Below are 143,552 nucleotides of genomic sequence, written 5' to 3'. Positions count from 1 at the left end.
CAACACCATCGTCTGATCTGAAGGCTGAGAACAGAAAGGGCCTCTTATGTGCATTTTTATAGGCCAAATTTGCTTCGGTAGAATTTAAGCATTTCTGCTAAGTACAATGATAAGAATTAATTTACTTGTTCCAGTTTTGTTCAAATTGGGTGCAACTTGTTTTAAAATTTGGCCTAAAAATGCATGTCATTAACTAAAGGCCCTTTTAGCACTCGACACTTCATTTGTATTAAGCAACAAATCACTATCAATTTTAACAATAAAATTATTATAATACTTTTTATTTTAGTGTGACCCAGGTTGGGTACGTACAGATATGGCTGGAGCTAAAGCGACAAAGTCTCCAGATGAAGGTATGAAGTGCTTTGTTTTTAGGTTGTTTTACCATTTTGCTCCCGAGATTGGAAACAAAATTCTTATTACTGATATGCATGTGGAGGCACACAGGCTGCTTCTGTGGTGTTACTTGCTTTGACAAGATATTTTACTCCATGCCAATATCTTCTTTCATTTGATGAAAATTTGTGGGTAGCCCATCCTTGGAGACCTGAGCCAAAAGTCAAAACGGATAAGTTTACTAGGGTGAATGTTCATTTTTGTAAACTTATCTGTTTTTTCTTCTGACTCAACTGTCTGCCCCTGGTTCTCTGAGGATGTGGGCAGTCCTGAAATTTAATTAACATTTCTGCACCTTGGGTGGGGGTAGAAATACTCCTAGCTGCTTGATACTTCATAAGCTAGGGTAAACTCCAGTGCTTTTATAAATTATTATACTTTCCAAGGTGAATTCTAGATTTAGGCATTGCACTGCTGGTTACTGCAGAAAATATATTTAAGGGAGCTTTAGCAATGACGACGGGACAGCAGCGAAAACATCACTATTGAAATGAACTTGCATTTTTTCAAACATCGTCATGATTACTCCAACTCACCTTAAATGTCAAATGTAGGTGAAATTTCCTCAAGTTTAATCTCTGCAGATCACACCCAAGTTTAGAAAGAGAAAGAAAAATTTGTCATGTGTTTAATTTACGTCCTCCATAAAAAATCCCATCAGGAAATTTCACATCCCAGTTGTGCAGTGACAGCAAAGAAATGTACCAAAACATGCAATGTATGTGCAGAGTTGTTGTTTTTGTTGTTAAGCCTAGATTTGCTTTTTGACATTCTCCTTGCGGTCACCTCCTTCATTGCTAAAGCTAGCGCACTAATGGCAAATCTGCACAGGTGTGTCAAACATGGTGTAAAAGGACGCTTTTGCCAACATAGGTTTATTAATTTTGAAATCGTCCTGTGCAACACACGAGGAAATGCTACATATTTATTCTGCTGTCAAAGTAACTAATTAGTGAAAAAAAAGTTCCATAGCTCAAAATGTTAATTTTACATCATTCACCAATTTACATGTATTAATAATTTTTATGTTTTTGTGTTAAATATTAAGAGACCCCTTCACTGAAAATAAACAAATAATAATTATAGTACAGTCGACTCCCGATAACTCGAACCTTTTTCAATTTCCCTTGAAGGTTCGAGTTATCGGGAGTCGACTGCAATTAAAAAAAAAATACCCATTGTGGTTCAATTTTTTTTTTTGGTTCAAAAATGTTCAAACCAGTTTGATTTTTATTTCTCTTTGTCTCAGATTATGGTAATAAATATTGCACAAAGGAAAATAAAAATTAAACTGGATTGAAAACTTTTAACCCAAATAAATTTTTAAACCACAACATATCCAAATTAAAGGGGGGCTAGATAAGATAAGAAAGTTCTTTTACAGATGGCCTATGAGACATATAATGTGGTTTTCAATAGAGCACTGCATAAAAAAAAGACAATATTAAAATATAAAACTCTGCTCAGGGTCCTTAGAGAACAATCATGCAGTTCCTAAAAAATACTCTTCTGTTGCTACTCTACTGTTAATTTACCTTAAGCTTTCTTTATGTCAATTTTCCATCAAGGCAATCTTTCTTGATAACATAGAATCATCACCTCTGTTAAGTAACCTTGTACTAGCCTATATAGCAGCAAGATAACCTGCCTTAAACAAGAAGAGTCAATAGATGCTTTAAAACCTGATTGTACTGTAAAAACACGTCCTTTCTGTTTATAACATTGTGTTTGCATAGCTCATAGTCTCTGGATTTAAGTTACTACACTGTAATTTGTTTATAGGTGCAGAGACACCGGTTTATGCCGCTTTACTTCCACTAAATGTTGGCAAACCACATGGAGAGTTTCTCAAAGATAAAATGGTGCATGACTGGGAAAAAATGTCCACAATGTCACATGCCCAGGCTGCAGAGAAAGATTGTTAAGTTGTGTTTGATTGACCACATTCCAGAGTAAGAATAAGCAGAATAGCAGCTGTTAAATTTCTCTTTGTAAGTAATTTGGGAAGCCATTTCTGACACATTTGCTATTTTGTACTCCAACCAGTAACTCATAAACCACTTTTGAGGGATTTCTTGCCATTATCATTTGACTGTATAATTCCTATTCCAGAATAGTGTCAATCGAATGCACCCTTAATTACAAAATGTTATAATTATATCAGTTATTTATTTTGCTGTAAAAATAAAAAAAAATAAAAAAAATGACTTTATTTAAATAAGTGTCAAAGTATTTAGTGCTGTAGCGCTAAATATGCAAACTGAAAATAATATTGTTAAAAAGTCCCAACTGGTGGGGGGCAAATCAGTTGGCTATTTACAAAGCGTGGCCTTGGAGCGGGACTTGAACCAGGGGCCTCCAGATTACACGTCCGGCACCCCAGGCCACGCCGCCTCCCACACATCCCACACTGTCATCGTCAATGGCCCATATACATACTTGCCCAATACTGTGGACCTGATACAACCAGAAAAAGCCATCAGCCACACAGCCAAACAGGTGGTCTAATATTGTCCATTTGAACTTAATGGCTTGTTCTCAAAATGAAGCACAATGAAATGCAGGCTTTTAGACGTGCATTTTGTGGTCTGATGCTTTGAGAACGAGCCATACATGTAGTTCAAATGTACAAAAAAGTCCATCTGTACAGGTTGAAAGATGGCTTTTTCAAGTCGTATCTGGTCAACAGTATGGAGTTTAAGAAAGATACGATGATGATGGCAACAAGATCGTCATAAAACGATTTATAGGATTTAATGAGCAAAAAAGGGCCCTGCATGTGCATTATACATTTTGGTACATAATTTTTTTGCCATCCATGACAGCACATGGCTGCTCAAAGTTGGTGGAAACGTTGGTTTTTTAGGAGAAGGGAAAACCAGAGTACTCTGAGAAAAACCTTTCGGAACAAGGACAACAACAGACTCAAGCCACATATGAAGGGGTGCTTGGAATAAGGCCCTTTGTGACTTTTGATGTAGGGTCAAATTCTTCTTTTGTTTCACAAGCAAATACAAGGCAATTTGGAAGGAGAATCAAGCAATTTAGACACTAAGGGCTTTTTTTCAGGCAGCCCATCATATGATTCTGAGTCATCAAACCCAGGCCACATTGGTAGGAGGCGAGATGGAGTGCTCTTACAACGGCTCTCACCTTCTATTTGCAAATCAGATGTTTTAAATGAGCACCCGTCTCCCCATAAAATAAGTGCTGCATCAAAGACTCAAAAAATTAAATAAGTACATTTCAAGTAAATACAGTGTTGGTTTGTGAAGGTGACTTTGTAAATGAAATAAACTCATTTTTGCACTACTAAACTGGACACAGTGTTTTTCCTCGGTGGGACTGAAGAATTCCTTTCAACATTTTAACAAAAAGCTTTCTTAAATGTTCAACATCTTCCTCTGTGCTTTCATCAGTGGCATCATCATCAACTTGGGACTCGTCATCATCCAACACTTGCAAGGGCTCAAATTCTGCTCCCGATTTAAAAACCAGCTCGTGTTGTGTTGAATCATAGGCCTTGGTAAGTAAGTTGCAACTGGGTACAAAGAAAGATGGAAGTTGTTCCAAAGTAAGGCACTTTTCAATGTAATCGTAGAGAAGTTTCGCCCAAAGAATGACTTGGTCCTGGGATGTGTTTCGTAGATCTATGTCGAAGTCTCTTTGATAGGCTTTGTTCACCAATGTAAATAATGCATTTTTAAGAAAATAAGAGGTTATTATTTTCTCTGCTTTGATATCTTTATCCTCAGGCTCAATTATTTCTGTTTCCACTTCTTCTGGTATTTCGGGGTGCCACTCTGTCTCAGAGCTACTTGGTTCAAAATATTCAGTCTGTCTGACTTGGTTACTTTCAGTCGAATGTTCCAGTTGTGGTTCTGAAGGTGAATCTGTAAGCATCTGCACACCTTTCCTTGGAGCAATTTCTGGGCATACATATGAATTCCTTATGGCCTTTGCAAGAAGGTAACCGAGTCTCACTTGTGTTGGAAGAGCTCTGAATATTTCTGTTTCAGCCAAAGAAAATGACAGGCGAAAGTGCTTTTCCTGGCTTTTAAAGAACATGTCATTGTGCAATGCAAAGACAACATGGATGCCGCTGTCTTTCATCTGTGAAGTGAACAATGCTGTGTCACAGACATTTGGTGGCCAAAAATTTGGGAAATACAGCGCTGGGACCATGTCTATGTAGATCAGCATATCCTTGAGGACTTTCCCATGCCATCTGACTCGAATTGTTGTTGCATTTGCACCCTTCTCACAAAAACTTACTGGCGAAAGTGCTGATGAGCCTTCCCAAATGTCTTTGGACAAAAATATTTTGTTGAGTTCCTCTGTGAAATCCTCCATCAATTTTGCACTTCTCAAACTTTTGGTTTTGTCAACATACTTCAAAACATCATGGCCAGGGAGACTAAACTTGGGTTGGAGTTGTAGCTGGGCAAACATTGGAGGACTGGAAGCAACTTCAGGCTCTTGAAAACATTTTGAAAGCTCCACCATCGTACACATGAAGTCGAACTCATTAGGAAATCCACACTTAGTTCCCTCGCTTAAGCTACCTGAAAGTTTAGGCACAAAGGAAAGAAGTGGACAGGTTTCGGACATTTTTACTGCCACTTGCTCAACAAGCTTGTTCACTGCACTCTGCACTTCTTTTGCCTGGTCCAATTCTGCGAGAACTCCGACCACAGGTGATGTTAGAAGATTTTCAAGTGTTCTGTTGTGATCACCTTTCAACGTGAAGTCCTCTGATGTCATGCTATCAATTTCTTGTTGCTCAAAAACGTCAAATTCATCTTTCAAAGGAAAAACATCTGGAACGCCGTCTTTTTTGAACCCCTGGTTTAAAGATTTAAAATACTCCTCAAAGAGATCCACGAGCTCAACATATCCAAAATATCTGGCTAATTGAAGTGGAGTTGTGCCAGAGGCATCTGGTTCTCTAACCAGACTTGGTTCACATAGAGTCAAAAGATATTCCAGAGCCATTGGATTGTTGTGGAAAACAGCATGGTGAAAGACGGTTGCGCCTTGGTTGTCCTGAATACCAATTGAACAGCCCGCTTCAATCATGTCTTTAACACTTGTTATGTTTCTCCAGAAGCAGGCAATATGCAGTGGAGTGACACCATTTCTATCTTTAGCATTTAAATCTGCACCATGGTTAATGAGGTACTTGAGGATGGAACTCTGTCGCATTTCAGAAATGACATAGTGCACGAGCGTACACCCAAACATGTCTTGACAGTCAATTTCGTACCCTTCATGTAAGAAATATCGAATTAGTTTTGCATGCCTCAACTTTTCCTCTTCATTCCAATCTAAGTTGCAATCAGTGAATCGCATCATATGCAGAGGTGTCATCCCAAGGCAGTTCTGGTTGTTTACTGAGAGGCCAGCTCTGACCAAAAATTTTATGGTTTCCAAGCTAGCACCTGACTGCACGCCCTCATGTAGAAGGGTTTCACCTCCAGAAGACATCGTACAGGTTAGGTCTACCCCTAGATCAATGAGGACCTGAAGTACATCACTAGCGTCAGGTTGAAAAAGCTGTACATTGCTTAGTAACTCATATCTACCGCAATACATGCGATGAGATTTCTGAAGTGAAAATCCCCAGTCCACAAATGTCTGGCAGACTTTTCTGCTGCAGAGATGTAAAGCCTCCTCAAATGGTAGCTTCCCATAACAATCTCTGCTAAGCATATCAGCGCCATATTTCAGCAGAACGTGGACCATTTTGTCGGCGTCTTCGTGGAAGTGGTTCACATGATGTATTGGTGTCGTTTCCCGATGATCTTTCTGATTCGGATCTGCTCCACTTTTTAGCAAGTCCTCTACAATGTTAATGTTGCCTCTTCGTACTGCATGGTGTAATGGAAATTCTTCAGCCCTTTGGACATCATCCTCACTCACTCTTTTACGAAGCTCACCTTCAAAGCTCATTTTCAAAATCTTTGATCACTCCGAGTCTGCGGTAACACAGTGACCAGTGAGGAGAGACGAGAGAACTAAATGAACTACGCCTTGACCATAACAAAAAATATCAGTTGACGTTGAATTAAAATCCTTTCTGGAGCAATTTCTTTAGCATCCTTTCCGCGGAAAGCCACTTCCTGGTTGTCATGAAACAAGAACACGAGTGTGAACTGGGATCTAGTCAGCGGGGTAGGTACGTTATGTATGGGAACCTATACTGTACCCAATACGAAACACCATACCGGATCTCTTGTAGTAGAAATGCACGTGCCAGACGTCACTTTATATGTAATTAAACCAAACTGATTGCAGGGCTGACACTACGGCAAAGGGTTTATTTATTTGGGCCAATATTTCAACTCAGTGCTAGTTGAAATATTGGCCCAAATAAATAACGGCATATTTTTATATACTTTTTTTATATATTTCTCTGTAAAATACGCAATTCAGTCTAATGACTGCGATGTATTTGTGAATAAACAGTCTATTCTTATTCTTTATTCTTATTCTTATTCGTGGGACAACTGATCCGTTAGACAGCCAGCACTTTAAAATGCTATCGAACATCATACCGCAAAAACTAATAATACTATGACGGCAAAAAATTAAAGGTATTTCAACAAACATCCTTGGGTACCTGAAATATTAGATGATGACAAATTAAAGAGCATATCCTGCACCACACTTGCATAAATACTAGGCCTCGTCCTAAAGGCAAACTTTTGGGAATAAAAAGTCGACTACAATTTCGGAAAGCAAAATATTTACATGCACCCACAGAAAAAGGAAATAAAACAGTCAGGTGATAATCTGTAACACGCAATACTCAAACGCTTTAACTACATTCAACGGACTCATTGCTATAAGAATGAGCAGTAAAGGTGTTTAAAAACGACCGTACCCAATGGGACTGGAATTAATAAAGCAATCGAGAAAACAGACATAACACTGAGCTTTTTCCCAGCCCCACTATTATAAGTCTGCCTATGGGTAGTATTTTGAGTCTATTTTGTTGACTGGATTCTCAAGTTCTGAAGGTGATTTTCACAAAACCTAAAATTCTTAATATATGTGTCCCAGAATGATTTATATTTTGCTAAATACCGAGAAGGCCGGTTTCGAGTGGCCTGCCCAATCCATCATTTTGCCGAATTAAAGACGTTCATGTGAATTCAACTCTCCGTCTGTTTACTGGGCAACTCGGTAAATTGTTATACAAATGGATAAGGGGATACCCTTCCATTGTGTATTTGTATAAGCCCGGGGTAGTCAATCGAAAAAAAATCGGTATCGATCTATAGTGTTAAATTTATTGGTTAATTGTCACCTTCTAAGAAATGCTAGCTTTGGCTATTTTTTTTAATTTGAAAAATACAATGGCGGAATAGAAACTTTTATAACCGAGCGCAGCCATGTTACTTTATAGTTGACGGGACTACCTTCACATGGCAATAACATGGCTTAAACAAACGAAAAGTTGACCCACCTAGAAAGGTAACCCTAGCAAGCAGATAGGGTTACCCTCCGGCTAGGGTAACCCTTGCACCAGACGATTTCCCAGGCGATCAGATCGGGAGCTGTCTCAGCTGTCGCTGCCCCTTTAAGAGACTCTGCAGCTGGCGGACCACTGGAACATTATGCACCCAAACGTAACCTGGCAAGGTGGAACGACCATTATCTAATCCGAGCAAATAACAACTGCTACAATTATGCAAATAACAAAATCACCAACAGCTTTGCACAGCCTGGTATGTCGGCGGCACTTCAATAGGGAAGATTACTCCAGAAAATGTGATAAGAGCCGCGAAAAGCGACGGTTTAGAGAAGATGGATGTGCAACCAACCTACCCATGCCCCAAAGCACCAGAACAACCCAATTGCCTAGTGGCACTCGCCGTTGACGAAGGTTAGAAAATGATCAATTCTTCTATCCAATAGTTGTTAACAGATTTTAAAAATAGTTTCCTGAAATGCTCGAGATCGCCTTTACAAGAGTCTTAAATCGGATATTTCTCAGCGCAGGATAACCTTACACACCTAGAACCCCATCGCTAAAATTCTAAGTCATATTAGTCAGTTCTGAATCCCCATCGTCAAATTCTGGATCCTCCCCAGAAATTTTGACATGTTCTCCTGGATCTTGAATTTGGGTTATAACTTTTTTGTTTCATGTCATTGGTTATTTAGGATACGATTACCCTTGGCTTCGTTTTAGTAATATATTTGCAGCGGTTTTACATGAAACAAACAGAGTAACAAGATAACAGAGTAACAAGGTAACTGAGTAACAAGGTAACAGGGTAACAAAGTAACAAGGTAACAAAACAACAGAGTAACAAGGTAACAGGGTAGCAAGGTAACAGAGTAAAAAGGTAACAAGGTAACAGGGTAACAGTGTTACAAGGTAACAAGGTAACAGACTGAGTAACAAGGTAACAGGCTAACAGAGTAACAAGGTAACAGGGTAGCAAGGTAACAGAGTAACAAGGTAACAGGGTAACAGTGTTACAAGGTAACAAGGTAACAGACTGAGTAACAAGGTAACAGGCTAACAGAGTAACAAGGTAACAGGCTAACAGAGTAACAAGGTAACAAAGTAACAGAGTAACAAGGTAACAGAGTAACAGAGTTACAAGGTAACAAGGTAACAGACTGAGTAACAAGGTAACAAAGTAAAAGTGTTACAAGGTAACAAGAGGTAACAGACTGAGTAACAAGGTAACAGGCTAACAGAGTAACAAGATAACAAAATAACAGAGTAACAAGGTAACAGGGTAACAAGGTAACAGAGTAACAAGGTAACAGAGTAACAGTGTAACAAGGAAACAAGGTAACAGACAGAGTAACAAGGTAACAGGCTAACAGAGCAAAAGGGTAACAAAATAACAGAGTAACAAGGTAACAAAGTAACAGAGTAACAAGTATGTATTCCTATTCCGAAATAGGGTCAATCGAACTCACCCTTAAGGTAAAAGAAAGGTAAAGTCGCACTACGCGCCTAAGTGGCGCACACGGCCGGAGCTTAGCCCGGTTTCGTTAGCATGAAGCATCTAGGAGTATTGCTACTCCCCCTGGATGGGATGATAGTCCATCGCAGGATTACCCCCAGCAGTATGTCGCCAGTACCCGTTTATACACCTGGGTTTATCCCCGTTTATACACCTGGGTTTATCCCCCCTGGATGGGATGATAGTCCATCGCAGGATTACCCCCAGCAGTATGTCGCCAGTACCCGTTTATACACCTGGGTAAAGAGAGACAAATCGATTGGAGCAAAGTTTCTTGTCTAAGGAAACAACACAGCAATGAAGAGACCAACCCGGCCTCGAACCACCGACATTCCGAGCGTCTGATCTAAAGTCCGACGCGCTAACCACTACACCACCGCGCCTCCACAACGCACCGAAAACAGTCATAGATTTTCCACGCTTTGCGTTCCCGTGACTAGGCAAGCGCCCTCCCTACCCCACCACCCCCCCACTCCCCCGTCTCTCCCCCGCTTATTTTTTCGATCTAAACCGAGACGCGGCCAAAATATTTCGTTTCTCCAAGAGAAACAAGTCAAGCGTTGGAGAGAGGAGACCCATTCACCCGAAAGTTTGAATCCACCACTGAAGACGCTCAGATGACAACGGACGAGTAAGACAGACGTCTATTAAGTGCGTCAGAGGCGCTTAATTTCAGACGCTGGAAAGCGTCTGAATGAAAATTCGTCTAACGTCTAATGCATTCGCCTGATTTCCCGTATTTATACAAGACGTCTTATAATACAGCCATTCAAGGTGGCAGCCGATCAGCGTATTCGACGATTGAAATCAGTCAAAATGAGGTCGAAGGTAAAAGCAACTTTATTTATACACGTCTTTTCTTTCGGGTTAAAAATGCAAAACTTTTCAGCGAAAACCAAAACTATCCCAATCAATTAAGAAGCATTATACAAGGCTAACAAGGCCTGATTCCATTCTGTAAGTTAACTGAGCCTTAACTATAACATTACAAATCTTGCACGTTAAACTTAGAATGCCTTCCATTTGCCAGACTGCCCGCCCAGTCTGTGAAACGAATGGATCATTTTGAGTGGGTGGTGCCGCAAGATCTTGAAAAATTATCACTCTCAGAAAATGGTACACGCTACTTTGAAGAAATTCGAAGGACTAGGAAAACAACTTATCCTTCAAGTTGGTACATTCCATTTGGGAACTGCTGCCCAGTTCTGACAATTGGAAAGTGCATACCCTGTGAGTGCCTTCCATGAGCCAGCACTGGCCGGCAAGAGCAGCCAGGCTGTAAATGAAATGTTTCATTTTGAAGGCCAGGGATGGTACTGCAAAATCTTGAAACTAATCACTCCGAAAACGGTACGTGCTATTTTGAAGAAACTTGAAGGACTAGAATAAAACTTGGTACATTCCGTTTACAAACTTAACGGTCTCGCTCGCCACTTCTGACAAATGGAAACGGCGCCCTCAGACAATAGAAGTACGTTCAGGCTTAAATGTAATTAAAGTACGTAAAATTCTCCTTTACAGGGCTCCGTGTCTACAAACAAATAATTATCAGTAAATCTAGTCGCTTTAGGGATTGTAGAACTTAACATCGTGGGTCAACAGACGAAAAAGCAAGGTACTGGAAACGTTCTACTCCGTACGTTAGAGAGTTTTCCATTGTTTTATTCTCGTTTTACCTAATATGATAAGGGAGTTTAAGAATTAAGCTACTACGGCGACGGCGACGGCGACGGCAATGAGAACGTCACAAAACAATAGGATTTAATGAGAAAATCAAAGGCCCTGCACGTGCGTTATAAATTTTGGTACATTTCAGTTCGCCGTAATCGACCAAACAACAACATGAAATGACCAAATTCAATGTTTTGTGTAGTACGTGACCACATGACGGTAAATGTTTCATTCTCTTTATCAACTTGAAGGCAGTTCCCACCTGTTCTGTTACTGAATAGTTCGGCCACGTTGTACAAATTGAACGAATTGGAATAATCGCGAAGTAGTACAAGTAACGCGAACTTTTATTTTCAAGCGACGTTTTAGTTGTCGTTGCCGTCGCTGTTTCTTAAAGTCCCTTACTCTCACATATTTCACTTGGTTATGAACTACAGTAAAATGATTAAAGATATTTCATATTCAAACTCACAATTCGCTTTATTCGAAAGGTGAGAGCGATACGATACGATACTTTATTTAACGTGGGATTTACGCTTAGCTTAATCAGCTAGTTTACAGGTAATCCACGGCCAAGTATATACTAAAAATTAGAAACTAAAAAATGAACAACAATTCATGGTATAGAAACTGTAAAAGCTAAGAACTAAGAATCAAATTCAATAACAGTCAAAACTTAAGGTTACCCTATACCCTAAGAGGTGTCTTCAGAGGTGTCTCGCGTCCAAGCGATGTAGCGCGTCCGGTTTAAACCGTAGATACCTGAACCTTTACATCAAATTAAAGCTTATAGAGCTGGCTATCAAACTAAACGAATTTGCCGAATTTTGAGCGCTGTTTTCTTGAATCAATTTTTTCACTTGGAGGAGCCCCTTCAAAGAGATAAAACTCAAAAGGAATTTGTTCGTTTGCCTTCAAATTTGGACAGTAGCTAGTTTAACATGAAAACAACAAAAACGTGTCTGCGAATTTTTTCTTTCGAAATATTTCTTCTCCGAGAACGATTTTTGTACGATCACTCCACATTTTTTTTCATCCTATTTCGAAAATGCTCTATAACTTTTCATTGCGATTGAATATGGCAAAACGCAGACTCTTTTTTTTAGTGCTTTGGGTCCGGAAACTGAGGAGCAAATAAAATTAGCAAAAAGCAAAATTCGCTTTGACAGTCTTGTAGTAAGCTTTAAAAAGGTAATTCGGACGCTCGCATTTAGAGGTCGTGAAAAATTCGACAATTCATTTTATTTCACAATTTTTGGTATAGTTTGATAGCCAGTTCTATAAGATTTAACTTAACTGATTTGATATAGGGGTTTGGGTATCTGGAGTTTTAACTAGACGCGCTACATCGCTTAAGCGCGAGACACCTCTGAAGGTATAGGACAACCTTAAGCGATCGGAGCGAGGTAGATCAGTATTTTATGCATGGTTCAATTTCTACTGTTACAACACCCCCCACCCCCACCCCACCTACCCACCCCGCAAACGAGCACATCCCAAGAGACATGCAATTGCGATCCCGGGGATGCCGTACTTCGCTCGCTTTGCTATCCCCCCCAAAAATAAGGGAAAAGTCATCATCTAGCATATAAGAGTTTTTCTTCGGCTTAAAAACAACTGGTGAAAGTGCAGTGTTAATTAAACGAGTAAGTATGTCATAGTGCACAGAAATCAATTTTGTAGAAAGCGCAAACTGATAACCGTAATTAAGAGACAGCGATGCAACTACAAGATATATTCTACACTGTCAACTATTTGAAAGTAAATATTTGGACCTCTCCTCTCCTCTCGTATCTCGATCTCCTATCTGTTCTTGCCAAGTCAGGGGTCTAACGAACGTATACTTTCCAGAAATCACCAATAGACAAGGCTCCGGATGCCATTGTATCATCGCATTCATACCTCAAACTATATCCGCCCTGCGGATCCAGCATCCAGTGGTAAGCGTATCCCACCAAAGCTGGGAACTGATACAATCTCTTTTGATCTTCATCATGTCCCCATTTTCCAATTCTATACGAACCGTTTAACCTTTGGTGCCCCCATTCTGTGCACTCTCTCGCTAACCTCGAGTTGTCGTCTTCCATTCTCACAAACGAGCCACATGAGTCGGGCATGACATCCGTCTGGCCGCTAAAGTATCGGACGACAGCTTCACCAGAGCTGTTAGCAGCCGTAATCACGTGGAACGTACGTGGCGTCTTGTTTTTACTGCAGTGGAATCTGAGCTGAGTGAAGGGGTAGTGAGTGAACAGCTCTTTCATGGCGTTTGTTTGGAGAACCATCTGATCGCTGCTTATTCCACGGTAGGAAGTCTTGGTTGGCAGCTGAACGCGAGAGGAAAGAGTTGAGCTCTGTACCACAATATTGGAAACAAGAAGCCAGCCTCCTAAAATGAAGCAACTGAGTTCAGTTAGAACAGAAACTCGTGTTTCTGTATGTTATGAAATGTGACTGGATAAAGATTGTGTATATGCACGACCACGTCCCCTAAAAAAATAACGACAAGAATATTTAAGGTTGCATTCGATTGAAGGTATCTCGGAATTAGAAATAAGCGGTATAGCTGTAAGATTTCTCTTTTTAAGTAAATCTGGGAAGATATTTCTGCAAAATTCGCTGACACACGATAAGAGCCATTTTGTACTCTGGCAACTCCAAAAACCTCTTACGAGCGATTTCTTGTCTTGTCATCATTAAATTGTACGTATTCCTATTCCAGAATAGGATCAATCAAACGCAACCTAAGTTATATAAAGCTTTAAGCGAGAACAAAGAAGTTGAATTTCAAAAGCCGGCCTCCTGAGATTGGCAAAGTTTATTTCTGATTTGACTAACATAGGTTGTACAAACATGAGCACTCCCCTTCAAAAATTAGAAACGAAAGAAAATTTTACTTCATTACAGCCAACTGAAGCTGAAGTGAGCATAAGAATAAGTAAAGCTACTTTAGATCACCAAAACAACCAGTTTATAAGAACGTTGAGGCTGAGATTAACTGACTAAATTTTAAGAGCATACTAAGGACTTTACCCAGGCTGAGAGTGAGTTAAGATCATTTAATTTTTATTTCCACCAATTGTTTTTAAAATGAACAGTATAAACACGGATAAAATAATACATGTAAAACTGTAGTCTATACAGTCCAATTAACTCAAATGATAAAGGGACACATTTAAGGATATATATTAACGATGGATTTCTTATTGCATGCCTAGTGCATAGTTGAATATCTCATTTTGTGTCGGACTTAGGCTGTATTTTTTGTCTTGGTCTCATCCGCATAGATTTATTGAAATATTAACAGGTAACTTAAGAACATTCTAAGAACTTTTTCAGGCTCAAAAAAAAAAAAAGAACGTTCACTCCATGCCAAAATTAGACGTTATTATGGAACTGAGAGTGTAACCTAAAACTTTGAAATACTATGAAATCGCTTTTTCTGATTGCTAAAGGATAGGACGAAATAGTATTTAATTAACAAGCCATTAAAAATTTTAAGAACCATCTCCGGAAAATTAAATCGTACCTCCGTCAGTTGTCATGTCACAATAAACGTTCAAAGGGTTTCTAATTTTTTCAGGGTCGATCCAGTACTTCCCGTTTCCTTTTGAGTCTCCAGAGTCCCGAATGTCCTTACAAGCTTGAGGCAGATGAGAATTCAGTCCTCGTGTTCCTACAATAAAAAACATGACAATCCACGTTAGAGCCAAAGTAATTACTTTGGCCAACCACAACAGAGGCAAACAGCGCCAGGAACCAATCAGAACTCGGAGCAAATACATGTAATGGGCATTAAGCGCGGGAAAATGCGAACGAACCAGACACGATTGGTTTTGAATTCCCAACAGCTTACTAGGTCCGAAAAATACCTTACCGATAACGTTTGCCATTTTAAAGAACGTATTTCCACGGTTGAGGTAAATTACTACTAGTGTAAATTACTGCTGCAGTCGAAAAAAGGAGTTTTAAAAGAATTGTTTAAAGCCCGAAAAGCCGGATACTTAGGTTAATCTTGTGAACGAGAAACGAACCTCTCGGGAACACCCAATTGCGAATTCGCCTACTGCGAGAAACTGTGGCGCATGCCCGCTTGTTTTGTTTGTAAATTTTCTTTCCAAACAGTTGTCCCTGTTTGAATTCGATGAGATGCATGTGGAAGAAAGGGCTTTTGACGCAAAAACTTCCTACGAAATGTTGGGTTGGAAATCTGAGGGGATATTTGAATACAGTTCAGGATGAATCATTAAACGGCTTGCTTACGCGTTTCACAACGTTTCCCTTTGTAGCCAGGATGACAATGGCCACTGTTGGGAGATCTTCCATTCTGTTCCTGGGAAACATCGATGCACGACACCTGGAAAAATGGAACAAATTCAGATCACCGATTAGCTGGTGTTAAAGATTATTCAGGTTATTCATTTAAGAATTTTATATATTTGCGTCGACGAAGGAGACGCTTCCTAATCGAGTCGTCCCAAAACTGTCCATCATGCCCAGCGCGCGTGTTCCTTAGCGCAAAAAATCGAGAAAATATGTCTGTGCAAAATCGCACCGTCACAATAGCATAATGAATATGACAGTCCATCATGCCCAGCGCGTCTCGTACCCAATGCTTACCGCTGTAAATGTTCAGCGGCAGCAGCCTACCGCTGTAAATGTTCCTAAGCGCAAGTAATCGAGAAAAGAGGTTGTATATCGGATAGTATATCGGATGGGATTGATATAAAAATAGATATTAAGTAGTAATAATCGAAGATTATAGTGCGTCGACTTAGGCCCCTAGGCTTCTAACTGGGTTGCATAAATCATGTTAAGATTACAGGAACCTGTAAGTAAGTTGCAACACATTAGGTTATTGTCTGGGAACAATTGTCAACAGCCGTTAGAAACGTTTTATGCTACCTGTCCTAGGTGTTTATAGGGCATCCTACCAAGGATGCGGCGGATATTTCAGAAAGAAAAGGATCTTACCTTGTCTTGTACTTTTCGTTTTGTACTTTTCGCAGCGAAACCACGGGGAACGGTACGAAACGCGCGCGGGACGTCAAGATGCTATTGTGACGTTTTTATAATGAACGATGAAAGAAAAGTTCCTCGGAGATGCATGACATGACCACACTGAAGAAACGTCTATGTTTTTTAAAACCATTTTTGACACCTTTTGATATTAATTTTTATAACAATTTAATTTACAGGTTCCTGTAATCTTAACATGATTTATGCAACCCAGTTAGAAGCCTTGGGGCCTAAGTCGACGCACTATAATCTTCGATTACTACTAGTTTAATTTGTTTTTCACAGATTTCACATTTACTCGGAAGTATTTTGTCTCGGACGCATCGGAAGTTATTTTAAGTTTTCAACCTCGTTCCCAGGGTCTCTCCTCTTCCTCCCTGGGACGTGAAGAGGAGAGATCCTGGGAACGAGGTTGTTAAGTTTTCTCTTAAAATAATTGTTATGAGCTAGGCGAAGGGAAAACCATTTTAAATATAAGACTGACCTCAAGCGAGCCATAGTAGTTGGATCCTATCTTCCTTTTAAAATCATCCGGTTTCATCTGGCGAGTTTTGTTGTTTAGTTCGCAAACTCGTTTGGCATTATCAGCACCGGGTTGAACATTAAATGACTTGCAAGTGTTGTTTTCGATGCACTTCAGCTGACATTCAAACTCGTCGGTAACAAATGCCTTGGCCACCACGTGACCCACTAAAACGTGATCTGAAAAACGATAAGAAAATGAATGAATTTGTTAAGGTGGGACATCTGTTGCGAGTTTTCCAGTTCACTGAAATTTTCTCTCAGACTTAAGAAAAATTCATAATTAAGGTGGCCGAATACAGTTTTTTAGTGGACAGGTGTTAGAAGACGTTATTTGGAAACTATGTACTTCTGGATGCCCAAAATTGATATGGTGTAAGACTAGATGTCATAAGTCATCATGTCTTGGCTTTGCGAACGAAGGTCTATGAAAGAGGAGGTCCGCGTCGACTGCAAGTACGCTCGTGGGGCGGACGAGACGACTGCGTGTGCCGTCAAGCCTCCCAGTTCTTCCTCCTTTTTTAGTCCTTGAGGCTGGCCCCGCGCGTGTTTTCGAAGGAGGAGAGAGCCTGGTGGATGGTGTGTCGCAAAGCCTTGAGGTCAGTAGCTAGGATAGACCTCTGGCAGTTGTCGATGTGGCAGGAGCCAGGGACTTCTTTGCACCCTTTCGTCGGTGACTCTCTGTCGCGATGGCCAGTGGGATAATTCACCAATTTGCGATGAACCTCCATTCCAAACTGGAGACGTGCCCTGCCTAGTGTAGCTGGGTCTTCAGAAGCATGGCTTCGATGAATGGGACCTCCTTCCGTTCGAGGACCTCGATGTTGGTGATGAAATCACTGCAGTGGATGTTGAGGAGAATGCGGAGACTGTATAGCGTTGATGGACGCGCTCGAGAGCTGAGTCGAAGGTGGCAATGGTAATAAGTGATCCACGACTCAGAGCCAAAGAGGAGGGCGGTCAGTACGACGGCTCTATAAACGCTGGTCTTGGTACCTTTGTTCACAGGTGTTCGTTGTTCCACACGTATTTGTTCAATCTGCCGAAGTGTTTGCCTTTCCTAGTCTGTCGATCTTGGCATCTGATGAGATACCATGTAGGCGAACTGGTGAAATGTTTTTAGTACTGTCTCTCCGATGTTGATGTTGGAAGGGCGGTACTCTTCCCGAGGTGCATCCTGGCGGAGGACTTTTATCTTCCTCACGCTGACTTCTGGTCAGAAGAGCTGGGCAGTCTCTGCGAAGCAGGATGTTATGCGCTGCAAGGCTTTCTCCGTATGGGCAACAAGGGCAGCATCGTCGGCGAAGAAGATGTCCCTGATCAGTTGCTCCAAGGTCTTTGCGCGGGTCTACAGCCGCCTCAACGGTTGCTCAGGCTACCATCGGTACGATAGTTGATGTAGATGTCACCGGGGGGGGGGGGGTACTCCCCTATATAAGCTATATAGGTATGTGCCACCCTAAAGGGTATGGTTTTTGAGCCGTTTTGGTCTGAAAGCGGGTATAGATTTTGACAATTACGGTCTGAAATCGGGTCGGGTTTTTGGGGCGGCGAACATTTACGAAAGTTTACAAACATATTTTTCTTCTCAGTGCGTAACTGGAACGACTAACTGATAGCGAGAAAAAGAAATAGATAAACTATGTTATTCCAGCTTACTTTTACTCCTTGCGTCAACTTCCGTTCGGCACTGATGCATAATTATCAGGTCTGAAAACGGGTATGAATTTTAGAGGTCAGGTCTGAAAACGGGTGTGGGAAATGGCATTTTTAGGTCTGAAATAGGGTCGGGATTTGAAGACCCGGGCGGCACACCCCCACCAAGAATTCCGAGGAGTACCCCCCGGGAGATGTCACCTTCTTAATAGCTTCGTCAAGATCTTCTGCATCTTGTTTAAGTATCTTACCAAAGAAGATGGTGAAGAGAGTTGGTGCGAGGACGCAACCCTTCTTCACACCGTTCACAATCGGGAGGGGCGCTGACATTATGTAATCACATCGCCATTTTCACTTCAATATGAGAGACTAGGTAGGACAGGCACGAGAGTTAGCACACTTACAAGCGTTAAACAGTTGGAGGTGAACGGGAGGGGTTAGAAAAGAACTCGTGTCCCCTTCTCTTTTGTTACGTCAACCAGTTTCCATAAAGAAAGTATGTACAAGACTTAAAACAAGCAACGTACCAGACGCGGTTCCCTTCATGTGCCATACCTGTTACATTCAACTCTGACTGTGGAGCTCTCTATTTTTTGTTGCCATGGAAAACCGTTCACGTGTTAAGAGCACATCAGCACACTATGATAGATACATGGTTATTCAAATTCAAATAAACTGCACTAACAAAATGATGAAAACAAAAGGGCCAACCATGAACGTAACTTCAAGGTTCCAGCCGCCCAGAAGGGAGAACCAAGAGTTCAAACCTATACAAGGATTCCTAAGATCAAAAATAAAGCTTCACCTTTACAAGTCGAAATAACATTTCTTGAAGTAAAAGCTAATTTTTATTTCAAGCTTTGTATGTATTTGTTTGGTAGCTTTGGTTCCAAAAAATGTAATGTCGGCAGACACGGTAAGTGAGGTTGCTGGAACTTCAACGCTTTAAATTTCTCGCATATGCTATATGCTTTGACAAACGTATTTCTTTGCCATCAACAGCGACTAGAAAGGAAAAAATTCAAAGTCAGTCAGTTGTGGAGAACGCGTGCACACGATGGTGAAGTTTAATTTCATTCTGTATTTTAACTCGATCGCCGTTCCTACCAATTTAGTTCCTTTAAAAGTTCGCCCCCATTCCGTACAGGTTGAGCGACAAAATTCAACAACATCTATTAAATTCGGGAACTGTGTGAATGTTTGTTCGATTTTTTTAAAAATAGTTGTAAACGCATCACAGTTATGTCTGCAACTGGAGCCGGTGCAAAAAGAAAACCTCAAAAATCCAGTTGAACAGAATTCAAACCCATGACTTCTGCAATACCAGTTCAGTGCTTTGACTAAAAACTGAACTATCAAGCCAAAGAAGTGAGAGTTACCCTGCATAATGGCAGAATATCTTTCTTCCTTTTGCTTGGGCGCTGTCAGCACCCGAGCTAATTGAAGAAAATGACGCTGTTTTAAATACATAATAAAATACAGAAGCCACCCGTTTTAGAGGGCTGACAGTAATTTGAGAAAAGTACGGCGTAGGTTTGTTTCACAAATTACTGATCTGTATTTTGCAGCAAAACGGTTACCCTGCATTTTAATTTATGTTGTCATAACCTTTCATTACTGAGCCATTGTTGAGTTAGACTCTCCCAAAAATACTCTTTTCAAAAAACGTCATGCAGGTCCTTTGAAGTTTTCAATATCAGAATTTAAATATAAATTAAGTATCCTCTTAAAACTTCGTTCAGTTGCTTTAGCCGGGGCCAAGGTTGAACCTCACATGACGGACGACCCATCAAAATTGAACTTGTTACACAGAGGCAAGTTCTCACTATTCTTGAATCGCTGAACACGAATAACGCCACTGGCAGACTAATGTCAGTGACAGTATTTCACCTAAGGCTTTGAATTTCCCGCGTATGCTATATGCTTTGGTAAATGTATTTCTTTGCCGTAAAGAGCGATCGACGAGAAAAGATCGAATTCAAAGTCGGTCAGTTGTGGAGAACGTAAGCACACGATGGTGAAGTTTAATTTCATTTTGTATTTTAACTCGATCGCCGTTCCTACCAATTTAGTTCCTTTAAAAGTTCGCCGCCATTCCGTACAGGATGAACGAGTTGGAATACTCGCGTGAATTAAGGCATGGGCCCAAAATTGTTCTCAGAAAAAGTGTGGGGGTTGTCTATCTCTAAACACTTTTAATGTAGACAGATGAAACTTTGACAGATACATACATTATTCATTTGCGGTAATTTGGTACTTTTAAATTATGCAAATAAGGTCACATGACTTCCATCGGCAGAAAAAGCTTTATCTTAAAATGGCAACACTTTTTCTTGCGTCCTTAATTTATTTATCATTTTAATAATGTTAAGGGCGTTTATTATATCACTTCTGTGCTTGGCCTTCTTAAGATTTTTCTAAGGAAAGGCCTAACGGAGGGGGATAATTGTCTTGGGGGACTGGGTACTAATCGAAAAATCCGTGTATTTAAAAAATTATTTAAAAATTCAAAAGGGGCCAAGCACAGTTTTGTAGATGCTATTATTGCAAGTTGTCTCGTACCAGTTAGGTTAAATATCTCAAAACAAAAAGTGTTGCCATTTTTGCTTTCATCATTTTAAGTAAATTGTGGCCGTGCAAAGTCACGTGACAACATTTACATAATTAAAAAACACCAAATTGACACAATTTGTCGATATATGTATCTGGCAAAGTTTCAACCTTCTAGTGCCAAAGTGTTCTGAGATAGACCACCCCCCTTCACTTTTTGAGCGATTTATTAGGGGCCCATGCCTTAATTTACCTGAGTAACCGCGAAGTGCAGCTCAAAAACCATAACTTTATATTTTCACCGAAGTGACGTTTTCGTTGGCGTTCCCGTCGTCGGTTTACATGCAAGTTAATTAAGCTCTTTGTAAAAAGACCTTAATTAATTTTTTGTGACAGCTGGTACACTTTCAAGCCCAACAATTCTGACTTGGCTTTTTTGAAATATGTAAACCCCCCCCCAAAAAAAAGGCCATCAAAGAATTAGATCATGCAAAATTTTCGGTTTGCGTTTTCTTCAAGAATGCAGGTTTAGCCAGCAACAACAACAACAACAACAACAACAACTACAACAACAACAATTTATTATGAGAAAAGACACATTACAATATTACATACCCACAATTAGCAAGGGCTATTCGAGGTGGGTAGCATTTACAGCTGTTTGCACGGTCAAAAGGAAAAGAAAATTCACAGCACAAAAATAGAAATGATTCATTAAGCAAAGAGAAAGAGAATTAAATAAGAAAATAGATGAATAAATAAAACACCTAAATGACTAATTATTATGACTAATTATTATTTTAGCCAAAGATACTTCTGGATCACGGGCTTATTTTTCTAGCGCCTTTTTCCGCACTGTATTCCCACTTAAGAACCTGTCCACGATGTATCAGCCATTAAGGTTTCCGGTTGAGAAAATTCAACAACATCTAGAAAATGCGGGAACTGTGTTGGTTCGATTTTTTGAATAGGTGTAAACGCATCACAGTTATGTATGCAACTGGAGCAGGTGCAGAAAGAAAACCTCAAATATCCAGTTGAACAGGATTCAAACTCATGACTTTCGCAATACCAGTTCAGTGCTGTGACTAAAAACTGAACTATCAAGCCAAAGAAGTGAGAGTTACCCTTCATAATGGCAGAATATCCTTCTTCCTTTTGCTTGGGCGCTGTCAGCACCCAAACTGATTATAAAAAATGATGCTGTTTTTAATACAATAATAAAATGCAAATAGCAACTCGTTTTAGAGGGCTAACAGTAACTTGAGAAAAGTACGGCGTAGGTTTGTTTCACAAATTACTGATCTGTATTTTGCAGCAAAACGGTTACCCTGCATTTTAATTTATGTTGTCATAACCTTTCATTACTGAGCCATTGCTGAGTTCGACTCTCTCAAAAATACTCTTTTCAAAAAACTTCATGCAGGTCCTTTGAAGTTTTCAATATCAGAGCTATAAATATAAATAAAGTATCTTCTTAAAACTTTGTTCAGTTGCTTTGGCCGGGGCCAAAGGTTGACCCTCACATGACGGACGAGCCATCAAAATTGAACTTGTTACACGGAGGCAAGTTCTCACTATTCTTGAATCGCTGAACACGAATAAAGCCACTGGCAGACTAATGTCAGCGACAGTATTCCACCTAAGGCTTTGAATTTCCCGCATATGCTATATGCTTTGGTAAATGTATTTCTTTGCCGTAAAGAGCGATCGACGAGAAAAGATCGAATTCAAAGTCGGTCAGTTGTGGAGAACGTAAGCACACGATGGTGAAGTTTAATTTCATTCTGTATTTTAACTCGATCACCGTTCCTACCAATTTAGTTCCTTTAAAAGTTCGCCCCCATTCCGTACAGGATGAACGAGTTGGAATAACCGCGAAGTGTAGCTCAAAAACCATAACTTTATATTTTCACTGAAGTGACGTTTTCGTTGGCGTTCCCGTCGTCGGTGTTTACATGCAAGTCAATTAAGCTCTCTGTAGAAAGACCTTAATTATTTTTTTGCGACAGCTGGCACACTTTCAAGCCAACAATTCTGACTTGGCTGTTTTAAATATGTAAACCCAAAAAAGAAAGCGATCAAAGAACAGGATCATGCAATATTTTCGCTTTGCGTTTCCCTCGGGTTTAGCCAGCCAGAGATACTTCTGAATCACGGGCTAATTTTTCTAGCGTCTTTTTCCCCACTGTATTCCCACTTAAGGACCTGTTCACGATATATTTGCCAATGGGATTCGCCGCTGAGAAAATTCAACAACATCTAAACGCATCACAGTTATGTATCCAGCTGGAGCAGGTGCAAAAAGTTAACCTCAAAAATCCAGTTGAACAGGATTCAAACCCATGACTTCTGCAATACCAGTTCAGTGCTCTGACTAAAGCCAAAGTAGCGAGAGTTACCCTGCATAATGGCAGAATATTCTTCTTCCTTCTGTTTGGGCGCTGTCAGCACCCGAGCACAAGGAGAAGTGTGGCTGAAGAAGTCGGAACTTCTTTCTCGCTGGGTATTTAATTTTGTAAGTTCGTAGCGAGCACTCTCAGTCGAAAGATGAATGAAGTTCACTCATTCCACAAACTCGTTTAAAATTTCCTCAAATGATATGTGAAATCAGAAAAGAAGAGAAAAGAAGACATTCAATATTTTGTTGTTGGTTTGCTCCAGTTTCTGAATGGAAACAGTGCATGAACAGTTTATAAGTTTAGACGATGGAAAAAGAAATGAAAACGTGTTAACTTACCGTATTGAGTTTCGAAAACGCTTGCACAAGAATCTGTGTTCATCGCAACGAGCAAAACTCCAAACAGGATATTGAAAGACACAAAGATCAACCGAGTCAGCCAAAAAACAGCGGCCATCACTCAATAGGACCCGAGTTTTTTGGCGCTAAACAATTTAAACAGTGTTTTTTGGACAGTGCCAGAAGTGGAGCTTGGCTGCACTTAGACAGTAAAACCCTGAACAACCCTGACAAAAATATAATATTAATTATTAACTTGTTTTCAGGTCGCTCGGCTTGTTTTAGGCACCAAGCCAAGAGCTAATTGTGTCTTATTGGCTTCCTTGATTATGTATCTGTCCTTAAGGAAGTCAACAATCCGCTGAAAGCAACTGAAAGCAATTTAATGTCGGAGAAAACAATCAAACAAATGATTTATTTATGCTTGTTGAAAATACGTACTTGCTGAATAAAATATAAAAATTAAAAGTGTAAAGAAAACAATTACAAAGCTTAGATATATCAGTGAAAACTACTATTTGTGGCTATTAAAGCCCCATTTACACGGCAGAAAATTTTTGGGACGGCTCGGATGAAAAAAGTACGCGTACCGAAAAAATTGGTTCGGCACGGATAGAAACGACTTTGCCCCGTCCTTGCCGGATCAAAATTTCACCCGTGCTCGGACCATGTTGTTATAAACACGAAGTAGTCGTAATCGTTTTCGTATAAATTCTGATTTATTCCGCTCTGATATCGTACAGAAAGAGAACCTTTCGAGTTAAATCACACGCCCCTAAATAAACCCACCAAATTTGATATCCTACAAAAACCAGTAAATCAAGTTGTTGTCATGTGCTCTCTTTGTACAAACAAAACGAAAAGCGTGACGACTTTGATTACATAACAAATACGCGTGGCTGTTTATGACACATGTCGAGAGGTAGTCCGAGCACGGATAAAATTGGTACGCGATCCTGAAAATCTAGCCCAGCTCGGGTAAAGTATGCAGTGTAAACGATTAGCCGTGCAGAACTAACTTTTCTAAAAGATGAGCCTTCATGCCTTTGGTCAGCACCAATTTGGGAGAGCATGTGCAAATCGGCCCTCGATTCACCCAACATGGCGCATAGCGGGAAGACGCTGCAAAAAGTCGACTACAATTTCAGAAAGCGAAATATTTACATGCACCCACAAAACAGGAAATAAAACAGTGATAATCTGTATCGTGAAATACTAAAACGCTTTAACTACATTCAACGGACACATTGCTGTAAGAATGAGCAGTGAAGGTGTTTAAAACTGATCAAGTACGGCTCCGTCTCTTGAGCCTTCGTTCCCGGGGGGGGGGGGGTACTCCCCCAAAAAATGGATAGGGGTGTGCGGCCCGCTTCCCAAAACTCTTACCCTATTTATGACCTGATAGTGTCTGGTCAACTTCAGTTCGAAAACCCCTGGAGTCCAGCGCGTGACGGGAACGCGTGATAAGCCGTTGCGGCACGCACACAGTTGCTGTAAACAACATGATGAAGAAGTAGCATCTTCAAAAAAAAAAAAAAAAGAAAAGAAAAACGAATTCAAGACTAGATCGCAAGAATTGATACCCTATTTATTACCAAAATGGCGGCAAAATGGCCAAAATCGATACCCTATTTATGACCAAAGCGGCTGAAAAACCATACCCTTTGGCGCCGCCGATACGTACATAGCGCATATAAGGGAGTACCCCCCCTCCCCCGGGCCTTCGTTTTGGTCAAGAATTTCGCCTATTAATTGCACAATCACATCATCACAAGAAAAATGTTTTATTCCAGCCGCCAAGCTGTTGCCCTCGTTCCGGCTTGGATTCGCTGCTCTTGTCAGCATAGTTCTCCGAAATAATTCACCAGGTTTATAACCGAGCGAAGCCATGTTTATAGTTGACGGGACTACCTTCACATGGCATTAACATGACTTAAACAAACAAAAAGTTGACCCACCTGGAAAGGTAACCCTAGCAAGCAAATAGGGTTACCCTCCTCCTAGGGTTACCCTACCTCGCATGTAAACGAAACTGGGAAAAACAAAACAGGAGAGTAACCCTCCTAGAAGGGTAACCCCTCTATGAGGGTTATACACTCCCTTCATGTAAACAGGCCCTAAGCCGTGTAGTGCTGTGATTCGCTCGAAATACTTTCCGTCCGTCTGGTGATTGGCTAATAGATCAAGCTTCCGTATACTAGCGAGTGACGTGGGATTGGCTATTATTCCACTTCCGCTTACACCGGAGTGAGTGACCATTTGCATACGGAACGCCACTATCACTGGTGGATGCTAAGGCATATCTACGAGTAAAAAGCAAAGATTGATAAGAGAGAAAGAAATGTAGCGAGCTCAAACCAATGAAAATATCGAAAAAGCCTCAAACAGTTTGTAACCTTGTTATCTCGTGATTGTTACAGTCCAGTTTGTTTTGATGTAGGGGATAACAAAAAGACTCGTAATTCACTTTGAAACGACATTCCTGCTAAACGTTTACTAATACGCGGTAATTTAAGAGCCATTTTGTGTCCCAGTACCTTCAAAAACATCTTATAAGGGATTTCTTGTTATCACTGTATGTTTTCTGACTCCGAAATAGGGTCAATCGAACGCACCCTTAAGGTAAAAGAAAGGTAAAGTCGCAGTACCCGCCTAAGTGGCCCACACAGCCGGAGCTTAGCCCGGTTCTGTAGCATGAAGCAACTAGGAGTATTGCTACACCCCCCTAGGATGGGATGATAGTCCTTCGCAGGGTTACCCCTAGCAGTATGTCGCCGGTACCCGTTTATACACCTGGGTGAAGAGAGACAGTGCGATTGGAGCAAAGTTTCTTGTCTAAGGAAACAAAACAGCAATGAAGAGACCAACCTGGCCTCGAACCACCGACATTCCGAGCGTCCGATCTAAAGTCCGATGCGCTAACCACTACACCACCGCGCCTCCACAACGCACCGGAAACAGTCATTGATTTTCCACGCTTTGCGTTCCTGTGACTAGGCAAGCGTCCTCCGCTTATTTTTTTTTTTAATCTAAACCGAGAGGCGCCAAAATATTTCGTTTCTCCAAGAGAAACAAGTCAAGCGTTGGAGAGAGGAGACCCATTCACCCGAAGGTTTGAATCCACCACTGGAGACGCTCAGATGACAACGGACGAGTAAGACAGACGTCTATTAAGTGCGTCAGAGGTGCTTAATTTCACACGCTGGAAAGCGTCTGAATGAAAATTCGTCTAACGTCTAATGCATTCGCCTGATTTACCGTATTTACACAAGACATCTTCTAGTATAAATACGGCCATTCAAGGTGGTAGCCGGTCAGCGTATTCGACGATTGAAATCAGTCAAAATGAGGTCGAAGGTAAAAGCAACTTTCTTTATACACCTCTTTTCCTTTGGGTTAAAAATGCAAAGCTTTTCAGCGAAAACCAAAAACTATCCTAATCAATTAAGAGGCATTATAAAAGGCTAATAATAAAGGCCTGATTCAATAGTGTAAGTTAACAGAGCTAACTGTAACATTACAAATCTTGCACGTTTTTAAAACTCAGAGTGCCTTCCATTTGCCAGACTGCCCGGCCAGTCTGTGAATCAAATGAATCGTTTTGTGTGGGTGGTGCTGCAAGATCTTGAAAAATTAGCACTCCCGGAAAATGGTACGTGCTATTTTGAAGAAACTTGAAGGACTAGGATTGAACTTGGTACATTCCGTTTACGAACTTAACTGTCTCGCTGGCCACTTCTGACAAATGGAAAACGCCCTCAGACAATAGAAGTACGTTCAGGCTAAAATGTAATTAAAGTACGTAAAATTCTACTTTACAGGGCTCCGTGTCTACAAACAAATAATTTTCGGTAAACCTAGTCGCTTTAGAGATTGTGGAACTTAGTATCGTGAATCAACAGACGAAAAAGCAAGGTACTGGAAACATTCTACTCCGTATGTACATAAGAGAGTTTTCCATTGTTTTATTTTCGTTTTATCTAAGGGAGTTTAAGAGTTAAGCTTCTCCTGCGAGGGCAACGAGAACGTCACAAAACAGCAGGATTTAATGAGAAAATCAAAGGCCCTGCACGTGCGTTATAAATTTTGGTACAAAACTTCGCCGTAATCGACCAAACAACAACATGAAATGACCAAATTCAATGTTTTGTGTAGTACGTAACCGCATTACGGTAAATTTTTCATTCTTTGTCTCAACTTGAACGCCGTTCCCACTTGTTCTTTTACTGAATAGTTCGGCCACATTGTACAAATTGAACAAATTGGAATAATCGCGAAGTAGTACAAGTAACGCGAATTTTTTTTCAAGCGACGTTTTAGTTGGCGTTGCCGTCGCAGTTTCTTAAAGTCCCTGTTAACTCATATATTCGGATTTTACTCTTACACATTTCACTTGGTTATGAACTACAGTAAAATAATTAAAAATATTTCATATTCAAACTCACAATTCGCTTCATTCGAAAAGTGGGAGCGATACGATACGATACTTTATTTAACGTGGGATTTACGCTTAGCTTAATCAGCTAGTTTACAGGTAATCCACGGCCAAGTATATATCAAAACTAAGTAACTAAAAAATGAACAACAGTTCACGGTATAAAAACTGTAAAAGCTAAGAACTAAGAATCGGAAGGAAAAAAATCCAATAAAAGCCAAAACTTAAGCGATCGGAGCGAGGTAGATTAGTATTTTATGCATGGTTCAACTGCTACTGTTTCGCCCAGCCCCCCCCCCCCCTTCCCTCCCCACCCATCAAACGAGCACATCCTAAGAGACTTGCAATTGTGACGGTATATGTCCCATCCTCGGGGATGCTGTACTTCGCTCGATCGATTTGCTATCCCAAAGAAAAATAAGGGAAAAGTCAGAATCTAGCATATAAGAGTTTCCCTTCGGCTTAAAAACAACTGGTGAAAGTGCAGTTTTAATTAAGTGTGTAATGATGCACAGAAATCAATTTCGTAGAAAGCGCAAACTGATTACCGTAAGAGACAGCGATACAACTACAAGATATTTTCTACACTGTCAACTATTTGAAAGTAAATATTTGGACCTCTCCTCTCCTTTCCTATCTCTTATCCGTTCTTGCCAAATCAGGTGTCTAGCGAACGTATACTTTCCAGAAATCACCAATAGACACTCCAGATGCCAATGTATCATCGCATTCGTACCTCAAACTATATCCGTCCCGTGGATCCAGCATCCAGTGGTAAGAGTATCCCACCAAAGCTGGGAACTCATACAATCTCTTTTGATCTTCACTGTGTCCCCATTTTCCAATTCTATACGAACCGCTTTGGTACCCCCATTCTGTGCACTCTCTCGCTAACCTCGAGTTGTCGTCTTCCATTCTCACAAACGAGCCACATGAGTCGGGCATGACATCCGTCTGGCCGCTAAAGTACCGGACGACAGCTTCACCAGAGCTGTTAGCAGCCGTGATCACGTGGAACGTACGTTGCGTCTTGTTTTTACTGCAGTGGAATCTGAGCTGAGTGAAGGGGTAGTGAGTGAAAAGCTCCTTCGTGGCGTTTTTAATGAGAACCATCTGATCGCTGCTTATGCCACGGTAGGAAGTCTTGGCTGGCAGCTGAACGCGAGAGGAAAGAGTTGTGTTCTGTACCACAATGTTGGAAACAAGAAGCCAGCCTCCTAAAATGAAGCAAAGTTCAGTTAGAACAGAAACTCGTGTTTCGGTTTGTTATGAAAGGTGACTGGATAAAAATTGTGTATAATAATAATAATAATAGTTTATTGGAATCCCTCTTGCAGCCTAAAAGGCTGAATTACAAGGATGGTCAGTTACAATAGTACAAGACACTACGGTATAAAGACATTCAGATAAATAATTATATAAATATGATTAAAGCACAAATAACAGAGAAAACATAACAGAGAAAAGGATTACAACTGGTCTTGATACTTAATGGTGCAGAAATCTGCGAACCGCTTTGTCTTGGGGACAAAAAGCACCGGAACACGTTCGCCTGATCGGAGGCAGTACGGCCTGTCAATTGACACGCGAGGAATTAACGGCTTAAGGGCAGGAGACGACAGGCAATCACGCTTGATAAAATTTATGCAAGCTTCTTCCCTTCTCTGGGAAAGGGCAGTGATGTCAGATTGAATTAGGGCTTGGTCATAGTGACAATTCGGTAGAATGATGCGTAGGGCCCTTTTTTGTACAGATTCTATAGCGTCATCTAAGTACTTTGGCAGAGCTGCCCACACGGGGCAGGCATATTCTAGTATAGATCGTACAATGCTACAGTACACTTGCACTAGCTGCTTGATAGTGAGGCCACTCTTCTTAAGCGCGCGCAGTGCGTACAAACGCTTGTTGGCCTTTTTGACTATATATGCTCTATGTGTACGTTCCATGAAAGATCTTCAGAGATATAGACACCTAAGAGCTTATAGGTCACAACCCTTTCAATGACAGAACCCCCAACGGTAAGGGGGCCAGGGGGGAATGGGCTATACTGCATGAGCATGAGCACGTCCCCTAGAAAATATAACGACAAGAATTAATATTTAAGGTTGCGTTCGATTGACAGTATCTCGGAATTAAGAATAAGCGGTATAGGTCCAGGTCCAGGTCGCGGTGATTGTCACGCACGTGACAATCACCGCGAGCGACCTGGACCGTCTGAGAATCAGGCTACCTGAAATTAGGCAAAGTTTGTTTCTGATTTGACAAACGTAGGTTGTACAAACATGAGCACTCTCGATCAAATATTAGAAACGAAAGAAAAGTTTACTTTATTAGAGCTAACAGAAGCTGAAGTGAGCATAAGAATAAGTAAAGCTACGTTAGATCACCAAAACCACCAGTTTATAGGAACGTTGAGGCTGAGATTAACTGGCTAAATTTTAAGAGCATACTAAGGACATTACCCAGGCTGAGAGTCAATTAAGAACATTTAATTTTTATTTTCACCAATTGTTTTTAAAGTGAACAGTATAAACACGGATAAAGAAATAGTTGAAAACATAGTTGAATATTTCATTTTGTGTCGAACTAGGGCTGTATTTTTTGTCTTGGTCACATCTGCATAGATTTATTGAAATACTAACTGGTAACTTATTTAAGAACATTCTAAGAACTCAAGCAGTTTAAGGCCTGGATTAAGGGCTTTTAAGAGGAAAAATGGTTTATTCGAGATAACTTTAACAAACTGAATGACACTGAACTGAAACTTCGCAGATAAAAAGGTATTATCATTCTTAATATCTCTAAGCATAACAATTAGTGCTATAGATCACGTGATCGATTTCGTGAAAAAATCAAATATTTGACAGGTAGGCGACGGTTTTAAGAGAAAATATGAAAACGAAAACGCTTTTCTAATAAAGATTTAATATCTTCGGCCCTTCACGTTTGGAATGATCGTTCACTGTTCTCTCAGGACAAAGGTCATTTCTTCGTTCAAATTTCAACCTCTGATTGTTACTTACTCCAATTTAAAAACTTGAGGACAGTCATTCTGAACGTAGAATGTTCAATATTTTAAATCTACATCGGAAACACTAATTCAGTTATCTGTATAAAGAAAATTCGCCGCCATATCTCCGATTTACGAAATTTTCATTTTTTGATCACGTGATGGGTCACGTGATCAAACTTATGCGTTAAGGCAAATGAAAACATTCGGTTTGATATTCAGGGAAAATTTCATCCTGTCCTAAGCAGTCAAACCAGAGATATAGGAGATCATTCATATTTTCTGAACACCATTCAAACCCAGGCCTTAAACTGCTTGAGAATTTTTTTCAGGCTCAAAAAAATAAGAACGTTCACTCCATGCCAAAATTAGACGTTATTATGGAACTGAGAGTGTAACCTAAAACTTTGAAATACTATGAAATCGCTTTTTCTGATTGCTAAAGGATAGGACGAAATAGTATTAACTTCACGTTAGAGCCAAAGTAATTACTTTGGCCAACCACAACAGAAGCAAACAGCGCCAGGAACCAAACAGAACTCGGAGCAAATACATGTAACGGGCACCAAGCGCGGGAAAATGCGAACGAACCAGACACGATTGGTTTTGAATTCCCAACAACTTACTAGGTTACGAATGATACCTTACGCGTATAACGTTTGCCATTTTAGAGAACGTATTTGCTCGGTTGAGGCAAATTACTACCAGTGTAAATTACTGCTGCAGTCGAAAAAAAGGAGTTTTAAAAGAATTGTTTAAAGCCCGAAAAGACGGATACTCAGGTTAATCTTGTGAACGAGAAACGAACCTCTCGGGAACACCCAATCGCGAATTCGCCTACTGCGAAAAACTGTGGCGCGCGCCCGCTTGTTTTTAATAATAATATTAATACTAATAATAATAATACTAATAATAATAATAATAATAATAATAATAATAATAATAATAATAATAATAATGATAATGATAATGATAATGATAATGATAGTAATAATGATAATAATAATAATAATAATGATAATGATAATAATAATAATAGTAATAATAATGATAATGATAATGATAATGATAATGATAATGATAATGATTATGATAATAATAATAATAATAATGATAATGATAATGATAATAATAATAATAATAATGATAATGATAATGATAATGATAATAATAATAATAGTAATAATAATAATAATAACAATAATAATAATGATAATGATAATGATAATAATAATGATAATAATAATAATAATAATAATGATAATGATAATAATAATAATAGTAATAATAATAATAATGATAATGATAATGATAATGATAATGATAATGATAATAATAATGATAATGATAATGATAATGATAATGATAATGATAATGATGATGTTCCTCTGTCATTTCCTTACTGTCATTTCCTTACTTTTTGTCATTTCCTTACAAACAAAGTGTCATTTCCTTACAGTAAGAAAATGACAATGTCATTTCCTTACCAAAAAATTGTCATTTCCTTACAGTAAGGAAATGACAATGTCATTTCCTTACAAAAAAGTGTCATTTCCTTACCTCAATTTTGTCATTTCCTTACAAGTAAGGAAATGACAATGTAATGTCCCTACCACAAATTGCATTTTTCTTACATTGTCATTTTCTTACAGGAACATTTTCTCTTCTTTATGGGGAATCATTAACAAAGACACTACTTTCGACGACTTACCTGTTTGCAGTAATTTATGACTAAAATTGTCTTCATTCAGAGCTTTTTGTTAAAATTATGGCCCGTTTCAAATCAACGATTGGTCAGCCTTCATCCAGTTAGATGCCTTTATTTACAATAGGTTTTTTTCGTTCATTTTTTGACAAAAGTAAGAACTGATATCATTATAGACCCTGGCGATAAATATAGACTAATAGTAAAACACGTTGGATGTGATTATATTTTACACAATACAACTAAATAATAATTGCAAAGCTGTGCTTAAATGAAATCAACAAATTAAAGTTAAAACTACTCCGGTATACGAACATGATAGTTAAATGGCTTTTTCCGCGCATTCAAATAATTGTTATAAAGGGCAATCTGAGGTGAATACTTACTTGTCCTCCAAAAGAATGAAATAATTTAGTAAAGCCAAGATGAGCCAATAAAACGTAATGCAAGCACGCTACTGGGGGCATTACATATTGGCACTGTCGCAGTTGGAACCGAACACTCGGGCAGTTGAAAATTTTGCAAGATTGGATAGATAAGTTTCTATACCCCAGTTCCCAGGGAAGGGTTTTGTTTTACTGAAACTGATAATAATAAATTTGGTAAAAAGAGAAAGGCAGAGAGGTTGCAAACTGATGTCACTGCGCTCACCAAAGAAAAGAAAGAAAAAGAGCGACAAAGACAGCAATTTTGGTACGGAAACAGAATCTACCGACTGTTCCGAGAGTTAGGAATATGAGTCAAAGAGTTCCGAAGACGACCCTGAATACGACCCTGCTCAGGAAGCGTTTTTCGAAAAGGGTCAAAAAAACGTAGACGACATGTCAACATTCGGCTCAGATTCTTTGGGTGTTGAAGAAGTAGTAACAAGCCGAAAAAGCGACGCTAAATGGGAGGACTAGCTATAACCAACAAGCCGAAATGCACCACAGTCTTCGAGAGAAATCCCTCGGCTAGTTCGAATTCTATAGGTTCCAGCGTCGTATTGCGGATGGGGACACACCTGTCGCACAAGCACTTAACAACACGAGGCACGTCCATATTATACTCCAAGAGTTGGACTCACATGGAACAGGTTTGGATTGCGTAGCGCGGGACACGTCCTTTGACATTTGGGACAAATGAGCCAGACCAAGACTAAGAAAAAAAAAAAACCACAAAGGAACCACCATCAGGCTCTACTTCCGTTCCTTGGAGAGCTTTTCGAAGTGGGTCAAGGAATGTAAGGATCCAATCGAAGACCAAGACGAGTAAGAAGATAGCAAATTGACGGAGAATGGGCTACTTTTTTGTCGCTGGTCCATTGGGAGGCCTAAAACATTCTCAGGGGACGTTTTCGGGCACACTGATTCCATTGGAAGCTTTTAAAAGAATAATTTTCTTGCGTCCAAAATGAATATTCGTATTGAGTGCAAAAATTGACTTTTTTCCAAGGGGTAGGTTCAGGGGTTTTTGGTCAAAAATGAGCCAACTTTGAAGTTTGATCATTTCTGTGAAGTTTGAACTTTGTGATATGAAAAAGCTTTTTTTCCTGCAAATGTATTCTTACCCGTTGAATAGATGTCAGTTTCATTTGGATTTCATGTCTCCATCTTTAGGTCAAAGGGATTTTTTTATGTTTGTGTTATGTGTACACCATTGTTCTCGTTAAAAGGCATTTTTGTTAAAACACATAGGGGCGAGTCCCAGTACTCAAAACTGGCAACCTACTGTGGTTTCTATTCTAGGCACCTGTTAACCCTTTCTAGACCGAGGGGGGGGGGGGGGGGGAGGGGGATTCTGCTCGCTTTGACTTGGAACCTTTATAACCTTTTTAACTTTTAATATGCAAGCAAACACCCCCAAACTCAGTAACTATTTTTAAAACTTGCCTGGGAACAAATTAGTACGGTCGGTGAATGACCTTGACATTTGACGTTGCCATGGTAACCAAATTTTCACAATATTTACAAAATTCTAGCTCTGCAATTGCTTGGAAGGATTTTATTTCAAAGGAGCATAGTAATTACGTAAACATCATTCCAGTAAACATAAAAAAACAAGGCTTTTCAAAAAAAGTAAAATCTTCCTGCCCGTGATATTCTGAAAACTGTCATTTCCTTACCTAAATTGAGACCAATTTCTTTTGTAAAAAGATCAGAAATTAAAAAGAAGCCACGACATTGAGGCAAAGCTTGCGTCTCCTTCCGTGAATACTTATTATGGATGTCAACTCAAAAATCTCTTTCACAGGGCAAAGATATCAACCAACACAGTAATTGTCATTTCCTTACAATTCTTACAGAAAACACAGTTACCTTTCCCGCTTTGTGAAGCCATTCTTTTTTGACAAATGCTCGATTTCTTTGCATCGCCTTTAGTTGTGTATGTCTGGCTTTCAGCACCTACTATGGTGAATTTATATGATTTAAATCCAGCACGGTGGAGGGATTTGTACTTGTGAGTTATTTTTGGTTGAAAATTGAACACCTACAGTGCTTTGCAATGCGAGAGGATTGCACTAATGACAATTAAGTCTTATGTGTCAACGAATGTAGTATTAATAGGCAAGAACAAGTGTTACATTTATAGGTAGGTCCGAGTAGTTGAGTGCTTAATACAAAAAAGATACACGAATGTAAAGTTCCTTGAATTTAGAATAAAATTGTCATTTCCTTACCTTTAAAAACAAGAAAAAATTTGTCAAAAATTTGTAAAACGTTCGAAAGTGCTTATTTCTTAGCTGGCACTTTCATTCGTCCTAACCTTTCTAGAAAACAAGCGGGACTTGTTTATCATCCAATCTGCGGCTCATTTTGAAGAAGAAAACGATATTCTAGAAACTGTCATTTCCTTACCTATTGAACATTTCGTCTTAAAACTTTCATTACTTCTATAATACTCGTGCCATTTACATGATAACTTCACGAAATGTAGCATACATTGATAGCTATTATGTCACAAAAGACCAGGCATTATCATCTAATTTTGGTCCTTCTAGAGACATTTAACTCAAAAATGGCAATTCCGTCTTGAGGTTGACTTTGAAACCTGCTCTAGACATTATACTTGCACTAGATTTTTTTTTCGTCAAAAGGTCGCTTTTCTGAAACATGGATGATAACGTGGGGAATACAAATGAAGCTGTGGGGAATGACTTTATCATCTGTTAGGCAAATTTGCAAAGTTCTAGCAATTTTTCTTCCTAGATTCCCCAATTTTCGTCATTTCCTTACCTTTTGGAAACTTCAATACGCCATTTCTCGGTGGCAGTTAAGGCAACATTGCTGTTCTTTTAGCACAGATAACATTGGCACCAGAACTTTGCTTTGTGAAAAAATTAGGGGTTTTCCATGTAAAATGCACATTTTACAAGCGATTTTATGATTATCATGAGAAAGGTAAGGACATGACTTTTCAGGAACATTATAATGATAATGATAATGATAATGATAATAATAATAATAATAATAATACTAATAATAATAATAATAATGATAATGATAATGATAATAACAATAATAATAATAATGATAATGATAATGATAATGATAATAATAATAATAGTAATAATAATAATAATAACAATAATAATAATGATAATGATAATGATAATGATAATGATAATGATAATAATAATAATAATACTAATAATAATAATAATAATAATAATAATAATGATAATGATAATGATAATGATAATGATAATGATAATGATAATGATAATAATAGTAATAATAATAATAATAATAATAATAGTAATAATAACAATAACAACAACTTTATTTATCCACGGAATCCTTATCACTAAAAAGTGGTCTTTTAAAGAGCCGTGCGCATTAAACCTAGTGCTAAAAAGCTAAGGCATTAAAATTAACAAACACAATTGAAAAATCCTATAATAGGTGCTAAAACTAAGTTAGAGAAATTCTAAAATACAATAGCGGAATAGAAACTATTTAAAGTAGTGGCCTGCTTAGCCTCCGCTGACAGACTGTGCCATGTTACTGCGCCCCTATAACGAAAACTTTTCTTGAGGGCCTCAGTGTTCGGTCGCGGAATAAACAAGTTATGTTGTGCATCTCGCAGATTGTGTTTGTTTGTTTTCTTTCCAAACAGTTGTTCCCGTTTGAATTCAATGAGATGCATGTGGAAGAAAAGGCTTGTGACGCAAAAACTTCCTACGAAATGTTGGGTGGGAAATCTGAGAGGATATTTGAATACAGTTCAGGATGAATAATTAAACGGCTTGCTTACGCGTTTCACAACGTTTCCCTTTGAAGCCAGGATGCCAATGGCCACTTTTCATAGATCGTCCATTTTGTTCATGGGAAACGTCGATGCACGACACCTGGAAAAATTCAGATCACCGATTAGCTGGTGTTAAAGATTATTCTTGTTTTTCGATTAAGAAATTTATATCAGTTTAATTTGTTTTTCACAGATTTCACATTAACTCGGAAGTGTTTTGTCTCGGACGTACCAGAAGTTATTTTACGGTCGCAAAAGTATTCAAGTTTTCTCTTAAAATAATTGTTATCAGCTAGGCGAAGGGAAAACCATTTTAAATATAAGACTGACCTCAAGCGAGCCATAGTAGTTGGATCCTTTCTTCCTTTTAAAATCATCCGGTTTCATCTGGCGAGTTTTGTTGTTTAGTTCGCAAACTCGTTTGGTATTATTAGCACCGAGTTGAACATTAATTGACTTGCAAGTGTTGTTTTCGATGCACTTCAGCTGACATTCAAACTCGTCGGCAACAAATGCCTTGGCCATCACGTGACCCACTAAAACGTGATCTGAAAAACGATAAGAAAATGAATGAATTTGTTAAGGTGGGACATCTGTTGCGAGTTTTCCAGCTCACTGAAATTTTCCCTCAGACTTAAGAAAAATTTATAATTAAACCACTTGCGGGAATTAAAGTTAAATTAACATAGTCGCAACAGGATTCGGGCATTATCAGCAGCTGGGAATAGACCGCTAAATAACAGTTATTCTAAGGGTTACATAAAATTGCCTTATGATATTATAGTATTAAACACGCTTATAATTACCGTCAAACTGGCTTATGTAATGCTTTTCTGCAAAAGTCTCTTACGAGATTTAATATGAAAGTTCGAACTTAAACAGTAGTTAAATTTCACACTTTAAGACCTCATAAATTACACACTTCAAAGACTCCTTAACGTACGCAATTTTAGACCCCTGAAAGGGCACACTTATAAATTTTGCACTCCCTTAATTTATGCATTTTAAGTCACTATAATTACTTTTATACTCGCTAAAGTGCGCAATTGAATGTGCAATCCTTGAATGTTATTTCTATAATTACTTTCCTTATCAATTTTTAAACGTGTGTAGTGCTACTTTCGCAAGATAAGGGCTGTATTTTTTCCATTTTTAACAAGCCTAAACGTAACTACAAGGTTCCAGCCGCCCAGAAGGGAGAACCAAGAGTTCAAACCTATTCAAGGATTCCTAAGAACAAATTAAAAATAAAGCTTGACCTTTACAAGTCGAAATTACATTTCTTGAAGTAAACTGAGCTAATTTTTTATTTCAAGCTTTGTATGTATTTGTTTGGTAGCTTTGGTTCCAAAAATGTAATGTCAGCAGACACGGTAAGTGAGGTTGCTGGAACTTCAACGCTTTAAATTTCTTGCATATGCTATATGCTTTGACAAACGTATTTCTTTGCCGTCAACAGCGACGAGATGAGACCAAATTCAAAGTCGGTTAGTTGTGGAGAACGTAAGCACACGATGGTGAAGATTTCATTCTGTATTTTAACTCGATCGCCGTTCCTACCAATTTAGTTCCTTTAAAAGTTCGCCCCCATTCCGTACAGGATGAACGAGTTGGAATAATCGCAAAGTGTAGCTTAAAAACCATAACTTTATATTTTCACTGAAGTGACATTTTCGTTGGCGTTCCCGTCGCCGGTGTTTACATGTACGTCAATTAAGCTCTCTCTAAAAAGACCTTAACCCTTTCACTCCCATGGGAAATGTCGTATTTTTGTAAAATTAATTTTTTTGCGACGGCTGGCACACTTTCAAGCCAAACAATTCTGACTTGGCTGTTTTGAAATATGTGAACCCAAAAAAGAAGACGATCAAAGAATTGGATCATGCGAAATTTTCGCTTTGCGTTTCCCTCGGGTTTAGCCTGCCAAAGATACTTCTGGATCACGGGCTAACTTTTCTAGCGTCTTTTTCCGCACTGTGTTCCCACTTAAGAACCTGTCCACGATTGAGAAAAATTCGGTTGAGAAAAATTCAACAACATCTAGAAAATGCAGGAACTGTGTCGGTTCGATTTTGTAAAAATAGGTGTAAACGCATCGCAGTTATGTATGCAACTGGAGCAGGTGCAAAAAGTTAACTTCAAAAATCCAGTTGAACAGGATTCAAACCCATGACTTCTGCAATACCACTTCAGTGCTTTGACTAAAGCCAAAGTAGGGAGAGTTACCCTGCATAATGGCAGAATATTCTTTTTCCTTTTGTTTGGGCGCTGTCAACACCCGAGCACAAGGAGAAGTGTTTCTGAAGAAGTGAACCTCCCTCTCGCTGGGTATTTAATTTTGTGAGTTCGTAGCGAGCACTCTCAGTCGAAAGATGAATGAAGTTCACTCATTCCACAAACTCGTTTAAAATTTCCTCAAATGATATGTGAAATCAGAAAAGAAGAGAAAAGAAGACATTCAATATCTTGTTGTTGGTTTGCTCCAGTTTCTGAATGGAAACAGTGCATGCACAGTTTATAAGTTTAGACGATGGAAAAAGGGAATGAAAACGTGTTAACTTACCGTATTGAGTTTCGAAAACGCTTGCACAAGAATCTGTGTTCATCGCAACGAGCAAAACTCCAAACAGGACAATGAAAGACACAAAGATCAACCGAGTCAGCCACAAAACAGCGGCCATCACTCAATTAGATCCGAGTTCTTTGGCGCTAAACAATTTAAACAGTGTTTTTTGGACAGCGCCAGGAGCGGAGCTTGGCTGCACTTAAACAGTAAAACCCTGAACAACCCTGACAAAAATATAATATCAATTATTAACTTGTTTTCAGGTCGCTCCGCTTATTTTAGGCACCAAGCCAAGAGCTAATTTTGTCGTATGTTGGTATCCTTGCTTATGTATCTGCATGTCAAGCAGTGAAAACTAAGAAGATTAAAAAGAGCTAAATACTTACATATAAAAATGAAAATGCTTTATTCCTAATCATTTTTATAAACTTGGAAAGACTTTCGTTTCTTAACTCAGGTTTAAGTGAGTTCCAAATGTTAGCAATTTTATATGAAAAAAAAATTCTTCATCTAGTTAACACTAAACCTAGGCAGACTAAGATAACTCCCCTACCTCTTAAGTCATAAATTGACTCTTTAAAATTGAAAGTTTTTTACAACCGATAGCAAGCCAAAACAATCTCAGCTGATAAAAAAGGAAGGCTTTCTTTACAATTCGGAACCCTACTGCAGAAGTAATATTTAAAAAAAGAAAGAAAAATTATGAAGGTAAATTAGACGGAACAGGTAGAACTTTTAAGTAATCAAAATTAACTTGTGATCACGTCCTTCGCCAACTACCAGAATTTTAATTTGGGAAAATGATTTGTATCATTATCAGTAGAAGTAATATTAAAAAAAATAATAATAAATTAAGCCAAACAAGTGGAACAGTAGAACTTAATTACTTAACTTGTGATGACGTCCTTCATCAACTACCAGAATTTTAATTTCAGAAGGAACTTCTGATCACCATATAAGGTGCTGTTTACATGGAGGGAGGAAGAGCCTAGAAGGCGGGCCATCCTAGCGCCATATTTTCTGTTTACAGTTTTCATGCAAAAGGTTGTACTTGGCCCTAGCGCTAGGATCTTTCTAGCGATAGGATCTTCCTAGCGATAGGATCTTCCTAGCTGAGAGGTAGGAAAATCCTAGCACCATGTATTTACTAAACTACCTTCGCTCGGAAGGTCATAGTACGAGGGACTAAGACTTTTACGATGACAATAGAACATTTATGTGATAATATCATAAACGTCAATAGCTTCATTTAAGTCAAACTCATACAACGTTCTGAAACATAATTTTGACCGAAACAAACGAAACTGCAACTGCATTGTCATATGTTAATGCTGTCCTCACTCATATTTAAGGTACATTGTCAAACAAAGTGGATGCTCCTTTTACGAGTACCTAACCATTAACATTCTAACGACACCGATCAAGCCCGGTAGATTTCTTCAAATGGATCAACAGGTGGTAGTGGTTTGTCGCTGTTGGCAATTTCGGTGCCTCCTGCTTTCTCTAATCCCTTGAGGATACATTACCCTCTTGCAAAATTTAATACTAGCGAAGAATCTTGCCTAGTCCGTGTACTGCTTTCTCCCAGGCCCTCACGGTCAATTCGTTTCGGTGACGTATCGGAGGCGAACAGCCGGGGAAAGCCCATTCTCGTCCCCAGAGCGTCCCGTCCCTATTAGCCGGCGGGACTTTCGGCCAGCCTCTAGCGGCTAAGAGGACCATGCCGCTCTGGGGACGAGAATGGGGAAAGCCCAATCTCGTCTCCATTCCCTAGTTCCAAGGCCTCTCTCGGTTTTTAACTTCTGTCAATCCGTTTCGGGTCACGAGGTCCGAGCGTAAAAGCGAGGCCTAGACAAAAACCAGAAATTGAGACAAATGCCTCAATTTTTTCTGGCGCGAAATTTCACGTTGAGCGGCTGGCGCGGCGCCATGACGAAAAAATCGGAAGAAATGGTAAGTTCGGACTCATTTTCGACGCAAATGCCTCGGTCGATAAGTCTCTTTCTCTTTTTTTGGTTTATCGTCTATTTTCTGGTGGGTAAATAATAAGCAAATTGCTTGTGACATGTTGAACACTTTGTGTTTTTTTTATGGGTGTGTTCTACCGGAACATTCAGGAATAAGGACTAAGTGGACTATTTCTTAGTGTTGTGATCGCCACTTGACTTGATTCAAAAGCCAGTGACATCTTTTAGGTGCAAAAGCACACAATGGAAACCAGTGGTTTCAGCAACACCAAGAAACACTCATGCCGTGGAATAACTGAAGTCTATTATTCCCTTTCCAAGCTTGCATTAAAACTATATTTAACTTCAATTACACATTGTCAAATAACAAGGCATCAAAATCAAATTTGAATCAATTCACAAGTGCCTTTAATTAAATGAACTTAAACGGAACATTCACATCTTGAGCTTACTGTTATAAATTACAAGAAACAGACGTAACAAATGAAAGTTCTTCACTTGCAGAGACAATTTCCGTTAGGCAGAAAAATTCTATTCTGGGACAGCTTTGGAATTCAAAATTGCCATCTCAGCTTCCATTCTAGTGATGACCTCGCCTTCAGCTAAGTAGAAAAAACTGTATTTCGTACGGACTCTGAGATCTGAGTGATTCTGTTCAGTCCCATATAGCATCTGCGAAGCTGCTCTGAAACAGCAGTTTCCATCTCCAAAGGTTTCTAGCGCAACAAATTACGCATAACGTTGAACGAAGTTTGGTTTCCATCAAACTTCTTCAACATTTCTTTTGTTCCCAGGTGTGAGCAAGAATATTCGTTTGGCTTGAACACGCGCATGCCCACTAGATGACTTTGTGTGTATCCATGGCGATTATTTATTGCCGCGTGAGTGTTCAAGCTAAAGTATGGCGAACGAACAAAGTGAATCTCTCAAAGACGAAAATCTTAAACACAAGTGATCTCTCTTCAAGGCAAATAGAAAGAGAAGGGCAAAGGTGTAAGGGAAATTGTAAGACCAGTGAAAAGTTGGTCGGACGCAGAGGTTGCTTGGTCTCGCGCCATTTTTTAGGCAAACCAATATGGCGGGGATTCGTTTGGCCGACACTGTGCAACGTTGGATTATGTTTGCACAGTGTTAACGGGGCCATTAAACGCTTTTCTTAATATTCCTCGCCGCAATGACTTCTGAACAGCTAAGAGGTCCAAAGTGCTCTGTTTCGCAAATTACAGATCTGTATTTTGTGAAATGAGCTCGGCGTAAACCGTCACGGTATTTAACTTGTTTGCTTGCCGATATGTAAACACTCAGCAATAATGATTTCTGAACAAAAATTAGGAAGCCAAGAGGTCCGAAGTTCTCGCAAATTACACATTCGTATTCTGCGTAGACCGTAACGGTATTTCACTAATTTCTTCAAAATTTGTAAACGCTTTTCTTCAACACTCCTCGTAGCAATGAATTCTGAACAACAACAAAAAGCCTGGAGGTCCGAAGTGCTCCATTTTACAAATTGCTAGACCGCGACGGTATTCAACTTGAAATATTCTTCGCCGCAATGATAATTTCTGAGCAAAAAGTAGTAACAAAAGGAATCCAAAGAAATTAAAAGAAGTTGCTTAAGGCAGCAAAAGAACACTCGACCGCCGAAAAAGAGGATATTGGGGATTTTGAGAATCTCAATTCGATAAACTGCACAAGTTCTCGAACGATTAAACCTGAGTGCGGACTTAACATGGATTTTCAAAAACTGGAAGGGAGAGCGCTACATTACGGCGTATGTTGTTTTCAGTACCGCAAATGCGGTAAAATATTACCTCTCAGTCAGAAAAAAAAAGCACAGAAAAAAAGTGATACAGTATATATGCCCTACGAGAGGCGATCCCGGAAGGTACAGATTAAAACCTCGAGGGTTTACCATAACACCAACCCTTAAACACCGCCCACAGAGATATTTCTTGAATACATTCGCGAACAACTGCCGCTCATACCGATAAAAATCGAAGAACGAAATCACATTACAAGTAATAAAGAGAGTGTATCGACTAATAAACATGCTCAATTTACGAGTTCCTTCACCCAGTGCTTAAATTTTACGTGTAATGTGTACCATATTTATGTACCTTTAGGAAATTTTTTAATCAACATTACACACAAATATAAAATAAAAACCAAAACGCATAATCCAAAGGAATCTTCAAGCTCAGCGACTCCAGAAAAGACAGGTATGTGAGGACTAGGGGGTTGAGTGGACCCCAGGGTGAGGACTAGGGGATTGAGTGGACCCCAGGGTGAGGACTAGGGGATTGAGTGGACCCCAGGGTGAGGACTAGGGGATTGAGTGGACCCCAGGGTGAGGACTAGGGGATTGAGTGGACCCCAGGGTGAGGACTAGGGGGTTGAGTGGACCCAAGGGTGAGGACTAGGGGGTTGAGTGGACCCAAGGGTGAGGACTAGGGGATTGAGTGGACCCCAGGGTGAGGACTAGGGGATTGAGTGGACCCAAGGGTGAGGACTAGGGGATTGAGTGGACCCCAGGGTGAGGACTAGGGGATTGAGTGGACCCAAGGGTGAGGACTAGGGTGTTGAGTGGACCCAAGGGTGAGGACTAGGGGATTGAGTGGACCCAAGGGTGAGGACTAGGGTGTTGAGTGGACCCAAGGGTGAGGACTATATAGGGGATTGAGTGGACCCAAGGGTGAGGACTAGGGGGTTGAGTGGACCCAAGGGTGAGGACTATATAGGGGATTGAGTGGACCCCAGGGTGAGGACTAGGGGGTTGAGTGGACCCAAGGGTGAGGACTAGGGGGTTGAGTGGACCCAAGGGTGAGGACTAGGGGGTTGAGTGGACCCCAGGGTGAGGACTAGGGGGTTGAGTGGACCCCAGGGTGAGGACTAGGGGGTTGAGTGGACCCAAGGGTGAGGACTAGGGGATTGAGTGGACCCCAGGGTGAGGACTAGGGGGTTGAGTGGACCCAAGGGTGAGGACTAGGGGGTTGAGTGGACCCAAGGGTGAGGACTAGGGGGTTGAGTGGACCCAAGGGTGAGGACTAGGGGGTTGAGTGGACCCAAGGGTGAGGACTAGGGGGTTGAGTGGACCCAAGGGTGAGGACTAGGGGGTTGAGTGGACCCAAGGGTGAGGACTATATAGGGGGTTGAGTGGACCCCAGGGTGAGGACTAGGGGGTTGAGTGGACCCCAGGGTGAGGACTAGGGTGTTTAGTGGACCCAAGGGTGAAAATTAAGAGAAATACGAAATATTGAAGATTTAGCGAAGTCTTAAAATTAGAATTTGTAGTTAAGAATTAATAGGCGGATACCAAGTTAGTCCACTAGCAACCTGGGGTGCTCTTGCCTTGGTATCAACTGTCTGTTAGTGTGTCAAAAATCATTTTCTTTCTCCTATCCCTTCTTAAAACCTCTTCAAATTTCATTCAAATTTAGTTGTATTCCCCCCTTAAGCTAATCCTAGGTTAACGTGAACTTTTATTAGTGTTTTTTATTCGAGTTTAATTACAAACTATTAAAAATTCTTCAAAAATTTCTGTCCCTTGGTTTTAACTTAGACTTTTCTTTACCATTATTTTCAACTTAGGTTATAAAACATTTTTAATGACCGTGATCAAAACCTCGGTTAAATTTTAATGGTGGATTAGCGTTAACCGGCTTTCGAACAACCGGGCCCAGGTTCCGGAACATTGAGAGCGTCATTTGCCGGCTTGAACTCTCTGTCAGTAATGATACTAAAATATATTCCCCAATTTTAGCTGGGGCATATTCAGTTGAGCGAAAATATTTAATGGACAAAAGATCATTTCGTTACCAAAATTAAGCTAGAGCAATAATCTTAATGACTATACAGACCACACGTGAAATTTTACGTGTATAGCCCGGCCAGCTCAACTTATTTCGATGGACAATGTTTATGTTGCAATCTTTGCCTTCTGATATCTATACAGGAGGGTGAGAAGAGACGAGAGGGTTTTTTTATAGATCTTTTTTACGCCCACTGTTGAACGTGTCTGAGATTTATTCATTAATACCAATTTCTGTTCATACGGAACCGGATATTCTTTGTTCAATGACTCAGGAGTCCTTTAATCGCATATCCTTTATTCAAATTTTATAGTCCTACAAACGGAAACCACCATGCAAGACATTATGACTGATAAAAATAGATAACAATAAATCAATAAAGATATAACAGATGACGTGATAACAAAAACATAAGAGAATCGCTTAAAAGACTAGTCTTTCTAGAGTCTCTGGAGATTTCTAGATGACTGCACTGCTTTCCGTGCCATATCATAAACTCAAAGGGAAGCTTTTACTCTGAGTGTTTGGAAGCAGACCAAGCCCAGGTCGAAGACTTCCGCACAGCGCCATACATTATCATGAAGCTACTGGACATCCTTTTGTGTTACCCCGGGTTACCGTAGCCGCTCGCTAGGCTCGATTACCAGCCGCTGTTCGGGAAAATGAAAGAAAGTCGGACCCGAGGGAGCAGCGGAAATCGAGCCTACGTAGCCGCTTGTAGACCCTGTTCTCTTCTCGCGTGCCGGTCTCGTCTGGTCCCAATCGTCCTCGTCCGAATTTTTCGCTGCGTGTTACCACTACACAAACTTCGAGAGAGAAACAGACTTTAAGCAGTCTAATATGAGAGAGGTTAAGAATTACGGCATTACGGCAGAAATGACCACCTGACCATGTTTGTCCTATATTTGCCGCTTGCTGTTTTCAAATCAAAATATTTTTTCCAGCGCCTACTCCTTATGAAAAAGCCTAGTATTAACAACGGAGGATGAAGTCCACGATCCAAACAAAATAATAAGCAAAATCCGAAATGATCAACTCTTGTCCATCCGGACGAATTTTTTTTGGCCAAATCCGCTTCCGGTAAGCCAATATAAAGGTGCGTCATCTAGCTATTTATAGCTGTGTATTATAGATCAGTATAGCTGGGTATATGGGTATAGCTCGGTATATCTGTGTATGGATCAGTATAGCTGTGTATAGCTCAGTCTAGCTCAGAAAAAAGCTATGTACAGCTCGGTATAGCTGTGTAATTATAGCTCAGTATCGACTTCCGGAATAACCGGAAAAAGAATTTTCATCTTTTCTGACGTCATTTTACATCTGAGCGAGGTTGTGAGTATGCGCAGTAGTATCCATTGCTTCCACAAAATCTCAGAGAAGAGCACTTCGGAAGTGGTAGACGAAACAGAAGGATTTTAACACTTGTTCAAGCGAGAAGGTTTATTCCGATTTACTTATTTTACCATTCTAAGAATTTTTCATGGTCATGAGATGGGATTGCTGTTCGCGAAATTGTTTAGCTGGTTCAGCAACGAAGGTAAGTGTGCCGGCGTGTTCTCACTGAACGTACGTATGCAGTGAGAAATTTTGTGGCAACGATCTTCTTTAATTAATATCGGCTTTTCTCCTAAATTTAGAAATTTTGTGTCTTTGATAGTATTCGTTTATTTTAGAACAAGGAATCTGAAACGTCAGTCAATCAGTTCGACTAGAGAAGGTGGAAGGTTGTAATTTAACTTTGCCAAGCTCTTCTTTGGGCATTGATTACGAGTTTCATATCATTGACTTGAAATTAAAATGGAAAATAGTCGTCAATTTATCCAATCTTATTTTATATTGCTGTGTAATGGCAGATTCCGACGACTAGGAAATTTATACACGTATTCTCAGTTTGCTCCCTTTCTCGGATTGTGTTCATTTTAATATTATTTTTAATTTTAAACAAAGTCGTTCGGCAATGGATAAGCTTTATTTTATAAGTGTAACTTGTATTCTCAAGCGAAACAAATATTGAACTTATAATTGATCACTTTAGTTCTGCAATGTAATGGTTGTAACAATTCAGTTTCTAACTTGCAACTGTGCTTTTTATATTATCAACTCCTAGACAAGGATAAATTTATACACGTAGCGTTGAACTTATTAAGTTATTGGTGGCAAACAACCGTATGGTGTTGACATAATATAATAAAAGCCTCCTTGGCTTTATATGCCATATTTAATGCCTCCCTGAATAATACCTCCATCCAGCATTTAATAAAAGGCTATGGCATTAATCAAGATCATGCTAGTACATTGTACATTATGATACAAACAAATTTCATGAATCAGGTAACTTACAGACTTTATACACTCTGCTTTATTTATAATAACCTTTTTTGGAAGAACGTTGAGGCTGAGATAAACCAAAATTTTAAGAACGTATTAAGAACATCCCTCAGGCTGAGAGTCGATTAAAAACGTTTTTAGTATTTTGCTAATCTGTATATAAAATTAAGGTAACAAAATGTAAATAATTTAACCAAAATACATGTAGTTAAGGGCATGTTTTGTATACAATGGTGACACACATCTTGGTTTGTCATAATCACTTTGATAGGTTTCCTGGTCACGTCCGCATTGATTTACTGAAATACATGTAGTGTATACCATGTAATTTAAGAACATTTTAAGAACGGTCTCAGCTTCAAATCGCAAAAAAATGTAAGAACGTTCAGCCTCAGCTCCAAAATTAGACGTGCTTATAAGAAAAACAGAGTGTATTTGGCTTTTAAATAATGTTTTTTTTTATCTGGTTCTGTTTGTACCCTGTGAGCAGAGATCCCTTCAATCTTACCAGAAAAATCACGAAGAGGAAGGGACCTCCGCTAACCGCCTCGACTTTCCTTGATTTACTGCTCATCGACAGAAATGGATGAGCCAGTCCAGTTTGAAACCTGTGACACCAGTTTTACTCCAAAACGCGTGCACAGTCTTAGAAAATTGCTGACTTATTAGCTGCCCTCACTCTATTGTAAATACACGTGACCAGTATTTCAGAAAATGAAAGGAACATTTAAATTCTTGTGCGTAATGTCCCATATTTGAATGTAGTGTTGAACGTTTCTCTAGAAATCTTTCCGAAAAAGATGCATTAACTGCGAAAACATTTCAAAATACTTGGGAAACAATTGTTATTCTTAAAATCCTTAATGTTGTAAATATGTAAAGAAAAGTTCATAGCTTTATACCATTAATAAACTAGGGAAATTTCTATGGGAACTCTGAAATCTTGTTGGTGATGTTCAAAACTGACATGTAAATTTCAAAACTCTGTTCAAATTTCAAAAATACCGGTCACGTGTGATGTAGATTGACTGTAATACAATTTGAAAGCAAGGCTGAGGCTCGGTGACATTTGAATCTAATGCATGCTCAACAAAGAAAGTCAAGGCGGTTAGCAGAGGTGCCTTCCTCTTCCTGATTTTTCTAGGAAGATCGAAGGGATCTCTGCTTGCAGGGTATTCTGCATGCTGCCTGGTAGCAATTTTCAATCTAGTCCTGGTTCTGTATTTGTTATTTTAGCTTAGTAAGGATGCTGCAAATGCAATTAAAATTATGGCATTTCAAGCCTAAAATTAATAACCGATATGATAACACCCGGGGGGGGGGGGGGGGGGTACTTGGGTTCAGTTTTGCTGGGTATGTGCCGCTGGCCTCTCATAGCCCCTGCCCCATTATAGTCTATTTTGTGGCCAGTTATAGACCCCATCTTAGTCACTTTTGGGAAAAAGTAATTTTTGCGATCCCAACTAAGTCACTTTCTATTTATGCATCTGCTTTGTTCTGGACCGGTGGTTTTGTGCTATTGTGTAACTCGTTTATTGAAGTTGTGGTTTCAAGAACGGAATGTAATTCGAGGTGATTGTTACATTTAGTAAACAACAACTTTCTGGCTTTTTTAGCCAAGACCATTTTGACTCCCTACGTAATAGAATTTTCTTACCCCAAAAATCCGAAAATGTGCGACCCCATCCTAGTAACTCTATTGAAAATGCAACCCCATTATAGTCAATCCAGTCGTGAAAATGCGACCCCATCCAGCGGCACATCCCCATTAGCCTCTTATAAGGAAGTGCCCCCCACCCCCCCCCCCCCCAGGGATAACACCCCACAAGCTGCAGAGCTTTAAGTTATTATCATGCATAAATGAAGACTGTCTGTCTGTCTGTATTCTTACAAGAAATTACATTTTACATATCGAATTTTGACTGACAGCTGCGTCAGTGTCTGAATGTACAGTACAGTATGTTTGTGTTTTAGGTTTTGATAGGGATAAAGTTTCAACAAAATACACGTGCCAATATGCAAGGATGGTAATATCTTTTTCAGATGATCTACACTGATACATTTGATTAAGGAAAAAAAAAACATGCTCAAGTTTGATTTCAAATGTGATATGTTTGCCATGTTGGGCAAATCAGTGAACTCAAAATTCAAAATGTCCTATGTTTGCCGATGGCCAATAGTATTTTTTGTAAGGATAAACAGATTTGCAGTTGTATAAACTCAAAACCATATGTCTGTTTATCTTGACACACTGGATTGATGTGTTGAAGTATTTATGTATTGAGCTGCATAGGCGAAAGACAAATATCTTGGGCACAGGTTCCTTTAAATTTCTGAAGGGGTCCCACGTGTTTTGGTTACAAAATTAACTCTGTTATAGGGCAAAGTTGGATGCAGTGACTTTGGTGATGACTGTTGCATGCGACTTTAGTTGTGTACGCTGCTTGCATCGTAGAAAACTTTATTATAGGAAAGAAGATAACACAGAATCGTTTGTGGTTTGATCTATCATTCTCAAACTCATTAATAATTCATCAAGAGTAAACAAAGAAAATCACTACCGTGACCGTGGTTTGGATATGTGATCCTAATTACCATTATATTTTGCCAACTTTAGCCTTGAATTTCTCCAAGAATTATTGATCATTTGAGAAGCCATATCAAACACTCGAAAGTGTGTTTTTTCAGATATCCAAACACCTCGAAGTCGTTTTTCCAACCTACCTCTCAGTGTTTGGATATCTGATGAAACACACCTTCTCGTGTTTGATATATTACATGAAAAATCAAATTGAATTTATGCTGCATACATTATCTTGATGATAGCCGACCAGAGTTGATTCTAACAATGCCTGCCATGAATGGACCAATTAGAGCACAGTCTCCTTACTCCAGAGAAACAACATGATGGTGGAACATGATTAGCAACAACAGTGCACAGAATTTTTTTTTCTGGTTGAGGCAAAGGACATATAAAGCATCTACAGTATATGGAGTTTACATTTTACACACTGTACCCAACAATCATAGGCAGTTTGTTGGTCAGGGCCTGGTTATTTGAAAGCCGATTAACACTAATCCACCATTAAAAGTTAATCGATGCTTTCATCTCGCTTGTTTAAAATGGTTTAAAAGGCTAATTTCAAGCTAACGGTTAAGAAAAGTCTAAGGCAAAACTGAGGGACAAAATTTTTTGGGAGAATCTTTAGTGATTTTAATTAAACTCGCATCAAAGTTCACATTAATTCAGGATTAATTTAATCGGACTTTGAACAACTGAGCCCTGATTTACATGAAATTGTATCACACATGACAGTCACACTGGCTAAATTGGCTTGTAGATAACAGCACAAAATTTGAGTTTGTGAAATCCCCTGTGGTGAGTGTCGGTTCCTGTAGATATGTGTTGGCTTGTGGAATCGTTTGGGATATCACTAACAGTTAGTGCTGTAATACTTTGAAAATCCATAGTAAATTTTTCCATCAGTCCGCAGTCTAAAAATGTAATTTATATGCCTAAATTTTCTTTAAATATTTTATTTGTTATTCAGTTACCTGATAATTTCATCTCATTTGATAATCTCAAAGATAGTAATGTATCAGCAATATATTATTTTAGCAAAGTTTGATCCAAAAAGTGGGACATCCTAAAGGGATGTCTTGATCCTTACTGTCATTTGTATAACCATCAGTCAGACATCAAACTAAATTTTTAGCTCACTAGTCCAGTGGGTAGTAACAGGTCTGATTTCACTAGCCAAAACAATATTTTTGCTAGCTGCAACTGGTTCACTAATTTGTTTAGATGTATACTAAGTAACAATAATATTAGTGAGGAAAAATCTCCCACACTTGTAACGGTTTTTTCACTGTTTAAAAATTGCATTACTTGCGATTGAAACTTTAAGTTGACCTTAACATGAAAAAGCGCTACGCACACAAAAAGCGGCCAAACATAGGTCTTGTTTTAGTCTCTTTTCTCTTGATTTGATTTTTAATTAATACAGAATTTTCATTGCTGTTTTCATCCAGTACAGTACTCCAGTTCTTTACAATTTTTATTAGCCAAAATGGTTAGTGAGAGTTCAAACCAATAAGCCAAAACTGAATTTTTACCAGTCTGTGGCTAGTTGGCTACTTTTAGTCCTGGGCCCTGATCAGTCATTGTTAAGCCCAATTATTTTTATTCACAGAACACAAGGTGATAATTGTGGGCTTAGACAATGCAGGAAAAACAACAATTTTATATCAGTTGTAAGTATCATTTTCATCTCTGTCAATAATTTGTCATAGATCTGCTATAATACATGTATTTACATGTATTACATAAACACCAATGACATACCAGGTGAGCTTTCGCACGAAAACATGATACATGTATCTTCAAACGTGAAATAACATTTTATCTTCACATGTAAAAATATCACCATTGCTATTGTTACATAATAAAACGCACTTGCTGCAATGATTTGGTATTTCATTGGTGTTTATATAATAAACAGAACATTACATGGCCGTTTGGAGATACGAAGTTTCTCCTCTCGTGTTGAAAAAACACACACACGCTCGAAGAGAAATTTCGTATCTCTGCGCAGTCATGTAATATCCTAGATATATATTATACTTTTTTATGTTTGAATTAAACTTAAGAACATACATTTGTTTTATAAACAAGTAATAACAAATACAATAATATCTGAGTGAGCTGTTGTGGTTCAAAATTTTCCCTTTGTCTTGGACTATGGAAATGGATACTGCACAAAAGGAAAATAAAAATTAAACTGGTGTGAAAAATTTAAACCACAACATAGCCATATTTTAATTGTTGAAATTTACGCTTATAACTTGGCACACAACCTTGTTTTCTTGGTGGTATCAAGCCCTTCTGTTGTTCATTTGCGTTCCTTTTTGTTGCAGTTTAATGAGCGAAGTAGTTCATACATCTCCAACGATAGGCAGTAATGTGGAAGAGGTAAGGAACAAGCAAATCTCAGAATTTTGAATCACCTTAGTTTCAAATCTCAGGCACCTTAAAATTGTGACACACCTAAGACTACAATCATCGAAAAAATGTTTTAGGAAGGTTACTCAACAAGGCAACAGAAAGTGGGTATGAAATAAAGACAACGGCACATTTTTTACTTTCGTATGTTGAGGCCTTTGTTTGTCGGTTCCCCTTCTCCCCTGCCCCCCTGTTCAAATTATGTTGGATTCCCCACAATTCATATACACGTAAAGATTCACTTTTGAAGCTCAACATTGAAACAGGGGAGGGGAGGAAGGTCGAATCGAAGTTGAACTTTGGAATCTTCCCAAGAATTTTTTCGATGATTGTAGTTCAATTACCCCTGCACATGGACGCAAGTCCCGACATGCCCATGCCACCCTTAAATTTTTTTCCTTCCTCTTAAGAATGCTAGTGTATGCTTTTGTTTTAATTTAGGTCATAATTCAGGGGCAGTGCCTTGCATAGGACTATTTTTTATTTATGTTATATACTGTAAGTGGAGTACTCAATAAAGCTGTTAAAGTAATTAAAAAAAAATTAAAATAAAACAGTTGTACTGTACTGGTCAGCCTCCTGAGTTGTGAGTTTTTATTGATAATAAATCATTGAATGCCTCAATGGCTCAATGAATGCACTCTACCTGAAAGCTTCAAAGGAGATGTGGACTCTTGAATAATTTCTTTTGTTCCCAACCACCAATAATATTGTCAGTTTTTTTGACTTGGTTCAGTCTCATGTACAAAAGAAATCTGTTGTTGTTATTATTATTATTATTATTATTATTATTATTATTATTACAGGAGTCAAACCTAACACCTTCCCTACAGGAGCTACAGAAGACAAGTTTATTTTTGTTTTTGTTTACAGGTAGTATGGAAAAATATTCACTTTTTAATGTGGGACATAGGAGGCCAGGAATCTTTACGATCGGCATGGAATACATACTACACAAATACAGAGGTTTGTTATAATGCTGTGATCATATTGTATTCCTATGCTAAGGGTTACTCTAGAGCTGCAGTTTTGCAGAATTACTGCAAATCAAAATCTTTAAAGGAGAAGGTCACTCTAGAAATAAATACATCATTCATCTTGTTTGTTTATTTCACCACACATGTTACAAAAAAGCAAAATAAGAGTACAAAAATATATATTACAGAGAAAGTGGTGAGGAAGCCTTAGGAGAAACCATTTGGCTTTTAGAATAAGGCTTCCTCATTACAAGGTTGTTACATAATTACAATGGTTGATTGTGAGACTGTGAGACGGTTGATACAATTACAGTTGAAACAAATAGACTAATTTCGATAGACAAATTTGGAATTTCCTGTTTATTATCCTTACCTCTCCGAACAAATAAGATATTATAAAGTTTCTTTCGCTCACCACTGTCACTGGCTTATTTCGTTTCATGTCTTGTCCCAAATTTTCTCACAGATATACAGCTGTATCAAAATATTTGTCTTGTTGTGGAGTAGACTGTAGCGACACAAGTTCTTCCTCATCTGGAAATCCAGAACTGAAAGCCCCCCCCCCCCTTCCCTATGCTTTGCGGGGGAGCAGGGATGGCTCAGTGGTGAGAGCACTTGCCTCCCACCAATGTGGCCCAGGTTCGATTCCCGGACTCGATGTCATAGTTATGTGGGTTGAGTTTGTTGTTGGTTCTCGTCCTTGCTTCGAGGGTTTTTCTCCACGGCAGGTTCTTCGGTTTTCCTCCCTCCACAAAAACCAACATTTCCAAATTCCAATTCGATCTGGAATCCGAGGGCCACAGGTTTGTCAGTCGTCAGACTGTTAAGTGTCACCCTCGTTAAACAAAGTTGATTTATTTATTTTTTTTATTTTATGCCTTCAGAATTACATTCAAAAGAACCCCCCTCCCCCTCAGCCATATGCTGCTTGTGATATAGTATAGATATTTTCTGGAATCAGTTCAGTACAACAACACTGTTGTTTGCTGTTGTTGTTGTACATGTAGTATGTAACAATAAAACTTTTTGTCATTCTCTAAATAAATGTCTTTTGTCTTTTTTTTAGTTTTTAATTGTAGTTGTAGATAGCACAGATAGGGAAAGACTTGCTGTTACCAAGGCGGAACTCTATAACATGTTAAATCACGAGGTAAGGATGTTGTCTTGCACTGGAGCATGATGTTTTTGTGTGTCATTTTGTGTGTCATTCCTTTCACTGCAATGTAATACTCAGGGTGTGTTCGATTGACCCTATTCCGGAATAGAAATACACACAACGATGACAAGATATCCCTCATAAAAGGTTTTAGGTGTTACTGGAGTAAGAGACGGCTCTTAAATTCTCATGTGTCAGTGATAGTTTGCGGAATTGGCCTCCCAGATTTCTTAAAAAAGAGAAATTTAACAGCTATTCCACTTATTCTTATTCCAGAATACGGTCAATCGAACGCAACCTTAGTCTCTGCTGGGGCTGATAAGATTCAAGAAGTACATGTACCATAAAAATTCTCTATTGGTTTTTTTGTCTTCCACTCTTCTGTATCTAAGATTATAAAAAAAAGACAGGGATCATTGGATAATGCAATTCCAGAGTTTTGATTGGCTAAGCAGCCGTCGGTATCAGCCATTATGCCATTCCTGTGAAATAGTGGTCATTAAATTGTTTTCTGGTCACTCCAACTTGAAAAATGAAATCTGCAAGGTCTAGCAACATCTCTTTGTGTTTTAACAAAACAGTTTGCTTGTTAGACGTGGGATGGTTATAGCCAGCTCACCCTATCCAACATGTTCTGGTGACTTGTTAAATAGAACTGTTGAGTAATATCCTGTTTCAATTTGCTTTGCAAACATTTTGACTTGTTCCTCTTTTTTTACCATTACTTTAGGATTTAAAACAAGCTGGAGTACTTATATTTGCTAACAAACAAGATATTAAGGTTTGTTTGCATTTATAATTAGTTACATTTGTAAAAATAATAAAAATGCCAAGGTTTTCAAAGGTGCCATAAAATTGGCATAAGTAGCCAGGGTTCTAAACTCAATTTATTGTCCAATTCATGATATCAGCAACCTATTATAATGTTAAAATGTTTACCAGATATCAATTGAAGGGGTGCATGGAATAAGGCCCTAAGTGACTTTTGATGTAAGGTCAAATTCTTCTTTTGTTTCACAAGCAAATATAGGGAAATTTGGAAGGAGAATCTAGCAATTTATCGGAAGTCACTTAGGGCTTTTTTCCAGGCACCCCTTCAATTAAATTTTCAAAAATATCTTTATTATGGTGACACATCATTGTAAATATTACATGAAGTAGAACTTAAATATTACTGATCATTCTGAGCTGAAAAAACTCAGAATGGCTGCTCCTCAAACGATCCACAACTATTATATAACAGTAAAACACATCTGCTGTGTTTCTGAAAACCATCATGTACAACTGGAGAAAGAAAAGCAGGAAATATTCATGAAGGAAATAATATTATTGTCGCCGTTGAGTATTCTTAAGGATGTATTTGGCAACCTTATTACAGCTGTATTTTGCTTGGCTGTCAGTGTAAAATTTAAAAAGAGATACCCTTAACATTTTATATCCTTTTTAGGGCTCTATGAGTGTTGCTGAAATATCAGAGCAATTAAATCTTACTTCAATTAAGGATCATGGATGGCATATACAGGTAAGAATATCATTTTACTGCGCTTTGTCGGTAGTTGCAGCAACTGAAGGAAAAAAGATACTTTGACTCAGTTTTACTTTAAATCACGTCAAGGCTACATTTATATGCTAAAGTCTGTACTCTAAGTCAGGAGAACCTCATTGAGAACATTTAGACTTGTAAATCATTAAGTTGTCCCCATAAATAAATAAATAAATAAATAAATAAATAAATAAATAAATAAATAAATAAACAAACAAATAACTAACTAAATAAATAAATAAATAAATAAATAACCTTTACTTACCCTCAGCTGTGTTTATGCCACAAGTGCTAGTGGGGCCGAGCATTAAACTTCGCAAACCAATAATTTAAATAATTGAAAATAACATGGTTAAAAATCCCAGCTGGCAGGAGGCAGACCAGCTGGCTATTTACAAGCAAGGCCTGAGGAGTTGAACTTGGGGCTACTGAGAAACAACTCCAGCTGGTGGGCCCCTTATGGCCTTTTTAAAGGCAAACCTGTGTAATGAATCTAAAAAGCAGTTTGATATGGCATTTCACTAGTAAGAAAATGCTTCTTTTTCTTTACAATTTTATCTAAAATGCTTTTATGAACTGATATTCCACCAAAATGAGCCGTTGGGTGCCTCTGTCTATGTGTGTGCCCATTTTGCATTAAAAGGTCCTTGAAGAGGTTAATTTGTTAGTGGTTTTTAAAACAATTAGAAATTGCGTAGAATAACACTCTTACTAATAATGCTGTTGACTTTGTTCTTGCAGGCGTGTTGTGCACTCACAGGGGAAGGGTAAGTCAAGTCTTTTTTTTTTCTTGGATGATGATCAATGCATGCAGTTGTTGATAGAAAATGTCATGTATTTTATGTAATGTTTAAAACACGAGCAGCAGTGTTTTATCGAGATTTAAAACCATGAGGTGCAGCCAAGTGGTTTTAGACCCGATAAAACATGTGCTGTGAGTTTTTTGAACGGCTTCAAAAACATTCCTGGAAAAGCGTGTGTCAGGAGAGTTCATAACAATGATGCTTTTGCGAACGTTGGAAATTAGCATACGAGAAAAACAATTAAACACCGCATACTAGTAAGGAGGAGATTTTATCGGGTTTTAAAACCACTGCACATGATGTTTTATCGACCATTTGATAAGTCAATGGGCTTATGAATTATTAATAATTTTTGGACTTTCTTGAGTGATCAATCACATAAATTTAATCATCACCAGGACGAGGCATGCTACAAGTTGCTTCTTCTGAAGAACTATCCAGCTGCCATTTTAGATCTGCTACATGTCACTCATGCTCCAAAACCAGTTATCCGGCAGGGGAATTAAATCAATTCAAGTGACTTGGAGAAAGTCCTACACATACATCACCCTTAAAAATTATAAAACATTGCATGATGATTTCGGCTAGTCACAAAATGCCGGGGTTTTAGATTAGGCTTTTAGGATGAGTGCAGTATTGGTTCTCACTGGCTGAAAAAAGTATTCTTCTTTACTAAGCAATGAAGAAACTTGTTTCAGATGCTTTAAGTAGCCAGCAAATTCAAGTAAACAGGTGGTAAATTTGGACCAGTTATGAAACCACTAGTGAGAAAATATGTTTAAAAACCCCACCCACCCCTGTCCGATGATTTTCATTTAAGCTACACTGTACTTGTGGGGTGTTTCTGGGTAGATTAAATTCATCCAAGTCATTATTACGCGGGATGCCCTGAAGGGGCATACCGTGTCTAAAAACGGGTCGATGTCTTTTTTTTTTTTTTTTTTCTTCCTCGTAGCTACAAATCTGTATATTAATTTATTCATTAAACTCACCCCTCTCCTACTCGGGATGTATTGTTCTGATTGTCTTCAACAGAAGCAGGCCAATCAAAATCCATTCTTGTCGCTTACATCGCGAGGGAGGGGACCCACTCACCCCTACCTGTGTGACGTCAATGCATCATTTGATCTATTTATTAAAAACAGATTAAATTTGGCGCCATATTGTTAACATGTTCTGGACTCAAGTGTGCTGTTTTCAAACGGAAATTTCACCATTTTGAAGCGGCAAATCGAAAGAATAACTTCTAAGAAGCACCCGACATTTAAAACGGTGGAAATTGGTAAATTCCTGGCAAAGGAATCGTGCTTTGTTTGACAGTCTTAGACCACGACGCGAGACTGAAAAGAGGTCATTGAGAAGCTTACGCTATCGCAATGGAATTCCCGCAATTTCCCTTGAAACCCTGAGTAGCGTAACACAAGGGAAACAACGTAACGCAATCGCCGTGACTCAAACTATTCCATTAGCAAGGATAGTTTTATCAATCGGCGAAGCATACAGTTGGAATAAATGAATCAGCCCCAGCATCACGCGTAATGCCAGTATAGCAGGCATCTTGTTCATGAGAAATTCCTGCATTTACAGTTATAACACTAGACGTAAAAATTATTTGCATTTACCAAACACAAGGCTTACTCTAGGTAAGCATACCCTTAGATTTTCTGTGTCTTTAATTTTTCTCAATCAATCAATCAATCAATCAATCAATCATTAATTTACCCATGCAACTTCTAATGAGCTAAAAAGCTCGCTCAAAATATGTAGATGCTGAAAGAGTATAAAGAAAAAAAATTGCAAAGCCTAGATAACTATATCTGTAAAAACTACTATAAAATACAAATAGGGACTATTATAAGAACTAATATTGCTAAAATAGTTAAATATTTACATGCTAAATTTAAAATGTTTCATTTCTTTTCATCATTTAAAAACTTTGAAAAAAAGTGTTGCCTTTACTCAGGATGTTAGCAACTTTATATGTGAAAAAATTCTTGATTCTGTTGAGTCTAAACCTAGGCAGACTAAGATTAACCATCTGTAGTAAAGGAGACCAGTGCACTCCCAAATGATACATGCATTATTAATTTTTCTTTCCTTCGGGTTAATAATGTTACACACCTTGTTATTAGTACTAAAAAGATTATTCTTAGCTTCTATGTACAGTAGCTTGAGAAATTCATATTTTATATTTTGTAACTTTGATATTTTTTATTAATTTTAGCATTGTAAATAGTTTTATTTTTTAATTTATCATTGTAAATTTTGTAATGCAAGGTCCCTTGTCTGGATACCAGCCTTGTTGCTGACTGGGTCGTAAATAAACATGCTTCCTTGCATAGATTTTACTGATGTGTTTTTTTTTCTGCAGGTTATATCAGGGACTAGAGTGGATTACGAATCACATTAGGAAGTAAACCAGCTGGAAAAAATATATTTAAGCAAATGTTCTAAATTTATTTTATATAAAAACCATTGAATTTTATACAGAAATGAATGTACAATAGCAACTGTATTTCATTTATTGCTCTTCTGCAGATACATTTAGTCAAATCTCTTTTCTTGGGAGTTAGTGGAAAAAAAAAACACCGCTGCCTTATTATTTAAGAAATAATTATCATTTAAAGTCGGGTGCTCAGCTTAAATCAGGTTGCGGATTCTTTCTGTTTCAAGCTTCCTTCTAGTTAAATTAATGGCGATGTGTGTTTACAATTTTTAGCAAATTATGAGATATATTTAATTTTTACAAACTTCTAGAAGTTAAGGTGCACGGTAAAAGAGGAGTGTCTAATCAAAGAAACGATTGTAAACACAGCTCTCCACCAGTGTGCGTGAGGTCTGCTTGCAGGAGGCAATTTTTTCATGTGAAAAGTGTGACACCCTTTGAGGATTAAATGCCCTCCATGAATAAGTAACCCTTCAAAGGAGCTGAGTTTAGTAATAAATCACGAGGGCATCAGCGCCTATATCTGAGTAAATATATGTGATGATCACATCCAGTCAAGATCAATGTAAATAGTACATTATTTTGATTTGCTCATGGATGAATGTATTATTCCTTAGTATTACAAAATAATTTGATCAATATAACAGTTTTTGACCTGTAAATTATTCGCAAGACGTGTTAGGGTTGCATTAAAAATTTTGCAGGTCAGAAATTTCGTAGAATGGACAAATAATGGACAAATTCTCCTATCTTGTCCCCATACTTTTCTTATAAAAGTACTGTGGAGGAGGTATTAGAATGTCAAGAGAATTCACCTTGGGTGATCATATCCTTAATTCTGATAACATCAGGGGTTGAATAAGCATTGATATCACAAGGAGAAATTTAATGCTGATCACTGTTTGGGCTTGAAGGGTTAAAAACTGAAAACTTTGACATTTTGATGTTGTTGAGTGCTAAGGACAACACCCCAAAATAGCTTTTATATTAATAACTATTTTCATTCCTCAATAGGCAAATGTTTGTTTGCTTGTTGAGCCTAATAATTAGGCTTCAAATTAGCCTGCGTAGCTGTCTAGATGTCAGGCGAAGGCCAAGTTTGGATAGCATACATTTATAAATTTCACGGTTTTTGGAAGCAGATTGAATTTCTCCAAGAATATTATGCAACATATCACACTGATATTCACCCTGATTACTAAACGTAGCATGCTCTTTAAGGGTGCTTTCCATTTGCCAGAACTGGTTTGACAAACAGAATGTACCAATTTTAAGAATCCACTTTATCCTAGTCCTTCGAATTTCTTCAAAATAGCACGTACCATTTTCGGAGTGATTGTTTTTCAAGATTTTGCAGTACCATCCCTTCAAAATGATGCTTTGCACACTGGCCAGACACATCAGCCAGTTCTGGCAAGTGGAAACCACTCTATGTTTATGGCGCCCATTATTTTGTTCATAGCATATTGCTTGATACAGTGTATATGGCAATGAGGCAACGCAAATTGTAAACAATGACATCAGCAAAGATTCTCCTTTTTCAGTCATGGGCATTTCGGCTTACAGTGGCTAAAACAATTTATTTATTTTGTTTTTGTTTCACCTTTTTTTGGCGTGGTTAACCCGGGCACTCTCCCTTGTCTGTACATGAAATCATGACCAATGGGAACATGGACCTTAAGCAGCTAGGCTAGAATATGCGACCAAAGTTGTTTGAAGCAAACAACTGAAGCCCATAAACACTTCAGGTAGTTCTTCTTCAGTTCTGTTGTCCTAGGATACACAGGGCTGTCAATAAGGGCCACAGCCTGGGAATTTTCCCTACCTATTATGACTAGGAAACCCGGCTATTTTGACATAAGAACAAAGCATTGGCACCACTAAGGGAAGAGCTTGCCACCCATTTCAAAAACAAGCGACATCCCTGGTCATGTCTTTGATTGCCGCATCTTCTGTATATATCGCCTTTTCCCCACTAATTCTTATGTTTTTTCTTGCCATTTTGAGCATTACTTAACTCGGTTCCAGTTCCACCAACAAACACATTTGAAGGGCTCGGGGCATAACCGACTTATGTCAAATTTCAGATCACTTCAAATGTTGTTTAAGCTCAGATTCACTGGAGTTTCTGCATGTGGTCATGAATTCCCTAAGGAAACGTTGCTCCAATGTTTTAAAATCTGCTGTTTTGTGCTACATGTGCAATAAAAACATGATTATGGGCAAGATTTCCATTTTTATCACAAACGAAGCATGAAGCAGCGGATAAACATTGGAGCAGCGTTTTCTGAAGGAATTCAAGGCCACATTTAAAAACTCCAATGAAACTGAGCTAAAACAGCAAAACACGATCTTATTTTTGTACATGATCGTTTAGTCTTTTATATCTTCGAAGATATTAGCATAATTGTTTGCTATCTGCAATTCGAAGTTAAATAAAGGTTTTTTATTATTATTTTTTTAGAGTGGTTATGCCTCAAGCCCCTTTTTTTCCCATTACTCATGATGAGATCCCATGTTGCAGGCTAATATGGTTAGAAATTTATTAATTAATGCAATTATCAACCTGCATGTTCTCCTAATTGTACCCCATATATTTGGTATGGCACTCGTTGGGAGAACTTCCTCTGTTGTGATTATTTTCTTTACTCTCATTACCTGTCTGTTTCATCAAGTAGTGATATTGTAAGGAGAATTTCGAGGCTGGTCATTAATTTAATAAAACTTTTACACTGTTAACCAACAATCTTGGCCCTCATGTAGAAATTAAGTTCAATAAACGTTGTTAAGAAGTCTCTACTGACGATTCTCAAACTCTTGTTTGAGCTTTTTATGGAGTTTTGTTTTGAATGCATAAGGTAAACCAGTGTATTAAATTGGCCCCAGGTCAGGATTTGGGTTATTAAAGTTTAGGGAGTTTCAATTGTTTATTTTAGATAGATTACAACTGGCTACATAATTTTATATTACAAGACCCCTTCTGTCTACCTCTCCATTAAAAGTATTGTGTTCCATTCCTTAAACAGAAGACAGAGCTGTCTTGGCTGGCTGCATGTGGGATAAGGGTGTTAGTTTGTAAAGAAACTGGTGCTGTGCCAGTGGGGAGTAGAAACGAATGTTTGTTTTTGTCAACAGCTAGAGTTGATAAAGTAATTTGGACACGGTAACGAGATTCGAGTGCTGACGTGTCGAGCGCTAGCCCTCCCCCCTGTGGGGGGGTTTACTCCCTATAACAGCCTATATAAGGAGGCTCTGCCCAAAAGGGGTACCTTTTTCACGCTTCAGGTATATGAAAGGGTAGGGATTTCACAAGTCGAAGTATATGAATGGGTAGGAAAATCTGTCATTTAGGTATTTAAAGGCCTTTCATTATTTTCCAATGGAAGGTATACGAAAGGGGTACCATTTGTCAATGGAAGGTATACGAAAGGGGTACCTTTTCTGCCAAAAATGGTATATAAAAGGGTAAGGGGTCGGATCTCGGGGCGGAGCCCCCCCGTATTAATTTTTTTTGGAACCTTCCCCCCCCCCCCCCCCTTCCCCGTTTAGCCCTTAGAGCGAGTACATGTGGTATACTCTGTCGAATTTCAATGTGAAAATATTCTAGCATTTAGGGTTCGGCAATGGCTTATTTATGTTATCATGTAGGTTAAGCGAGGTACAGAACAGAGAAAAAGTGCGAATAACCCTTATATTATATCTCAGCACGCGCGGTGTGATTGGTCAATTTTGCAGGCCGTATTTCACTGTACGGCCCGCTAAATTTGAAAGTTGTTCCTTTCCCGCGCGCCCGATTAAGGCGGGGGTTCACCTGAAAGCCGTTTTCACGCTGCTTAAAATCGGTCAAATGGAAATATCTTGTTCGCATTTCAAGCTATACAAAAACCCTCCATTCATTACACAAATCAATGTTTTGGGGGTGTTTTATGAATTTTTGGGTGATTCTTAGGTATATTTAGAAGGAAATAATTTTTGAAGGATTGATAAAATTAAAAGAACTAAGAAATGTTGAAGATTTAGGGATGTTTTAAAATTAGAATTTGTAGTTAATAATTAATAGACGGACACCAAGTTAGTCCACTAGAAACCTGGGGTGCTCTTGCGTGAGTATCAACTGTCTGTTAGTGTTCCAAAAATCATTTTCTTTCCTCCATCCATTCTACTCGTAGTCTATGTAAGTTACGGATCTCGTTTTTTTTCCCGTTGATTTATACAACTCGGCCTGTAACTTACAGTACGGACCTCGAATTCGGTTAGTAAGAGGTATTTACAATCTGTTTAAAAGTTTTGCTTGTCTGAAATTGGTCAAAATGTGGTACATGCCACAATAAGCCGCCCCCCCCCCCCCCTCCCCCGAAAAAAAAATATATAAAAGACTGGCCAATCGCAACAGACAGACACAAACATTGCGATGAACCAAACAGAACTCAACGTCATGATTGGGGTTTCGATCGAGAAAGTGGGGCGAGTTTTGCTAACCAATCACAGAGCTTTGTAAAGCACAAGCAAAGCCAACGCGAAATTAATTTCAACGATATCGAAGAAAATCGCAAGAATAAATAAACCACATGTACTTGTCAAAAGTGGTGCTCGAAAACACTAAAAAGCCACCATCGTAACGTGCGGTTTCATGGAGGACGTTTGACATACCACACTCTTAATTACAATAGATCTAGAGACTATTTATTTGTCGTTTATGCTAATGTATGCGAACGAGGCCAAGCATGTAAACAAAAGATCCTCCTTTTCATTGTTACCAGCAAGCTTAATGTATTTCTTGCAAGGCTGGGGACTGTAACAAAGAAGTAGGAGGAGTTCTTTGGAGGAAGATGCTATGCAATAAAACTTTATCTGAAGATTCTGTTCATGAATCTGACTGCTACTGCTTTCAGCTTTAAGTGATGGCTAGGAACCGAGGATTTGAACAGAGGATTTGAACCGAGGATTTGAACAGAGTACTACCATGAAAAAATCTAGCTTGTAGCCAGAGAGGGGACTCGAACCTGATTACTTGCCCACGCCGCCTCCTTCGAAACTGGAAAATATTTTATACCGCATTTAAGTAAACTTGGGAGCTTTATTCTGGAATGAAACAGTTGAAACTAAAATGAATATGAAATAGAACGTTCATGAACATGTCCTTTTAGACAAAATGACGTGTTTGTCATTTTACTTATTTTAGGATGCATTCTTGTGGGACAATTTTAGCTATTCTTAATTCAGAAATAGATCAGAATAGATCGAAAACCAGTTCCAAAAATACCGTGAATACAATCTCTTTCGTGTGTATATTACAGTTCAGAGATAGTCCCTAAAGAACCCACTCTTAAACACATTCACCTGTCTCCTTGTAGGCTTGTACCCAGACTGAATAAATAAATAGTAAAAGCCACTTGGATGACTGAATTTTAGAACGACGACGGCGACGGCAACGCCGCAAAACAATAGGTTTGATGAGCAAACACAATGCCCTGCTCGTTCGTTTTAAATTTTGGTACATTTGTTTGCTATCCTCTGCAGAACAACAACGTGAAATATTTTCAACCAAATGCAAGGTTTTGTGTAGAACGTGAGCATATGCATGCACAAGGGTGAGATTTTGATCCTCGTAGATCATCCTCGTAAAAAATCACTCCTACCAATTTGGTTCCTGGGTAGTTCGCCGTTTCTGAAGAAAGTTGAATGAGTTGAAATGATCGCGAAACAGCACAGTTGAAATAAAGTTACATTTTCAGGTGACGTTTTCGTTGGCGTTGCAGTCGTCGCTGCATAAGTTCCCTGATATCCCGTCAGGTGTTAGGAAGGTTTTGCACAGTATCATGGATTTAGATTTAGATTTCTCTCCTTATGCAAATTAGGCCGCAACTTTATAGCAGTCAAACGTAAGAAAATTCCGTAAAATATAAAGTTTTTACTTTGAGAGGTGTTTCGTTAGTCTGTGAGTTTACCAAATAAATTAATAATTTACTCCTGAAACTTTTTTTACAATAGAGCGGTTTTCAATTGAGTGTCGACAGTAATTCCGCGCTTGCTTTGGTTTTGCATTACTACGCCCTGTGATTGGCTAACCAAACTCGCGCCATTTTCTCAACCAAGGGGAATCCAAACCAAAACCAATCGTGTTTTCGCCGCACGCGTTTTCCCGCGCTTGGCGCCAGTTACATGTATTTGCTTCGAATTCTGATTGGCCCGTTGTCTTGTTTACGTCTGTTGCGATTGGCCAGCGTAATTACGTTGGTTTTGGTTTTACGACACTCAATTGGAGACCGCTCTATTCTAAAAAAGCTTGTAAACTCACAGACTGACTAAAAACTTATCAGCTTTTTTTTATCTTTTGATACGTTGGACGGTATATCTGCGTTCGCAGGCTAGTTTGACGGCAATAAAGGCTGCAACGGTACCACAACTACACGCGCACGGTAGTTTAAGGAAGACAGAGACAAATGTTTGTGTCATTTTGGCAGGAGTTGAAAAGGTGTACTTGATTTGAATCGTGTTTACTGTCAACGAATGAGCACAGTCTTCAAACAAAAGGCCTGGAAAGAGTGTATATAAGGAGAGTGAGACTGGGGAGAGACACTATGTGAATCCACGATCATAATCATCAAAAACTTACGTTTAAAACACGACCAGGAGTGTTTTATCGGGATTTAAAACCACGAGGTGCAGCAGAGTGGTGTTAGACCTGATAAAACATGTGCTGCGAGTTTTTTTTAACGGTTTCAAAAACATTCCTGGAAAAGCGTGTGTCAAGAGAGTTTTTAACAATGATGCTTTCCTGAACGTTGGAAATAAGCATACGAGAAAAACATTAAACACCGCATACTAATAGGGAGGAGGTTTTATCGGGTTTTAAAAACCACTGCACATGATGTTTTATCGACCATTTGATACGTCAATGGGCTTATGAATTATTAATTAGTTTTGAATATATCGTAAAATGTCTAGGGGAAGTCTCAGACTAATCAGCTTTAAGCTCTGAAGGTGAAAACGTTATCTTTAACGGTCTTTTCTTATTTTTTTCATTTGACAGCGGTTGAGGTGGGTTCCTTCAGACACACGCTGTAGATTGTTTTTAAAATGCTTTTATTTGATAAATTAGTTACCATTTACCGTCATGGTATACAGATTCCCTTAAGGAAAACTATTAGTCATTTAACTTATTCGCATATCAATGTCGTTCTTTCTACATACTAAGTCATTGTTGCTGAACAATATTTGACCTGATTTAACGACTAAAACTCCAGCTAACTCCCGTTTTAGCTAACTAACAAATAAAACTTCAGCTTAAAACAATCTCTCGCCAGCTTTGTATACAATTTTCCAGAGTTGACATGCAGCTTTAAATAGTGCAAAGACAGATATTGCATTACAAAAAATGAGAAGAGGAACAGATGGGAAGGAATTTCGTCTAAGATTCCAGGAGTTGCAGAAGAAAAAATAAAGTCAAAAGGAGTTCTAATACAATTGGATTGAGAGTAATATAGTCAAAATAGTTCTCAGGTTAAAGGTAAATCGCCCCAAATTGGAAGAAATTAAAAATTCACGAAGTATTTCAATTAGTTTTGTAGCTGTAGTGACATTGTTCAATATGCAAAGCTCGCATTTTTTTCTGGATTATATTCTGCATTTCGGTTTGAAAATCTCATGGGTGCCACACCGGGCACCCTTTTGAGAAAGGCCCTTTAAAATGCCCAAAGGCGGCTTCCTGGGCCCTTATAATCCAGTTTCTAGAAGAAAATCTTGATTTTCCACTTATTAAATGAAAAACCAAAACGAATGTTTCTTGTCGCACGCCTTTTCCCGCGCTTGCAATCAATTACATGAATTTGCGTTGAGTGCTGATTGGTTCACTGTGTCGTTGCGTCGGTTACGATTGGCTAGTACTATTTCGGTATAGGTTTTAAGCAAGAGTGGCCGATACCAGTTTTTTAAAATCGATCCGATACCAGTAAGACATTAACCGATATTTGGTATTTTTTTCGATATCAATATTCGATACCGATATCGTGACGTCATCATCCAAGACTACTCTGTGATGATATCACCTACACTCTAAAAACACCTTACACTAACACTCTATGGTCCGTAAACTTTAAACAAAAAACACAGCCCTAGCAACTGTTTAACACTAATTTTGTGATACTTCCTTAAAGCTCAATACAACGACACATACAAAACGGAAAAATAATGGTTTTAAGCACTAAAACAGCCTTTAGATATTCAAGTGAGCAGTCACGTGGAGAGTATCGGACGGAATCCAAACAGCCGATATTTCTCGGAAGTAGCGATATTTTTCAAGGAAACCTGAGTATCGGTGAAATGCAGTATTTGGTATCGCTATCGGCGGTGTCTTTTAGTTTGAAGACGCTTAATTGAAAACTGTTCTTCACACGACAAACTACACGAGAGCTCGTATCTTTTCAGTCCTAGTACAGTAGAACTAAATAAATTCAAAACAATGCTTAAAAAATTAAGATGATGCTTAACAGATAACATGATTATAAGAATATTTTATGATTATTAGAACAGAATGGAAGTCTGGGTTTTGACATTCAGTTAGTATCGATTTAAAATAATTTTACTGTACAAATTAAAAAGAAACTAGTTATGTTTTAAAAATGGTTCATTACGTCGCCAGCTTGCATGGAGTCGATAATTTACATCACAGACCGTCAGGGCTAAAGGACTTGCGTGACATTTCATGGCAATAGCGTTACAAGACCGTAGCTTGCGTGACGCGTCGCAGCTGTGACGTTACAAGTCAGTCACTTGAACTAGTTTGTTGCTGGAAGCGCTCTGTTCCAAGGATGGCGTGAACAAAGGCGAATCAGCCTGTAAAAAATTGGAATAAACTCAAGTCAGTCCGACATTATTTCATCAGGTTTGGGACAACATACGCCAAAATCAGATTTCTGCCGTGAGAATTGAACAAGGGACAAATCCTGAAGATTAAACGCAACCTACTCGATTTTCTTTTGCTGTGAATAGGTTGTCAATATGCAGTGGCGTCTGCTTGGAGTTCGAAGGTGACCTGGAGAGATACAATATGACAATAATTACAATGAGTATATGACGTAACGTAATTATAACAACAATTACTAATATCTACTATCCCCAGAGTCCTTCGTTAGTCCTTGAAATCTGGTCTTCTTTCTCTCTTTTATATCTTTACCATATTCAGTTAGTATTCATATTTCAACTGACCCTCTAGACTGCAAAAGAGCCGCTTTTTTCTCTCTTAAATCAATCGAAAGGCGCGAAGCACCGACAGCGTGGATCCCCGCGCGCTTCGTGCAATTGATCACACGTGGAAGACGGTTGTTTTACTATTTATCGTTACGGAAGACTTACATTTTCGCGAGATCATTCAGAGAATGCGTTTTGTTTTTTCTTGACAATCTATTTTCATTCCTGGAGAGAACAAACAAGCAAACATGATGAGGTAGTTGATAAAAAAAACAAACAATCTCAACGAATCAACATGTGATAATTGACTGTAAATACACGTACCTCTGAAGATTATCAGCGTCTTCATTTTGGTTGAAAAAGGTTCGCAAGTCAGGGAGAGAGCTTCGTTTCCTACAAAAAAAAAAAAAGAAGAACAAATTTATTAACCGCCACTGTAATTTAACATTTATTCCTCGAGGAAGTGTTGGACATGAGATGATAGATAGTTGGTTATAATCATCCCATATCTAACAGGCGTGAGGGAAATAATTGTTTTATTAAAAACAACCAGGAAATATTTGTTACAACTTGGTGTGTTCATTTTGCAAGAAAGACCAGTAGACAGTTTAACGGCCGCTATTTCGCGGGCATGGTATAATTGTTAATTATTCTACGAGCGCGCGTTGGATATGAGATGATAGATAGCCAATGAGGCGCGCACCTTCGAGTTGGCTATAATCATCTCATATCCAACAATGGTCGCTATTACACGGGCATGGTAAAATGGCTCATATACTAAGGCCGCTAAGCCAATAAAATCCCTGGAATTGCATTACACAATGATCCAGTTTTTAATACTGAATTATCTACTGCTAGGAGAGAACTACCTTACGTCACAATTAATTGTAATTTCTTTCTTTGTTGGTTCGAATAAATTGTTGTTGTTAGGTATTGCCGAACTATGAAAAGAAAACACTGAACTTGGTTATTGTAGAACCTGAATTAACCTTTTAATCACAATATACCCTTTAAGGACGGTGCCTACTAATACCGAAGTACTTTCGCGCGGTTTATGACTATGCGGGAAAAGCAAATCTTTGCAAGGGCTGTTGGAATTCAAAAAGAAAACTGGGTGTAACCACGCATTTTTTAGAGATAATTAGCGCACAATTATTCTAAAAGGCAGTAAAATACAAAGCAATGTACGGCGTTTTCTACCAAATTGAAGCTTTATTATCTCTGAAAAATGCATGGTTTCCCCCAAAGTTCATTTTGGATACCAAGAGCACTTGCTGAGTTCTGCTTTCTCTGAATAGTTTTAAACCGCACAAAAATATCCCTGTATTAGTAGGCACCACCCATAGGAAACCCGAGTATCTCCTGATGCGCAGAACGTCTGCGCAGTAACAAAAGTAGGCACCGTCCTTAAAACGAGCAAATAACCCTAACCTCTTTTCCCGCGTGTTTCTATCTCGAAGCAGCTTTTCATCTGAAGCAGAACAGCCTGCAAAGTAGGTGAGCCGCTTGCTGGTATCCATCTTGCTCCTGGCATTCGGGATGAACACATGGAAGCTTCGTTGCATATCTACAAGGTAATTCCCTCGTTTACCGCGTTCGTCGTCAAGATCCGTTTCCAAGTAATTCGGAGCGTAAGGGGCGTTCGGAGGAACCCGGATGTCAGGACGAGCGAGATTGGGACTGCGTTTCCCGGATGTCTTTTCGCTTGGTAATTTGACGCGCAGTCTTTCATCTTTGGGTTTCCTTTTGTTGGGCTTCTCCTTTTTACCTTCCTCCTTGACGTCCGTGTTTTTCATAAGATCCAGAATGCGAAGATTACGTTTGGATGCTCGACCCGTTGACGGCCTTTCGCACGCTACCGATATGCCTGAGTCTACGTCCGTTTCGGGTAGGGAGAAGATCTCAAGTGGAGCTTTCTTCGCCATCGACGTTTTCGTCACCCCAGCGAACGACTTGTTACGCGTGGCTTTCTTATCTGTTTTCGGAGAAGACGCACCCTTCGCTTCCTTCGAGTACGTTGCTCGTACATTAGCAGGCAGCGAGGCAGATCTCATGTGAAGATTCTTCGGCCGATCATCCGGAAGCCCGTCGGAGACGTTCGCTTTCTTCTCAACGCTTGCGATAGGCTCGTTTGAAGCTCCGAGCGATTCCGAAAACTTTTTGTCGTCGTTCTTCGCGACTTCGGACGTAGAGGGCAGATACGTGGCACCATCAACGGACGAATTTGACGGCAGTTTCTCGTTTCTGGGACCGTTCTCGGGTCTAACATGGCCATTAGAATTCGATCGTTTGGGGAGCTCGGTTGTAATGACCGCCTTCCCTGTGAGACTTGTGACTTTCATCGATTCCGTTTTCCTAACACCTCGACGATTTCTCATGGAGCCAGGACCTAAAAGATGCAAAAAAAGTTGTCAATACAACCTTAGTGCGGCCTAACGGATGGCCAAACAGTAAACAGCAAAAAAAATTGCTGCAACTTGCGTGCGAATTTGACATTGGGGAGCTTTAGCGACGGCAACGGCGACGACAGCGAAAACATCACTATTTATTTTTAACAAGTAGCCAAGTGCATAATTATGGCACCAGAACAGCCAACCACTACCGATCGCATTCTTGTCGCACAAATCTTAAGCAATTTACAGTTCTTTACCAAGGTCCCAAAATCTGGAACTCCGTCTCAATTATTCTTCATCTAGTTTTTGTCATCTTTAAGGAAAAAATGTTGCAGTTTTTATCTGTAAAATCATGAATTGACTAAGCCGCACTTACGCAGCACCATATTTTCTGTTTATTAATGACAGCCGAGGTGGCCTCTCTTATAAGCCTGGTGGTTTCTTGAGGTCTCCTCGCCATTACCTTGACTTGTAAATTGAATGAATTTTTCTTTTAGAAAGGCAAATAAATGATGATGATGATTCGCGTTTTTTCAAACGTCGTCGCGGTTTTTTTTTTATCTCGCTTTAAATGTCACATGTAGGTGAAATTTCCTGGGGTCGAATCCTTGGAGACCGCACCCAAGTTAAGAAAGAGAAAGAGAAATTCGTCTTTGTATGTTTACGTCCTCCATAAAACGTCCCATCAGTCCTAGTCGTGCAGTGACGGCAAAGAAATGAACCAAAAAAGTGTAATGCATGTGCAGAGTTGTTGTTTGACTATTAAGCCCATTAAGCCTATTGCTTTTTGCTCGTTGCCGTCGGCGTCGTCGTTGCTAAAACTCCCTATTGATCAAAGTGAACGCGAGTCATACCGCAAAATTTTTAAGTAACTACAAAAGTCCTGGTCAAACGAAATCACAATCGTCAATAGTTTTCAATTTTCGGCGGGCGATAAATTGCGACTGTTGCCCTGACCTAGCGGAAGTAAAGACCCAGAAAACCGAGCCAGAAAAAGCAGAAAATATACCAGAACACAAAGGTTAATTTACCTTTAGTTACTAACTCTGTTGATAAACCAAACAATCGTTTCTACTCCCCACCGACGGAGCACCACAGTTTCTTTAGGAAAGCAATAAGTGATCACCCCACTTTAAAGTGACTGGTATCGTCAGATTCGATTGTAATATCTTTCTGGTATTGTATTTACCTGACGCTACTTAAACCAGCTTCTCAAGCTTATTATTAATAACAATAGAGGCACATGCACGGGAAAGCATTCAAATGCAAATCTTTTCAAAATGATCTTCTCCTCACTGCTACTTCTAATTAAACAAACAGAAAGTTAAGTAGATAAAGTAATTCATTTAATGCCCATAACAAGGGGAGACCTTCCACAATCTCCCAAGCCAGAGGCTCATGATAAAGTGCTTGACAATAATCCAGATCGAATTGGAATTTGAAAGAAGATTGTCTAGTTGTACAGTTTAGGCGAACTAACTTAGAAATAGACTTTGCTGACTTCGTAAAGCGAAGAAGAGGTTCATGAAGTGGTCTTCTCGTAAGCTCGTTCCAGGGTCTCTCTGTTTCCTGAGAGCGAACAGAGAGGGGAAGAGGAGAGATCCTGGAAACGAGATTGAACCTACAATTGTAGCTTCCTTTTTTTGTTTATTGGTTCTCAAAACTTCTTCCTCGAATGCCGTCTTACTCAGTTTACTCTCCACAATCTGAATGTTTCAAACCGGTGAAACTTTGGCGATTTTCATCCTTTGCTTTGGCTTTAAAAACCCACCAAAACACTTTCATTGCGTGCGTACACAGTTATGGCTAATTTCGCTAAAGGCCGTTAAGTTCCCAGTGCGTGTCGTATTCGCGGGTGTGCAACTCAAACGTTTCCTTTTAGCAAAAAATACCGCAACTTAGCAAGCTAGAAACACTCAGAACTAGACTACAAAGTAGCCTCTCATTTCTCTCAGGATAGTATTGACAGTGGGTGAAACACGCGACCACACGCGAAAATCCTCCACCGGGAGTACACGCGAAACAGAAGAGATGTTTTCGCGCGAGTTCGCGCGTCATGAACGTTATAATGCCCCGTAGAAAAATAACAGACCAATCGTCACTAGGAACGTGTTTGACCATGAAAAGAAAACTTCAAACTATATAAAAACATAAATGCATGCGCTTTTTATCTCCCTTCTTGGTATTGGATATTGTGATGAAACGCGCTGCCTCTTCAAGTTGCCTGATCCTAAAAACGCTGCACCAATATCGCCGATGAGTGACTTTTTGCTGTTGCACGCAAGTAACATTGTTTGCCATTATACAAAATTACCCTATTTTCTTTTCACAGCGACATTTTATAAATACGAGCGGTTTTTCAAGGAAGGTAGTCATTTGACGTTATTTTGCTTTGTTTCAGAGTAAATTTAAAAAGGTTACCTCGAAACTATTCTTTTTAAATAGGAACTTGTGGAAAAAATTAACTAGTCGCGACGACTAACCCAATATTCCGCTTTCTTTTCTCTACTCAGGAAGTTATTACGAGGGCGTGATCCTCTCGAGAGTAGAAATGAAAGCCGGAAAACTGTGGGTGGAGAATAGAATGAAAGTAAAGTTTTCGGCATCAAACTTTCGTATATTACGATGCACGGCTCAAGGACTTTTTCTCTTGTCGAAAATTCTGGAATCTTGATGAGCAACACGCCATCTTCCATGATAAAAAAATTCAACTCGCAATGGTTATAATTAGCTGAAAAGAAAATTGGCAATCTTCCTAAATTAAATAATTGGAAAACAAAATCTAGATCAAATATTATTAAAACAGAAAAGTACTGCGAAATTTTACAGCTTTCCTTTGTGTTAACAGGCTTTAGGATTTCATTTTCACAACCGCTGAGCTATCATTTGAATGATCACACTTTCGAATTTCATTCGCGGACTCAAAACGGAAAGAGATACCTTACACCAGCACCGCAGGAAAGTACTGTTCTTAATAGCTTTCAGATAAATGGTCACACCTCAGGATTTCATCCACAGACTCAAAAGTTAGAACCACCTTGTACAGCATAATAACCAGCACCACAGGAAAATACTGCTCAGTAGCTTTTATTTGAATGGCCTCATATTAGGATTTCCTCCACAGCCGCAAAATTTAGAGCGAAATTTTCTCACCCAACAATGCGATAACGAAACTTTTCCCGTACCACGGTTTTCGAAACTGAAAACTGATTCAAGTTGTAATGGACAATGAAAATTTTAAGAATTTTAAGCAAAACCAATGGATACACCGCCAATGCTTGAATTTTTGTTTCCAAAACATCTCAGCACAAATTCATAAATAATCGATGTTACATTTAACAATTCTAGACTTTCCACGTGCAATATCATTGTTTGTTTTACACATCAAATTGGCTTTTAATGGCTTTTTACGACTCGCACAAAACTTGAACTTTTTAGAAATACGACAATTTTAACATAGCCTGACGACGAAATGAAATGAGAAACATAATAGCTTTCTGCTAGTTTCATTCTTTATATACAGCACGCCTGTTTAATTGATGACTTCCGCGCGTGTTCGCTAACCATATAACAACTGTCGATATGATAAAACTTAGTAAATGTTGATAAATACACAGCTTGCGTCAACGTTTGCACTGTCTCACAGATATCACCAAAAAGTTACAATGATTTGACAGAAAGTTAAAAGTGTGAATGACAACTTCCTTAATCCGCTTCGCGCATATCATTATCAACAACAAAATCCGTCAACAGGTTATGCTTTTCAAACGAAATTCAAGTATTTCAAACACAAAACCTTAGCATAGGCAAAAACTAAATATTGCTTTCTAACTACACCAGATAATTCACATCTTAGACACTTACCAAAACAAAACGTTATAATAATATTAAATAAGCGAGACAAACCTGCCAATGAATCACAAAGGGAAATGTAAAATTTACAAGGTTAGCGTAAGGACAAACCTTCGAAAAAGTTGTCTAAAGTCCGGCCAAAATCGGTTCTCGGGCGTGAAAATTTCATGTCTGATAATTGCAGTTGTCTGTGACCAGCAAGAGAAAATGCCATGCAATGAAAACTTTCGAGAGGTGTTCAGCCGCCACCGGTTCCAGTTCCCACTAAAACAAATGTGCTTTTCTAAGAATTGACTTGAAATAAATAAGCACATGCATGACGTAGTGTAAATAATAAACATTCTTCGCACTTCTTAGACCTTCTAAGCTTCAGTGACTCGAGTACATTGAGCTAAAAATTATCACAATTTGCTCTTAAATCGATACCACCACAAATAACTCACCGTTTGATACTCTCCCAATAAAAAAAATTTCCTTAAAATTACAATTCCAGTATTCACGACTTGTTTTTGTACAATTGAAAGGAAAATTCTTAGAAATAGCACGAGTTTCCAGCGTGACTGCAATATTTAAATGCGGGATTCCCCGAGGCAATAATGAATGATTTATAGCGATAGAGAAAATTCCCGAAATATTTAAAACGGAGAAAACGCCTTTATCTGGCATTCGTCCCTGTTTTTAAAGATTCTGTATTAACACAAGCAGACGACGACACATTCTGCGAGAAGTGTGGAAGTTCAGTATTCAGTCCTCATTTTGCATCTAACGCTGAAATTCAACCAAAATTTCGGCGGTGATCTCAGAACATTTTTCAGCTAAAATAAAGTCGTTAAAACAAATCTGTTGAAAGATTCAAGAAAAAAAATTCGATTTCAGAATAATTTAGAACAGTTTAAAATTAGCCTTGACCAAGCTTGCAGAACAAACTAACTTCAACCAACAGACTGAAGATAAAAGAATTTATTTCCGGCGTGACAGGAACCGTTAAAGTAATCCAAGGAAGTATAAAGCTTATTCTACTTCAGCATAACAGAATTAAAGGTTTAAAAGGCTAACAGTCTTGGGGCTGAAATAAAATCCACATGTTTTGACAGATATATCTCTTATGTAAGTTGTTCTGACGTCGCTAACGCCTGTTATACAATAAAAATTTAAACAAAACATCTCAACGGCGATTTTGTTGTATTTCGTCAAACCACTCAAATATTTGACTAAAAAAAACCTTCTATAATGTGAAATTGCTGTTAGAGCACCGTGAAGAAAATATTACGCGATTTCTCCGAAGAAAGATCAAGCTATAATCAGGTTTTTGCGTTTCCTCTACACAGGAAGAACTTGAAAAAATTGGTCGCTATCCATTTCCATCCAAGCCATCCGCAGCGAAACAAAATTAATACCAGTTCCTGTACCCTACATGTAATAGGGATATTGTCCACAAAATTGAAACATTATTTTGACGATTACGTCGATTCAAATATGTATTTTGGCATTTAAAGTGACACAAAAAATAGGTGATCCAGCCCCTTTAACTTCGTTCACAACGAGTCCAAGCGCTCTTATTTGAAGGTATATGTCGGGCAAGAAGCTGATTATCTTTCGAACGTAAACCATAAATTACTGTAGCCGGAAAAACTAACGGCGAATTAAGACTTCTTGGGCGAACGTTTAAAGTTATGAACCGGAAAGACCCGTGCAAAAATAGATAGTGCGGTTTCTGAGTTCAAAAGTCGGTTATGACTATTTGGAAGTAATTGCTGTACGTCTGAAAAGAAAAACTAAAATTATTGAAAAACAAAGCCGTTATATACACAGCTGGAGTTCAAACCCAGACTCGCCTACAATAATGCTTTTATTTGCAGTACAATGATTTATAATTATTCACTCCCCGTTCTAGTTGTTAAACTATTGGAATAGAAATGACGAAACAACAAAGACTATAATTCACAAATAAGACCTTTTGTTTCTCGCATTCTTCATAGACGATCTGTATTAACTCTTCACGTCAAGCCGTGGTGGGGGTCTAACTAAGGAAGTATTCTTAGAAAATGAAACATCCAATCTATTCCTGTGTATTCGTGTATTATAGTACCAGAGCATTCCACGGATTCTAAAATTTTCTATTGTTGAAGATGGGCTGCAGCGCGCTTCAGCGTAATTGACGACAATAGTTACATTAAACATCCAATCAGAACTCGACAATAGCCCTATAGCAATAGCCCTACAGCACAATCTTGACTTAGCTGGGTTCCTAAAGACTGTTGTTGGTTCTGATTGGCTATTCAATCAATCAATCAATCAATCAATCAATCAATCAATCAATCAATCAATCAATCAATCAATCCAGCAATCAATCAATCCAGCAATCAATCAATCCAGCAATTAATCAATCAACCTTCATACACGATGACTCGATGAGAAGCAAAAGCTACACGTTTGTGAAGTCGTGTCAAAAATAAAACAAAATATGAAATGAATATTTCTTTCGTTTCACTCTAGCGTGTTACCCATGTGCGATTTTTCTCGCGATAACGCAGGAACCAAAGTAAGCTTACCAAAATACAGGGGCGGTTTGAGAATCCTGAGTTGGTCAATAGTGTTGTGATGCTTGTCACCGTCGTCATATTCCACATAGTACTTTCCATGCTCAATGCCAATCACTTTCCCTGCCAGTTTGGCGGGAAGGCTCGGCCAATGAGCGATCACCCGAGTCCCTGGAGAAACAAGACAGTATCACGCTATTTTTAGTAACACATTGAAAATCGAAAAGACGCTATTCGGTTGATAGCAGCCAAGATATAATGACCAAAATTTCATTAACAGACCATCAGAATGCAAAGAAACTATCCACGGATATTTTCGCCGGCAGAATGTCGGGCCGACGATACCAATTTTCGCTGTTGCAAAGCACTAAAAATCGTTTGTACTACATATTGGTTCAACCTTTCGTCTCAGTAGAATCACTATTAATATTTCTTTCAAAGTTTAAATTTAGTGAATTTTTGCCCCAAATCATGATATCTCCCATGATACTGCCCCTTTAACACTTCTCCGTAGCCATCCTTTCGCGCAGTGTTCGCGTTCCCATGAAACGACTCTCGTAGGTTAACTTTCTGCTGGCAACGCAATCAGTTTAAACGCTTGTAAATTAACGAGTTTGAGAAGCTCCCTTACCAATTTCCAAATCGTTAACTTCTGGCGTCTGATCAAACACGACGCATTCCGGGTCGGTCCTGTCATGCGCAATGGTGTCTCCATTATCAAACTTAATATGAAGCATTTCTCCCAGTCCAGTTACTACTCCTTTGTAGTAGTCGCCATTCAGAGCCTTGCCCCACACTCTAGAGCCGACGCGAATATAGCCTGCAAACAACGCATATTACAAGGTTAATATATTTACCTTCTTTAGAAAGTGCAAAACGCGTCACTTTTTATGAAACTTTCAACGGTTGAAACATGGGGAAGAAAGACTAAACCACTAGAACGTTCACCAGCTTTCATTTGAATGGTCACACTTTAGGATTTCATTCACAGACTCAAACGTTTGAACCACCTTGTACAGCATAATAAACAGCACCACAGAAAAGTACTACTCAGTAGCTTACATTTGAATGGTCACACTTTAGGATTTCATTCACAGACTCAAACGTTTGAACCACCTTGTACAGCATAATAAACAGCACCACAGAAAAGTACTGCTCAGTAGCTTACATTTGAATGGTCACACTTTAGGATTTCATTCACAGACTCAAACGTTTGAACCACCTTGTACAGCATAATAAACAGCACCACAGGGAAGTACTGCTCAGTAGCTTTCATTTGAATGGTCACACTTTAGGATTTCATCCAGACTCAAAAGTTTAGAACCACCTTGTACAGCATAATAAACAGCACCCCAGGAAAGTACTGCTCGGTAGCTTTCATTTGAATGGTTACACTTGAAATTTCATCCACTGACTCAAACGTTAGAACCACCTTGTACAGCGCAGAATAAATGTACTGTTCAGGAAATCTGAATGGTCAGCAGCATAACAAACAGCCTCCAGCAAAGTATTGCTCAATACCTTCCATGGCCCCAGCAGTAAGAAACAGTATAATAAACAACATCACGGACAAGTTAAACGAACTATAACCATAAAATTTGAAACGGTACAAATTTGATTACAGAGCGCATGAGAATTGGCAATAGAGCAAGGGAAAGAACTTGAAGCTCTTGCCAAATTATAGTACAAATATAAAATGGAAGGGTGTAGAAGTGTGTTACAGAGTGTTAATCATCAAGGCAGATTTGAAACGTTGGAAAAAGGTTAGACAACTCACCATCATAGGAAGTGTTCGAATTTAGCATTTTTCTTGTGAAAGACGCGAAAAAAGCGAAATCTTCACTTTGCCTGATTCGTCGAGCCTACGAATACGTTTATGACAAGTTCGTGAAAAGAACTTTGAACAGAGAGGGAGAAAAGCTTTCAAACGAATATGTTAAAACCAAATTGTAAACAACACTGTACGTTTCAGAAGAAGATACATTGCAGATTCCAAGAACAGTTTCGTAGTGAGTCCATCAAAGAGATCAAGTAAACAGATAAGAAGCAATGAACACGTTTCGTTAAGCGTTCAGATAAATTTGTAACACAACAGCCATACTGAGGGCAAAACAGCAATTGCTGTCTCACTCATTAAAATATTGCTTAACAAGAGTTAAAAGTTAAATTAAGCGGTGACTTTAATCAGAAGAAACCCTTTTTCTCGTCCAAGTGTGAAGTAAATACCGCATATAGCAAACAACAGCAAACAAATGAGAAACGAAAAACAACAAGTTGCGTATCAGTCGAGTGAACTCAAACCCTGGCATCGATGCACTTTTGCCAACTACTGTCGGATATGAGTTTCAAACAAAGCCAACTATTTATACGCACGTCACACGCAGAAAGCGTTCAAGTTGCGGTTTGGTTAAAAGGACTTTGTTTCGAGTGACCAAGAACACGCCATTGACTGAACGAATGTACTTTTCTTGAGTACATGATTGAATTGTACTAAGGTTTGTTTGTTGTTGTATGTGCGCTTAAGATGCAGCGACAACCGCGACAAAAACAAAAACTGATTTCCTGGTACCTTTAAGTTCGTCAGAATATGAACGGAATTCTCTGAGAACTCAATTAAAAAAATAAATAAAAAGAGTGATTAGCACGATCACGATATAGTAAGTACCCTTTGGAGGAATACGGCCATACAAGCCGTTATTCACTTTGAAAATTGAAATTATAATACGACGATTTGCATGCAAGAATTCTAAGCCGTCGTTAAATACAAGATTTTATTTATGTGGTAAGTATTTCCCACTTTACAAAAAGCGAAACACGTGAACTTGAGAAAATCTGCCCCTCGCAAGCTAATTATTCACGAGAAAAATGGAGGAAATAAAATTTTAATTAACTAAATCGTCTTCCTTTAAAACGTGGGTTTGAAGTAACAGCCGATGAACGAATCACAAATGTGCAGTCCTGAAACCCCAGAGCAAACAGGATTTAAAAAAGCTTGTTATTGTAAAAAGTGGAAATCGGGAGAACACGATGAAAGAAAGACTTGTGACGCATGGAAGAAAACCACAACAACCTTGAAATATGTGTTGGATCGAGTTTGGGATTCGAGCCCGGGTTTTGTGGCCAGTGGCACAAAGAGAGAGACGTTATTTTACTTCTCATTGACCTAAATTCTCCTTTCACCGTAAATATATATCATCTTTTAACTTGTCATTTAGCAACTCACCTACTGTAGGTCTTCTTGAAAATCTTTCGCTTGTCGCCCTGAGGAAAACATTCATGCAAATCAGCTTTGGCTCAATGTCTTGGAAGCGTAGCCCACCTGTTTAAACTCTACGGCAACGTAACACCTCTCTTTCAATAACAACGAGATTTTTGCACCTTAACGTACACTGATACAAAATTTTGAATAAATTAACTATAGAAAATTACCTTAAACGCACCAACGAATTTTGCCACTGTTATCGACTGAACTGATAAATTAATCCTTGCGAAAGCTGCACGAGGTTTGAATTTGTCACTTACAATTTGGCAAGTTTTCATTCCTCAGATCCTTGGGCCCATTTGACTAATACGTCAAATTTCAGCCGAGTTGAAAGTAATTCGAGCACAGATAAGTTGTCGAAAATTGTGGTAAATCAACCTTATAAACATACAAACAAATCCAAAGGGTTAATTAAAAGTTTACACTGCGTTTAAAAACTGTAACAGGATGTTTCACTAGCTGCTGTAACTTTCTTCAGCTAAGAATGTAAATGACTAACCGCCTCCCTGGTGTTATATGTCTATTGAATAAAAATGCAATAAACGTTTTTTTTTTTTTATTCTTGATGAGAGTATTTAACAATAGCGAACCAATCGTGATATGTTCTTGCAAATTCTTGAAGTTTTTTATATGCCTGGAAACGCCACGCTTTAAAATATACAATAAATGTGACTATTATAGTTTTCAAAGCCAGTGTCAACTTTTAACCCTTTCGATTTTTAACCATGTCTGGCAACAAACCAAATATTTTAAGTGTACAAACAGCATATAATACATTTTAGTTTAAGAGGTGTACGCCTTTAAAATAAAACTGAGGGTAAAATCGATTGTCATCTGTAAATAAGCCATTGAGACACTACGTATAGATTTTTAATTAAGCAAAGGCGACTTGCGCCGTTTTCAACGTCTAACATGGTTGGTCGAGAGGACAAAAGAACGAACAACTGAACAATGTTCCCAATCCTAAAAAAACAATGCAGCTGCAGGTTATCAGGGTCCAGTGAAAATAGAGCTTTTGAAAGGTGCAGGGCTAATGATTAGGCAGGTTTTGTTAGCTTGAAAAGGGCTCAGGAGATTGCAACACAGAATAATCTCTCAACGTGTTCAATACCTCTGAATTTTGTGGGATTTTCTGGCGCTCATTCGAGCATCTCTTTGCGCTTGGTGTTCTGTTCTTCCACTGCAAATCAACACAAAATTGGATGTTAACTTCGACTTTTTAAACGAAATCATACCATAGGAATTTGGTTGGTTTTGGTCAAAACACAAAATACTCCATATCAAATGAATTCACTTCTCAAAGTAAAAACAAATCAAAGACGTTAATTAAGTTTGAGCAACTTTTACAATTCGAGTTAGAGCAATGGCTGGCAAGGTTCATTTAGTAACGCGCCGATCAATTCGAGCCTTCAAACCCCCCCCCCCCTCCCCCACGCCCCCACGGGCATACCCCGGACATTTGACCGTGTACCGTGCCCGGGAAGTGGGAGATTTTACCTGGGAGGGGTGGAGAATCTGAATCGGATTTATCTTTTGGTGTAGCTGAATATACCCGTAAGGTTTTTTCTTGTTTGGGGAGTTAAGAAGTTTTTTAAGGACAGGATTTCGCCTTTGTGAACGAAGAACAAAACGTTAGGGAAGCATTAGTTTCTTGCTTTTTGGTTTTTTGTTTGTGTCAGATCGGAGAAAGAAGAAGTCTTTCTCTGTAGCAAGACAGCCACGGGTATTAAAACATGAAGGAACTTCTTCGTAATGTTTTAATACAGCTTTTAGTTGGTAAATGTTATTGGTTAAATTTTATGTATGAGCCCATGATAGGATTTTGAGTAAGCCGGAGCCGTGCCACCAGTAGAACTGGCGGAGGAGGCAGGACCCGTACGAAAGTACGGAAGAGACAGACAAACGGAAAGAAGAATGAACACAATGCCGGAACCACATAGGACACTGAATGACTAACTTAATGACCAGACAAGACGCCCCGATGGCACAAGGCAAAGTGAACAGACACAACCGAATATCTGCACGACCGCACGACCGAAGGAACATTGCCAATTGCCAATTTCACGGTTGTTTTGCTGAATTGGGGGCTTCTGTTTGTTCTTGAAGGGACTTGAACAAGCCAATCGACCAGGGTTTGCCAGGGGGAGGGGAGGCGGGGTGTTGAAGTTTGGAATTGATCAGCGCGGATGACCGATTATCGCGAGAAGTTTTCCGCCTTTGGACTCCAAGAAAAGAACGTTCAGAATCTCAAGCATACACTTCCTAAATCTAAATCAATACTTCACAAACTCCATTATCAGATATAAGACTCAGAGTTCAGCGTTTGTATAAACTCTGTAATGCTAGTACAAATACGGCAAGAAACACTCCAATGTTTAGACATTTATACAGACCTAAATCTGTATCGGGATCCAAATCTTAAGAAACTTGATGTTCTTGCCGGCTTGTTGGTTGTTTTAACAAGTCTGTGGAAAAGAAAACCAACAAGTTATAACCCAGTTTCAATAATTAACTGCACGTAAAAAAAGGCATTCATCTGTCTGAGTACTGTTTGTTTGATACTAACATGGATTCTTGCAAAATATGGAATTTAACGGCTCTCCCACCAATTCACAAATGGAATCAAAAATCTTGTTTTCCTGCTCTGGAATCATGATTTTAAAATATAAAAAAATATAAATGTTCAACAATCTGTTCCAGTCTCCCAGATTCGAAAGTTCTACATCGGGCAAGGGACCACCCACCCTCCCCCCACCTTCAAAAAAAAAGTGCTCTCTAAAAAATAAGCCTCTGAAAAGCGCTTTGAACGAACATCGAGAAATTTATGGGAAGGTAACACGATAAGGATACTTGACTACATAAAATTTTAAGATAAAAGAGCGACTGCTTATTATGTGGATTAAGAGATTAGTCATCATCTCTTATTTTGTGCTTTTGTTTTTATATTTTCCATCAACTTGATAGCAAAGAAATCACTGGTTAAAATTGGGGACGGACCGATACACGTATAGCCAGCGAACACAGACGAATTTCCGGCTGTCGCTTCTCTCCGCCGGCAGAGAGACGTAGGGGTCGAACTTGAAATGGGGGCGAACTAAAATGGGGCGAAATCTCCTGCTGACACCTTCAAAACCCTGTTGATAAAAGCAAACACTAACATACAAACTAACATACCTGAAGAATGTGTGGTGTTCAATGGCACTCTTCCAAAGATGCTTTGCATCATGTGAACTGGGACAATTGTAGGTGAAATTTTCAGGGTGTCTTCGGTCCTGTGAGGGCAAAAAAAAAATGTAAACAGCTTGTCTAGAGGATTAATTAATTATACGAAAGTGTTTAAGTTCACAATTAATGTAATGTTGAAAACACGAGCAGCAGCCGAGTGGTTATAGACCCGATAAAACACGTGCTGCGAGAATTTTGAAGGGCTTCGAAAGCGTGTGTCAAGAGAGTTCATAACAATGATGCTTTTGTGAACGTTGGAAATCAGCATACGAGAAAGACATTTAACACCGCATACTAACAAGGCGGAGGTTTTATCGGGTTTTAAAACCACTGCACGTGATGTTTTATCGACCATTTGATAGGTCAATGGGCTTATGAATTGTTAATGAGTTTTTGAAGAATACTTAAATCGATTATAACGGCATGTCAAACAAAAAAAAAGCCACTTTCTATCGACATCAACAAAGAACAATTGGATTTCATACCTCCCTGTACTCCAGCAGAAACCTGTTTTTCTTGAAAGCTATTTTGGTAATCTTTGGCCTAAAGGATTGAAAACAAATAGAGCGCTAAATGACTTTATGAAAAGCAAAGAAAAACTGAATACTATTAATTAAGGAGGACCAAATCATTATAAATTTATCTTCACTTACCAAGCAAACAGTGCCTTCTTCTCCTTTTCTTTGATGAACCAAATTCCCCGCGGAGTCAAGCCAAGCTGGCACTCAACTTTATTCTCCCCCTGAAACATTTTCAAAAAACAAATTCAAAATTACCCAATTATTTTCAAAACCAAACTTTAGAGCATCCAGACTAGTTATTGGAAGGTCGTGGGTTGGATTCCTGCAGGGGGCTCAGAAATTTTTTCCGAGAATTTACAACGTGTTCTTATTATCTATTTCATTTAAAATAATTTTAAAATATAAAAAGCTTCAGCCTCATAAATAACACATGACTCGGGACAAATAAGTTCTAAAAATTCTCAGAAGTTAAAAATGATTGAAGAGTGGGCTCATGTCACCACTTAAAATATATTGGTGACATATTGAAAAAGGCCAAATATCAGTAAATATTGTGTGCGTATTGGATAGAGTTTAAAAACTGGAAAGTTATTTTTAAAGGAAATCTTTGTGAACAGATAACATGTATGTACAACCACAACTTACAGTGAATTATACATTGCTTACCACAACATGATGCATGTCAATGCCATAAAAATCCATGTTCTTTATAACCTTGAGAAAGCTAACTTCACACTCAGCTGGATTTAAACCACTAGAGGAAATAAAAAATGATCTCTGTAAAAATCTTTTTAGTAATAATGTTGTTGAGGAAGTGACCATATAACTGCCAAATTTTTCTGACTCAAAGACATGAGATTTTTACCCTTGGAGTTCTAGGATTTTTGAAGACAACACAACTATGTCCAAAGGTTTCTGAAGGCTTCCAAAGACTTCCGAAGATTTCTAAAGACATTCTGGATAATTCTGAAGTTTTCAAGAAAATGATTAATATGCTCCACACGGCCTTTCAAAAACCAGAGATTTTGGGGAAAGTATCGTTATTTACTCTTATTTTTTTATTTTTCATTTATTCATGGTTTGAGTTTACAGATTCAGGTCAGCTCAGAATGAGCTGGCATGAGATGGAAGTTTTCAACCCACAGGCATGAGACTCAAGTCTAAGGCGTGAGAGTTGGCAGGTACAGTATGTATAGTGATGTTGTTGAGGAGGTGACCATTCCAAAGAGGGGAACAGCCAACTTACGTAAGGGCTTGATGCTTCTTTTTAATCTCTTTCTCCAACTCTTTTGTCTGCAATACATAAAACAAGACAAGCATTAATAATTATTAAAAGTGGGTTTTATTTTGCTGTAAGGAATTATAATTCAATTTTTTTAATGAATAAATAATGGGTCCTATGAATGTGGAATAGATTTGGATTGCATATAGTTTAATAAGTGTTTAATTAGCTGGGGTTAGGATTTGTGTTTAGGGTTATCCTAAGGTTACAGAAGGTCATCATGATGACAATACCCCACTCAGTTAGGCTTTGAAGTTTTTGAAGTTTTTGAACTTTGAACAATCCTACGCCTGGCAACTGATAACAAATACAACTTAGGAAAAAATCTGACTTAAAAGGGAGTGGAGTCTGGATTTTATTAGATAACTTAGGATTAACAATCTTTGAGCTTTTATGATTAAATTAATTTTACACTTACTGTCAGTACATTTTGATTTGTGGGTTTGTTTAGTAATGCACTGAACCAGAAAAAAGAAAAACCAATTGAAGTTGGGTGTACCTGGTTAGGAATGAACTTGAATTCTGTGATGTATTCAGTTGATGGCTCATGAAGTTCAGGTTCAAAATCTCCAAGATGTGCTGCAAGGGTGAAAATAAGGCAATTACTTGAGGGTTTCTTTTCTTGTTCAAGAATCGAATGTTGTTGAACTTGCACTGTGACTACTATTATCGGGGTCACTTAAAACTGGCCAATCAGATCAGTGAATAATTCCAAAATCTTGGGTTTTGATTGTGACCCCCAGTAACAGTAGTCGCACTGTTAAAGAACAGGCATTACTCTATTCCACATGTTCAACATTTTGATTAGGAGCTAAAGAAAATAAAGCAATTAAGGATGGTGCCTACTCTTGTTACTGCGCATATGTTCTACGCACCTCGAGATACTTGGGTTTCCTATGGGTGGTGCCTGCTAATACAGGGATATTTTTGCGCGGTTTTAAACTATACGGAGAAAGCAGACCTTAGCAAGTGCTTTTGGTTTCTCAAAAGAAAATTGGGGGTAACCATGCATTTTTCAGAGATAATTAAGCTTCAATTTAGGAAAAAAATCCCATACATTGCTTTATATTTTGGCACTTTTTAGAGATAATTATTATTGCTTAGTTATCTCTGAAAAATGCATGGTTACCCCCAATTTTCTTTTTGGATTCCAACAGCCCTTGCTAAGATCTGCTTTTCCTGAAAGTCATAAACCGCACAAAAATACTTCGGTATTAGTAGGCACTGTCCTTAATTAACCAAAAAAAAAAGATTACGGGGATTTTTTAATGAGGCATGAAGACCCTTCCAGCAAAAAACTTGATAGTGCATATTAACGAGAGAAATGTTTTGTGTGCTTCAAACTCATTTGCAACTTACACTGTAAACTGTACGCTGTCAAGTCCACACCAATCTTTAATGGGACCTCAAGTCTGCAAAGTGAAAAGGATGAAGGCATAAGGTATCTCAAATCATATTTACAAATACCAGTAATTTAAAAACTTTAATATTTATCAAAATTTTAAACCAACAGCACATAACTTTTTAATTAAGACTACATCATGTTCATTTTAATACAATAGTTATTATTCAACACATTGTAACACTGCTCAAATATGGCCATGGTGCACTGAGTATTCATCGTCTATAGTCAAAATATAACCTGCAATACATATACATAATCTCTTGTGTCGGGAGACAAATGGCAAAATAAAGATCATCTCCAGGTTTTCTGCAATAAAACTGTCCTTTGTTATCAATAAGTTGAAAACTAATGCAATTACCCTGCTCAATCTTGAAGAACATCCCCAATTTAAGCCCACTTGACCTATGGCCTCGTAGGCTAAGTATCAGGCGATATTCTGTGCAATTTTGTAGGATAATTTATTGTTAAATATAATCATCAATATCTTCACTTATCCTACAAATATGGACTTACTTTCCTCTGGAGATATCCTGCTTGATTTGTAGAAAGAAATGATATCTGCAATAAAGTATAAAATTAATTATCAATTAAAAAAGAAAATTCAAAGTGACTGAAACACAACTTTAACCATACCATACCTTACCTTATGATACCATAACATTTATTTATACAAGATGGGTTTCAGGCAATAGCTTGTGTGTTCATGTTACAACCAAAAAAAAGATTAATAGTAATAATAATTTAAAAATTTGTTACTTATACTATTAAAGAAATATTTATTTAATAAATACTATATTAATACTAATAACAATTATTCCGGAGTCTAGTAGACTATAAAAATGTCATCCCATATGTTTCACGGGATTTCATGTAGGGCGACTTGCACCGCATGCAACATCTTAATATATGGTTGGTCAAAAGGTCAAAGAACGAACAACAGAAGAATGCTCCCAACCCTGAAAAAACAATGCAGCCGCGCGTTATCAGGGTCCAGTGAAAATAGAGTTTTTGAAAGGTGCTGCTGTTCCACGTTAAATTCAATGTGGGGATAGATAACTTAGGGCTTTTACATAAACATGATAAAACTTTCCATATGGCACACACAAGCCTGGGACTCACGCAGACCTAACATTACCTTGTCAGTTCTTCGGTCAGATCTTGTGGATCTGCAGCGTAAAACCTGACTCTAAAATGCAAGGTGAAGGGGGGACCAACTGGAAACAAGAAAACAATCTACATTTTGATACATGTATACAGTATACATCTGCGAATCAAGTACTGTTCGTATAAGAGATTTACCTGGCTAGTAAGAAAGAATTCAAAGGAGAAATTTGCCGGCTTCTCCTCGACTGGTAAATGAAAATGACTATTAATATTGAAATGTCTATTATAGTACAGAACGTTTGGAACTGAGGCAAAATTAGAAGGACTTGTATGGAGTCATCGGGGCATAACAGAGCTAATACCTCGCCCCCAAATCGCAATAAGATGCTGATTTTTGGCAAGTAGACATTTTTCATCATGCTCTTTTCAATCATATGAAAAAATTCCATAATTTCATAAATTTAGTTTTTATGACCTCATCACTTTTAATTAGGACTCTTTTCCTGAGATGTCTCAGATGAGTATTCAACAATCTCGTTCATATTTTTGCCCACGCAGTTTTCTTCCTCTGCACATGAAAAACAACTGAGGAATAGTGAAATTGTGAGACAAGCGTTTTTCGATTTTGATACAAGAACAACATGAAGATTTGAAAAAGCAAATAATTAAAATTCTGTCATATGCACTTTAAAGGATTAAACAGGGATCTCTTACTTCTGACTTGTTTCTTGATTTTTTTCAGTGGATCCAACCAGTGCTGGTAAATAAATAAACAAACAAACAAATAAAATAACATGTGCATGATACAAATTATACAACTGTGGGTGACCTGTACCATTTGCAATGTCTTACGTGGTTGGTCAAGAGGACAAAAGAATGAACAACAGAACAATGATCCCAATCCTAAAAACCAATGCAGCTGCAGGTTATCAGGGTCCAGTGATAAAAGAGCTTTTGAAGGATGCAGGTCTACTGCCAACTGTATGTATGCAGTTAAAAACACTTCAAATCAAAAGCAAGTACACTATTATTATTATTATTATTATTTATTTTGAACAAACAATGCAACATACTGAGACTTGGTGTGTGTCCATAAACTGGAGACCAAAGTAGTCCTTTTCCACTAGATCAAGGTTCTTGAAAACAAGATCAATAATCTCTTGTCCTTTGGCCTTTTTCTAAAGAAATGAATGAAGAATTGAACTTAGTACATACAGCTGTACATGTAGTTAGTGCCTTATCAGACTAAGCCAACTTAAAGTTTGTAACCTGCAAATTATTAATGCCTCACTCTTTTTAAGACATGTGTCAATCTTCTCCTGGACCCAGTCGTGCAAAGCCTGATTAAGCTAATCCTGGATTAACAACAACTTTGGTTCGAGTTTAATTACACAACAATAAAGATTTTTCAAAATTAACATTTTTGTCCCTCAGTTTTGACGTTGACTTTTCTTTACCACTAGCTTAGAGTTTAAAAACAATTCTAATGAGCAAGCAGAAAACCTCGGTTAACTTTTAATCATGGATTAATGTTAATTGGTTTTCGAACAACCAGGCCCTGGGAAAGAGCAAGACTGGGTTCAAGAGAGCAGCAGATCTACAAAACTCTGCCTTGTGGTTTACAAGCTGGAACATACTCGGTTTAACATGCACACACAAAAAGAGACTGTCAATGAAAAGGTAAAAAAAAGAAGTTTGAACAATAATCATTATTAAAGACCTCTAACAATGTTTATTGAATTGATTTTCTGCATTTAACTGCATGAACATGCAACAAGAAGGACCCAGCGCTTGAGTTTTCTCTTCGCCCTGTACCCCACTTGGGAGCCTGTTCGCGGTAACTTCGCAGTACCTACTGTAGTCTTCTCCTGCTGCCTAATGCTTAGTCTTGTCTCATGTTAGTATGTTGCATTCTGATTTATAATTTAGAAATATTGTTCCATTTTCACATGACTTCTCTATAATTAAATTGATTAAAATGTACATTTGTATGAGTAGAAATTAAAACTGTAAAATGCCATTTTTTTTTTCTTATTTCCAGTCATTTGTTCTCTGAACTCCTGATACCTTGCCTTTTTTAATTTCCCTTGAAGGTTCGAGTTATCAGGAGTTCACTGTAAATTATTTAGTTTTATCAGCTGACTTCATAACTAAGGTGAATTGGCCAATGTAAAGAGATTCAAGAGCTGTTGTTTCTAGCGTACTAGCTCTTCTTCATCAGCGTGAATCCGCTCTAATTTGCTCTTACAAAGGGTAGCGCTCGAAATGACAGCTCTCGAGTTCCTTTCTGGTGGTCAATTTACCTTATCTAATCAGCTGTTACTCAGTCGATGAAAACAAATATTTGTCTGGATAAGATAAGTTCATCTTTGGAAAGTTCCATCGCTGTTTCAGCACAGGTATAAACATTTGTACGGGAGGAAAAATTCAAGGAAAATTAAACATACACTTTAGCTCTTAAGCTCTCCTTAGCGATCCACAAAGGAAATTTGATCCAGAATAGGAAGTCTGTCTCCAAATGAACTGATATTGAATTTCAACTAAATATAGCTAGGATTACTGTGATGAGCAGCAAAACCCCGGGGTGGGGGGTACTCCCTTATAATTATGGGCTATATAGGTATGTGCGGCACCAAAGAGTATGGTTTTTCAGCCGCCTTGCTCATAAATTAAATAGGGTATCAGTTTTAGCCATTTTGCCGCCATTTTGGTAATAAATAGGGTATTGACTTTTTCACTCTAGTTTTGAATTCGTTTTTTTTTTGTTGTTGTCATTGTTTTTGAAAAAGCTACTTCTTCATCATGATGTTTACAGCAACTGCGTACATTCCGCAACGGCTTGTCATGCGCTCTGGTCACGCACTGGGCTCCAGGGGTTTTTGAAATGAATTTCACCAGACACTATCAAGTCATAAATAGGGTATAAAATTTTTGGTCAGGTCATAAACAGGGTGAGGGTTTTGGGAAGCGGGCCGCACACCCCTATCCAATTTTTTTTGTGAGTACCCCCCCCCCCCTCCCCGGGAGCAAAACCAACACAGATTTCACTTTTTAGACAGTATATATAATCATTACCTAATGAAAAAGTTCAGAAAAAGACAATAATTAAGTTAACTTCATCATGATTTTTGGTGTTGAGAAATATCCACATGCATGCAGTATCTTTTAATTTAATCACTGATAATGTTTTTTTATTGTTATTATTATCATTAATTTAACCCCCTGGTTAATTTTTACAGAAAAATGATAAAGGAATTAGTTTTGAAAAGCCAGACAACAATCGTATAACCACAACTATTGTGTCACAAGACAGCCAAAACTGTGAACGAGGTCAAGCTTGTAGTGACAAAGTGTAGTGACAGACACATAAGACAAGTACTGACAAGATCACAGAAGTAACTAGGTTACTGATACCATGAATGGCATTTACAATTCATTAAAAGTTTTCATTTGCAATAATTTGTTTACAATAAAATCAAAGCAAAACAAAATAAAAATGCTATTGTCGGATCGCTATTTCCATGGAATCTTGTCCCTCCTTAATAAGCTTTTAATTTGACTAACACAAATTGTGTCTGTCATCAAAGGCGATATCTCTCCCGGATGTTATTTGGATTATACCAAAGGTTAAAATCCGTAATCTGACATTCTATGAAGCAAGATTGTCTCACAGAACAGCATATTCTTTGTGAAGTCATCCGAATCCGCAAATTAAAATAAAATTAAGTAGAAACAACGAACAAACGCATTCGACACGCAAGTTCGAGAACATCTAGCAAGTTTGGAGGCGTGCATTGTAAGCTTCTTATCCCGAAAGAAATTTTAATTTTCTACGGAACGCCCCGCAAAACATCTTTCCTTACGTTAAAGGTCAGCTTAAACTGATCCAATTTTGCTGACTGTTCTTTTGCTTTGCTTTTAATATCGTTTTCAAACTTTAAATTAATACACAACTTCGTTAGCAATTCTTACATATAATATACAGCCGACAAACGTCAGAGACAGCGAGGATTGTAAATACAATGTACACCAGTTATAAAAATATATTCAATTGCTTTGCCCGATCTTATCTCATCAAAATAGATCCCCAAAACGTACAAAATATCTACTGTTTTCTGGGGCTTTGACAAATATTAGCTTTTCTGGAAACATTCCTTTATGGCGAGATCATTCATGCAAAACAAGTCCGAACGTACGTTATATAAGCTTATATTTGACGGAAATTGACCATTCTCAACAGTTGAAATCAGCAAGGTCATTCCCAAACGACAAACTCGTGGCCATAACTCAGACCCTCGCCATCAATAGCTCTAAAATAAGGCGTTGGATTGTTAATTTACACACAGCATATCTTTGAACTTGTGAAACTTACGTGCAAATTGAATGAGAGGTCACTTCCATCGAGTAAGACGATCACATAGTCCAAAGCATGTTTGTCTTTCTTCTCCTCCTTGTCCTTTCCGAAACGCCGGCGAAATCTTCTGCTCAGCCGATACATTGTGGAATACGGGCGCCGATGTCTTTCACTTCGAAATCAATGGATCATGCCTTCTGAACCGGTAAAAATTGTCAGGTTTCACTTCATCTTTATTTATTTCTGGGCCTTATTCTTCGCTGCATTCCTCCCATTCCAATGCTTCTGAGCCCGCGAGCGACACGGCCTTATCAAAAGATCTTCGGCATCGGTCGAAAATAGTCGTACAATATCCGGAAATCATTCTGGAAGACTGGGTCAAGCTCTCCTCTGTCTGTCTTTTTGTTTACTTCGCTTAAACATATTGAAACACAGAATTCGTTTATTTAGAACAATTTCTGGAAAAGTGCTATACATTCTTTCGAAATCCTTGAAAATTTATGGCAAATATCCGTTGGTACTCGATTATCGAACCGAGGATGACCCGACAACGTCTCGAGAATTTTGGACGAATTCTAGGCACCAGGCTCTTGACAAAGTCATGAATATTCTCAATTTTGATTCACAATGCCGGTGTCGAGTTTCAGCAAGAGTGCTTTGTGAAGGTACGTCTTTTATTTTAAAGCAAAAACCTCAAGTTTAGGTTAAAATAACAATTTGTCAGTTCTATATACAGCTGCACAAGACATGATTTGATGTTTAGGTTCAATAAGACCCCAAAACTTGCGCTTAAACTTCCTCTGGTTCCAAGTCTGTTTATGCACCAAGAACAGAAAGTTAATTAAGCTTGCTTTTAGCTTATAGCCCGAAGGGCCCACTTCTTGACTGTGGAAATGGAAAACAAAAAAATGGAACCTCAAGAAAATATCTGTTTAGTCCACAAATTATCTCAAACATTTTAAAATGAGCTGTCACTGAGGAGGTTTACCATATACCTGCCAACTTTTTCTGAGTCAAACGGGCGATTTTTGTCTCGTCATGACCGGGATTTCCGAAAAAGTCCGAGCCACTTCCGAAGATTTCCGACGATTTTTGAACACTTACGATTCGAACGGATTGTACACACTTGAAAGCTTTTGCGATTGTTATAAAGAGCAAAGAAATGATGCATAACAAATCTGAAATGAAATGAAGTGTTTTTAGAACAACTCGTCCGGATTTGTGAGTCAGGCGTGAGAAATTGTTCTTGATGCATGAGATCGATGTCCTTAGTCCCCAGGCGTGAGACTCAGGCATAATGCGTGAGAGTTGGCAGGTATATTACCATGTGCTTTATTATACCAGAAAGCTCAAGGCAGCTGGCACTGGTTTCCATCACTTTGCAGCACTTATAGTTTGATAGATTGACAGAACCATAATCTTTATCACTTGTTACAACAATAATGGTATAAAAAACATGCCTAAACATTTGTGAACAAGTTTTGGTCATTTTCTCCACGTAATGGATTACCATAGCAACAGTGACTTTAAGAGGTTCTTCAGAGGTACTCAAAATCGAGCTTGGTGACCCCCATTTTTCTTTATCGGAACTTTAATCAGCATGTTGAGATACAATGTTTTGCAAAGTTTAAAAAATCCTACGAGAGGGGTTCAGAGCCACACTAAATTGTTGAAAATTTAAGGTGGCTCTCTGGCAAAGTGGCTGTTACTAATTAAAAGTTGACCCAAGACTCTCCCTTTAATATTTCCACAGGTGACTGTCAGAATTTACAGTCAGTAGACAAGATTCACAATGATTTGCAGTCAGTATTGTGATTTCAATGAAACCTTGTCAAGTCAGTCATCTAAAGATTCTGGTTTGCCACGATGTATCATGGGTACTGTGCCCCCTGCCGTCTTGCTTTTTTTGGTCTTATTACTGTCCCTGATCCAACTATGGAAAAGGAGAAAGATCCATGCAGAAAGCTTTCGACATGGGCTATTGTCTGATGTGGAATCAACGTCTGTTCAGGAAATTATAAGGGATGAAATCCAGCCCAGCAATAATTCCTTGTTGAGATGCAAGCACATTGGTGGGCAAAGTGAACTGGAGGATAGCTTCGTGATAAATCCAGCGGAGTTTGTCCATGGAGACAACCGTACATCATTTTGGTACACATTTCAACAGTTCTTACACATTTGTCTTGTGCTGGTCCCAGTGATCGATGTTATAACAAAGATTTCTTTGGCACCTGAGAGACTGCAAGGATATGTTGTTGTCACTAATGTTGGAATGTTCTTAACTTGGATAATAGCACTTTTTGTTCTACGCACTGAAAGCAAACAGTATTTCAAGGCTCGTGTCGGCAGACACTCTCTCGGCCTACTCTTGTTTTGGACTTTTGCATTCATTATTGAGAATTTGGCCTTCATTTCCTGGAATAATCCACACTGGTGGTTTGGTCGGAAAACAAGCATCCAAGAAGCCGAGTTTGGCTTGTTTATTGCACGTTATTTGATCATGGTGCTGGTGTTTCTCCTTGGGTTAAAAGGACCAGGGTTATATCAGCCGCCAAAGCCGCAAGTGCCAATCAAGGAAGAGCCAACATTCCTGGAAGGATCATCGGTTAGGCTGTTTTCTTCCTCGCCTAATTTTTGAAGTGCATATGAAGCAAAATTTATTTTTGCCTAGTTGTAATATAATGTGTGAAATGTAAGATTCCAAAGTTTGAGTTGTATAGAGTGAAAATTGATGATTTTACAAGCACCAAAAGTTGGACTAATTTAAACCTGAAAAATGGGTTGAGTTTATGACAAAACTCCATCTTGTGACACAATGTTGGGGTCAATAGTTTTGTTTATATTTACTAATTTCTTCCTACAAGGAAAACTGGTGCATTCGAACTCCCTTTGTTTTCCCACTGTTTTTACAACTTTAATTGTTAAGAGCACCAGCAACACAATATCTCCCTCCTCTAGCCTTCTCTTTCACACTATCCATCATATTATACCCAAAATTATGTCAGTGGATACATGTTGTCATGTCATGTCATGTTTTTACCATGAAAATTTAACAACCGTTTTTCGGGTCAAATTAGTCCAACTTTTGGCACTTGTAAAATCATCAAGTGAAGGGGTGCCTGGAAAAAAGCCCAAAGTGACTTCTGATCAGTTGCTAGATTCTCCTTCCAAATTTCCTTGTCTTCGCTTGTGGAACAAAAGAAGAATTTGGTCTTACATCAAAAGTCACTTAGGGCCCTATTCCACGCACCCCTTCAAGTCTAACCCTAGACATCACAAACTTTGGAATCTTACATTTCAAAGGTCATTTTTTATTACTGCGCAGGAATAAATTTGCTTCACTCGCACTTTAATCTACATGTATAGCCCTTGCAAGGCCTTGGTCAAGTATAGTTCTAAGTGAATGCACGTTTCAGTGAAATAATAATAATAATAATAATAATAATAATAATAATAATAATAAATAATTTTTTAAGGAGGAAGCGCCAGTCATATAAAAACATGGTTTTCAGGGAGGTCCTCCATTAACAAGTAAAAATATTAAAATCTAGGGGAAAAAAAAGCACGCACTAACCTAAAAACTATTTACAAATGATTATCTATGAACAATAAGGTGTTTATCTAGAAATATTTATCCATTAAAAGCCTTGTAATGTTTGCTTGGAGAGACATCCAGTCATTACTAAATTGGTAGTACGATACTCTCTTTCCGCATTCCGTTTTAGGTTTCGGTAAATATCTTGGTAACTGGCCATTTCTAGTGTTGTAACCATGGGAACTTCTTAATGTCGATTTAAAACTCTCAAAATGTTGCGGAATGTCTCCTTGTATAGATTGCAACTCTGTTGGCTAGAACTTGGGTGACCTTGCTATGATTTGTGATCTATTTCTTGCAATGATTTGCATTCACTTTGATAAAGTTCAAATTTGCACACAAGTTGGGTGTTTTTCCTTCCATTTTTAATCTAACAGCACATTTCTTTCAAATCAGTACACTTGTTGATTATCAAGCAGTAAGGAGATGCTTAAAATAATTTTGCTGTTTTTTAGGCGATTGATCGCCGAGGACAATCAGCTTTCAAAGATTTATGGCGCAAAACAAAACTGCTATGGCCATTCTTATGGCCGGCTGACAGGTGAGTGAAAACCCTTTATGCCTTAACAGTGATCAGCATCAAATTTCTCCTTGTAATATCAATGCTTATTCAACCCCTGAGGTCACGAGAATTAAGGATATGATCACCCAAGGTGAATTTTCTTGATATTTTAATAACTTCTCCCCAGTACTTTTATAAGAAAAGCATGGGGACAAGATAGGAGAATTTATTCTTTGATATTAGATGGTGCCTCCTAATACAGACTTGAGGTATTTTTGCACAGTTTATGACTATGCATGAAAAGCAGATCCAATAGCAAGAGCTATTGGAATCCATAAAGTAAATTGAGGGTAACAACGCATTTTTAGAGATAATTTAAAGCAACAAGAGTTCTAAATGCGCTAAAATACAAATTATGCAATGTAGGACATTTTTTTCCAAATTGAAGCTTATTATAATAATTATCTCTGAAAAATGTGTGGCTACCCCTAATTTTCTTTTCGTATCCCAGTAGCCTTTGCCTTAGATCTGCTTTTCCTGCATAAAATGTGATGTAGTCAGTAAGTGTTGATTGACATTGATGTTACCATGGCCACCATATTTTTGACACTCAGGCAGTGGTTTTTTTTTTTCCAGAAAATAGAAGAAGAAGAATTATTACTTTTATTTCTGTAACTTGTATGTTTTTAGCTCATATTAGTGTTTCTTTACTTGTTGTGATGACTTTTCATTCAATTTTGGTGCTGTCCTGAAGTTTTTTTTTTTTTTTTTTTTTTTTGGGGGGGGGGGGGGGGGGTTTCCGTACCCCTCAACCACAGAAGACAAAGATTACTGTACAATCATGCAGTCTTTTTCAATGTCATTTTGTTGTTACCAGGGTCCTTCAACTCAAGGTTGTAGTGTGCTTTCTTATCCTGGGTGCTGGCCGTGCAGTCAATGTTTTGGTCCCTTACACGTATAAAATAATAGGTGAGTTTCACATTAATTTTATTGCACAACCTTGTCCAGTATAAGTTACGTATAATTATACAGTCATACAAGTGTATGATAATTATTAATAATAATAATGATAATAATGATAATTACTACCATAATAATACATGTAATAATTATTAATTTATTATAATAATTGTTATATTATTATTTGGTTTTTTCAACTGACTTGACTACGGTAAAGAGATTACATGTGTAAAATGCTGATGTTTCAAACATTGTCCCTTCTTCAGAGCAAATCTTGAATCTCTCTATGGTGGTCAAATTACCTTAACCCTTTAATCCTTAAGAGTGCCAATTGGCACATATTGCCATAACTCTGTCAATATTTGACAGATCTCTATGAATTGACACCAAGATGGTCTTCTGAAGATCTACTCATGAAAACAATGAAAACTTAACCCCCTCCCACATGTGATATAGTTGACCACCCCCATAACTTCTCAACTTTTTTTCCCCTAGAAGTTGTGGGTCTTAAGACAGTTCTCACATTAATGAAGATGTTGAGAGCTGCAAAATAAGCTATTAATAGTTTAGGGGTAAACCTAATATACACAAGGATTGGGACGTTTTTGAACTTTTAAATTTTTCTGTTTTAAGGCCATTTTATCTCAAAGCTATAATTTTTCTCATTCATAATTATATCAGTTATGAAATACACTCATGAGTAGCTTTAAAAAGATACATCATACATGGACATTGAGTTTGTAGTCCTGGATCTGGAGAAAATGTAGTTAATTGCCTTAGGGTTTAAAGGGTTAATCAACCCAGATGGTAAAAACCAAATATTTGTTTCCACTTACCCACCAACAAGTAGACCTGCACCTTTCAAAAGCTCTACAGTTTTCACTGGACCCTTATAACCTGCAGCTGCATTTTTTTGGCGAGGAGCATTGTTCTGTTAATTGTTCGTTCTTTTGTCCTCTCGACCAAACACGTAAGACATTGCAAATGGTGCATGTCGCCCCCCCCCCCCCCCCCACACACACCAACAGAGCACCCATACAGTTTCTCTAGTAACTAACCCCTATCCTTCTGTTTTTGCAGTGAACCACCTCTCACCTGCGAAGGGGGCAATCGCGGACCCCTGGCATCTCATTCTCATTTATGTGACATTGAGATTCTTACAGGGTGGTGGTGCGGGGGGTTTTGGCTTACTGAACAGCATCAAGATGTTCCTGTGGATAAAGATTCAACAGTTTACCAATAGAACCCTGCAAGTGCAACTCTTTGCACATCTTCACAGGTGAATAGAACTTACCAGGTGTTAATTCCTTGAAAATCATGTCTCGGGTTCTCTCTTGAATAAAAGGTACAAATTTGAGAAACAACACATTACATTTACCATATTTAATCGATTAACCACCCACCTTTGATTAAACGCCCACCTTGAATAAACGCCCACCCTGAAAGCCCAAAAAGTTAATAAGCGCCACCCCCAATGTTATTGGCTTTAACATTTGAGTTGATACAGAAATATTCAGCTACAATCATGGACAAGATTCGTTAAGAAAACTGCTAATTTTGTGCATATATTTCAATCTACCTGAAAGAAAATACTGCCTGGAGAGTACCAAACCTTCACTTCCCCTCCCCCTAACTCAATGTTGCTTTGAAGGCTGGACTATATGATGTCCCAGCCTTTTTTTCAGCGTCAGAGCTACATTGATGAGGGGGAGGGGGGCTGCATTGTCGACATATCACTGTAGCGGTCAAATTTGGAGATCGACTTAAAGTTTCTCAACAGTTTTGTCCATGATTGTAGCAAGAGTCAGCATTGCTAGATGAACAAGAAAAGTGAGGTTTGAATGTCATTGTCATTTTTACTGCTGGATAGAGGGGTTGGCCATGCAATAAAGACACCATCTTTTGAGGCTGAGGAAGTGGGGGTGCAGGCAGAGACCACTAGATCTATTTTGTGGTTTGGTGGGTCCTGTTTGAGTATAGTAGTTTTGACAACTTCCCTTGAAAGTACACACTTTTATTTAAGTTTGAAAAAGAATGGTCATTGTTCAAGGAGTGGCCCTTTATCAAGAGAATATCATGATATTTACTTTTTACCTTGTCTTCAATCTCACAGCCTGTCACTCAGCTGGCATTTAAATCGTAAAACTGGAGAAGTGATGAGGATGGTGGATAGAGGCGCCAACAGCATCTACAACCTGTTGAAGTGAGTCTCCTCTATGGTACAGCTGTAGTAAGTCACCCCAATCTCTCTTACTAGATTCAAAAGCATTCGTTTGCGAAAAAAAAAAATTGGTTTTAACACCAGGCATGCATTTTCTTTTGGCTTACAATATCGTTGTCTCCTTCTGTCTCCGAAGACAAAAGACTGTGTCAGAAATGTCAGTTCACTGCATTTGGGTAGCGTCAACTGTGACTGTACCATATTGGCCCAAGCCCAAAGTTTTTTTAATACTCTTAGTTCTGAGATCATTAGCTCTACATCTCTTGCATCCTTCAAAAAATACAAATATATTTTTAAAACATACAATAGACCCTTGTCCAAAATGGCGGCCGAAAATTCAAATAAGTTAAAATTAAAAACATATACCAGCACTAGAAAGAGCACTTTTACTTTAGTAACCCTGCAAAGTTTCAGCATATCAGGTGTAATATCAGCTGAGAAAATGCAAGTTGAAAAATGAAAAATTTACACTCAGGCATTTGTATAACTGGGGGTGTGACGTAAACCCCCAGTCATACAAACGTCTGTAAATTTGTTAAATGTCATCTTACGTTTCCTAAGCTGATATCACACCTAATATGCTGAAACTTTGCAAGGTTACTAAAGTAAAGGAGCTCTTTCCAGTGCTGGTATCAGTTTTTCATCCAGTTCAATTTTAACTCATTCAAGATCTGTTGCTGCCGTTTTGGAGAAGGGTTTATTTGTTATCCGATCTTCTACCTCTTGCTCATCCATAGTTAAGTACCTTGTCATTCTCTCTTGTATTTTGTGAGGAAACTGTAATTTCATATAAGCCTTGTGGTTTTGTTTAGGCTTCCTCACCATGTTTTACCTTCGACTTGCAAACCTTTATTCTGTATTGTATTTTGTAGTGTGTGTAGTATGACAAAATAAAAATTATTAAAATAAAAAGAAGATGAAATAAATAACCCGATCAAGGACAATCCAACGGGAAGGGGGGTCTTAAATGCTGAAAATCTTAAAGAAAAATATGATTGTCCATTTGCACTGTAACCTGGAATTTCCCCCTCTGTTTAGAAACACAGAGATTTTCTGGAACATCACAATTAAATAATAAATTGTTTCCTTTCATGGTTCTATGGTTTTGCAATTTATGAGTTTTCTGTATCAAGTGGTGCTATTAATGAAAAAAAAAAAAACATTTTTATGTAACTTAAATCTCATGCCATAGACATAACAGCAAAATCTAGAGTACAGTGTAAGTCAGTGATTATAATTCCTCTTGACCTTTCTTAACAGTGGACGCAGCCCCATATAGTACTTCAACTGTTCATATTGCTTACAGGAAAGAGGGATGATTAGGGAGGGTGTTGGGGAGTAGGGTTGTACTCCCCCCCCCCCCCCTTCCCCCCGCGGCACCTTTTCTTGCACCAATGTGGAGCAGTAGTCACTGTATGAACAGTCAATTGGTCAATTAGGCCTTGACTATGCGCGCACACCATCACTAATGTCAGCTCTGTTTTAATTTGTACCTTAGCTACCTTTTGTTCACTATAATTCCCACCTTTGTTGACATTGGAGTGGCAGTTGTGTACTTCATAATTGCTTTCAATGTCTGGTTTGGACTGCTTATATTCGTGGTCATGGCGCTGTACGTTGGTAAGTCATGTAACAAGAACCGTAGACCTTTATTGTGGTAACTTTAAATTTTGATGGAGGCCAGGAAATGAAAATCCAATGACACTCCTGGAAAAAACATCTTAAATTAACTCGTGAAAGCAGAATTGAAGCATGGTAACCGTAAAGCGTACAGTACTTGTATCAAACTACGTTACAATGATTCGTGGACACCATGCGGCATTGAGGGAATGAAGTGTGAACTTGACACATTTCATAACACAAAACCCTCCGGCTCAAAGGGCATGCATGCAGCATGCTACTGCGCTACACTTGCACATCTGCCTTGGCAGAGATTAATTTTATATTTAATAACTGTTTCTGGTGTCTGACTATCTGGCACCCGTGGCGCAATGATTTTAACAGCTAAATGACTTCGGACTGCCAAAGAACAATACATGAATGAGCACAGAACACACTCAGATGTTTTTATGTCGTATTTTCTCCCTCCATTTTGCACAAAGTTCCTGTTGACTTGACCAACAAGTTCAATCTGCTTGAGCTCAGCTTTTCTCACCAAAATAATAACTTTCAAAGACTTTGTACATTGGCGGAGTTTTCTACAGGCAAAGTGACCCGATGAGCACGCCATATTTGCTAAAAGTTTACAGCCCAATGGAATGAACAACATTTCCCCCACATTGTGATAACTCGTTCATTGTGCATGCATGCATTCACAAGTTAATAAAACAGCCAAGTTTGAGAGATCTTGTCCTTTAAAATAGTGAAGATTCAAGAAATTTGATGGTCAGACTTTTGTACACGGATGAGCTAGTTTTAACCCATCTCCATACAAACATCATTTTGCCAAATAATTCTGAGACTTGATGACCTTCATGTTCCCTATTTTAGAGGGCAAGAGTGTTGAACTTGGCTTTTTTACACAAACCTAATTGGCTTTTTCCAATGAATTATTAATGAGTTTGAAAAATTCCATATCACTTGTTACAGTGGCCACCATTGTGATTACTGAATGGCGGACAAAGTTCAGACGAGAAATGAATGAGAAAGATAACGCTGCCAAAGCAAGAGCTGTGGACTCCTTACTGAACTTCGAAACGGTAAGATGAAAATTTTGCTAAAAAGTCTAGAGTAATTATAATTATTATTGTTTTTTTTTATCTGTAACATTCTTGATTTTAAATTACTTTCTTCCAGCTCTGACACCCTGTTGGTTCTTTTTTTAATTATTATAATTATTATTATTATTATTATTATTATTATTATTTCATGATTTCTTGGTATAATATTTATTTAGAAGTTATAAAAATCAATGGTTCCTCAGAGTAGTCGGCATTTGTTTTTACTATCTTACTACTAATAATATTAATTGCAATACTAACAATAATGTAGAAATGTTTCTGTCATCCCAGTTTTGATTAGGGCACTTGGTATACAGTAAGTAAACATCCAATGACTTGGGTTGAGAAGATACAGTGTAGGAACTTCTGGAATTATTGTTTTACTGATCATGTATGTGATGTGCTGCTGGAAGTAAATATATCTTATTTGATGGTTTTACATATACAGTGTAATACCCGCTGACATTTTGCTCATTGCTCGCATATTATATGTAAAACCATCAAATAAGAGATTTATTCCACTACAAAAATATTTTGTTATGTTAGCTTTTCTTTTCTCGAAAGAGTGTTGAAATACACCTGGCATTATGTATCTGTCCATCAGTTTCGGCACATGTGAATGACGTAAACAACACAGAAAGCCAGTGAAATCTCTTTTTCCATATTCGCTCTGTTGTAAACCGGTCAAACCGGGACATTGCAGTGTATTACGGTCTTATATTTTGCGCATTCTCTTGACCTTATTTGCCGAAATGACGTAATAGTGGAATAATAATACCCATTATTTTTTGTCTTTTTCTTTTTCTGTATTTTTTGTGTCGGTCACCTACCCCAGATCTCCTGGTTTTGCTCAGTCAAAACATCATCCTAAACAACTTCCACTGCGACATTGGGTAACATAATAGAAAGGCTAGCAAACAAAGTCACCATCTTTTTTGTGACATCTCCCTTAAACTACGTATTTGTTAGTATGACATATATTTATAATTTGCACTTAGACAAGCTTTGATACTACCTTCCTCAAAATTCACTAATGTGGTGTAGGGTGTTTTTCCTTGAACCTTGTTTGATTGCACGTAACAGTAATGGTCATGCTATAATATTGATTGCATTTTTCAGGTGAAATATTACAGTGGAGAGGACTTTGAAGTGGAAAGACTTGACCAAGCTATTAAGGACTACCAGGTACCACTTGGAATTGTGAATTAATGTCAAATAATTAATAATAAATAGCTATCTTAGTGTGGAAGTGGGGTGGTTAGAAGCTTGGACTTTCAGACATCTGGCTTATGGTCAGATGAGCAGAAGGTCATGCTACGTTAGTCTTGTGTTTTCCTTTCTTTATAATATTTTACTCCACATTGTCTTTCTTCACCCAGGTGTATAATTGGGTACTGGCAATGTACTACTGCGGGTAACCCCTTGATAGACTAACATCCCATCCAGGTGGGAGGAACAATACTCTTAGTCACTTCATGCTGGGTTTCCTGTGATAGACTAACATCCCACCCAGGGGGGAGTAGTAATACTCGTAGTCACTTCATACTAGTTATCCTGTGATAGACTAACATCCCACCCAGGGGGGGGAGTCACCTCATAATGGGTATCCTGTGATAGACTAACATCCCATGCAGGGGGGAGTAGCAATACTCCTAGTCGCTTCATATTGGACATCCTGTGATGGCCAAACTCATGAGCCACTTATGCTTGAAGCACAACTAGAACCTATTTTTTTGTGTAGGTACTGCACTTGTCTTGAGACTTTGTTCACATTTTGTGCCAGGTTAGGAATTAATCTGACTGTGAAGTGTGCACCAAATCCTGAGTCAAATTTAGATTGTGGGACGACATGAAACGCACCTGAAGGATTCTACTGTTCAACTAGCCATCCCCAACTGAACCTCCAAATCCAACCTTGTGGTACACCCTAGTCTTGCAATTGTGCTTTATATTGAATTGCAAATTATTCTTGTGGATGCATTCATACATGTAGATGAAATGGCTGAGGCTTGTCAGTCTTGTTTACAGTCTCCTAACAGAATATATAAAACTGTTCTATGAAAGCCTTAAACTGCTATTTAAAAGTGAAAACTAAGATCCAAGCTTTTGCCGACTTTGTTCACATTTTGTGCCAGGTTAGGAATTAATCTGATGCCGTTGATCGGCGAAAGCTTGGATTTTAGTTTTTACTTTTAAACAGCAGTTTAAGGCCTCAATTGGACAGTTTTATATATTGATTTCTTAACCATGCTGCTGAAGGACAACATGAACAGATTATAGTCTCCTAACACTTTACTGACAAAGGGATTAACAACCCTGTTAACTGGCCAGCTGTGAGATTCAAACTCTACAAGAAACTTCTTCACTTGACGGCACAAAAATATTTTAAAAAAGTGCCAAAGAAAGTCTTAATACCCTGTAGTTGTTTGAGTAGAAAGAGAGAACCTGTGGAAACATTTCAAAAAAATAGTGATCCTCCCTCTTCCCCTAATGTTGATAAACAATTATTATTAATGTATCTGTTTGAAATACGAATTTGACTCGTTTATTTTTGTCTCTCAAATTTTCACATTGCTTAGTTGTAACTGTAACATTTTGACTCGTTTATTTTTGTCTATCAAATTTTCACATTGCTTAGTTGTAACTGTAGCATTTTTTTGTTGATACTCATAGGACTGTGAGTGGGAAGTCAACGCATCCCTTGCACTGCTCTGCACTGCTCAGAATACGATAATCACTGCTGGTCTGCTGGCTGGGACACTCTACTGCGGCAAATTAGTAAGCGATGGAAAGCTTGTGGTGAGTGAAATCAATACATCAGCTTCTATAATCTAACAGCAGGTAATTGAATTAGGCAGTCGAACCTGTTGTAAGGAGGATGCCTACTTTTGCTACTGCGCATACGTTCTGCGCATCTCGAGATACTCGGGTTTCCTATGGGTGGTGCCTACTAATACGGGGATATTTTTGCGCGGTTTGAAACTATACGGAGAAAGCAGAACTTAGCAAGTGCTCTTGGTATTTAAAAAGAAAATTGGGAGTAACCATGCATATTTCAGAGATAATAAAGCTTCAATTTGATAAAAAAAAATGTCATACATTGCTTTGTATTTTAGGAGTTTTTTCTCTAAAAAAATGTGTGGTTACCCCCAATTTTCTTTTTGGATTCCAGTAGCCCTTGCTAAGATCTGCTTTTCCTGCATAGTCATAAACTGCGCAAAAATACCTCTGTATTAGTAGGCACCGTCCTTGAGCAGCACATTGTCAAGCGGTCATCCTGTATAAAGTGGCTTTGGTCACCCTTTACTAACTCCAAACAAGGTGTGTCTATTGTCTTGACCTGTTTTAGACAGTCATTTTGTAAAAGGAAACCACTCAAATATAGTAACAAATAGCCTGCCAGGTAATTGAATTTCTAACAACCTGCAACACTGACTCTAGGATCTTGGCATTAATGTTTTATTAGTCCATTTTTATACTGTGTTCTCTTTATCATACCATTTTATCGTTGTAGCTTCTTTATAGAGTAAGTGATTTTGTTGAGCGCTTTTGTGCTTAACACTAAGTTACCTAATATGAAATAAATGGCATTTTTATTGTGTTCGATGTGTATTCTGTACACCTAGCCATTGCCAGACGGTGACAGGTTTAACTGGTTTAACTGGTTTTTAAACATTTAAAACCTTTTTTTTGTAGGTTGGCGATTTTGTGATGTTTGTCTCCTACACGATACAACTCTACGTACCTCTTAACTATTTTGGAACTTATTACAGGTGAGAGAGTGGAAACACATTTTTTTTTTTTTATTTCATTTTATTTTAGTTTTTTGTTTTTATTTTATTAGCTTCGCCTATTACATGATACAGAAAAATAAAGGAATAAGTATAATAAAGGAATAAGTATATGCTAAAATAAGGAATAATAAATGCTAAATTAGGCAGGGATATCACAACAGCGGTAAGTCAATTACAGTGGTCCCAGAGTTTAAATATGGCGATTAAAAACAACGAAAATGGACAAACACATTACGTGAAACGTTACATGACGGACAGATAGTTTTCCAGGATCGTGGGTCCTCTGGGTCGCAGTTATATTTTAAGGCGTCTTCATAATACTTGTATATAATGAATTTAAATTGACTGATCTGAAGGTTGCATGAAAGCTGAAGGTCATTTGCTAAGGTATTCCAGATTCTAATGGTTCTATTAAAAAAAGGTCTGAAAAGTGACAGTATTACATTTCTTTGAAATATAGTGAGTAACATTACGGTGCATTATCCTCGCTGGATAATGTTTGTCACAAAATGTGGATTTTCAAGGCTGTTTAATACCACCAAGAGAAATTATTACGACCCGAGAGCTAACTAGCCTGCAACAAGTCAGTCTAGACACCTCAAGTGTGGCTGGGGTGGCTTCTTCCCTTTTAGCCATCCTTGAGGTCTCTCTGAGGTTGATTTGTTGCATGCTCTGGGCAACTTGGCTCATGTCATCTCTGGCTTTCAGTTACTGCAAAATGGAGAAGCCCGTAGAACTCTTTGTTTAATCTTTTTTTTTTTCATTGTGTCCCCAGTTAGCGTACTTTTGGTGTATGCTAGATGTAGATACCACGGTAATTAAGTCCTCATAATTTATGCTTAGTAATCATGCCATTTATTAAGAACAAACTTTCTTTACAGGATGATTCAGCAGTGTTTTATTGACATGGAAAACATGTTTGACTTGTTTCAACAGAAAAGACAGGTAATTAACAAATTACAGCTCAGTACTGTTTTTTTTTTTTTACTTAGGGGTACTAGATCGTTTTGTTGCCGTTTAAAGACATTTGTGTAGACTAGAGCGGTTTTCAATCGTGTGTCGTAAAACCAAAACCAAAGAAATTACTGTGGCCAATTACAACAGATGTAAACAACATAACGAGCCAATCAGAATTTGAAGCAAATACATGTAACTGGCGCCAAGCGCGGGAAAACGCGTGCGGCCAAAACACGATTGGTTTTGGTTTGGATTTCCATTGGTTAAGAAAGTGGCGCGAGTTTTGTTAACCAATCACAGAGCGTAGAAATGCAAAACCAAAGCAAACACGAAATTACTTTCGACACTCAATCGAAAACCGCTCTAATACAGTTTGATCTGTTTGGACGCTTTAGCTGGAAGGTTGGTTTTTTGCACAACTGCATGTTTCTCTTCTTTCTACAGTTCTTGCCCGGATTTCCCCAGAGTTAAGATAGCTTATTTTTTCTTCTCATCCCTTCAATAATATGTTGAGCTAAATAATGTCTTATCTATCAAAATGCACATTCTTCTCACCTTTCTCTACATATTTCTCACGGTAATAGTTGGGAGAATTTGCTTTAATCAAGAAATTTTTTTCTTTGGTGATCATTACCTTAATTCTTGTGACCTGAATGTTTGATCAAGCAGTGGCATGGTAAGGAGAAGTACTACGCTGATCTTGTTTGTATCATAACAGGTGACAGATGAGCCACATGCCCCTGACATCAAAGTCACCAATGGACTGATTGAGTTTCAACATGTTAACTTTTCATATCTCCCAGAGTAAGTGCTCTCCACTCATTTACAGACACAAGGCTTTTCCACTTTACGCAACAATACGGCTGATGTGGATGTGTTACCAACGTGACGGCCAAGTATTCATGACTCTAGATTGTAGCATTCCTACCGCTCGTCTTCGCGTTGTAACAGATGAGAGAAAACCGGTTTTAGTCGAAAATCGCCTAAAAATGTGAAGGTGCTACGATGTCATGTTGGTCACACAATGATATTTCGCCGTCCCTTTCCCTCAGCCGTCCTGTTGCGTAAGCTCACTAATTTTTCTTTAAGGACGGTGCCTACTAATACGGAGGTATTTTTGCGCAGTTTATGACTATGCGGGAAAAGTAGATCTTAGCAAGGGCTATTGAAATCCATAAAGAAAATTGGGGGTTATTAAAGCATTTTTCAGAGATAATTAAGCAACAATTTTTCTAAAAAGCAGTAAAATACAAAGCAATGCATAGCGTTTTATCTCCAAATTGAAGCTTACTTATATCTGAAAAATGCATGGTTACCCCAAATTTTCTTTTTGGATACCAAGAGCACTTGCTAAGTTCTGCTTTCTCCACATAGTTTTAAACCGCGCAAAAATTTCCCTGTATTAGTACGCACCACCCATAGGAAACCCGAGTATCTCGAGATGCGCCGAACGTAGCGCAGTAACAATAGTAGGCACCGTCCTTAAGACGCATGCTAGTTTTCACTTTGCGATTTTCTTTGAGAGACACGTAAGTTTTAAGTTGCGAGTTTTTTTAATTGTGAAACAGGGAAAACCGGTGTGAAGAGTTCTGAGTTTTTGTTTTGACGACTGACTAGGTTTGAGGATGCTTTCTCGTTTTGCAGATTAATTGGCCGGGTTCGAGAATGATTTTAGTACGGACCGGTTCCTGGATAGTTAATCGGGACCTTCGGATCAGAGTTCGAGCACGAAATTGGCTACGAGTTCGACTTTGAAATTTCAAATCAGTCACATCCCCAGAACTCTTGCTCCTTCCCGTTGTTTACGAGCAGATAAAGGGACAAAAGTTTAAAGAAAACTACAAAAACCTTTAAGTTTACAAAACATGTTTCGACAGAGACTTGTGTCATCTTCAGTTAGTTAATGTACGAAGCGTTAGGAGTTGAATTTATAATAAGTAGACAAAAATGCTATTTATGATAAACAGTGACAACAAAATGAACATGAAACATGGCAATGTGAGAATTATAAGGATAATTTTAGATTTACATGGTGTAATTGTTGATTCAAGGAAGGTTGTTCTCTTTGAATATGAAGATAAAGAGACCCTAGAAACAAGATTAGTGTGACAAGCGGTTATCTAAACCACGCAAACTAGATTTGAAAAGTCGTACTCGTAGTCAAATCTGTCAAATCTGAAGTCCCTAATACTAGCTTCCAGGTTGAAACGTGGTCTTTAACTTTGTGTCCGTGTCCTGGTTCAATTTTGGGGGAAAACAGACTGAATGTAGTCCTTTTCTAGTGGATTATAGCAAGCATTTTTTGGTGTTTCCCACAGAAAACAGATCCTTAAAGACTTGTGTTTCACGGTGTATCCTGGACAGACGGTTGCGCTTGTTGGTCCATCAGGAAGTGGTAAGAGCACTATCATCAGGCTCTTGTACCGCTTCTATGATCTGGACTCTGGAGCCATCTCTATTGATGGACAGAACATTGCAAAGGTTGGTGACTGATAATCTTGGTGTAAGGGTGCTAATAAGGTATATGTTCATCACTGATCGTAGTTTTGACCGTATCTAGATGGAGGGGGAGGGGGGGGGGAGTGATTTTGCCCTCGGCGACTTTGACCCTGAATAGCTTTTCATAATTTGCGCAAACGGACAGAACATTGCAAAGGATGGTGACTTATTATCTTGGTGTCACAGGCTCCTAATGAGGTATATTTTCATCACTGATCGTAGCTTTGACCGTATGGCGACTTTGAACCTAACTATCATTTTTATTATTTGCGCAAAAGCCATTAAACTTGGTGACTTTTTCAGAAAGTTATCTACGAGCAAGTTGATCTGGTCGGTTACTGTTGACTTTTCTTCAGAAAATAAAAATACTCATCCCACTTTTTAAAATTACATTTCTTTAATTAATATCACGTCATCACTTCTCGTTGCGGACCTCAAAGAAAACGTGTTTGGACGTATTATTTATACTCAAAGTGTCATTGACATAAATTCAATAGCCGCGGAGTTAAGGAGGTCCCCCCCCCCCCCCCACCCCAGCCCCAGAAGAGGAAAAACAGCCCGGTCTAGATAGAGTTCACTCAGAATTCCTATCTTTGATCAGAGAATAAACTCTGCTCTGCAGTGTATATAAAGACACTTTAAAGGGGAAGTATCGTTAGGTTTTTGATATCTTTTGTTAAAAATGATGAAATAAGATCTTCAATCACCTGCCAATAATTCTAGAATGACGAGAGGAACGAAATCAACTCAATTCTTGAAAGAAACAACTTGTGATCTGTTCTAGCGCATTTTGGAAACAAAAATGCGAGAACTTGAAAAACATTAGCCTAATATTTTTCAAGTTTCAATCCAAACTGGCCTACCCTGTCTCTGGCCAGAGGCACTAATCGACAGTTTTATTGCGCTGGGGTGGTTATTTTTTTTAATAAACTTGACAATTATTTCGTTGTTTCTGCTGACAGTCAAACATTTTTGGGTTTTGAAATGACAGCAAATTTTCGTGATACTTCCCCGGCTCTTTAACATACACTGCAGAGTAAATTCTCTGATCCATCATTCGTGTCTGGTATCTTTATGGAAGGATTTACAGCCATTTGCAATGTGACGTGCAAAACCTGTGTATTAGATTGACGTCTATTAATGTGTATAATGTGGATATATTGTGCCTCGCACAGGTTACCCAGAAGTCTTTGCGTAAGGTCATAGGAGTGGTTCCTCAGGACACAGTTTTGTTCAACAATAATATAAGGTACAAAATGCTCCGCAATAAAGCCATGTCCGTATTTGTTGGTATTTGTGAAGAAATGAATGTGCGTCTGCCAACAAACACTTCCCATAGGTGAACAGCCTTTCATAAATAGTGGTTAAAGGGAAAGTATCTTGGGTTTTTGACCTCTTTTGTTAAAAATGGTGAAATAACACCTTCACTTAGCTACAAAATAATTCTAGAACAACGAGAGGAAAGAAATCGGCTCAATTCTTGAAAGGAATAACTCGTGATCTGTTCTAGCGCATTTTGGAAACAAAAACGCGAAAACTTGAAAAAACGTCAGCCTAACATTTTTCAAGTTTCAATCCATTCCGACCTACTCTGTCTCTGGCCAGAGGCACTAATGGACAATTTTATTGCACTGGGGTGAAAACAAAACTAGACATTTTTTTTTTCTTTTTGGTTTCTGATGTCACAGAAGTTTTGAAAGGTTTTGAAATAACATCAAATTCGCGTGATACTTCCCCTTTAAGTGATGGCCCCAGCCACATACAAACATTTCATTTTCAACCTTTCACAAGTGAAAACCTCTCCAAAGTGAACTGAAGTTATAAAGCAATAGGCAGAACAAACCTGTAGACCCATTGCACCAATTTGTAGACTGTAACTTAGCACAAGCTAATTTCGTGGCAACTGCGGAGTACGGGATAGAGTGATTTATTTAATGTCACTAACACGGAGAGTGCTTGCGCAATCTCCTGAACCAGAGGAAAAGTGAGAATGATGTATTAATCGGTAAATGACACAGGCATACTCGGAAAAAAACCGAGTGCTCCTATCAGGAGTCGAACCTAAGACCTTCCGATTACTAGTTCGGATGCTCTACCACTGAGCTACAGGAGACTCGTGGGAGCTAAGAGCTAAGAGGTAAAGTGCTTGACAATAATCCGGATCGAATTGGAATGTGGAAATGTTGATTTTTGAGGATCAATTTAAAAGCATGACTGTTCAGTGGCTTGGCAGCTCGTCAGAGTACGAAAAAACATTGTGGATAACAAAAAGAATGGAATGTGGTGAGGAGATTAATTAGGGGGGAGGGAGGGGGTGGGGGAGAGAGGAAAAGTGAGAAAAAAGGAGAGAGAACTGGTAGCAGGGGAGCACTTTTTCCTCCCCTCCTCCCCCTACCCTTCCCCGATTACGCCCGATACACAGGTTAGGAGGAGACAAACCCTGCAATATAAACCGTTTTTCTGTTATGCGTACCAGGTATAACATCCAGTATGGGCGGATAGGCGCCGCAGACAATGAAATAGAAGAAGCAGCAACAGCAGCAGACATGCATTCCAGGATTCTTACTTTTCCAAACGGTACGTGTCACACTAAAGGATTTTAATGGTTAGCAGGTGTACCTCGACAGTCAATGTGTACAATTTATGTGAACCTTAAAGGAGAAGTGTCACCGATATTAAGTGTGCTTTTGAATAGCGAAAAACATATTTGTATTGATGGAAATGTTAAAATAATGGTTTAGTATTGTTAACAAGTACCCTACGAGTATACATAAGGTAGTATTTTTTTATCCTTTGCTGCGGATAGCTTGGATGGAAATGGATTACAACTTGAAAAAATCGGCAATTTTTTCAAGCTTTCCCCGTATATTTTGGGGAAAGTGCTAAAAACTGATTTATAGATTGTTCTTCATGGGAAAAATCAGTTAATATTTTCCTCCCGGTGCTCTACCAACAATTTCATGCTAGAGAAAAGGTTCTATGTTAAATATTTGAGTAGCTTTGATTAAAATACAGCGAAATCTTCGTGACAGTGTCCCTTTAAAATAGATTACTTAATCGCAAAAGATATCGGGTGAGTAAACTTACGAGTAAAAAAATGTCCCATAGTATTTTATCTAAACCAAAGTACTGTCGGAAACATTTCACCATTTTCGTCTTTAAAGTAGCAGAACTTAATGTTTTTGCACGGTTTATAACTATGCGAAAAAAGCGGATCTTAGCAAGATATTTTTAAATCCAAAAAGAAAATTGGGGCTAACCATGCATTTTACAGATCTAATTAAGCAACAATAATTGAAATAAATTAACATATATAACAATGTATGGCTTTTTTTGTTTTTTTGTTTTTGCGAATTGAAGCTTAATCTCTCTGAAAAATTCGTGGTCACCCCCAATTTTCTTTTTTCAATTTTAATAACCTTGCTTAGATCTTCTTTTCTCGCATAGTCATAAACCGCGCAAATATCTTTGAATTAGTAGCCACCGTCCTAAAGAAATCAGGAAAGGTTCCTTCGAACTTCCTCCATCACATATCTTATTCAACCAAAAAATTTTGTGGTAATAGGTGTGAATTTGTCGATTGAAGTGGAGCATTCGTAACATGGGTACGAAGTTCGTACCCTGTTATCGCTTGAGGACTTCTTGTCATCGCCTTCTCAGAAGGTAAACTTCTTGGAGAAAAAAATTGTTGCCACAGTGTAAAAGGTGTAAAAACGCTGCTATTCCTTCCCCTCTGAAATCGATTCACGCTCGAATCAATCTGCGGAGCATGCGCACTCATTTCGCCGCTGTGTCGAGGCACCGTCCTTACTTTGTGTCATGCGCACTACTTTTCCTTTCTCCAGGTTACGAAACAATCGTCGGTGAACGCGGGCTCAAGCTCAGTGGAGGTGAGAAGCAGCGCGTGGCGATTGCAAGGACACTTTTGAAGAACCCTCCGCTTGTCCTCTTGGACGAGGTAAGGTTTACACCCAGCCAATCTGATGAGTATTGTTCTCTCAAAAACCGTCGTTCAACCACGGCAATGTACAATGTAGCCGAACTATCCAGTAACAGAACTGGTGGGAACGGTCTTAAGTTAGCACTGAGAATGAAAATTTACTGTCATGTGCTCACGCTCTCCATAGAACCTTGCATTTGGGCATTTCACGTTGTTGTTCGGCCGAAGATGGCGACGAAATGTATCAAAACTTGTAATGCACGTGCACAGCATTGTTTAGCTCATTAAGCCTTTTCTTTATTGACGTTTTCGTTGCCGTCGGCTTCGTGTTTGCGTTAAGTCCCTAGTGAATAACACTCTCCTAGGCACGATTTACTTGGGTGTTTATTTTTTTTCGCGTACAATTTTAGGAGCGTTTTTTGCGGCGATCTTATGTACAATTTTCCGTTATGGTTTTCAATTTGTTTCAGGCGACGTCTGCCCTCGATACCCAGACAGAACGCAACATTCAGGCTTCTTTAAACAGCATGTGCATCAACAGGACAACCATCGTAGTTGCTCACAGGTGAATGGGCTGCGATGTTCTCTTCACTGTTTTCCACATATTTCTTCTTTAATTGTTGGGAGAATTTCGTGAAAAAATCATTTTCTTTATTCTTGTTACCTATACGATAGCTCAAGTGGTGACATTGTAAGAAGAAATCATGTACTAGAGCGGTTTCCAATTGAGTGTCGTAAAACCAAAACCAAAGTAATTACTCTGGCCAATCACAGCAGATGTAAACAACACAACGAGCCAATCAGAATTCGAAGCAAATACATGTAACTTGCGCCAAGCGTGGGAAAACGCGTGCGGCGAAAACACGATTGGTTTTGGTTTCAATTCCCATTGGTTTAGAAAGTGGCGGTTAAAGGTTAAAGGTTGGTTAAACGAAAGGAGCTATGTGACAGGAAATCTGCTATATTTTTCGTGTTTTTTTTTTTTTTTTTTACGTTTTTTCTTTGTCATGACTGTGCTTAAATTTTGACTAAGGACTCTCGTTCACACACAAAATGCCCCTAGAACACCATGAGGAGTATAGCAAGCGAATTAATTTAGCGATTTAATCGTTTTTAGTTGAGCGGTTTTCGACTGAGTGTCGTAAAACCAAAACCAAAGTAATTACCCTGACCAATCACAACAGGTGCAAACAGCGTAACGAACCAATCAGGATTCGAAGCAAATGCATTTAAAGAACGGCAAGCGCGGGAAAACGCGTGCGAGCGAGGCGCGATTGGTTTTAGTTTGGGTTTTAATTGGTTGAGAAAATGGTGCGAGTTTTGGGAACCAATCGGAGATACGCAGCAAACCGAAACCAAATCAAACGCAAATTGCTTTCAAAACTCAATTGAAAACCTCTCTATTGACACAGTGACAACTTGAAAAAGGTTGGCCCAACCTTTTGAAGGTCCCATCCCGGCCATGAAAGTGTTGCTCAAGTAGCTGATATGGTCCTCTCTTACACGGGCTCTTATCTAACCTGTGAACAGGCTCCCGAGTGAGGAAGGTAGCCAGGTGCATAATTATGGCACTAGAACAGCCAACCACTCTCGATCGCATTCTTGTCGCACAAATTACAGTCCTTGTCGCAGCAATTTACAGTCCTTTACTAAGGTCCCAAAATCTGGAACTCTCTCCCAATATCAATTACTTCTTCATCTAGTTTTTTCGCCTTTAATTATTAAGGAAAAAATGTTTGAGTTTTTATTTGTAAAATCATGAATTGACCAAGCCGCACTTACGCAGCACCATATTTTTTATTTATTAATGACAGCCGAGGTGGCCTCTCTTATAAGCCTGGTGGTTTCTTGAGGTCTCCTCGCCATTACCCTGACTGTAAATTGAATGATTTCTTTTTAATAAGGTAAATAAATAAATGATGATGATGAATAGGGAGGAAAGAGAAACGAGCCGAGCGGAGTTTTCTTTTCGCCCTATGTATTTATATGTTCACACGCTACCTCTTAACTGGCTTTCTGTCCTAATACCTGTTCTATTCCTCTAGGTTATCCACGATCATAAACGCAGATCAGATTCTTGTTGTCCAGGACGGTGAAATCATTGAAAGAGGAAGGTGAGACACACTGTCAAGATGCCTGATCTCATCACTGTTCTCCATCTGTTTCTTATGATTGTGGTTGAGAGAATTTGTTTTAATATCAAAACATTTTGGGTCAGTTATTAAAAGACAGTTTAGACGGTGTTTAACGAAACCACGTTCTAAGCCATTTTCAATTTTGCCAACAGTCATATCTAAACATTGCCTGCTGCTGACGGTAACAAGAAGGCTTGCATCCCAGACTAGAAAACTATTTATCTACTTAAACCCTCTTACTCCCAAGAGTCCCATATGGCACAAAAAGTCATTACGTGCCCAATACTGGGTCAATTTGTATCAACTTTGGACATCAAACAGATCTTGGAGAGATCTGCACAATGGAAGCATAAAATCTTACCCCCCTCCTACATAAGACATGATTTACCACCCCTCCATTTTTTGTAACTTTTTCCTCTTACACTTTTAAGACCAAGTCACCATTTGACAAGAAACTATGTGCTGAGATCTGCAAATTAAGCTATAGTTTATGGGTATACCCAGTGTATACGAGAAGTGAGATGTATTTTAAGGATTATATTTTCTCGTTTTAAACACTTTTCATTCTCTTCTGTTACTTCCTTTGTCTTAGCTGGGATGATTTATACAATGCCCCAGATAAAACCTTTAAATTGGTGTATTACAGTTGGCGTAGGGGTTCACAGTTGCCGTTTTACAAGAATATGACATTTCCCATGGGAGTGAAAGGGTTAAAATAAACCACTCATAAACAGATTTGGAGGTCCACTGATTGTCTTAATCCGCGGCCTAAGTTAGACTCTATTTAAATAACTGGCCCTTTATCTTTTCTGATCATTTCCTTTATTCTCCTCACCTGTGTGTTTGAAAAAGTGGTGATATTGTGAGGAGAAATTAGCTTCTGATCACCATTGGGGCTAAAAGGGTTAACATCCCACCATGATTTGTCTTCATTACACAATCGAATAAACAGAATGGTTGATACGTACCCTTTTGGCCGTTCAAGTTTAATTCTAAGGCCTGTTCCAAACGTCGAACTTAAATCAATTTGACCCGGCAGTGGCACTGCAGTAGTTTCAAACGCATAAATTTATATAAAACTGTTCAATTGAGGCCTTAAACTGCTGTTTAAAAGTAAAAACTAAAATCCAAGCTTTCGCCGATCAACGGCATCATCAGGGATGAGAAAATATTCCGCGCGCGCTATATATATATGCAAAGAGAGTGTAGGGTGAAGGGTGAATTTATATTTTGCACTTGCATGACTTCGCCCTTATGTCGTTATGTCGCTAGTGTGAACCAGGCTTTATTTAGTGAGGTATTCTGAACATTTGTTTGTTCATTTCACGGCAGGCATGACGAGTTGGTAACAGAAGGAGGAGTGTATGCTAACATGTGGCTACACCAACAGCAAGCAGAAGAAAAAGATAAACACGGCGGCATCACGGACAGTGGGGAAGAAGACAGGGACGAGGATGGATCAGGGAGCTAAAATATTGGACGAACAGGGGGAATTAAACGGTTCTACAGGAACGAGCTGCTAGATCGCCCTCATCTGAGTGGTGACACCCAAGAATGTGGTATATGCAGATCTTTTGAAGCATAATAAGCAGCACCAAAGCTTCAATAGCTCTCATTTTGAATGGTCGCACTTTAGGATTTGTACACAGACTCAAGAGTTAGAACCACCTTGCACGGCGTAATAAACGGCACCACAGGAAAGTACTGCTCAGTAGCTTTCATTTGAATAGTCTCACTTAAGGATTTCATCCACAGACTTGCGTAATAAACAGCACCACATTAAAGTACTGCTCAGTAGCTTTCATTTGAATGGTCACGCTTTAGGATTCATTCACAGACTCAAAACCTAGAACCACCTTGTACAGCATAATAAACAGCACCACAGGAAGGTGTGCTGTTGTCTAATATAAACCTGATTTTACAATAACTGTCCAAATTCCTGCGCGCTGATTGGCTCGTAGCTATTGTCTATAGGAGTACAGACAATAAAAATGACGTCAGATGTAACGCGCGCGCTTTCTTAACGAAAAAAATAGCCAATTCCGCTCGTACTTTTTCCATGTTATTGTAAAAAACAAATCGACGGCAGTTTTCTATGGTCTATACTCCTATAGACCATAAAATGACGCCGTAAAATGTCCAAAACTTGGCAGTGAAACCACTCGCCTGCGGCTCGTGGTTCCACTTGAGTTTTGAACATTTTTGACGTCATTTTATGGTCTATAAGAGTATAGACCATAGAAAACTGCCGTCGATTTGTTAAGTGGTTTATGACTATGCGGGAAAAGCAGATCTTAGCAAGAGCTATGGGAATCCAAAAAGAAAATTGGGGGGTAACCACGCATTTTTCGGTGATAATTAATCTTCGATTTGGGAAAAAAAATGCCATACATTGCTTTGTATTTTAGCGCTTTTTTAATAATTGTTGCTTGATTATCTCATAAACAGCGCAAAAATACGTCTGTTTTAGTAGGCACCGTCCTTAAGTAGATAAATATTCTTTTAGTTACTGCTTTATACTGGCCCTCCTGGCACTGATAGCAGTAAAAAATGTTTTGTTATCCGGATTAATGGAGTACAATATGCTTAAACCGCGGTTTTGTCAAGCCTCGTCTGAATATCGTTTGTATAACCGGCCCTTGAAGTTCAGAGATCGAAGAGGAATTTTCAGACCAAAATATGTTAGGTCGAATCAATGGCCGTTTCTGTAAAATCCATAGCAGTTTTCAGCGAAATAATGCGCAATACAATTCAATGGAATCACCTCAAACGATTGGTGCATTTATTTCCTTTATCAGATATTTATTAGGTTCTTATTTAAGATAATATGTCAAGTAATATAATATGGAGCGGACAGGGCGGCTTGATTCGGTCCAACTTGAAACCTTGCGGCCGTTGAAGGCGAAAACAGAGCTGTTGTAGGTATCACAAATGTGCACAGTTTTGTTTAATGTTCACACACATGATGATAGCTTGCTCAATAATAAATAATCTTATGATGCTTTTCAAAAGCAATCTTCATCGCAAACCCGTCACGGTACTGGTTTTGCCAACGTAACGCCAATCTCGTACCCAGTCCTCCGGCTCTTTGGCCATTGGCCACCGGCTGGTCGCTGGCCAGAGAGCATGAGGATTCTGGGTACGAGTTTGACGTAACGCACCAATCACTGTCAAGCTAATCACTGTTAAGCTTGGCTCGGAGGGGAAGGAGGGACCTGGGTAGACGTAATTCATTAATTCATTTGAATTTTTATTTCTTCGCCGAGGGGTAAAATCGCATCTAAGATTGTCGCAAAAATCTCTCCTAAAATGGCATATAAAAAGCCTTGTTGGATTTTTAAACTGCGGGTTTTGTCTACTGCGAGTGGATTATTCGTGATCTCTTCGAAATTACGCGATCATAGTTTAGTGTTCCTCGCTGTTGTTGTTATAACCTGGTAATCAAATATAGGAGAACCTAGGAATTGGAAATAATTAATATCAAATGGTTTTAACCATTTTAAACGGTGTTTAATATCAAGGATTATGAGCCCCTGCTACGGAAATGCGTGTAGACAGTAAAGAGTAACCTTAACTTGTGCTTAAAATAAAACATTGAGCAGTGAAGACCAGTTGTTGTGATGTTGTCTCGCTAGTTTCCGGGGTCTACATGCAGTTACCTGAAAGCTAAGAATTGGCGAAAATTTTAACTGTCAGCTGAGAAATAGCGTTTTGTTTAAAAATGATAGCTGACTCGAACGCGAAAAAAGGCGTTAGCTGAGATGGTTGAAGTTTGCACAGAGGTAATGAGGTAGTGACCAACACGAAATCCTTGCTCCTTTGGCCACTACGCACTTCTTCCGTAGAATGTAAAATCACTAAATAAATTGCTTTGCACGTTTAATTTTTTTCTTACTATAAGTTATATTGTATTTCGTTGTAATAAGTGTGAATAAAAAAAATGAAAATTGAATTGCATGAGTATAGTGCGAATTTCACTTGCTGCGGCAGCCTATTTCAACCCAGTTGTATTTTTAATTAGGCCTTAGTGAATTTTATTGCCATCTTCAGCAATACATTTTGAAGACCTCCCCCGCCACCCGCAGCGATGATTCTTCACAGCTAATCCAGCCTTGTTCCCAGGGTCTCTCCTCCTGACGTATGAAGAGGGGAGACCCTGGGAACGAGGCTGAGTTAATCCGAATCCAAGTTGAATAAGCCTGCGAACAGACATTGCACTTAGCTTTTGTTAGTTTTCCCTGGTACGTTTTTCCCTCGTAAGTCACAAACATCTTTTATCTATGTTTCGTGCACAACATTTTTTTCACGAACCACAAAAAACGCCTCTCAGTGAACTCGAGAATCGCTTCTTACAGCGCCGCTATTGACTCGATAATGGCCAGTGTGACCCTGTGAGTGAAAATTGGAAGATGACCAATTCCAGAACCTTTGGCTTTAATGGCGAAATTACTGATAACAGCCGGTAATTAAGATTGTATCCTTTGTGAAAATTCACTCCGAAAAACGTGCCGCATTGAAATAAGAAATCAGATTGATGGCCTCCCTTATGTCAAGACAGATGTGGAGCTTTTGTCGATTCAGTTTGTGATAACTGCTATCTTGTTAATTGATTTTTCTCTTTGAGGTTGTTTTTTTTTTTCGTGCCTAGCTGAAGTCGGATTAATTAGTTATTTGTACTTGCAATTGAATTACCGGAATTTTAATTTACATGGCGAATGTTTAATGTTTAAGGGGCATCTTGACGAATCTTGAAACTTCACGCTGCACCATTGGGTCCGAGTTTTTTAGGCTCTATTGGCAGCAGAGGATTGGAATGAATAAATGGTAGTTCTAAATTAGTTTTGAGATTGCGCAGGAAATTCCGTGTGGCCAGATCCCTATTGAAAGTGCTGTGGTGCAGTTTATAATGCAGTACAGAAAGATTCCATCTTTCCATTCAAATGAAAGCGGCAGTATTGTTTATTTCGCTGTACAAGGTTGTTATACCTTTTGAGTCTTTATACGAATCCTAAAGTGTGACCATTCAATTGAAAGCTACTGAGGAGTACTTTCCGGTGGTGCTGTTTATTATGCTGTACAAGGTGGTTCTAACGCGAGGAGTCTGCGATGAATTTCTGTGGAGCCGACTGGTTCAAAATTAAAGCGATTGAACAGTCAATATTTCTGTGATACTTTTTTTTTTATGTAAACCTATCTTCCAGTCTAAGCGGAATGTTTTCAGTCTGAGAAAAAAAAAAAAAGAACTTGTGTGCCATAAAACGTCTGAAGAAAACCAAAGATCAAGACCTTGTCAAATACTTCGAAAACAAGTTAAGATAATCTGACGGCTGGCTCCCACAAAACCAGCCCTCCATTGTAGCGATCAATCTAATAAAAGCATTGCATGCGAATCCTCTTTGACAAACATCCAAGTGAACTCAACTCCACGAGAACGGGAAAACTATAATCATTGTAGGAAAAAATGGTTTAATTGAGCTCATTCTTGGTAAAAGAACATGAAAAGAAAATTAAGATTGTCCGTCTTGAGAAAACGTGTTTATGGTTGAATAAAATTGGAACATTCCAAGAAGGGATAGCAAAGTTTCTTTGATAATAGGTCAGATAGGATGCTAAAGAAGACCACAGGTGCTCTCTGAGAACAATGAGATTGCGTATAGTGTTTCGTCATTTTATACTCTTTATTGTTGTCTGGCATTTTACTAATAATTATCAGTGGCAGTTTTTTTCTATCTGACGAGCTCTGTTACCCCGCGTGCCATCCAAAATAGTCATTCGGTAACGAATCTCTGGTAAAATGAACCATTTGATGATTTTTGCCGTTTTCATGATCCTATCTCTGCAATTCACATCGCTTTCGTCTCAGTTTCACAAGCAAAACTCCTCCGATGATAGGCAGATCCTGGAGGAGTCGTTTAAGCAAAAACTTCTCAAGGAGTTTGGCCTTTCTTCAGCGCCTAATGTGAGCGCTTTGAAAGCCCCAGAGATTCCAGCAATTTACAAGTACCTGGTCGAGACAGAAAACCGCAAATTTCAAGAGCATGTTGACGAGGACGACGATTTCCACGCCAAAACCAAACAAATCTTCCTGTTTCCAGAAAAAGGTAAGCCAGTTCAGTTGTTTCGCCCGTCTGAAATTTGGTCTTCTGCAATGTTCTGCCAGGCTCGGAAATTTGTCGTATTTCCTGTATACTGCACCCGGCGAAGGTGGAGAATTGTGTTCGAGATCTGAATGAATGGATGCTTTAGATCGTCTTTTTGCAAATGAGGAGGTCTATCCCTCCTCTTTTGCAAAAAATTAACACGGGTGTTTACATGGACAACACACTGACTCTTGACAAACAAATAACCGCGATATGCAACTCAGTTTTTTCCTCGGGCTATACGTAAGACTTCAGAAGCTCAAAGGGTAGGTTTTAAATTCGGACGCAGCTAATATTCCGTGCATGCGTTCGTTACACCTTAGCTTCGGACTATTGCAATTCGTTGTTTCATAGTTTACCCAAGTATAAAACGTAGCGACTACAGCATGTTCTTAACTGCCGCGGCAGCCAGATTAGTTTCATTGAGCAAGTTAGATCACGTCACACCTATAGAGTCCTAACACACATTCAAGTCACGGATTAAACCAGATTACGAACACGAACACAACAGCAAAGAAATGCCATTACAGAGTCCCCCGTAGCGTTCTCCCCAGTTTCTTCCATAATAGTGTACAGGTATCCGCGCATACCCTACAACCCCTCTTCCCCTAAGAATTGAGTCCCTGACAACTAACGAGACATAACATATCAATTTTGAACACGGCTCTAGATAAAGTGTTCAGCAAAATAGTGCCTACATATAACTAATCCAGTTTTCAACGTTTTCAACTTGTAACAGGTCACAGAAAAATTTCAAAGTGTTCTATTTCCTTTCACTTAACAAAGTCGGTAGACCTCGTAGTCTTTTGACTCTTTTGAGTACTCTGGCGGACTGGCCTTCCTTGGTGTTCCTCCCAGTGTTGTTCGGTAGGGTTCTCGTCACTGACTTGTTCATCTCCAGTTGTGTCCTCTCTCATGTATTTCTTAACATCCAACATATCTCTCCGCAGATTGACTCCTCCAGGAGATGATATTATAACCTTCGTTCCCATGTTTCTTGCTAACTGTGTAAGGGACATCTCCAAAGGTAGTTGAGAGCTTGTTCCCTTTCCTTTGTTTCAACAGCACTAGATCATCAGATTCGAGCTCTCCTTTTCTCGTCAGCATAGTCAGTCCTGTTCTGTTTCATCTCAGCATCCTTGTCCCTTGCTTCAATGTCAGAATACCATGAGTTCCCCAGCTCAGGAATCTTTGAATTGATTTCCCTGGTGAACAGGAGTTTGGCTGGTGTAACTCCAGTACTGCTATGAAGTGTCCGCGTCCTGTTGGCTGTTAAGACTTTTCGCAGCTCGGTCCAAACATTCTTCTTTTCAGCTTTAGCAATCGTAAGGGCTTTAAGCAAGCTCTGTTTTGTCTTTCAACCTCCTCATTTGCCTGGGGCCAAAGTGGGGTTGAAGTGCGATGCTCTATAACATTTGCCTTCAGGAAATACTCAAATTCATTGGAAACAGACTGGGCACCATTGTCCGTTTTCAGTTACTGTGGCAGCCCATGAGTGCAAAACACTTTCTCCAAGCTTTCAATGACTTTAGTTTAGTGGACGTTGCAGATGCCAGAATGTCCACTTTGAAGTACCGGCTATAATAATCATCAACGACAAGTACATGTTCTCCTGACGGTAAGGGCCCCATCAAGTCTGCCGCTAGGTCAATCCAAGGTTGGCTTGGAAACTCTGTATGTCGCAGGGGTTCTGGTGGAGTAGGTAGTCCAACAAGTTGGCAGCCGTGGCAGGTCTTACACCGGTTTTTTACTTGTTTATCAATTCCAGCCCACCAGAACTGCGTACGAAACCTCTGATGGCCCTCAAGTGCAAATCTAACACCCTCCCACGCAGTCGTCTTGGAATAAGCAGCCTCGTTCCCTTAGGACTAACTTTCCTAGTGTAGAAAGTTCATTTCTGACAGCTTTATACTGTGGAGGGGCTTTATCCCTGACTCCTGTCAGCAGATATCCCATGAAAGTAAGTTGTGACATCCTGAATACACACTTTTCCAAGTTAAGGGTTAGCCCCTTTTCACGGATACACTCAACAGTTTTCCGCAACCTGCTATTATGTTCTTCAGCTGTACGACCATGAATAATTATATCATCATAGATGTTGTAGACACCCTCGCAGCCGGCCAGTGTTTGTTGGATGGTGTGTTGATAAAGTTCTGGGGCAGAGCTGATGCCAAACATCAAACGTTGATACCAGTATAACCCCTTGTGAGTAATGAACATAGTAATAGCTCTGGACTGTTGTCCAACTCACTCTGGTGGAAGCCCCATTTAAGGTATAGTTTGAGTACGTCATCCAGAGTGGGTAGGCTTTCCTCATATCTACGCAGCGTCGGATGTTCCCCGAGGGTTTGGGAACCACTACGACTGGACTCACCCATGGTGTAGTGCCTTCAATGGGCTTGATAATGTCACAATCCACAACTTCCTCAAGTTTGTGTTCAATTTTGTCTCTTAGCTCATAAGGTGGAGGTCTCAGCTTCTGTGCAACAGGTTTAACTGATTCATCAATTTAGAGTTTTGCTTAGAGGCCCTTAAGTTTTCCCACTCCATTGAAACACTCAGGAAAATCTCTAAGAAGGGTTTCTTCCCCTATGGTATTTATTTCAATTTTCAAAATGGCCAGCTTTTCTGAGGTCTCCCTGGTAAGTAGTGCCCTGGCCATGTCTTCCACATCCAACAACAAAACACACGGAGCAACGTTCCTTTTTGTAACAAAGTTCAGTTTCAAACTCACCAGCAGTAGTAAGTGGCTCATTGGAACCGGAGAAGTACAACCTCCCGTTTGACTTTCTAGAAAAACATTTGATTTTCTTCTTCTTGAGCATCTCCCATGTCTCTATGTCAATGACATTGCAAGTGGAACCACAAACAACTAGCACCCCTGCCAGTTAAACTCCTACAAGCTTGATGTCTACGGTTGGCAGGTCCCTTCCACTGGTTTGAAGGGTGAAGGCGAAATCATCATCTTCAGTGACTTGGCGTATGTTTCCTTTCCTCGTATCTCCTTTCGTTTTGCAAACTTTAGCGAAATGCCCCACTTTTTTTCATTTCATGCCGGTAGATTGTTTTGCCTTGCACTCTGGATCTCGAGCAAAGTGTCCTTCGAGTCCACATCGGTAGCAACGTCCTCCATTTTTACGCGAATCAAAAAATTCTCGATCCAAAGAATTGACGTTTCCACTCCGTAAATCACTTTCAATCCACCGTGCCTGACTTTCTGCAGCTTCCATGGACCTAGCAATATCTCTGGTCTTCTAAAGTGTACGTTTGCCGCTAACAGCAAGAAGTTTCTTACGAAGATGACGTGACCGGCACTTATCGCTTAACTGATCGCGGGTTTGTTCTTTCTTAGATGTTCCGAAGTCGCAATTCTCGGCAAGCTAAAATAATATGGTCACAAACTGAATCGCCTGTTTCTGATTCCTCCTATCTCGCTTGACGGAACTGATGTCTTTCAAATGGAACATTTACTTGGGGCAAAAATGTGCATTCAGTAACCTCATAGCTTTCGCGTACAGTGTTTCTCCCTCTGGTGCCGATCCAGTATCCCCCACGGCCAGCGTAACAAAAATATCCTGTACCTCCTGTCCAGCACAATGCAGAAGTAAGGCTTGTTTTTGTGCATCCTTTGTGAAACCCTTAGCCTCAAGAAAAAACTCAAAAGAACGTTTCCATCGCCTCCAACGTGGTCCCACGCTTGTCGGATTTCCTGTGAAGTCGAACGGGTTTGTCAGAAATTCGGAAATTACCGAAATTCCGAGGAATACCCCCTCGGGCACCATTGTCGGGATTTGCCAAGGTTGATTTCTTTTAATCCAACTAAGTCTGCACTGAAGACTATTGAATAACGTTTTGGTTATTTTAATTTTCTATCCGATGAACACCATAGATTTATAAACGATTGTTTGCGCATTTTCTAAAATGCTTTATAGTTGTCCTTAGTTGGATAATTTAAGCTTTCCGCCACGGGTGAGCTAATTTTGCTGATGACGAGTTCTCTCCTTTCAGTTACCTCTGTGACCGATTTAGCTGGGAAGAACTATGCTTTCAAAACGAACCCACGATATCTTAACCTTGACATCAAATCAGCGAGTTTGTGGCTTCACATCTCGGAGGATCCAGAATCCGCTGTGAAGGCTGGCGACGATCCACAAGTGTTGAATCTATACAAGGCCTTCACAGCACCTGGAAAAGAGGTCCGTTCCAGAGAGCTTTTCCACTCAGACCAGTTGAACAAGACAGGTTGGTACTCTGTAGAGGTGACCGTTCTGGTGAAAGAATGGTTCTCTGTGCGCACAAAGTCGTATCTTAGCTTGGATGTTGCGATCAAGGGTGCCGTATCCCTCGAGGTCGGTGATGTCGTTGGTGAAGCGGCCAAACAGTGGAGGCCCTTTCTCGTCGTGAACACAGAAGAGAAGAAACGGCTTCCCAGAAAACGACGAAATCCCAATGACGACGAGTGTGATCCTGAGCCCCCAAAGACTTGCTGCAGACACAGTTTCCCTCTAGAAATACGGGGCCTGGACTTCATTATCCTCCCCAGAAAGCTAACCCTGTACGCGTGCAAGGGGAGCTGTCAGTCACTTGCCCACCACGAACACGCGCACAGAGCTAACGTACTAAAAAAAACTGATCCGACCTTCATTGGAGGGAACCGCACTTGCTGTGTCCCAAATAAACTGGGTCCAATTACATTTATTTATTTAGATGAATCTCAATCGGTACGTGTGAAAAAGTTCAATCTTAAAGTGCTGTCGTGCAGTTGCTTCATATAATAGGTCGCTAATTCCTAAGCATGGCGGCCGCTGCACTTTCCTGGTATTTCGTAGCATGTACCAGGCTCTCGATTTTTATAGTAAAGCGGAAGCAGAAAAAGAAGGGGCGAGCAGAAGAAAAACGCGGGGGTTTTGGGCGAGGAAAGAGAGCTCTCCTTCCTCCCTTTTTCCGCCTTAGTCTTCCCGCGTTTTTCCTTTCGTTCGCCTTGGGTTACTTCGCTATATTAACCTAGAGCCTGGAACAAGCTAGGTATTTCGTCACTGAGTTGTAGATCTATTTCACATTATTAACAGTAGTATTGTGACGAACACAGGAACAAAAAATGATTTTTAGCTACAAAGAAGCTAAACCCGGCCAGAGACCAGAATCAGGGGCCTTTAGATAGATATTAGTGTTAGGGTATCGGGCTAGAGTGAATTTTAACCCAAACTTCTCCTTCGGTTCATACACATTGCTAAATTTAAATGTCTTCTGGAATACCAGTTTAAATACAATTTTGGAATGAAATTGTTCCATTTTTAAGCATGTGGGATGAAGTTCTTGAAAATTGTCAGTTTTGGAGCCGTGAACAATAATGCGAAAAATCCCGAGAAAAAATATCTTTTATCGAAATCGCAACAGATCGAAGACAACCAACAAAACGTTCGTGGCGTCAAACAATAACTTGAAAGCATATTTTGCCAATATTTCACCACGAAGCAGGGTCTATTTTACTGTCTTTATATTACTATAATAAGGTTAATTTCAAATAGTTTGCGACTGATTTAAAAACAAACGTACAACGTTTTTTTTCTCCTGTTTATTTCATATACCATAGGACGATTTACACGGTACGACTTTGTCGCATGCGACATGCTTACAACAGGCTTACGGCACGAATTGTTTCGTGTAAATCAACCTACAACTCTCTTACCACTGTCAAATTCTACGACAATCGTAGGTATAGGCAATGTTGAATGACGAGAGTTGTGTGCGATTTTTTTGCATGACGCGAGCAGCACGCGCTCTAGAAATCGCATGCGACAATCGTAAGCAAACGTTGTACTGTCTAAATCGGCCTAAGATGTTTTCATGGGACGATCCCAAGCTAGTAACTAGTTCACATCGATCCGATAGCACAGAAGATTCCTTAAAAGCTGGTTTGAAAATTAGAGTATATCTGCCAGCAAAGGGTATAGGAACATCGCGATGCCTCACATGATTGTTGGGTACACCAACAGATGTAGTTAAGTTCGAGTTACTAAAATTACAGGTTGAATTATTATCAATAGAGCGGTTTTCAATTGAGTGTCGTAAAACTAAAACCAAAGCAATTGCTCTCACAGCAGAGGCGAACAACGCAATGAACGAATCAGAATTCGCAGCAAATTCATGTAACCGGCGCCAAGCGTGGGAAAACGTGTATGAGCGGGGCACCATTGTTGTGTTTTTTTTTTTTTTTTTGTCTTGCTTCTCTTTGGTTGAAAACGTGGGGCGAGTTTTGCCAACCAATCAAAGAACGTAGTAAAACAAACCAATGTAAACGCGAATTACTCTTGAAACTCAATAGAAAACCGCTCTATTTAAAGTGTATATGACACAAAATCTGTTATTAGCTTATTAGGAAGAGCTTTCAAAATGATGAAGAATGGCATTTATTTTATTGCAATAGCATTCTTGGTTGCCGAGTTATTCAAGATTTAGGTTTATGCAAATTAGACAACTTGTGACGTCACAAGACTGACACAAAATGAATTTTTAATTTTTAAATTTTTAACGACCGTGATTAAACCTCGATTAACTATTAATCGTGGATTACCGTTAATCGGCTTTCGAAAACCCGGGCCCTGCTGAGCCTCGCGCTGCCAATGACCGACCTTTTGGGGGATATATATAGAGAGGAAAACGAGGAAAACAGTGAACCTAACACCCACTTAATCACGCTGAAACAGACAAAATATGGCACACAAACAATGGCAAGACATCAAGGAGATAAGCCCGGGGGAGGTACTCCCTATAACGGGCTATACGGGAAGGCTCCGCCCGTAAGGGGTACCTTTTTCACGCTTCAGGTATATGAAAGGGTAAGGATTTCACGAGTCCAAGTATATGAAAGGGTAGGGAAATCTGTCATTTAGGTATTGAAAAGGACCTTTCATTATTTCCCAATGGAAGGTATACGAAAGGGGTACCTTTTCTGCCAAAAATGGTATATAAAAGTGTAAGGGGTCGGACCTCGGGGCAGAGCCTCTCCGTATTAAAGTACCCTTCCCCCCCCTCCCCCCCTCGGGGAGATAAGGTGGGCCATTTTTGTTCAATTCATGTCCTTTATTTTTGACTCGAAAACACGTTCGTAAATTCCCACACAAACCCTTATAATTTACGCCATTGCGTAACACTCACCGTGACACTCAAATTACAAAGTGATGTTACAAAGGTTAAATGAGGGTCTTATAAACGCCCATAGAGCTCGGGCTAACTATGGAATCATTGGGTTAGGATTGTAGCGTCATGTTCACGCTTCGATTTCAGACTCGGAGTCAGAGCTCGGATCAACGATTTTAAAAGTCGTTTTCGTCCACCTTCTCGCTTGTTTCTGTTTTTTAGAGAATGGCTTTTCTTTTCCTTTTCTATCTGTATAAATTTTTCCCATGGTTCCGACCATTTTCGACCGTATTTGCTGTAACAACGAGTTTCCTACATTTGTCTGCAATCGAGCGCGAGTTAAATTCAATCCCATAATGCAAAATCCTATTTCTTCTTTATGGAGGCAGTCACTGAGTTTCCCTCAAGCTTTGCATTTGGGAATTGGAAGAGTACCAAAACAGCAAAAAATCATAGACGCGTTGCCATGGAAACGCCTATGTTTATTTTTACCGCGCGGCAATACATGAGCTCGTAGCGGCACAAAAATTACAAATTAGACCTTGAAACAACTGTCTAAAGGATCCTCAACGAGAAAGGTATACTAGTCGTATGGATAGCTCCAGGAAATAAAACATTCGCCTTTTTTGAGCAAATGTCATGTTTACCCCCGCCTTATCCGAATCCGAGTCGAACAGGCCTGTGAACAGACATTGCACTTAGCCAAGTTAGCTTTTTTTGGTTTCCCTAGTAATTTTTTCCTCGTAAGTCACAAACATCTTTTTTTCTCGTAGAATGTTCGTGCACAACATTTGTTTTTTACGAACCACAAAAAACGCCCCGCAGTGAACTCAAGAATCGCTTCATACAGCGCCGCTATTGACTCGATAATGGGTTTTGACCCTGTGAGAGAAGATTGGAAGATGACCAACTCTAGAACCTTTGGACTTAATGGCAAAATTACTGATAACAGCTGGTAATTAAGGTTCGATCCTTCGTGAAAATCCGTCCCGATTGATAATTACAGTTACAGCCGTCTGGAGACACAAAATAGAAAAAACGTGCCAGAAGTTTAATAGCAAAATCACAGACTACTGATAGATTGCGCGAAAACAATAGAATTACAGAAGAATCGCCTGTCGTCGCATTAAAATAAGAAGTGATTGATGGTCTTGTTTTCGATAAATTGCAGGCATTTAGCTGATCGAACTCGGATTAATTATTTGTTCTTCCAATAAAATTACCGGAACTTCAGTTTAACTGGCGGATGTTTATGGATTGAATAAATGGTAGTTAGTTTTGAGATGGCGCAGGAAATTCCGTGTGGCCAGGTCCCTATTGAAGACTACCGTGAGCCGTGTGGGGCCGTTCAGGTCATGCTGTACAGGCAGGTTCCTACTTTTGAGTCTATAGATAAAATCCTTAACTGTAACCAATCAAATGAAAGCTACTGAGTAGTACTTTCCTGAGGTGTTGTGCAAAGTGGTTCTAACGTTTAAGTCTACGATAAATTCCTGTAGAGCCGACCGTTCAAGATTAAAGCGATTGAGTAATATTCCTTTTTTTTTGGTTGTTGTTTTGTTAAATGTAAATCTATCTCTCACCCTACCAACGGAATGTTTTCAGTCTGGAAATGTCCCAAACCATTGTGCCATAAAATGTCTGGAGAAAACCAAAGATCAAGACCTTGTCAGATACTTCGAAAACAAGTTATGATAATCTGACGGCTGGCTCCTAGAAAGCGGATTAAATCAACCCTCGATTCGCGGCCAATCTAGGACGGTACATTTTATGTTCTTGGTGATAACACACAAAGTTTTTAACGCGAGTTAATCCTCTTTTAACTACTGTCCAACTCCCGTTATAACGAACACCCGCGAGATAAACAAAATGACCGTTTTGCGGAAGACGTGCTACTGAGCAGAGGGGTGCCGCGGCCGGGGCGCAGGGGGTACTCCTGAGGGTGTGTTTTTTCAGCAATTTTGGTGAAATATGGTACAGATTTTAACCATTCTGGTTTGAAAATTTAAAAATGGGTGTGGTGGATTCTAGTAACCAGGTCTGTGAAGTGTACCCAAAAAAACAAATATTTTGCTCTTACAAGGGTCAGGGTTTGGAGACCGGAGCCGCACACCCCCACCAAAAATTCCGAAGAGAACCCCCCTGCCGGGGGTATGATAAAAACACTCCCTTCCACCGAGCTCCAAGGAATTTTTAATTAGGCAATTAATAAAATCGAAGATTTACACAATACTGTATGCACACAGCGTTTCACCGGAACTAAATTAATACGATTTTGTAGATTATGCAAAGTTGATCTTCACCCAAGCAATTTGTCAGTTGCAGCGAGTAGCCACTGAGTGTTCAGTGCTTTCGTGCATGCAAAACAAGATTTTTGTAATGCATTTGTAATTAAGGTCATTAGCAAAATCTCCTTAACTTTATTTACCAATCCTGTATTGTAAACTTAAACCCCAAAAATTAATTAACGTGTTTTAATTCGTAATCCGGGAACGTCTCATTGATTTCGTCTCACTCGTTGAATCATTTCTGCAAATCACCTCGATGAATTATGATGAAATGTCGTCTAATTTTTTGTCATTCGGTGAGCACCTTTCAACATACCTCATACGACCCGGGAGAGATCTATTGTAAGCGTTATATATAGCTCTAATTGCTAAATATACCAAGATGAAACAAAGACTCAACTACGTTAGGCATTCAAGACACGTTTTAAAGTTCAATAAATCTTCACACCTTTCCCCCTATTCTTTTCACTTAGCAGCAGCTTAGCGCTTTTAGCACTTAATTATAGTGTGAGGGCAAAGTCAAGTCAACTTTATATTTCGAACAATCGAGCGTTTAACGCAACAGTTTGACCGGTTTCAACTGTGAAATAACATTAAGTGTGATTACATCATTGCACCAAATGTGTATCTAGTGAAGATAAAGTGCTGTGGTGTTAAAATTAGCCCTAGGATTTTCCAGATTTATTAGCCCATTTCAGCGTTGTTTAATCGAGTAATCGGATTAACTTCTAGAGCTCCAACAGAAACAACTCATCGTTCATGAACTTTTGGCATTTCACTTATTGGGCGTTAGACACGAAAAATGGGAATTTTGCCGATCAGAAAAAACGCAGTCACAATTGGTTAGGTGCCATTTGGATTCCTACACAGGCAATTACTCAAGTATAATTTTTATTCGTTGATAACCTCAGTTAATACCATCAATTATACCAAAAAAAGTAAACAAATAACACGAATACCAACAGGTCCTCAAATTCTAATGTATAGAGTTTCGATAACGGTGCTGGAGATTTCGCGATTCGCCAAAGGAGAACCGTAGCTTTCGACATAGTCTGTAGCACGGATTCCGCGTCAATTAGAAATGTGACCTCGAGACAGATAATCACTCAACTCCACGCGATCGAGAAACTATAATCATTGTAGGAAAAAGTGGCTTAATTGAGCTTTTTCCTGGTAAAAGAAAGTTAATGTTGCCCGTCTTGAGAACACGTGTTTATGTTTAAATAAATTTGGAACATTCCAAGAAGGCATCGCAAAGTTTCTTTGATAATGTGTCAGATAGGATGCTAAAGAAGACCATGGGTGCTCTTTGAGAACAATGAGATTGCGTATAGTGTTTCGTCATTTCATACTCTGTATTGTTTTCTGACATTTTACTTATAGTCATCAGTTACAGCTTTTTCCCCCAGGTTGCTAAATGGCAAACCACCTCAGCGAGTGACGAGCTCTGTGACACACTCATTCCCACCTCGCGTGCCATCCAAGATATTCAGTTCGGTAACGAATCTCTGGTAAAATGAACCATTTGATGATTTTTGCCGTTTTCATTATTCTATCTCTGCATTTCGAATCGCTTTCGTCTCAGTTTCACAAGCAAAACTCCTCTGACGACAAGCAGATCCTGGAGGAGTCGTTTAAGGCAAAACTCCTCAAGGAGCTTGGGCTTTCTTCAGCGCCTAATGTGAGCTCTTTGAAAGCCCCAGAGATTCCAGCAATTTACAAATATCTGGTCGAGGCAGAAAACCGCAAACTTCAAGAGCCTATTGAAGAGGACGACGATTTCCACGCCAAAACCAAACGAATCTTCCTGTTTCCGGAAAAAGGTAAGCCAGTTCATTATTTTTGTATAGTTGGCGAAGTGACCCTCTGAAAACTTAAACTGGCGTTTTTTTTTTTTCTTGACGGCAACGCCTAAATTCAGAGCAATTTTTGTAGAGGTAGTGAGAGTTAAAGATCCTGTTATTTCGCTGTGGCATGAACACTCACTACGGAGTATTGAAAATTTATGTCTTGCGCTGAAGTTCTTGAGTTCCCAGACACTATTGTCGGGATTTGTCGAGAATGATGTCTTTCAATCCAACTTAGTCTGCACTAAAGACTATTGAATATCGTTTGAGTTGTTTTTATTATCTAACCGATCAACACCGGAACAGGGAAATAAAGTTGCACTTAGATTTCTAAACGATTGGTTGCGCATTTTCCAAAATGCTCTATAATTGTCCTTTGTAACGAGATATGCATGTCAAGTGATGATTTAAGCTTTCCGCCACGGGTGAGCTAATTTTGCTGATGCCGAGTTCTCTCCTTTCAGTTACCTCTGTGACCGATTTAGCTGGGAAGAACTATGCTTTCCAAACGAACCCACGATATCTTAACCTTGACATCAAATCAGCGAGTTTGTGGTTTCACATTACGGAGGATCCAAAATCTGCTGTGAAGGCTGGCGACGATCCACAAGTGTTGAATCTGTACAAGGCCTTCAAAGCACCTGGAAAAAAGATCCGTTCCAGAGAGCTTTTCCACTCAGACCAGTTGAACAAGACAGGTTGGTACTCTGTAGAGGTGACCGTTCTGGTTAACGAATGGTTCTCTATGCACACAAAGTCGTATCTTAGCTTGGATGTTGCGATCAAGGGTGCCATATCCCTCGAGGTCGGTGATGTCGATGGTGAAGCGGCCAAACAGTGGAGGCCCTTTCTCGTCGTGAACACAGAAGAGAAGAAACAGCTTACCAGAAAACGACGACATGCCAATCTCCAGGTGAATGACGACGAGTGTGATCCTAAGCCCCCAAAGACTTGCTGCAGACACAGTTTTGTGATAGATTTTGTAAAACTTGGATGGGAATTCATTCTCTTCCCTACTAGCCTAAACGTGTTCGCGTGCAACGGGAGCTGCCAGTCACATGCCTTCCACTCACAAGTAGTAAGGGCCCAGGTAATCAGAAGAATGGATCAGAATTTGGAGATCCACACTTGCTGCAGACCAAAAAAGATGGCTCCAATTTCGTTGATTTATATGCTTGGAGATAAAACGGTGGTTGTGAAAACTATCCGAGATCTTCAAGTGCTCTCGTGCAGTTGCTTCATATAATAGGTCTCTAATTCCCAAGCATGGCGGCCGCTGCGCTCTTCGGGTATTTCGTTACTGAGTTGTAGATCTGTTTCACATTATTAACGGTAGTATTGTGGCGAACTCAGGAAAAATCATTTTAGCTAGGTATAAACTAAATCCAGCTAGCGACCAGAATCAACTGAGGGTACTCTTAAATATTCACTGGGCCAGTTTTAAAGTGACCCCAGTTGTGTTAGGGTATCAGGTTAACTAGAGTGAATTCAAACTTCTCCTTCGGTTCATACACATTACTTAATTTTGACGTCTTCCAAAATACCAGTTGAAATACAATTTTGGAATGAAATTGTTCACATTACCAGCATGTGCGCATGCAATGAAGGTCTTTAAAAATGGTTTGGAGCCGTTTTTGTGAGATTCAGTTGCAAAAGCGCATGAATTTGACAAGCACAACAAAATTATAATGTGAACAACCCCTGGGAGAAAATTCAAAATTGTAAGAGACAATCAACAAAACTTTCGTGGTGTCAAACAGTAACTTCAAAGCATACTTTGAAGTCATATTTTATCACGAAACAGGGACTTTTTACCGTCCATATATTAATACTATATAAAGTTTAAAGTATTTCTGCCATTGATTTAAAATCAAACGTACAACGTTCCTTTTTCTGTTTATTTTATTTGCCATATACCATAGTTTAAGGTATATTGGTATTCGCTTTTCTTATCAGTGTAATCTGGATCGCGCGAAATTACCATGTATACTGATTGCGCAGTTTTTGTTTATTATCGTCATGGCAATATTGATTTTCCTCACAAAAATCAATAGAAGGAAACTTCGATTCCAATTCCCAAACCAGCAACTGGTGCAAAGTTCACATTCATCCGATACCATAGGAGATTTATCAAAAGCTGGTTTAAAAAGTAAACTATATCTGGATAATGCCTTCTATGGTTGTTGGGCGCTTAGCTCCTACAGATGTAGTCAAGTTCGAGTTACTAAAAGTACAGGTTGAATTATTATCGTTAGAGAGGTTTTCATTAGAGTGTCGTAAAACCAAAACCAAAGTGATTTGTCTGGCCAATCACAACAGACGCAAACAGCGCAATAAACCAATCAGAATTTGCTACAAATACATGTAACCGGCGCCAAGGGCGGGAAAACGCGTGCGAGCAAAGGCACCATTGTTTTTGGTTTTGCTTCTCATATTATTATTATTATTATTATTATTATTATTATTGTTATTATTATTATTATTATTCAATTCACTTAGTAACGCGTGAATATGCCGCGATAGCAGTGCAGGGGGCGCTTATTTTCTTCAGTAAGAAAACTGTTTGTTGACGCACCCTCTCATCATGTTTAGCCCCTTACTAGGATTGTAAATCTCTTTATGGGATTTTTTGATGTGTGGTATCGTTGCATATTTTTAGTAGTTGTTCGTATTTTGACGAGCCTGCGTGTTAAGATACCAAAAAACTTATTACAAAAAAAAAAAAAAAAACGATTAATACAAATAAAAATTTCAGTCTAGTTTTTTCCGCAACAAGTTTAGAAGTTTCTTAGCATCTTAGCATAACCAAGCACTAGTCCATTTCATTTTTAAAAAGTGTTTTGGCGGATTTCCCAAGTTAAAAGGATGGGAAATGGAGCTCTTTTTTCTTCTTCTTCTTTTTTTTCTGAAAACGGGAACTTTAAAACGATCGATCTCCTAAGTGGAGTATTTTGAAAACAAACTGTGGTCTATCGTATTTTATCGTGCGGACTGGCTTGTGAAAGAGGAGGTTTTTAAAACGTTCACTTCGTTACAAGACTTCTGCAAGAATAACTGAGTAAGAAACTGATAAAAGTGCGTACTGATTCATCTGTTTGTAATTCAAAAAATGACGAATGGTTTAAAAGCAGTGCTGACAAAAGACTGTACTGATCAAAACGCACTAGTGTGGACATTTCCTTAATTCTTTGTGAAACCGATTGCCGTTTGATCATTAAGTGAAGTTTAGTGTGGTTCAGTTCAATTGGCAGGCTGACCCGTGCATATACTTTTGATTGATTGACAGACGAAGCCTTTCAGCTGATAGTGTGGGATTTGGGTTCACTTGACGAAATTCTCGATTAAAAAAGAGTTTTGATAAAAGGTAAAATTGTAGTAAAGCGCAAAGACACTAGACTACAGGACAGTTTTTTTACTCTTAAAATTCACAGCCGGACAGAGGACACAGACGAATTCCGGAAAGCAAAAACTCGAAGTGCCGAAGCCACTTGCCGAAAGTCAACCTCGTTCCCAAGGGGAAAACCCCGAGAACGAGGTTGGCCGAAAGTATGTAGTCTCGCTCGAAAAACTCGAAAGAACAGACCAAATAATACGGACTATTTTGCAGTTCTGCAAGAACATATACAAACTATTCGTTGAACTAATAAGAGGAGAATCTACTTTCGATAACACCGTGTGTAATATTATCAAGAAGTCCAAGCAAGCAGCCTTGTACAAGGCATCGACGGCCTCGCTCGTTGTCATGGATGTAAAAATAGAGAAATGAAAAAAGTCACTTCCCCAAATTTTCACTCAATTAGAGGTTGTCACAGAAACCTGGGAAAGTTTAATACTTGATTTACATTTTCCTTTGATACGACCACAATTGATGTGTATTCTTGTGCAGATTTCTAACAAAATGGAAACGTAAAACTGGTCGAGTTTGAGTTTTCGTAGCTCTCTTACTCATAGCTGTTATTTAGCGTTGCGTGATCAAACAACTCGGGGAGGACCTTTGCGTGACCAAATAGCAGTTGACGAAGAGCGTTGCGTGACTACCCGAAATAATAGCTGCGTAGGAGACTGGGGCAGGCATTATTACATAGTGATGTAAAGTGTAAGTTTTCACAGTTGTCAAGGGACGATAGTTTGCAACTGTGAGTTAATTTTTTCGATTTTTTTAAAGAATACTTTTTCCTTAATGTAATAAACTAAATAAGATACACATTCTTTTGATTTTACCTAAATGTACCTTCCTAGTGGTTACGGCCAATTAAAAGGCTCTCAGAAACAGGAAGCACTTTCAATCGTTTGAAGTAAAACCATTGGAACGTTAAAGAAAATAAACATAAGCTAAAAGCTCGGCTTCAAGTTAGGTTTTCAATGCCTCCTCACTCTCTGGGTGATCTGGAGAGAGCAGTCGAAAATACTTTGAAACACTTGCTTGGAAAAACGGTGCACAGTCAATGGAAGAGTCAAATGCGACTTCAATAGTACATTAACCTTTTCACTCCCAGGAGTGATCAATTTGTAATTTCTCCTCACATTATTGATACATTGTCAACCAGACAGGTGATGAGAATAAAGAAAATCATCAACTAGGTGATATTGTTTGATGTGACACCAAATTCCGTAAACTAACTTTAAAAAGGTATATATGGCAGTCAGTTAGGAGAATTAACATTCAGATCATGGGAGTGAAAGGGTTAAGAAAGCCGTATTGAACAAGTTTTACTTAAAGTAATATGCAGTTTACTTAGCTTTGAGCTAATGTAGTTTATCATCCGAGACTCTGCATGTAATGATTCTGATTTTTTTATTTTCGACAAATGAATGTCACTGAGCAGTGCTCTTGGTATGTCTGGAGCGTTTGGGTGGAGTATTTTTGAGTCTGTATAAAATCCATAGATGTGACCAATCAATTGAAAGTAATACTTTCCTGTGGATGAAATCCTAAAGTGTGAACCTTCAAACCAGGAAGCTACTGAGCAGTACTTTTCTGTGATGCTTATAGTTATGCTGTACAAGGTGGCTTTAACTTTTGAGTCTGTGGATGAAATTCTAAAGTGTGACCATTCAAATGAAACCTACTGAGCAGTACTTTCCTATGGTACTCTTTTAAAGAGTAACATATGCTGTACAAGGTGGCGCTAACGTTTGATTCCGTGGATGAAAAGCTAGAGTATAAGCATCCAAATGAAAGTCACTGACCAGTACTTTCCACCTGCCGTAATGTTTATTATGTTTTACAATGTGGTTTTAGATTTTAAGTCTACTGATAAAATACTTTGACTGGCCATTAATTTGCCGCGGCCGACTGTTCCATATGTGCCTTCCGAAGGCACAGAGAGTTCGGGTTTACCTCGCTGTAAAAACCTCAAGATATAAGTTTCCTTTGTTTTCGTGTTATTTTACTATACTACATTCAATTATTTTAACTGTAAAGCATTTTCATTATACGTCAAACGTAAAGTTTTCAGGTTTTTATACCGAGGTCGAGCCCAGAGTTCACGAAGTCGATATATTTCTTATAAGTCATTGACAGAGATTATAATAAGCTGATGTGTATTTGGAATAGAAAGAATAAATTTATCAGTGTCTCGGTGCGGCAAAGCCATCAGACTGGTGTGACTCGTTTATGATTTGTGCATGACTACCCAATGCCCTCTTAAGCTCTTGGGTGTGAGAGGCGTTTCTCGTATCCTACGCGCGACCACTCGCGATTTTAAGGAAACCCCACGCGGCATTTTGGATACCTTTAAATCGAACTGTTTCGTTATATAAAACAAATGCATTGCAGCTGGAGTATAATCGAGACATTCTATCGATCGAAGTTTAGAACCGAGCAAGAAGGGACCCGACCAAGAAGGCTGTAATCTGAACGCGGCTGAAGGCTAGACAGCAAGGTTTTGCCTGTTTTTGCCTTTCCTGACCGCGCGGAAATTTGGACGTGGGCGAAAGAAACGAAGTCCTCTACCCCGGTTTTGTTTTTCTTTTTTTTTTTTTTTTTTTTTTGCTTTCGACCAATTTTCGGACACAGTGAAACAGCGTAACCCCATCCAAAGCTCACAAAACCCTACGAAAACGCTTGCTACACAGGGTACCCAAGGTCCAGTAGCGCTGTCACATAGATCGCAGGAAAATCAGCCTCGTTACCAGGCCTTAAGGCGGGGGTACACCTAAAAGCCGTTTTCATGCCGCCTACTATCGGTTTAATGGAAATATCTCGTTCGCGTTTCAAGCAATACAAAAACCCTATGCTCAAAACGGAAATCAATGCTTTGGGGTGTTTTGTAAATTTTTTGGTGATTTTTAGGTATATTTGGGAGGCCGGATGGTTTTTCTCAAAAGAGTAGTAAAATTTGGAGAAATAAGAAATAGTTAAGATTTGATGTAGTTTAAAAATTAGAATTTGAAGTTAAAAATTGATATATGGACACCCAAACAGTCCCCTACCATCCTGGTGTGCTCTTGGGTTGGGGGCAACTGTCTGTTGGTGTTCCAAAAATAATTTTCTTTCTTTTATCCCTTCTTTAAACCTCTTAAAATTCCATTATAATTCTCGTGTACCCCCACCTTAACGTGCTGATCGAGAAAATGAAGCTGGCGAGAAGGGATCTTTTATGACGGTGCGTCCTGATGTAGTTTACGAGCAGGCGGGACAAGGAGATCTTAGTAAAGACTATTTGACTCCAAAAAGACAATTTGGGGGTTACTCGCATAATTCATAGAAAATTTAAGCAATGATAACTCTAAAACGCTTCAAAATATATAACAATGTGTGGCATTTTTCTCCTAAATGAGGCTTTATTGTCCTTGAAAAATGCGTCGTTACCCCCAATTTTCTTTTATATTCCATTCGCCCTTGCTAAGATCTTCTCTTCCCAATAAGCCATTAGCTGGGAAAAATACCTTTGAATTAATAGGCAGCGTCCCAGCAAGAAGCACTAGTTTCTCGGAACAACCCAAGATGCGCAAAACGTATGCGCAGTAGCAAACAGAGGCATCATAGGTGACGTCATATTTGACGGTGCGCCATGGACGACCGGGAAGGCCGCAGGATCCGGAAAATGTCCCCGGTGGAAGTGTTTGGCGCCCAATCCAATGCGATGTCCATCGTGTTCCCCAAGATTACGACACAATGCTCGGTTCAGTCGATAAGCGCCTTGAGGCTGTCGTGTCTTGATAATTTTTCCCCGGAAGATACCGTTTCTACGTGTAATTTTTATTGAGGAAACTGCATTATGAGAAAAACATTTTTCGTGTTACCATAAATAGAGCTGTAGTTCGTATGGGCTCCAACTGAAAACCGCTGGCCCAGGGTTTGCGTCTCCACACACAGCGCTGCGCTTGTGTCTCAATTCATTATAGAGAAATGCCGAAAACGTCTTCTATTTCTTAAGAGGGGATTCAACCTAAACGCCATTTTTCCGCCACTTGACATGGCTTTAATGGAAATATCTCGTTCACGTTTCAAGCAATCCAAAAACTCTACGCTCATCCCGTGAACCTATGTTGTGGGGTGTTTTGTGAATTTTGGGTATATTTAGGAGGAGATAGTTTTTCTAGAAGGATTGGTAAAATTAAGAGAAATAAGAAATATTGATGATTTAATGAAGTTTTAAAATTAGAATTTGTAGTTAATAATTAGTAGACGGACACCAAGTTAGTCCGACTAACAACCTGGGGTGCTCTTGCGTGGCTATCAACTGTCTGTTAGTGTTCCAAAAATCATTTTCTTTTCTCTATCCCTTCTTAAAACCTCTTTAAATTTCATTCAAATTTAGGTGTGTAATCCCTCCTTAAATGTAGCACCGCTTTAGTATTGTGGGTTGGTATACATGGAGCAACATCGCGCGATTGACTTATCCCATACAAAGAGCGGTTTTCAATTGAATGTCGAAAGTAATTTCGCGTTCGCTTTGGTTTTGCTTTACTACGCTCTGTGATTGGTTAGCAAAACTCGCGCCATTTTCTCAGCCAATTAGGAACGAAACCAAATCCAATCGTGACTTACTCGCACTCGTTTTCCCGCGCTTAGACATAGGCCATTTGCAACAATTAGTGACATGATCGATAATTTGTAAACTTGGAGCTAAAGATGTATGAATTCCAGAAATGGATAGATCATGTTTCACTTAGCCAGAAGGTCAATTTTCAGACGAATACCACTAGAGATCAAGAAGTTAAGACCATTTGTAAACTCGAGAATTCACTACTTTCGTATACAAGCGAGAAGTGTTTGCCCTCCAGTGAAATTTTTATAATTAAGCGCTACAAAAAGAAGTCCGATTGTTAATCTTATTAGAGGTAGAATATGCGAGGATTAATTAACAAGGTCGGACATTTTCGGAATTGCAAAGTGCAAGGGAAGAATTTTACGGCGGTTTGAAAACTTGGAAAAATATAAGGATTTATATGAAAGAACATTGGAGCGTGACTGGATGGCAAAGTGTCTTCCTCCCATACAAATCCTCCTAACTTCTGGCGTCCGTCTGGAGCCCATTACCATTAATTACCCATTAACGGGCTCCTGCGTCCGTAACTACTTCTACTTGAACGATATGAGTCTGAGAATCTGCATGGAAACATATTTTAAGACGCCATTTCTGGGAAAATTATTTGTTAAAACTGGCTAAATCGTTGTGATTGCGGAAAGGAGGTCACGTGACGTGACTGGCCTATTACTATGACAAATCACAACGGGCGTAAACGCAGCAATGAGCCAATCAGAACTCGAAGCAAACATGTGTAACCGGCGCTAAGCGTGGAAAAACGAGTGGTCGCAGTCCCCTATATAAAAGGAAATAGGAGGCATATGCGTGCGCAGGCTAATGAAAACCGCTTTAGACCCTCATTCGGAGGGTGGTCTTTCATAGTGATCCTTGCAAAATGGCGTGGCATGATACTGATCTGAGGGCAGTAAACAGTGGAGTCAACAGTCACGTATGCAGGACATGTGTGGAGAGACGTCCGCTGTTACTGAGCGAAATAACTAGATATTTAGAAGCGGAGGCAATATTGTCTGCCAGAGATTATCACGCAGATTCGCTCCAAGAGAATGACGTTTTATTTTTAGTTTTTGTGCACGGGGGATCGAGGAGAAAGCGAAATCCTTTCGAGAGAGAAAAAAACGCCTGCATAAGTGAGCAATTGTAAATTAAAGTGTAAATTAACTATTAATTTAAAAAGGAAGGAAGAAAACTCTTGTGATAACCACTCTACGGCTGTTGCGTGTTAATCTAATTTATCTCGGGTGCTACCCGGCGGTAGCACATGGTGACACATTTCCGGAAGCGTATATGTTTTGTCTTGTCAAGAGATAACTGCAGGAGAAAGACAGTCGGCTTTGATCCCAGTGAGGAACGCCACCTTTTTACCAAGGAAAATAATAAAATGCCTGCAATATGCAAGGTGGAAGCTTCTAAATTCTAGGTCAAGAAGGAAACGTTTTTCATTCAAGGCTCGAGGGTTCGCAACTTGCACGAAATGCTTGATCTGCCATTAAAGCAAGGTCGTAACAAGGTATGTTTTTTACTCGGGCCGTAAGGTGGGCCGAGTTAAGATTTCGGTAGCATTATCAAATTCTTTTTTCTTTTGGGGGTCGCGATGGGCCGAGAGATAAGACTTCGGGCCACGAGTTATTGTTCTCGGTCTCGTTTTTTGTACTCGAGTGGCACGAGTTAAGTTTTCGGTGGCGTTATCAAATTCTTCGCGTTCTTTCTACTCGGGCCGTGAGGCGTCGAGTTAAGTAATCGTGGAAGGGGAGGGCAGGGTCCCGAACTCCCTCAGTTTTTCGCTTCCTAAGCTCCCCCTCCCTTTCCCCGATGTATTCTGCGAGTCACTATTCTTTCGAATCAAAACATTTGGCGTCGGTTGTGAAGCGTTCGTGAACATTTCCCTTAGCGCAGAGAGGGTTCTGGAGTCGTTAAAATAAAAAGGTGAAGGCAATGATAGCATGTCGAGTGGCGAAAAAAGCTAAAACGTAAGGATTAAAGCCCGTGGATATAGCATAAGAGAAGAGGAGGTAGCTTGAACATGGTGCATTCCGTTTCGTCTGATTAGCGAGGGTGACAGTTGTGCAAGAAATCATGAACCTTTGGAAGGTTTGTCGCACGAGCAGCACGCGCATGAATTTAACTCTGCATGATGTAGATGGTGGCTATCGAAAACGCGAATGGGAA

At 39.0% G+C, this 143,552-nt stretch overlaps 9 protein-coding genes across 10 annotated transcripts in view; 5 read left to right on the top strand and 4 right to left on the bottom strand.

Annotated features, from left to right (window-relative positions):
* Positions 1 to 2,328, top strand: part of LOC146474107 (carbonyl reductase [NADPH] 1-like) — a 6,955-nt gene extending 4,627 nt beyond the window's left edge. The window contains exons 8-9 of one of the 2 annotated variants that reach the window (XR_014866224.1): positions 290 to 353; positions 2,179 to 2,250. Coding sequence is in view for 1 of the 2 variants with exons in the window: in XM_085117385.1 (XP_084973511.1) it covers positions 290 to 353; positions 2,179 to 2,321 (207 nt within the window). In the remaining variant the exon portion in view is untranslated. Of the gene's footprint in view, positions 1 to 289; positions 354 to 2,178 lie in introns of both variants that reach the window. The other variant, XM_085117385.1, reaches the window with a different exon arrangement.
* Positions 2,329 to 3,708: 1,380 nt separating this feature from the next.
* Positions 3,709 to 6,528, bottom strand: LOC146474106 (uncharacterized). Its single transcript, XM_085117381.1, has one exon. It carries the CDS (start codon positions 6,346 to 6,348, stop codon positions 3,709 to 3,711), a length of 2,640 nt encoding a protein of 879 aa, XP_084973507.1. The 5' UTR covers positions 6,349 to 6,528.
* Positions 6,529 to 10,861: 4,333 nt separating this feature from the next.
* On the bottom strand, positions 10,862 to 23,738 carry LOC146474105 (uncharacterized). The gene is made up of 5 exons (XM_085117374.1): positions 23,548 to 23,738; positions 16,564 to 16,781; positions 15,324 to 15,417; positions 14,590 to 14,736; positions 10,862 to 13,449 (listed from the first exon to the last, which is right to left on the bottom strand). The coding sequence occupies exons 1-5, from the start codon at positions 23,663 to 23,665 to the stop codon at positions 12,890 to 12,892; spliced, it is 1,137 nt and encodes a 378-aa protein (XP_084973500.1). The 5' UTR covers positions 23,666 to 23,738; the 3' UTR covers positions 10,862 to 12,889.
* A 3,603-nt stretch (positions 23,739 to 27,341) lies between these two features.
* On the bottom strand, positions 27,342 to 39,674 carry LOC146474104 (uncharacterized). Its single transcript, XM_085117288.1, has 4 exons — positions 39,491 to 39,674; positions 37,258 to 37,475; positions 36,934 to 37,027; positions 27,342 to 29,199 (listed from the first exon to the last, which is right to left on the bottom strand). The coding sequence occupies exons 1-4, from the start codon at positions 39,606 to 39,608 to the stop codon at positions 28,649 to 28,651; spliced, it is 981 nt and encodes a 326-aa protein (XP_084973414.1). The 5' UTR covers positions 39,609 to 39,674; the 3' UTR covers positions 27,342 to 28,648.
* Positions 39,675 to 46,614: 6,940 nt separating this feature from the next.
* LOC146474103 (ADP-ribosylation factor-like protein 5B) lies at positions 46,615 to 62,338 on the top strand. The gene is made up of 9 exons (XM_085117376.1): positions 46,615 to 46,806; positions 51,791 to 51,851; positions 52,515 to 52,569; positions 53,473 to 53,565; positions 54,643 to 54,726; positions 55,463 to 55,513; positions 56,180 to 56,254; positions 57,017 to 57,042; positions 59,450 to 62,338. The coding sequence occupies exons 1-9, from the start codon at positions 46,761 to 46,763 to the stop codon at positions 59,493 to 59,495; spliced, it is 537 nt and encodes a 178-aa protein (XP_084973502.1). The 5' UTR covers positions 46,615 to 46,760; the 3' UTR covers positions 59,496 to 62,338.
* A 4,255-nt stretch (positions 62,339 to 66,593) lies between these two features.
* On the bottom strand, positions 66,594 to 92,944 carry LOC146474102 (uncharacterized). The gene is made up of 22 exons (XM_085117373.1): positions 92,670 to 92,944; positions 89,371 to 89,475; positions 89,012 to 89,054; positions 88,329 to 88,407; positions 87,707 to 87,751; positions 87,148 to 87,200; positions 86,288 to 86,367; positions 85,753 to 85,799; positions 85,173 to 85,260; positions 84,639 to 84,727; positions 84,471 to 84,528; positions 83,935 to 84,032; positions 83,154 to 83,225; positions 81,872 to 81,940; positions 80,722 to 80,759; positions 78,130 to 78,318; positions 77,511 to 77,669; positions 70,145 to 71,102; positions 69,038 to 69,106; positions 68,879 to 68,938; positions 68,492 to 68,558; positions 66,594 to 68,359 (listed from the first exon to the last, which is right to left on the bottom strand). Exons 1-22 carry the CDS (start codon positions 92,793 to 92,795, stop codon positions 68,282 to 68,284), a joined length of 2,670 nt encoding a protein of 889 aa, XP_084973499.1. The 5' UTR covers positions 92,796 to 92,944; the 3' UTR covers positions 66,594 to 68,281.
* A 196-nt stretch (positions 92,945 to 93,140) lies between these two features.
* LOC146474101 (ATP-binding cassette sub-family B member 6-like) lies at positions 93,141 to 119,931 on the top strand. The gene is made up of 20 exons (XM_085117372.1): positions 93,141 to 93,316; positions 94,405 to 95,256; positions 96,702 to 96,787; positions 97,626 to 97,717; positions 98,789 to 98,987; positions 99,822 to 99,911; positions 101,428 to 101,549; positions 102,519 to 102,628; positions 103,769 to 103,834; positions 105,323 to 105,448; positions 106,346 to 106,422; positions 107,325 to 107,388; positions 108,119 to 108,204; positions 109,719 to 109,881; positions 111,075 to 111,148; positions 112,376 to 112,476; positions 113,745 to 113,857; positions 114,310 to 114,404; positions 115,885 to 115,953; positions 117,307 to 119,931. The coding sequence occupies exons 2-20, from the start codon at positions 94,444 to 94,446 to the stop codon at positions 117,443 to 117,445; spliced, it is 2,685 nt and encodes an 894-aa protein (XP_084973498.1). The 5' UTR covers positions 93,141 to 93,316; positions 94,405 to 94,443; the 3' UTR covers positions 117,446 to 119,931.
* A 1,729-nt stretch (positions 119,932 to 121,660) lies between these two features.
* On the top strand, positions 121,661 to 128,677 carry LOC146474100 (growth/differentiation factor 11-like). Its single transcript, XM_085117375.1, has 2 exons — positions 121,661 to 122,075; positions 126,123 to 128,677. Exons 1-2 carry the CDS (start codon positions 121,769 to 121,771, stop codon positions 126,887 to 126,889), a joined length of 1,074 nt encoding a protein of 357 aa, XP_084973501.1. The 5' UTR covers positions 121,661 to 121,768; the 3' UTR covers positions 126,890 to 128,677.
* Positions 128,678 to 132,487: 3,810 nt separating this feature from the next.
* LOC146474099 (growth/differentiation factor 8-like) lies at positions 132,488 to 138,985 on the top strand. The gene is made up of 2 exons (XM_085117370.1): positions 132,488 to 133,365; positions 133,854 to 138,985. The coding sequence occupies exons 1-2, from the start codon at positions 133,059 to 133,061 to the stop codon at positions 134,633 to 134,635; spliced, it is 1,089 nt and encodes a 362-aa protein (XP_084973496.1). The 5' UTR covers positions 132,488 to 133,058; the 3' UTR covers positions 134,636 to 138,985.
* The last annotated feature ends 4,567 nt before the right edge of the window (positions 138,986 to 143,552 follow it).

The sequence above is a fragment of the Pavona decussata genome, unplaced genomic scaffold, assembly GCF_977016875.1.
Source record: "Pavona decussata unplaced genomic scaffold, jaPavDecu1.1 SCAFFOLD_91, whole genome shotgun sequence".
NCBI classification, from domain to species: domain Eukaryota; kingdom Metazoa; phylum Cnidaria; class Anthozoa; order Scleractinia; family Agariciidae; genus Pavona; species Pavona decussata.
This window is presented reverse-complemented; position numbering and strand designations above follow the sequence as displayed.

What these genes read in the sequence shown, in the direction of transcription:
- LOC146474106 (XM_085117381.1), bottom strand. Translation starts at nt 6,348, where the DNA reads ATGAGCTTTGAAGGTGAGCTTCGTAAAAGAGTGAGTGAGGATGATGTC.
- LOC146474105 (XM_085117374.1), bottom strand. Translation starts at nt 23,665, where the DNA reads ATGGCCGCTGTTTTTTGGCTGACTCGGTTGATCTTTGTGTCTTTCAAT. An exon ending in ACTACTATGGCTCGCTTGAG is followed by an intron (nt 15,418 to 16,563) that starts GTCAGTCTTATA and finishes CCATTTTTCCAG; the next exon opens with GTGTCGTGCATCGATGTTTC. An exon ending in AGGGAAACGTTGTGAAACGC is followed by an intron (nt 14,737 to 15,323) that starts GTAAGCAAGCCG and finishes TTTTTATTGTAG; the next exon opens with GAACACGAGGACTGAATTCT.
- LOC146474104 (XM_085117288.1), bottom strand. Translation starts at nt 39,608, where the DNA reads ATGGCCGCTGTTTTGTGGCTGACTCGGTTGATCTTTGTGTCTTTCATT. An exon ending in CGTTTTCGAAACTCAATACG is followed by an intron (nt 37,476 to 39,490) that starts GTAAGTTAACAC and finishes ATCGTTTTTCAG; the next exon opens with ATCACGTTTTAGTGGGTCAC. An exon ending in AGGGAAACGTTGTGAAACGC is followed by an intron (nt 29,200 to 36,933) that starts GTAAGCAAGCCG and finishes GCTTCATTTTAG; the next exon opens with GAGGCTGGCTTCTTGTTTCC.
- LOC146474103 (XM_085117376.1), top strand. Translation starts at nt 46,761, where the DNA reads ATGGGATTGCTGTTCGCGAAATTGTTTAGCTGGTTCAGCAACGAAG. An exon ending in ACAACAATTTTATATCAGTT is followed by an intron (nt 51,852 to 52,514) that starts GTAAGTATCATT and finishes TTTTTGTTGCAG; the next exon opens with TTTAATGAGCGAAGTAGTTC. An exon ending in TGTGCACTCACAGGGGAAGG is followed by an intron (nt 57,043 to 59,449) that starts GTAAGTCAAGTC and finishes TTTTTTCTGCAG; the next exon opens with GTTATATCAGGGACTAGAGT.
- LOC146474102 (XM_085117373.1), bottom strand. Translation starts at nt 92,795, where the DNA reads ATGTATCGGCTGAGCAGAAGATTTCGCCGGCGTTTCGGAAAGGACAAG. An exon ending in GGATCCCGATACAGATTTAG is followed by an intron (nt 81,941 to 83,153) that starts GTCTGTATAAAT and finishes GTTGATTTGCAG; the next exon opens with TGGAAGAACAGAACACCAAG. An exon ending in CTGAATGATCTCGCGAAAAT is followed by an intron (nt 68,559 to 68,878) that starts GTAAGTCTTCCG and finishes GTATCTCTCCAG; the next exon opens with GTCACCTTCGAACTCCAAGC.
- LOC146474101 (XM_085117372.1), top strand. Translation starts at nt 94,444, where the DNA reads ATGATTTGCAGTCAGTATTGTGATTTCAATGAAACCTTGTCAAGTCAG. An exon ending in TTCTTATGGCCGGCTGACAG is followed by an intron (nt 96,788 to 97,625) that starts GTGAGTGAAAAC and finishes TGTTGTTACCAG; the next exon opens with GGTCCTTCAACTCAAGGTTG. An exon ending in GGTCATGGCGCTGTACGTTG is followed by an intron (nt 101,550 to 102,518) that starts GTAAGTCATGTA and finishes CACTTGTTACAG; the next exon opens with TGGCCACCATTGTGATTACT.
- LOC146474100 (XM_085117375.1), top strand. Translation starts at nt 121,769, where the DNA reads ATGAACCATTTGATGATTTTTGCCGTTTTCATGATCCTATCTCTGCAA. An exon ending in CTTCCTGTTTCCAGAAAAAG is followed by an intron (nt 122,076 to 126,122) that starts GTAAGCCAGTTC and finishes CTCTCCTTTCAG; the next exon opens with TTACCTCTGTGACCGATTTA.
- LOC146474099 (XM_085117370.1), top strand. Translation starts at nt 133,059, where the DNA reads ATGAACCATTTGATGATTTTTGCCGTTTTCATTATTCTATCTCTGCAT. An exon ending in CTTCCTGTTTCCGGAAAAAG is followed by an intron (nt 133,366 to 133,853) that starts GTAAGCCAGTTC and finishes CTCTCCTTTCAG; the next exon opens with TTACCTCTGTGACCGATTTA.